Genomic DNA, 144179 nt, shown 5'->3' on the forward strand with positions numbered 1-144179 from the left:
ACACCCCCTGGAATATCATCTCACACCACCAGAGGATGCGAGTACCCCTGGTTGGGAACCCCTGATTTAAATGGTTATTGTAAAATAAACCCAAAGAGAACAATAAGTAGAAAGCCTATTGAAAGTCAGAGTGTATGTCCTGAATGAGTGAGATACTTTGCAACTTGTTTCTGATGCTAAAAATGCCAAGAGGTCTCATAAATACTTGCCAGTTGCCAAGCCCCCAAATTTTGATCATGTGGTTTGGGGATGCTGCAAGTATCACAAGTGCAAAGACTAATTGTGAGTCACTTTTTTCAGTACCATCAAAACTTTGAATGTTCATTAAATAGTCCTAAGTCAAAGATAATTGTTTTTAGGGTTAGCCATCATTGAATGGATGATCAGCTTGTGCAATCTAGTGATATTATATTTGATGGCCATTTGTTTAGTAACAATTTTTAAAAGGCAGATTCATCTATGAACAGTCTTTATATTGTTATAAATATTACACATGTGCAATGGGAATATATCTTTGATAATGAAATACTTGGCCAACATCCCCCATGTCCCCAAACTAAAAAGGTTGCCTGAGACATTTGGCTGGTCAACTGAGAAACAGGCTGCTGGGCTGGGTGGTTCTTTGGGTCTAAAATGTCATAATCATTCTTAGGTTCTGGTTTATGTAGACCTAGTCATGACCTTGTGGGCCAAATGACTCCATCCTCCAGAAGGAATGGTTGAAATGGATTTATCCTGCATTATAAGACTTTGCTTGCACTTTCTATAAGGCACACTTTGCTGTCACTGAGACCACTTGGGCATGGAGAGAGAGAGAAAAGCACCTGGCGGGGTTATTTGAAAACTTGGAGTTCATTCTTCTGCAGGGACCAACTCATAATTACAGTCATTTTCTAGCTGTGCGATGAGTGTTTCATCAGGACCTGCTGGGTTCTCTCTCTCTCTCTTTCTAACCCTCATCAGTCACTACAAGGGCTCTTTAAAGAGACAGCAGCTCTACCAGCAGCAGCACTCTCCAGTTCATTTTGAACAGATGTGCTTTAATTGGGAAGACATATTTGAACCTCTCAGCTCACAGGAAGCAGGGATCACTGCTTGCCACAAATTGTTTGCTCTCTTTCACAACTGTGTTCCCAGCAGAGGAAAAATAAAGGTCATGGTGCCCTGAGAAGTTTTCCTGCACTGGTGCCACTAAAATAAATGGGAGAGGTGTCCTAGTTTATTCCAACCTGGAACAAAATTTCCTATTTCTAAAATAAACTATTAATGTCTTCTCGTGCATACAGTGCAAATATGCCATATTCCACTCCACATGCTGCTACATGCCACATTTTCCAACTGATGTCTTCCCAGTGTCCTGGTGTCTTCCCAGGTCCTGACACATCAGGAGGCCACCCAGTTGGAAAGGACTGCCTCAAAGTGATAAAAAAAAAAAAAAGAATGCTGAGCTGTCTTGATTCTCAATAGCTTCTAGTAAAGGAAAGTAGATGATCACAGGATTTGGTCCTCCTGCCACAATTTCCATTCTGCTAATATTCAAGAATATTTAAGAATGCAATTGACTGCACCCATATTTTTTTTTCTTGCATTTTTCCCTAGGGAAAAAATCTGACTTGAAGGGATTTTGATCTTAGGAGAGGAAAACTATATCACCCATTGTCTCCTTCCTTTCAGCTTCTAAATACAGCAGGCTGGAAGGTACTAAAAGGCAAAGGAAATATCCTGGTGGAGGGGTCATAGATCTGTTGGATCCAATATTCTCCCAGCCCCTCAGCATGCCTTCCAATGCAAGAAGAACCTTACGCCTGTCTTGATGTTAGCTTAAAGGATTCCAAACAATCTCCGCTCTCCAACCCCTGAAGAAAAAGTGTTTTAAAAAATCGCCTTCGTTTTGGCTGTTCTTGCACAGCTGTACTTTAAATATCTCACAGGTTCCGAAGTCCAAACTTGGAATTGAATGGCAGCCTTGCTTTGTTCCACATATATATAGTCCATTAGATCTTTCAAAGTGCTTCACATTAAATAATCCTTACACCAGTTTCACATGGTGTTTATTATTTTCATATTGCAAGTGCAAAAGGGCAGCTACGGTTGGAAAAAGAGAAACTTATTTTAGTAATTGACCAATTTGGAGTAAACTTAAAATTACGTCTCTTATATCAAACCATGGCAAATCAACCCTGATGAGTTGGAGGTGAAGTCTCTATTATTCTATAGAATGTGGGACCCAGATTTTTGCCCCAGCCTGATGGCCTTGTCATGTTAAAGGCTCTGAGGAAAAGGAAAACCCATTTTGATTAAGAGTCACTGTATTACAGAACTCTGCCAGGGCTAAAGCTGACAATGAATAAAACCATTTATTTCTTCCTCTCCCCTTTTGACTTCTGCTATTACCTCCTCCCCACTTGTCCTTTTTCTCCCCACTTAGACAGTTGCCAGGGAGAGACAGATGGTTATTGCCAGAGGTCTGAACTGATTACTCACAATGGAATTTGGAAATTAAACCAAAGGCCACAGGTTTCCCAACCCCGATCAAGCAAGTTCATGATTGATGTGAGACATGAATCCAGATCTCTTTTATTCTTTTTACTTCTGTTGTATCTTGTGTCAAAGACAAAAATGGGAAGTATGTAATTGGCCAAGAATTAAAGCCATCCTACTTTGTCCCACCCCATCCCATTTTATACATGCAATACCCACACACTACTTTAATCCCTTTGAGATAACCCTTTGACAGTAGCCATCCTCAAGTCGCAGTGAGACTTTCTTGTGAGACTCTGTTTATAACATGTGTTAATTGACATCCAACAGGAGTTTAAAAAAAACCTGCAAGAACATGCACTCTCAGCCTTGTGCCCCTAGTTGTTTCCTGCTTGAGAACCAATACTTGGCACAAGAGGAATTCCAACAAGACCAAGCTTGCAATTTGGTGGGCCTTTGTTTCTCCGACTAATATAAGGGGACCTACGTCCATTCAGGTAGCTGGTGCTACAAACTTCCAGATGAATATTGACTGGTGAGTTTACGTAAAGCACAGTTCTCCTATTGGTAAAATAATCTGCCAGGTTTCTCCAATGTACTATAGCTTATACAGTAATTGGTGCTGCTGACTGGAAATCACAATACCAAAGAGGATAATCTTGTGTATTTCTATTGATCTCTCATTGCAATTGAGCATTAACATATTTAAAGCAGCTTAGTGATTCTTACAATAATCTAGCAAAGTAGTTCGAGGTACCATTCTACTCTTAGCCTTAATGAAGGCCTCAGTAAAGACTAATCCATTAATAAAAATTATAAATTGACATTTTTATTTCTTGAATTGGCACCCATTTGGAGAGGGAATTTCATTCTCTTGGGAAATTAAATGACATATTAGGACATGACTGAAGAATAGAGAATTCCTTCCTTCCCCTTGAAAGTGGAATGGGCCTCTAGCCCTAAATCTGAGAGACCATTTTAAGTAGTTTGGAGCTCTGATTTCTTAATAGAAAAATGGAGACTCTGGTGGTTATTTTCTATATACCAGTATATCCCAGACAGTTACAAAAGCACATATTTATAAAACTATAAAAATATCTCTTTGGAAAGCATATTCCTGAGCTTTGAAAACTTTCTGTATCCCAGATTGCATATATATACCTGGCCATGAAGGAAATGTACTCTGCACATGCTGAGTGGACTCTTCATTATTTTGCAACTTAGTGGCCTCTGTGGGGGGGAAGCATCAGATTTAGAACCAAGTTTAGGTATCTTTAGAGCTAATTGTGTTCCCAACATTTTTTATTTTAAAGTAGGTTTACACACCCAAAAAATGCGTTTACCCGGAATTGAAATTATTTAAGTTACTAGCTGTACCCGGCCACGCGTTGCTGTGGCTCAGTCTGGTAAAAGCGTGTGTTGCTTTTACGTCCAACAGATGGTGCTGTTTTTCCAAAAAAGCATGTTTTTACCTGTCACAGGTGTGACGTCTATATAATAGTAGGTATATAAAAACACGTGTGTATTCGAATGCAACGTTGTGTCAAAATTTCAAAGCAATCGGTGAAGAACTTTCGGAGATTTAAGATTTTGAACAAACAAACATTTACATTTTTATTTATATAGATTAATATTAAATATGAATTAATTACTCTATAATGATGCATTTATTAATTTGCCCTTTTGTGTTGCAACTGAGTAATTGTTTCTAGTGATCTCTCTGTGGTGCACCCTAAACTTTCAGAAGGCTGCAATTAGGAAAAGGCAAAACCTGAAAGGGAGGGTTGTCTTTGTTTTCAAAGGAAACATCAAATGAAAACATCCCAATCCAGGTGCGCTATGTCAGATTCTGGTGCTGGAAAGTTCTGACTGAAATCTTGGTTCAAATCAAGTCTGGTGATATTTCTCTCTCCCTGGCAGGGGCTGCCCATGGAGCATCAAAGCACAGGATTCGTGTCCAGGCCTTGATGGAGAGATGCATCTCTTTTTCTCTCAGCGTCTCAGATGGCTGCCCACATCTCGATCCACAGCTGCCACCCTGCCACCCTGAGCTTAATGAGCCTGTTATAGCACAGCACTCAACCTCCCTCCCTCCTTCTTTTCCCTCCCTTTTCCCCTCTCTTTTTTTCCTAATCACCACCCTGAAATTTCAGGCTGCTGGCAGGCACAGCAGAAATTACTTTCTCTATTTTAAAACAACAACAACAACAACAACAACAAAAGGGCAACCGGCTGCCAAGAGAAACTTAGAATGGAGCAGAAGGCAGAGAGACTTGGGGAGCCTTAATGATGCTCTGTCAGAAATCCAGCCAACAGCAGGGGGGAAAGAAAGAAACAAGCTGGGGGAGATGTTCATGTCTCCAACACCCAGACCCAGCTACCAGCTTGTTGTTGGGGGGATGGGGGTGTTATCCTCACATGCCCAGAAAATCATGGTTTGAAGCAACCAATCAGGAAGAAGCAACCCTTCAGTGAGGTTTTTCAGCATCTTTTGAGGTAGAAGGTGAATGAAGCAAACTAGCCTTCAGAGATGGAGCATCCTTCCAGCAGTTTCTCTTAGAAGAACCCAGCAGAAATGAGAATCACCTAAGCATGTTCAATTGTTATTTCCTCTTTCCTTCTATAATCAATGATTCAAAGAAGATTCTCAGCTCCAAGCAATCACTTTCAGCCTCTGAAATTTGAAACTGCATAATTATGATCAAGAAAAGGCCTAAAAAGGGAAAAGACAGACCAGCACTTGAACTAAGAACTCATTATCAATAAAAGAACTTCCAAGCCATTAATTCTTTTGTAGGGAGTCTAATAAATGGATCCCAGGGCAGTAGGAAGATTAAATCAGCTTAAACTAAAAATAAAGCATGCAGATGTTGATATTGCTGTTTTATTCCAGCAGAGAATCATGTTTTTTTTCTTTTTAACTCATGAAATGCCACACATTTTTACTATGTGATTTCTAAAAGGAACAGAGATTACAATTCTGCACATGTTCAGTGGTATTGTAATAGGACAACTGTTTGCACAGCTACTGGGAAATAAAATTCCTACTTCCAGAATTTGTATAAGGTTGGAAGTTAAGAAGACTTGGAGATTTTCTTCTTGCATATTGAATGACACATTCCAAGGATAAACATATCAGAAGCTCAGCATGACTGAATCTTGCTCCCAGGATCCTTTGTGAAAGGTCAGGCTAACAAAGCCTTGTCCAAGCACGGTAGAGTCAGGTTGTCATTTCTCTGAGCAAACATTAAAAAAACTTTCTAGACACTTCAGACTATTTATAGGAAGACTCTAGCCAGCTCTTAACCATAGAAAAAAATTCCACCGACTTTAATATAGAGCATATATAGCATTTTTAAAACCAGATAACACAGCTGTAGCTAGCCAATGCCTCTGGAAGATATTATTAACATTGTGATTCCAAAACTGCATTATGAACGATGCAATCCTGGTACACCTGAAAGTCACGAGGTTAGAAAAGAAATGAGCATCTTTTATTTGACATCAAAAATTGGTGTTCAGAGTAATTAAGTAATTAAGTAATTACTCCACTTAATAGTAAGGGACAGACTATGCCATGTGAATTTGCCTAACCCATTCTTAAAATACCTATAGGGCTCTCTTCTTGCTGAACAAGTCCATTGCATTGTGATAACCTGGAGACATTATGGGCCATTGGATAACGGGGAAGAGGAGAAATTCTGAGCTAGAGCCTGCCCTCTATTACATTCCCTTGCATTAGAAAATATTCAGATGGAGAAAATATCAAGTTGAGCACAATCCTCCTAACATAGTCCTTGCTTTGCTGTGTTAGATTTATACTTACAATCACTATACAGTATAGCTGATTTTTTAAAGAAGTAATGGGAATGTTCAAAAATAAACATTAACACTTGTAGCTTAAGATTAGTATTACCTTATGTGCCTCCATTGGTTATTACTTTATCTTGCAGCATATATTAGAAGAAATAGTCAACTAGAAGAGCAAGTCAACTGCTAGATGAATAAAGCCAATCATTTTTGTATGTCCTAATTCTATGTAATATCTCATATTGAAAATAAATGTAAAAACTGAACTTGGGTAAAAGTAAAACGCTGCTTAAATTGCACTAACTCCTCTGGCTATCACCTCCTTATATCTCTCCTAACTAGAGGAGAAAAGAGGCTTCACTCAAAAGGGGACAAAATTGGTGTGGAGTTTTCAAGAGGATGGGAAATCAAATCTCCCAACAGCTCCAAGCAACTCTCTGGAAGCTTCGAAAGCTAAGCTGGCAAAGGCAGGTGGTTGCACAGCTGTGCCATTTGGATCATGCGCTCCCATCAATATTCATGAGGCAGCCTGGCCAATCAGCAGAGTAGCTGTCATTAGTGAGCATCTGGCTAGTGAGAAGAGGCTTGTTTTGAGTTTTTCTTTAAAGTGAACTTCTTTTGACATTTTGAGAATGTTCCTCCATAGGTTTCAAAGTCCTCTTCCCGTGCCCTCCACCTGTGTGCTTGGCTTAATCCCTTATGTGACAGAGGTCCAAAGTGCCTCTGAAATGAAGAATTGCAATCTAAGAGGAGGAGGTTGACAACCAATATCACATGCCAATTCTTTAAAAACATATTGAGTTCCAAATTCCAATATTATTTTGTACATACCCTTCTAACACAAGACCACACAGCCACATAAGTTACATGACCCACTTCATGCATGAGTTATTGGGGGGTCTTATGGTACTGGAAGAACATGAAAAAAATTCATTCCACCAATTCTGTGCAGTTAAAATAATACAGCAAATCCTAAATCATTTTCCACATCCTGATATTCCAGGTATATTGGGACTATGTTTCCCCAAATTCCCAGCTAGTATGCTGGTTAGAAATTCCATAGTTTGTAGTTCCAGTGCTTAGAGAGAGCTGTTCAATACACATACACCCATACACACATGTATATAATTAAGAGAAGATATCAATAGATTTCTTCCTTAGCTGAGATTTTGAAGGCACTTCATCTCTATACTCCATTGTCCATCAAGCAAAACTGTCCAAGAGTCTTATCTGGTCCACATTCCAAACACAAATTAAGCCTGCAGATTCAGCTATGGCCCATATGCTATCTTCATCTATATCAGAATCTACTTTTCCATAAGAATGTACAAGTCCATTGTAGGAAACTGTGTTGTAAGTAAAGTTCTCCAATGGCCTTATCTATAGTAACTCCACTACATCTTCTAAGGCAGAAATAGGTGACCTCCTACAAAGTTCTTGTGTAACAATTAAGTTCTCTAACATTTCCCTGCTACAAACATACATCTGTTGGTAGAGATGAAACAGAAAGATAAATATCCATCTTTTTGTTTTTCCAATTAATGGTTGCTTTAATTTTGACCATCACACTGTTTCCAACAAATTATCTTTGAGGTAACAAAGTCATCCGAGGAGAAAAAATTGCCTTAGTATCAGGGCCAGCTCAAGGGAATATGTCACTCCCCAATCACATTGACTGAAAGTGCCACCTCTAGCTAATGTAAAGATTTGCATTTTTAGCATTGGAAGGAAGGATGGCATTACCTATTACAGACATGTCAAACACAAGGCCCGGGTGCCAGATGCGGCCCACGAAATGGTTTCATGTGGCCCGCAAAGCCATCCTGGAAACAGTGAGTGAACGGCCCCTGCTGCCTTGGCCCAGGCCCAGGCTGGCCGGGAGTCAATGTACAATTTTGTGGTGGCCATCTATGCTGAAACGCATTCAATCTTAACTCCATAAGGCTGTCTAGAAACAGCGAGGAACCAGCCCCTGCCGTGTCGGCCCCGCCCCCTGGGTGCATGCTGGGGAAGTGTCACCCTTTGTGAGGAATAAAGAAATGGACCATGCCTTGGGGCTTGCCCCGGTCCCACCCCCTTCTGCCAGAGACCCTCAGATCTGTCTCACTCCTGCCCAGGCCCCCACAGGCATCCTCGACGCAAACGATGTAGAGCTGGCCATGCCCACCCAGTAGGCCACACCCACTCCATCCATGCCCCAGTAGGCCACACCCACCCAGCCCCCCAAGGGCAACCACAATGCTGATGCGGCCCTCAATGAAATTGAGTTTGACACCCCTGACCTATTAGGTCTTAAGCTTCCTTCAAATCAATCTATTGTAGCACAGAACTCATTTGTGTGTGTAATGTGCGTGTGTCTGTCCAAAACAATCCTTAATGAAATTAATAGCATGTATTTTGTTTGTCTTCAGGGATGAAAGGTGCCATGTTTACAGATAATAAAAGCCTTGCATTCTCCGAAAGTAGATGTGATTGAAAACAAAAAATTAGCCCTAAATGCATCCTTTAGATAGAATATCACCTGCCTGCTTTTGATTTTAGCCTAAAGATTACTTGAGGCTTGAAAAGGGCTATTTGGGTAGTAAATTTAATTCTTCCTGGAAGGCTTAAAAGGAGCTTTTCTATTTTCTTTCAGTTTGGTTCTGATTCTTCTTCAAACTCATCCTGCTTTGTGCCTCCCTTTTTTCCATTTCTTCATCGCATATTCTTTTTTCCTCTTATATCAGCTACATCTTTTTCCCCCCATTTTCCCATATTTTACTAGAAAGAAGGCACACGAAATAGAAACATATTTCTGTGTGAGAATAGTTGAAATATGGGATCAGTTATTTGTATCCCTTTATTATTTTTACAAATAAGTCAAAGCAGCAAACATATCCAGCACACCTTCCTCCTCCCATTTTCCTCACAACAATATTCTGAGGTGAGTTGGGCTGAGACAGTGTGACTGACTCAAGGTCACCCAGCTGACTTCCTGGCTAAGTACAACTAGAACTCATGGTCTCCCAGTTTCTAGTTTTGCTTTAACCACTAGACCAAATTGGCTCTCCGTTAATTGTATTAATGTGGTACTTTCTTACAGACAGTTAATTTTAATTAGTAGTTATTAATTCAAACATTCCCTGTCCTGGCCATGCTATTTTATAAAGAATGGGGCTTCTGGCAAGCATATACCCACATATACTGTATATATGAGAGTGTAACATGCACATATTTACAGGAAGTGAGGAATATTAAGTATTGATTTCAAATAGATTTGATAACTTCTTGGCTGACAAGATGGGAGACCCCAGGATTTGGATCGAGTTTGGTGTGAGAGAAAGAAAGATAGTTGGTTCGTCTTTGAGAACAGGGTTTTTCATAAACTCAGGGATTTCTTTTCAAGTAAGCATAATGCACTTATCATAGGCCTGGCATGTTGTAATTTTATGACAATACATTACAGATACTGCTGAAGAAATCTGCTGAATATTACTATTTTGCAACCTGTTGCAATTTTCTCGATGACCCACACACTGAGAAACATCAACTAAAGGCAAGGAACTTAGCAATTCTAGTGTGGGTTTACTTTAATCTTACTCTACAAACTGTAACATGATGAAAGAAAAGGTGATTCATTTTCTCCCCAGGTCCTCATCACAAAAGAAGCTTGAGTAAATCCTCAGGTGGCAGGAGCAGCAGTGAAATCAATGCTTTGGTTAAATATATGTTTATACCGGGTCCTATAAAGGTTCCATTGGGGGAAGAAACTGTTATATGTATTAAGTCAATTTTCAGACAAGATTTAATATTTCCAGATGTTCACTTTGAACTATATTCTTATGCATATAAAGAAAGTAGATTCTGTGTTTATAGTTAAAAGATTTCAGCATTGGAAAAATAAATATATGGTCCCAACAAACAAATCACTCACTGACATAGTTCAGCTATGGATAAAGTATGGTAACCATTCAGTGAAATGCTTTGAGTGTGTGCACATATGTATGTGAATATTTCACACATACATGAAAACAGGCCATTTTTACAATTTTATTTTAAATATTTGTTTTATTTAGTTTTCTCTATAGCTTTAAATATTGTTCCTTTGTGTGCTCTATAATAAAGGTAAAATTCAAATTAAAAATGACATAATCACAAGATAGAGTGGGAAGAGAGGAATAGGCAATGTACTAGTTCTTTTTAAGTAATAATTATTTTGCTTTCATGTACATTTGTTGAGATTATCACAAAAGAAGGGAACACAAAGAAGACAAAAAAACCTTTAAGTACTTTAGCTAAAAAAAAGCCACTGCCCCTAGGATAAAAATTTATTGTGCCAAAAATTGCCTTATTTGTATTTCCCTACCCAGTTTAAAGGACAAAAACTGGGAGAGAGACAACATGGGTCTATTACTTAACTTCTATTGTGTAGTGTGTGGAAATGGAGGGGGGGAGGGATTAAAACATCTCAAGCAAGATCTTCCAGCTCTTGAGAGTCCATTGATTTCAATTCTATTAATATTTTGCTCAAAGATCAGACAAGTCGAATAAAAAATCTGCAAATTGAAATATCTAGACTTATAGAATTGCTGTTTTGCTGCTCCTATAGCAATGAATAAGAGAACTTAGAGGCAGATAGGTACAATTCTTATTTAGTATATAAGGTGGGGTTTATTACTGTCTCCGTGTCAAATTGTGTGCTGTGTCAAAGCAATGAAATACAGCAGGACTCTTCTCAAGATATTCACCTAACAACTAAGAAGAATACAGACTATCGTTCCTTGTTTCCCTTGTATGTTTATAACATGCTCCTCTTAGCAGCTTCGGCAATAATGAATTGGGAAGAGAGTCTGGCTATTTAGCCCAGCTGTGTATATCTACCAAGGAACTCAGATGTGGATTTGGCATCCATGGCAAGCAGGTGCGCTTTCTGGCACCATCTTAAAAAGAAGTTGTACTACAGGCAAATAGTTTTGATACAAAAGACAGCTGGATTTTTGCAACAAGAATGATCAGTTATAGATATGGAGGATGCGGGGAGAGAGCGTAGTCAACAAGCCAGAGCAATTTTCTATACAGGATAATTTGTCAAAGTATGCAAAAAGTTGATGGAAGAACAGAAAAAAAGGATACCCAAAAACTACTTCTGCATTCATAAGCCTCAATTCTAATTGTTCAAATTGTTCAATTCTAATTGTTCACACCCAAGCCGCTAGAGATAATCCAAACACTTGTGCCTGGAGTTCTAATAATCCACATAATTTTCAACAAAGTGGCAAAAGTTAATGCTGAGCTTCAAGCACATCCTGAATGGGCTTTTTATTCTAATTGTTGATGTGGTGATTTGATGTTGTGGAACCAGCCTGCAGCAGTCCTGTTGGTTGATGGTCATCTTCCTCAGAACACGGACTCTCCAATTTGTTGTCATCTATGCTGACATCACTCCAATGAGGGAGTGGTTCTATGGAACTTTGGACAAATTGGCTTTCTTCATCAAAACTTCAGCACAGACCAGGAGAGTTGAGAGCAACAGAGAAAGAAAGAGATATTTAATTTAATTTAAAGCTGCTGATTCATTCTCAGAATTCTACTGCCTAGAGTTTCATGGTCTAGAACCAGAGGTCTATGAGCTTTTTTTCTGATGACCAAGTGTTATTCACCAGTTTCTGAGATAACACCAGTATCAATACCAGCACAGGGTGCCTCCCCCACAAGTGATTCCCTATCTTGCCACAAGCATGCTGCCAGCAAATACTAGTGTTCTTATTTATGATATATAGGATATGTTAGGGCAAAGATTGTTATTTCCTTTCACTTCCTTTCAACTTTCATCAGTCTGCAAGAAAACATCCAGTAATAATTCTCTTTAACTTTGGATGGGATGGAGAAGAAGGAATATTTTGAAGATGGCTAGATAAGTGAATTTAGCTATCTGTCAAAACCTGCTTGGATTTTATGGAGGTATTATACATGGGGGGAGGGGTTTACTGGACACAGATTTAGCAATATTCCAGGAAAGTAGTAAGCACATGTTCAAAATGATCTATATTTTCTTCCGGAACAGCACTAAACCTGTTCAGTTCCAGGGATCAGTTCAATGAATACAGGAAGAGATCTGGTTTGTAAGGACTGCTTAAATCAGAATATACTAAAAGTAGTGTACAGGTCTAATAGGAAAGTTGGCATAACCACAACAGCCTAAGTAGCCAATAGGTTTCAAGCTAGAGATTTCCTGGCTGTGTCACAGAATGATTATTAAAGCATATCAAATTGTTTCCATGGCAAAATATTTACCAGGATAAGGGGGAAATACTAGTTTAGCAATGATATAGTTAAGGACAGCAGTTATGGACTGGGGAATCAGACGAAAGCAATATCTTGAAGAAACAGAAAAGGTTTGTTGTTTGTGCTGTAATTTGATGCAAGTAAAGAAATATCTGGAATGTAAACACATATCTAAAACTGTATTTACCATGCATAGCCAACTCAGTTTCTTACAGAAACAAACTACCACATTTAATAGATATATGAAAGAATCCATTAAAAGGTAATAGAGCTAGGATACTAGATAGTGTGACAAAACCATTTTAACATCTGCTACTCCAAATTCTAAATGCAAAAAAAAAAACTTGGGATATGGAAGAAAAAGGAATGATGATACAATTTTTCATATGGACTGGATACAAATCACAGTCAAATCTGAATGTATTTGGGAATTCCATTAAAATTCCATAGAATCAAACAAGAAAATCATGTCATAAATTATGGTACAAAAGAATGAGAAATTGGGAGCTTTTTCTGCTAAAATATAACATATCTGCCAAAATCATACTTGACTGTCATAACTGCTTGATCAAAGTTCTAGAATTGATTCTTGATTAAGAAGGAAACAGAATCATTAATAAGCTTCTCTCTGAGAGAAGAGACAAACAGACATGACAGACAGACAAAGTCAACAACTGAACACATAAACAACCAATTTCCAGCCAAATATTGATTACCCACTTCCATTTCCTATTAGGTGGGTTAAGAGAAAGAGGAGAATAGCTGTTCGATTCAGCACCTAATGGCTGTAGTCAATCCCTCAGGCTCTACACTCACATTTATTGCTGGGTTTTGAGCCCTAACAGACATGCACATTCCTAAACTCAGATCACATGTGCAATCATACTCCAAGTGCCTACTTCCTCATCTCTTTCATACCTTTGCCCATCATTTCCATGCAACTGACCTTATTACAGAGAAGTTAAAGTCACATATCTAGGTGTCCCCTCTAAATTTGATTTTGGAATCTGGAAAGCTTTATTTCTATAGCTCTAGCACAATCTGTATCAGAGATCTTGCAAACAAGGACTGATTGGAAGCCATGAGCAAGCATAGAAGTACAAAACATCCTGGACAAGAAACTATGATTACTGTCTTCTGGACCATTACATTCATTCCACTCACCTGTTGCCAAAGTCATGCACAGCCAGCAAAGCTGAATGACTGTCCTCCTGAATCCAACCACAGTTGGACCTGGCATAGTGGAGAATAGCATCAGTGACACTCATAGGGCCTCGACCCTGCACATAAGCTTCAATTTCTGGTACAGAGAGCTGGCTTTGTAGAAAAAGGTGCAGCTGGCTATCTGAAAGGAGTACAACATTCTGTACTGTCCTAGAATATGAATAGAAAAATTGGAAATTCTAAGCACAAAAGCTACAACAATCAGATCTTCAGAAACAACACTTAAGGTCTTATTACCTTTCCTGCTCATGCACATCTGAGGTTCTTATAGACAGAGAGACTTTCAAAGTGTGACGTGAGAATCTACGGTAGAAGAAACACGCCCACCCACCCTTTTCTTTTTTAAAAATCTGCTGGCAGCCTTGGCCAACTTTTATTCATTTCCACTGCAATGTTTCCATTGAAAGGGGAAAAGGATATGCCAACTATAATACTAGCATATAATTCTTCCTGTATTGAAGGAAAGGGAAGAGGTTTTTATATGGCTTTCTCGATCCACGCTGGCATGCCTTTCTCCACCACTGTTAGAGTTCTAACAGTAGAACTGCTGGGGCATCAAAGCTTTCTGCCACTGTAATAGGAATACTATCAATTATTGATTTGTTCTTACAGCTGCAGAAGGGGAGATCAATATCACTCCTAAGAAATTCCTAGGAAACTTGCCAGGTTCACTGACCTGTACCAGAGACCTGTCTTTTTTGACAGGCTTTGGGTTTTCCAAGATTTTCTACCTATTTGTCAACTTTTTCTTGTCATATTTTTTATTTTGATTTTTTTAAAAAATCAACTAAGCTTGCTTATTTACAGTAAATTGAAACTATCTTGATTATGTTATCATTTCACTCCTTTGCCCACCATTATAAGCTTGATGACAAATTCTAATCAGGTGGGATCTAGAAAATCTTCTATCCTGTTCCTCAGTTTCCACTCACTTCTCCAAGAACTGTTGCAATCCTTGTCTTCGTTTCTCAATAAATTCATCAGTGTTACCTGCGAAGAAAGTGGATTTCCCTGGAAGTTCTGGGACAGGCCTACAGGATATGAAGGAGAGGAGTACATATATATAAAAATACACCACTCCTTGAGGATGCATCCCAATAAAAAGTAATTAGCAGTCTTCTGCTACACCATGAGCTCGTTCTTCACTAAAATAGGGGCACCTTCTGGAACATACCATTCTATTAAAAGCCTATTCCCATCAAGGTTTGAAGCCTACCGTGAAGTTAATTTAATTCAGCAGCAATGCTGACAAAGAAGAATATATCTTCTCCAAGAGTTGGACTTCTGGATCATTAACAGCCCTGCAAAAATTCAAATCTTCTGCAAGCTGAGGCAGTGCTTTGAAACAGTATTGTGCTATATCCACATCAAATTTATGAAAGGTTTGGGGGGATGGTTCTAAAGATGATAGGTCAAGGTTAGGGATCTTCTCCCCTGAAAGTTTACAAATTGTGTTTTGCAAAAAATCAACAAGCTCATCAAGCTTTCTTGGAAATAGATAAAATGGAAAGTAAAATCCAAAATATAAAACCATCATTATCTTCTGGAACTGCCAATAGTCTTCCATGACAGACCTGAACTTATTAAATTTTGAACTCAGAAATTGACTCTAGGTCTGTCGATATGCAAATCATGTATTCTTTGCTAAGCTCTGTTCAGCTTTAATACATAATTATGTATTACCATTCAGGCATATATCCACATTGACATTTCTAAGGTAAGTTTAAAAGTGTCACTTAGTCTTACCACCAGTACAGAAAATTATATTCTAGTTTATCACTGAAATATTTTCAAATGATGTGCAAATGTCCTTTGATGGCATGGGCTACTATTAAAAAAAAAACAATCTCACACTTACACCAAGCCAGCATTTCTTTGCAGCTGTTTCTTTAACCACACAAACTCACGATATCGTCTGCGCACACAAGATGTCTTGGCTGTGAAAGCTTTACTATTGGTCTGTAGAATAAGAAGAAACATGGTTGTTTATTCCACTTGTTTTTAGTCCAAATCCCTTTCTAAACTGTCTCCTTCTGCTGGCTGCTGTGTTAATAGAGAATTGCTATGATAAACAGCTTTTATCACAGCATTTTTTTAAAAGAGTGAACTTTAATTAAAAGTCATTTTAAAAAAAAATCATTTGATTTTTTTTTATTGAAGAATTTTATGCAGTAATAAAAGGAATACGCATTTAAGAAAAAATATGAAAGAAAACTAGTAAATAAAGAAGAAAGTATAAAGTTGCTTTCAATCTTCTTTATATCAGTTACAAATACATGGATTGTCTGTTTTCCTCTTTAAGATTATATCATGATTCTCTTCTCAGGTTTTTCTCTTTCTATTTAATTTGATTTTCAAAGTGTTTCATACTGTGAAATGTAAAAATGTGGCCAAACAATAGATTAAATTTGGTTGAAATTTCTAATAATTCAAGGAAGGGTGCATGAAATCAAAGTTCTGACATCTGGAACATAACAATGCAGGTAGTTCTGAACTTACAAGCATTCATTTAGTAACCATCCGAAGTTACAACAGCACTGAAAATAGTGACATGACTATTTTTCACACTTATGACATAACCATGATCATACGATCCAGATTCAGATGCTTGGAAAAATGTATTTTTGTATTTATGATGGTTGCAGTGTCACAGGTTCATGGGATCACCATTTGTAACCTTCTGACAAGCAAAGGGGATAGATGGGGAAATCATCAAATTTGCAGACGACACCAAGCTGGCAGGAATAGCCAACACTCCAGAAGACAGGCTTAGGATACAGGAGAACCTGGACAGATTTGAACACTGGGCGCTATCTAACAAAATGAAATTCAATGGTGAAAAAAGTAAGGTTCTACATTTAGGCAAGAAAAACCAAATGTACAGGTATAGTATAGGGGGTACCTTGCTCAATAGTAGTAACTGTGAGAGGGACCTCGGAGTCCTAGTGGACAATCACCTAAATATGAGCCAACAGTGTGCTGCAGCTGCCAAAAAGGCCAACACAGTGCTGGACTGCATTAACAGAGGGATAGAATCAAGATCACGTGAAATATTAATACCACTTTACAATGCCTTGGTAAGGCCACACTTGGAATACTGCATCCAGTTTTGGTCACCACGATGTAAAAAAGATGTTGAGATTCTAGAAAGAGTACAGAGAAGAGCAACAAAGATGATTAGGGGACTGTAGACTAAAGCATATAAGGAAAGGTTGATGGAATTGGGTATGTCTAGTTTAATGAAGAGAAGAACGAGGGGGGACATGATAGCGGTCTTCCAATATCTCAGGGGCTGCCACAAAGAGGAGGGAGTCAAGCTATTCTCCAAAGTGCCTGAAGGCAGGACAAGAAGCAACGGGTGGAAACTAACCAAAGAGAGAAGCAACCTAGAACTAAGGAGAAACTTCCTGACAGTTAGAACAATTAACCAGTGGAACAACCTGCCTCCAGAAGCAGTGAATGCTCCAACACTGGATGTTTTTAAGAAGAAACTGGACAGCCATTTGTCCGAAATGGTATAGGGTTTCCTGCCTGAGCAGGAGGTTGGATAGATGACCTCCAAGGTCCCTTCCAACTTTATCATCATCATCATCATCAAAATCATCATCATCATCATCATCATCATCATCATTATAGGGTTTCCTGCCTGAGCAGGGGGTTGGCCTAGATGACCTCCAAGGTCCCTTCCAACTTTATTATTATTATTATTATTATTATTATTATTATTATTATTATTATTATTATTGTTGTTGTTGTTGTTGTTGTTGTTGTTGTTGTTGTCGTTGTTGTTAAGTCAACAGGGAAGCAAAATTCATTTAACAACCATGTTACTAACTTAACAACTGCAGTGACTCACTTAACAATCGTGACAGGAAAGGTCATAAAATGGGGCAAAACTTACTTGTCTTGCTTAGCAACAGAAATTTTGGGCTCAATTATGGTTGTAAATCCAGGATTACGTGTATTGCCTCCCATTCTTCTTTAACTGCATGACAAACTGATAATCCCTGTTTCTGCCCCCAAGGCCAGCCAGCTTCTTTGTCCACACTGAAAGTATACATACTAATTTCTCTTCCTCATTCAGAAGACAATGGGGCAGTGTGCATCAAGCCCCATTCCGTTTTTCATGATTCCTAGTATCCCCCAGGATCACACTGCTGAAAATTAGCAGTTAAATAACAATAGCAATAGCACTTAGACTTATATACTGCTTCAAAGTGCTTTACAGCACTCTCTTAAGTGTTTACAAAGCATATTGCCCCCCAAAATATGGGTCTTTATTTTACCAATCTCAGAAGGATGGAAGGCATAAGTCAGTCAGAATCGAAGGAACCAAACTCCTGGCAAAATAAGCAGAATCAGCCTCAATACTGCACTCTAACCACTGTACCACCATGGCTCAATGGTTCACACATCCAAAAAATGCCAAGAAAACCCCCATTGTTTTATGATTTTCAGTGGAAACCATGGAAAATAGTTGCAGTAGGCCTCAAGTAAGCATGGCATGTCTACAAAGGTAATAATCCCTACCAAATGGGTAGAAAGAAAAATGGGTCAAAATGTTTGTCTCCCCAGCCTCAGCAACTTTAAAATTCTTTCTCTTCTGGGAGCTGAAGTCCACACATCTTAAAAGTTGCTCTAAAAAGAAGCAATTTTCCCATGCTTGTAGAGTACAACAGTTTGCAGGAGCAGAAGTAAAGAATAATGGGGAATTTCCACTGTTTCTTGCTACTTTTACATCAAGTAATAGTGTGACTTTTCTACAGAAATAAAAAAAATCAAGCACAAGTGTCTTTTCCATATCAATAAACCACGCAGCTGTTTGTTTCTTATCTGGTGCTCTGCAAAGCATGCAAGACAATAGTTTTTCATCAAGGAGAGAGAGGTAACCTAGAGCTAAGGAGAAATTTCCTAACAATGAGAACAATTAACCAGTGGAACAGCTTGCTTTCAAAAGTTGTAAGACCTCCATCACTGGAGGCATTTTGGATGGCTACTTTATCTGGATTGGTATAGGGTCTCCTGCTTATGCAGGAGGTTGGACTAGAAAATCTCTAAGGTCCCTTCCAACTCTGTTATTCCGTTGTGTTCTGTCACTTACTGCTGCTTTTTCCAGTGTTTCTATACTTACATGGAGAAAAATTTTGTAGTCCACATAAGAATTCCATGAGCCCTCATTGTGTATTCGAGGATCTTGGACACGCACAGTAGTCAGCTCCTGGATTCAGACCCAGAGGAAAAAATACATCTTTAGAGTGCACTTAATTTGCAACACTTCTCTAAATGTTAGGGCCTAAACCAGAGCGATTGCCCCCTTTTCAGCCAAAATAATTGAATAAACAGAAACTCATTATGATTGTAGAAAAGCTTGACTATATTAAAATCCAAGGCTGTAAAGAGATTCAGGCAGATTTATTCCATGGTTCTCAAGCATGGGAAAAAAGAAGTACCGGTAAATATCCAAAGTCTAATAACTATTATGCTTTTCCAATAGTTATTATGGGGAATCTATGACTTTCTGGATGTCATTAGGACTCCAATACCATCCTATCCCAGCCGGAAAGGTCAATGATCAGAGAGAATGAATATTTACAGGACCACACCTAGCCTAATTAAATTTATGTAAGTTAAAGGCAGCTAACCACAAGTTAATTAAGTTATTACATGACGTTCTTGAATCTTAAACATACCTGCCAAGTAGTATAACTGGGCGGCCCACCATATTATTACATAAGTCTGCAATTATGTCTGGTTTTATTATCAATCAGAATATAAATATATATGTTCCTGCTTCACTTCATTTGGAAGAATTGATGAGCAAAGAAAGCTCTATTGCCTTGATCTATTGCCTCAGGGATAAAAACAGAAGAATAATGCAATGTTCAGCCCAGCCATCACCAAACTTATATGCTTCAGAACTACAACACTCAAAATGCTCAGCCACCTTCTGAAAGTTGCAGTCAAACACATATAAAGGATGAGTGGATAAGGAAAGCTTGGCTAACCTACAAGCTATCCAAAACAAACATAGTTTGTTCAACTATGTTTGGTTTGGATATTCAAAACATAGGGTGAAGCTGAGCTGTGGGCACCTGAGAGCAATCCTTGTGCAAGTTTATGTCCTCGTGTCTGTGGTAAAAGACAGCCAGAGAGATATAAATACATACTATGAGGATGACAGACAGGCTAAACAACATATCTTGTTCAAAATATCTCACCACAATCTCATGTATTTTTAGGTACTTATTCTCTAGGGCAGTGGTTCTCAACCTTTTTAATGCCGCGACCCCCAACCGGTCGTAAGTCAAGGACTACCCAACTGGTCGTAAGTCGAGGACTTTCCCTGCCCGGGAGCGCCGCGCATGCGTGGTTCCGCCCCCTGCGCCGGCCGAGGCGTAGCTGGCAAGCGGCAGAGACGGAGCAGGCTGACCACCAGCTGGCCCAGCTCAAGGGAGGTAAAGCACCCACCGGAAAAGGAGGAAAAAAATGGCGGACAGCCTTGCTTGGCGACCCCCGTGAAATGGTTGATCGACCCCAAATGGGGTCCCGACCCATAGGTTGAGAACCGCTGCTCTAGGGTTCAGCTTTATGACACCACATAAATCAGTGCATATATATGTAGGTGTGGATAGCAGCACCTTCTATGGATTCTGACTTAAGCTATAAGTCCTGAAACTTTTCTATGGCTCTGCACAGAAGTTTTCTTATTCCAAGTTACTTGCTTTAAGCACAAATATACAGTAGGAAACAATACTTGGAAATAAAGTGTCCTCACATTTTGGAACAACCTATGCCAATATTGCTTTAGCCTCTATTCTTTCACCATGTTCAGTCAAACTTGGAGACTATTAAAGCTATTTTCATTCTTGGAGGCTGATTGCAGATATTTTTAGAATGGGTGAAATAGAAAATTGTTCATATGGTCATGTCTACTAATGCTAATAATCTTACCTCTTGTTCTTGATATTCTAACATCCTACTTTCACAACTTAGAGGGAAACATCTGTGTAAAAAAAAAAAGAAAGGGCATACAATTAATACCAGAGCATTAATTATCCATCAACTATCTGCATTTCATCAACCCATTTACTAAATAAAATCAGATCCTGCTCTGGAGATGGAGTAAGGGGGAGTAAATGAAATATTTCAGATAAAAGTTAATTTCTAGAACAGAACAACCAAGATATATTCAGGTTATATTCCAATGCTGTCCACTAAAAAGTTAGCTTACCTGCTGTTATTGAACCAAGGACAGGAACAAGGGAATGTCACTTTGGGCTTTTTAAAAAAATTATTTTTTTACTGTTAAAAAAAACAGAAAAAAAGAAAACACAAAGATAGTTATAATGCAAATACTTACACAAACTATATATAAAAATGTGCCTAATATGAAAAAATGTAGCAATTAACACAATTTTATATATATTTAACTATTGTGAATATTATTCAAGCACACATAAATTTCTAATACCTTGTAGAACCATCATTTTCTAACTTTCTTTGTATTTTGTACAAATGAGTTCCATATTTCATTATACCTGACCCTAGAATATCTACATCTATCAGCAATTCACTCATGGTGGCAAGTGCCTCAGATCTTCAATCCATTGAGTGAATGGGGCCGAACTTGAGTTTAGTAAATATAAATCTCTTTTGGAAGGTTAGAATAAAACTTCCTGGCCAGTTATGAACCAGGCACAGAAAACTTGTGCTAACTCAGACAACAACAACAACAACAACAACAACAACAACAATATCATAATAAAGTTGGAAGGGACCTTAGAGGTCATCTAGTCCAACCCCCTGCTCAGGCAAGAAACCCTATACCATTTCAGACAAATGGCTGTCCAGTTTCTTCTTAAAAACTTCCAGTGTTGGAGCATTCACCGCTTCTGGAGGCAGGTTGTTCCACTGGTTAATTGTTCTAACTGTCAGGAAGTTTCTCTTTAGTTCTAGGTTGCTTCTCTCTTTGGTTAGTTTCCACCCATTGCTTCTTGTTCTGCCTTCAGGCACTTTGGAAAATAGCTTGACTCCCTCTTCTTTGTGGCAGCCCCTGAGATATTGGAACACTGCTATCATGTCCCCCCTCGTCCTTCTCTTCGTTAAACTAGACATACCCAATTCCAGCAACTGTTCCTTATATGTTTTAGCCTCCAGTTACTTTGTTGAGTAACAACTCCCAGCATTCTTTACCACTGGCCAGCCCTGACTGGGTCTAGTGAAAAGTGCAATCACAAATATTCAGAGGACACAATCTTCCTCTTATGTTCTAAAATAATCTTTTTTAATACATATTCACTTCACTTTCCTATATTTCTTTCTTTTTTATAGTAACTGGAAAGCCAGATAGCAATGGGTGCATCTAATTATTTGCTAGTTTGGAAGATAGTAGAGCTCTGAAAAACAGATTATGTTAGGGTGATAAGCGAAGATAAGTGAAGAGATAAGTGCTAAGACAGGTGCCTGGTGTATTTCAAGCTAAATTGGAAAGAGGAGTAGGGTGGGGTGGAGTGGAAGAGAGAAGAATCAATGCTATTGGGATAACCTACAATGTCCTGAAAAAAGAAAAGAATTGTTTCAATCTGAATAATTTAATTCAATCTTGCATGGCCAAGATTTTTTCACGACAGAATTTGATAGAGCCCAAGACTAAATTGTACATCCTTCTTAAACCCAGCAGTTCTCCAGAAACAGATTCAGTCTCAACACCTTAATGCTTGTATTTCCAGAGACCAAGAAAGAATGCAAGCACTTGCTCTAGCTTGACAGATACAAGGAGAGTTTGTTAAAGACGTGTATTCCATACATTTTTTGCATCTGATTCAAAAGGTCTCAGAAATACACACAATTTCTAATCCTCATTCCTTCAGCCACCCAAACAATCAAGCAAAACATAAAGTTGGCTAAATTAAGTTTAACAGAATTTTCTTTAATTTTAATTCTGGCTCTAAGGCAGGCATGTCAAACTCACGACGTCACGTGATGTCACGCAACATATCGTGACTTTTTCCCCATTGCTGGCAATGGGATGGGTGCGGTTTTGATGTGACACATCCAGCTTACGGGCCAGCAGTTTGACATGCCTGCTCTAAGGGAACAAGGAATGGTTTGGGCAAGCAGCAGACTCAATGATTCATGACTTTATGACTCTAAAAAAAACAAATGGAAAACCATGAATATCCCATTGAGAAAAACTGAAAAAACTATGCATGCTCATATTTATCTTAAACTGTCCTAAACTTGGCTTCCCTACATCATCCCTAGTAGCCTTGCCTTGGGATTCTTAGCACAAAGTCCCACAAAATTACTGTTAAGTCATCACCTTGATTAGCAGTGCCCTTCCCTACTTTCTGACATATTCAGGTTTTGTTTTTAATTCCTGGATGTACAATATACATGTATTGTGGGTACTAACCCTCCTTCTTTTTATTGAAATTCAGTGGTAACCACATATAGTTTTAAGCACTTTGTAACCTGTTCATCCACAATAGTAAAGTGAGAAAAGCATACCACAAGGTGCTGCAGCAGATAACAATTCCTTCCTTCTGGTTAATATCCTACATGGTGGAAGTAGCAGCTTTTGGAATCTGTTTACCTGTGCGCCGGAAAGATATAATATAATAAACACCAACACTATTAGATCTCATGGAAGATTTAATACTGATGTATTTTCTTACCATTTGATCTGGAAAAAAACATACTTAAAAAAGATTATAGATGTCACTATAGTTACATATGCCTGAAGAACATAGAAACAGAGCTGGATTCAGGAGGGTTTTTTTGAAGGGGGGGTTGGATTAGGCAAAATGGCCCGAATGGGCCTTTTCCCCTTATTCCTGCTGTCATCACTACTCATCCACTTCCCCTTCTTCATTTTCCAGATGGGAAAAATGAGCAGGAGTTGTTGTTCTTTGCTCCTATCAGTATTTCCTTCATTAAAATAAATAAAGAATAACAAAGGGACCCCAAATTTAGTAGTATTATATAATTGAGCATTAGAGTGATTCCAATCCCTCATGTCAGGATTATACAGAAGCTAATTTCAGTCCTCACTATCTAGGTACATTTAGATCTGGTTTGACCACAAAATAGTGCGTTTTGACACTATTTAGAAACATAGGTCATTAGGTATTATTGAACAGTTGGAAATATTTATACAAATAGTAAAGAGGTTATACAAGTTACCTGGGAAACCTGACCGACTGAAGTAGGGATAGGCTGTAGGAGCCCTTCCTGGATTTTGAATACCCACAGACAGTCTAATCAATGCCAGGAAATCTTATATTTTTTTTCTACGTATGAGGGGCATCCATTTGCATACTCTTGAATTAGAAAGACTCACTATATTAATGTTTTTCAAACTTGACAACCTTAAGAGATGTAGACTTCAACTCCTAGAATTCTGGGAGTTGACGTTCACACATCTTAAAAGTTGCTGAGGTTGAGAAACCCTGCATTGTATGTTCCCCAGTGTGGTGTTCTCCATTATCCCAGTCACTGTAGCTATGCAGAACAAGACTTCCAGTGTCAACTCTCTCAAGAGCCCCAATTCTTTAGAATTCCCTAGGTCAGGAAATGGTAAACTAGATTTAAATAGACAAAACATAAAAATACTTTAAAGCCAGTAAACAGCTTCTAATGTTAATAACTAAGAGGGACTTTTATTCTTCCTGTACCCTCAGTTAAGTGCAAATTAGGTTGTTCTGCCTTTCAATTGACTTGCAAAATACTTCATTATTATGCCATCTAATCTCCCAGTGGGACTGTTAAGTAGGACAAACTGACCGATTTTATTTTCAAGGGCTCTCTGCCAATAAAGACAATGCTGACCGAAATGATATTATGAGGAACATGAGCTCCCAAAAATACAGAATGAGGCAGAGACATAAAAATTTAATCCCCAACCTGCAGATATGAACTTAAACCATCCTTCTCACGACCATTTCCCTTCTGATGTACTGGACTTCCAGTTCTTGTAATTACCAGCCAGCAGCCTGCTGGCCTTCCTGGCTGGGAATTACAGGAGTTGAAATCCACATGCCTGTTTGAAAAGGCAGTTTAAAGCTTGGGTTGTCGTTGTTAATCTGCCTGTAGACTGCTCTTTTTGCACCTACAAATCTCCTTGCCTCAGCCAATGTTAATTTTTATGCTACTTTAATTAAACTATAGAAATTGGGTGCAAAGCAGTGCACCAGCCTCAAACATAACTTGTTTCCAATAATGCATTGCAGCCCCACCTAGATCTCAGAGAATTGTTTAGAAAATTTAAAAAAAGAGATGGGGGAAGCACACCACTACACAGCTCTTTGCTTGAATGAGAATATCCAAAACAAACAAGCAAACAGGGTAGGCTAAAGTAATAGAGAGAAACTTGAGAGAGAAGAAGGGCTGGTGGAAAGCAACTTCACCAGTTTGCCTTCTGAAAAACAGGTATTTTCTGTTTAGCCATATGCATACCACAACAACCTTTCTGAGTATGTCCCTAGCATGCACTCAAAGCTTCAAGTACATCCACTGGCCTAAAAATGTGGGCTTGGCTTAAAGAAGGAGTTCTTAATTTGAAGTCCACCAACCCTTTTATGGAGGCTGTGAATCTGAATGAGGAAAATAAATACAACTTTATTTTCTGCATCCTCTCACTGACATTTACTTTTTCATTTAAGTAGGCAACAAAATAATGTGCGGATTTGAGATTCCAAAAACATCTTACTTCAATACATCTTGCTATCTAAAATTATTATACTCTTAGAATGTATTGTCTTGTTGAATATTACTATATTACATATTTGCTATTTTTAATGCTTTAGTAATGGTACTTGAATACTTAGCTTCCTTAGTAGCACAATCTATATCTAGGTAATTTATGTGCTTAGATATATTTTTCAAAAAAGGGTTCCATGTCACCAGACTCTGAAAAAGGCTCATGGCTCAAAAAGTTTAAGAACTCCTGACTCCATTGCCTGAACCAATTCCCATCATAAACTCTCTAAGCAGGAGGGAGTTATTAAGGGCTTTCTATATGCTCTGCCCTGTGGCTCAGCACAGCTGGCTCATCCCTAAATCCTATAGCAGGAGCACCTACAGGAGAGAGGGGGTCAAAAATGCCAAGGGACTCTGCAGCTGAAGCCCATCCCTTTTTACTATCATTCAGGAAGATTTTTTTTTCATCATTTGTAGATTTCTAAAGACAAAAGTTCTCTTATGTCAGTCCATAAAAATCGTCAAATTTATTCCAGAATAAAACCATCTCATCTTTCAGATATATAGCTCAAACCTCATTTTTGAGTAATTCCATGACCCATAGAATAATGATTGTACCAATAAGGCCTATAAAAATTATAATAGATTGTTCCAAAGCACAGTTGCCATTTATAACATATATACTTGCAGTATGACCACAGTATGTCATCTTTGCAGTTACATTACTTACATTAGACCTCTGAATGTCTACTTCATTATCACAATTAATTTCCAAAGCTGAAGAAAAAAGGAAGCATTTGGCCATGCACATGTTTCCTTTAATTACTGAAGAAAAGCCACAACTGCCCCCAAGTTCATATTAGCAGGTCAAAAATTCAAGACAAAAGGCCTTGATTCACACAAGGAATAGAGTTCAGCATTCCTTCTTTTAGAAGTAAAGCCCTGCCCAGCTTCAGCTTCCCTTTACCCTCATTGCCTGGATTTGTTCAGTAGGATATATTAAGCTGAAATAGAACAGGAAAGACATGGCACAAGATATTGTAGAAATTCAACTCCTGTTGCAATGTGTTATGCAAACTGCACCATCCCCCAATACCTCTTATATGGTTTACCTGGCTGGGCACAGCAATATGTAATGCAAATATAACAACTATAGGTTGTTGACTTACAACTATTCATTTAATGACTATATGAAGTTACAATAGCATTGAAAAAGGGACCTATGACCATTTTTCACACTTATACTGGTTGCAGCATCCCCACATGATCAAAATTCAGACATGTGGCAACTGGCATATATTTATGCAGTGCCATGTGATCACCTTTTGTGACCTTCTGACAAAATCAATGGGGAAGCCAGATACATTTAACAACCGTGTTATTAATTTAACCACTGCACTGACTCACTTCACAACTGTGGCAAGAAAGTTTGCAAAATGGGGCAAAACTCACTTAACAAATTGTCTTGCTTAGGAATGGAAATTTTGGGCTCAACTGTGGTCGTAAGTCAAGGATTACCTGTAGTTTAGGATTTTGGTTCTAAGAACCCAGTTAAAGCATAAACCAGCCCTTTCCAGGTTGTTATTTTCCCATTTCTTGACCTACAATAATCCAACTTGCAAGTGAAAATCACAGCATTAGGGAAAACATGCCCTTTGTTCAAATGTGAGTTTTTAGTAGACGCTCATTGACTTCCCTCAGGACAATATTAGCGGAAATGTTAACACATCCTGGCAGTTAGATGAGGGGGAAGGAATTCACACTGCTCTGCTAATCCCTGTAACAACCCAGTTTGGAGTACTTTCTACTCTCTTTGGGCACTGTATGTCCTACACCACAATGCTTGATAAAAAGATAACCCCAGAATCCCTGCTGATTGCTCCCACCAAAAGTTAGGTATTCATCCATCACTCTTTCAACTTCCAGGAACATAAACTGTCAGTTTCTGAGACAAATGTCCCTTTCCAATTGCCTGTTAGTAGCAACTGCTCAGAATCTGAGAGCAATCAATTGTTGCCTTTTCTGAACACTAAAATAAAGCAAACCAGATTGGATTTCTGGAAAGTTTTCTGTAACATGCCCAGTCCTTTCCAGCGGAACCACAGGAGTCCTTTCTGCCTACGTGGTTATTTCCATTCTGGCTGTTTCCTCCTCCACTCTGTCACCAACAGGTGGATCCCACCCGTGAGAGGGATTAGTTTCAAGCGGAGGGGGCGAGCTTTCCTAGGGCCATCTATCTGCAAGGGAAAAGAAGGGAAACCCACGCAATGCCCACGGCACCTTGCGGAAAGGCCCCGGTCTGGGCCCTCTGTTCCACCCACTCGTCCTGGCGAACTTTAGTCTCCAGCAGGAAAAAGGGCTGCTTAGTAGCAAATAATAGGCCAACGTTTCCCTTCAGGCATACTGGGCTGCAGCTCCATCAATGCCAGCGGACAATACCTGTTTGAAGAAAACTGTGCCAAAACTAGATTTCTGTTTCTCAGTGATACTTTTTTGCCTTCCCAGCTTAAGATCACTACCCCCCCCCCATAACCATCACCGCTCCACTCCAAGCCAACCTTCCCTGTAGCCCACCAGTCTTGTGTGCTAGACTGTCAATATATATATGCTCGGGATCCGCTCCAAAAAGCACCACTTGCACCGACAACCACTTTTATATTCGCCCTGCTGCTTCTGCTGCCGCCGACTCATTTCGTCGGAACAACCGTTCTTTATTCACGTTCCCACTTCTTACCTGACCAACTTCATTTTTCCCTCTCATTATTTCTGCATTTTCTTAAAATCAAATAATGGGCTATTCTGCTAATTCTTGTCTTTCAGACCCTGGACCCTGCCGCCAGCTTTCCGCTTACTTTGCAACCTCCCCGCTTTTCTTACCAAAGCTTCTGATTTAGATACGTCCCCTTTAAGACAACCCAAGCTCCACTGCTGGCTTCCTCTCATAGTTTTTTTTTTTAATCATCTTTCCAATGACCTACTTCCGTTTAAAGATAAAAGCCGCGTGGGCTCTTGGGAAACGTAGTTCCGATTCTGAACCTAAGGTAGTAACTTGTACGGATAAAGTTTCATCTTCGTGTTTTGGTTTCCGTGCGTCTTATTAATCCAAGTTTAGAATTTTGCTTCTGAGAGCCTAGTTACTAAATATACCTGCTTGAGAACATAAATTAGCGCTTTCCAGTTTGTTGTTTTCCCATTTCCTGACCTACAGAATTAAATCCTGTTTATGCATCTTTCACTTACTCTGTTCGTTGATATTAAAGTCATATTTGTAGCGCTCGACACAAGTAGAAAATATATCATCCCGATTCTGTTATGACTTACGAGATTGGAGTTGGAATGTAAACATCACCAGGAATGGATGCTCTCATTAAACAGCAAGCCTATATCCTTACAGTAATTGAAAATAAATGCTGTGGAAAATAGATTTCTGAGTAAATGCCAATCAAAGGAAGCAAAGAGTAGACTTTCATCCCCGTGTATAAGAAAAGAAAATGTACTAAAAAGAATGACAGAGCATGTGGCTATTTAAATCAGGCTTGTTAACAACCCACCCCCACTGCAACTGCCTGCATATATTTTTATGTTGTTTTCCTAGGCTATTGTTGAATGTACTCATGGGAGAAGAGAGCTATATTTTATGTTGGAAGCACTCTTCTCAGTAACTCTCTTTTTTAGAGAAGAGCTGAGCATTTTTATTCTGCCAGCCTACTCAGTTGCCTGCATGGGTTTCCATGTAATTCCTTCATGTAATTCCTAATCTAAAATAAAAAACTGGTACTTAAACGTAGACTGAATTGAAATAAACTAATTCTCTATATAAGACGTAAGAAAACATTTTACTTTAGAATGAACACAGGGATATAGTTATGTAGGAGTCACTAGCCATGTATAGTGTATGTAGTGAGTATACATGAAGGAAAAAAGCATTATCTGATAATGCTCATGGGAGTGATTTGGTGTGTTGGATCCTATTTGGAATAAAAAGCATATGATACAATTTGTTTCAGAAATGTGACTGGAATGATCCGAATTCTGCATCCAAGCCCCCAATCAAACACATTCTGTTATAAAGTCACTTTAATTGATAATTGTCATTTGAGTGTTTTCATTTTATTCCAAGCTTCAGTTCTAACATTATTTCCTATTAATTGCAATAGTAACCTTGTAATACAGTAGTTATAATAATTTATTTTGATTCAAGGCTATCTTTAGCTTAAAAAAAGCTTTGTATACATTACAGCATAACCTTTTGCAGACTATAAACCAATGTTATTAGATGTCTGAAATATAATAGTTTAAGACATGGGTGTCCAATCTTTTGGCTTGCCTGGGCCACATTGTGTCAAGAGGAATTGTCTTGAGCCATATATATAATATGGTGAATATATATATAAATAACAAACTTCCTTTTTTAAAAAAAAATTATATCTTGAGGGGCCACATTACTAGCTGTCCAGGGCCACATGCGGGCTGTGGGCTGCAGGTTGAGCATGCTGGTTTAAGAGGATACAGATACATTCATGAGATTGAGTGGAATGGAAAGAAGAACAAGGAGTGAGGGGAATGGATTGTTGATAGGTGCAAGAATTATAATAACTTTATTGACAGTAGCCACCCATGACTATTTAAAATTTAGTTCTTTTCCTCAGAATGGTTATCATAAGGTCAGTGAAAGAATACATTTTAATCTTAGAATCATAGGGCTGGAAGGGATCCCTGGAGGTCTTCTAATCCAACCCCCTATTCAAGGTAGGAGCCTTATACCATGTGAATTAAAAGGCTGTCCAGTCTATTCTTAAAAAACTTCCAGTGATGGACCACCTGCAACCCCAGGAGGCAAGCTATTCCATTGATTAATTGCTCTCGCTATCAGACATTTTCTCCTTACTTCCAGATTAGATCTCTCTTTGACAAGTTTCCATCCATTACTTCTTGTCCCACCCTCTGGTGCCTTAGAGAGTAAGTCAATCCCCTCTTCTTTATGACAACTCCTCGGGAACTGGAAGACAGCTACCATGTTCCCCTAATCATTCTCTTCAATAGGTTAGATATACCTAGCTCCCTCAACAGTTTGTCATATGATTTAGCCTTTAGACCCATTATCATTTTTGTTGTTCTTCTCTGCATACTTTCCAAGTCACAACTTCTTCTATTGTGAATAGAATGCAGTATTCTAAATCAGCATGGTGTAAAGTAGTACTCACACTTTTTGCCAGGACTGTTAATGCCTTTTTTGACAGCTGCACATACTGCTGGTGCATACTTAAGTGATGGCTCACTGGGAACTGATAGTGGTGGTTCACTAGGACACCTCAGTTCCCTTTCTCACATCCAGGTACCATCTATTCTATATCTGTACATTTGGCTTTTCTTGCCTGTGGGTAGGATCATACTTTTCTCACCCCTGAATTACATTTTGTTGAATAAAGTGGAAAGAAAAAAGGAAAAGACGCATAGGAAGATTTCCTCAACTATATGTCTCTAAAGAAGAGGAAAAATATACAAGATGTTATATCTGAATAAGCAATGCAAAGAAAGTGAGAATTACAACCAAATAAGATGATCAAGAAAAATTAGAAAAATACAAAAGAAACCTGTTGGCCAAAACACAAAAGTAAGAAGGTAGAGATCTAATGGAAAAAGAAGATATAAAGGAGAAATAGTGCATAGAATTATGCAAAAGAGACTCAGAATAAATGATATATGTGAAAATTTATTCACTGAACTAGAACACTTCTCATGAATGAAGGCGAATATACAAGTCCCATGATAATTTTGCAGGATCTAGTCTGGGATGGTCACCAGGGCCAGAGGTTTGGTCTTCCAAGCTTTCGGACTCATGCTGGAGCCCATCTTCCTTCCCCACCTTCCCCAAAGATGGGCTCCAGCATGAGTCCGAAAGCTTGGAAGACTAAACCTCTGGTTCTGGTGATCAGCCCAGATTGGATTCTAGAGCACTTCTGGAAAGTGAAGGTAAATGAGTCTTAAAATACATTGCTGACAGCAAACTGCAAGATTGATAAATTACCAACACCATTTAAAGTCTTACAAAATGTTAAACTATTCCATGCATTTTGCAAAAAAAAAAAAGAGCAATGCTGAGGAGTATACAAACTACTGAATAATGTATGGATTTCATATACTAATAAAATGACACTCAAAATTATAGCAAGATACTCAAGAGTCAACAATTTATTGAACAAGAAATGTGAGGTCATAAGAATGATAACCAGAAAACAACTGTTTGTATATGACTTTCTGATTGTGAATTGAAGGGAAACAAAACAAAATCTAATTTATCTGTACTGTACCATGTACTGGACACAATACTTCGAAATATATAAAAAAACTGGTTCCATTCCTTGGATCTATTCCTCCAAGCCAGTTTACTTGATAAAGCCATCCCTATCCCATATACTACACTTGATTAGAAAGTCCTTGCAGTATTGAAACTATCTCCAAATTCAGCTGTATCCAGACACATTTTATTCTTGACCTTTTCCGTGTTAAGAAACACTCTGATTCTTCATGATTTGTAAATTAACATTGGGAGTTGTTTGGTCTAGATTAAAGTTACTGTGCTGAATGTATCTCCAAGCCACAGGGCTAATCAGATGGTTGTGACAGTGAGAGAATATCATGTCTTCAGAATGAGTCACTTCAGCATCGGGGACTAGGACCTTAGTCACTATTTAAAATGAGTCAGGTTTTTTTATCTTTATATTATATCTTTATATTATTTATGCAGGAGAACTCATGTTAAGAATTACGATTCAGGCTCAACCTTACTGTATTCCGTTTGCCTCCTTCAGTTACCAACAATTCTTTCTCTGCACTTTCCTCTTTAGGCATTAGCAAATTTCTGCAGATTGGTAACACAATTTAGTTCTGCATCCTATAAATTCTTGTACTGAGTTTTTCTGGCTTTCTTATAATGGATATTTTGATGAGCCAGGAGAAATAATTAGGGATTGGGCCTTAAAGTTATGCCCAGTTTCTTTCTGTTTTAACTGCTGGTTTTACTTTCCCATTGCTTTGTAGAAATGCTTGGAAGGCAGGAAAATGGTCAACTTCTCATAGATGTCAAAATTGTCTGAATTTATCACTTTTACATTGAGAGCTGTTCATACTTAAAAACCGGGGACAGATATGTCATACCTGGACAAGTGTCTTTACTATCCAGATCACTTCTTTGCTCATTTATTCTATAGGATATTTTGATTTTTCTGAAGCTGGAATAATTCTTTGCAGGTTAAAGTTACTACTTTTGTTTAAAGGTAAATAGACATATGGCAATTTCTGCCTAATGATAAATTTATGTAATTTTAAGGGCTCCTTCTCTTAACACTTGTCACAGGAACTACAGATTTACACTTTTCCATATAAACTTTCAATAATGTGCTCATTTCATGCCAATAAAAACACTCTCAAGCTTGCCAAACATTACTGTCAGTTTCATGTGTGACTCATAATGTTTTCCCTTAGCATTCTTGCAGAGTGATAAATGTTTGCCCACAGTAAGCAAGATATTTTTTTTAGTTTTATTCATTTATAACATAAAATGTGAAAATACAAAAGCAAATAGGGACAACAATAGAGAAAAGGAAAACAAAAAAATGTGAGGGAAGGAACAAAAGGCATTGACTTCCGACTCTCCATTGCAGTAAAATCAGACATTAAAATCAAATCTCAACTTTTTACATTTCTATAGTAGTATGCACTAGCCATTTCTGTATCGGCAAATCAGTCTAATCAGTAAAACCCAAAATCATAATATAATTTTTCCCACCTCAAGTCCAGAAGCGGTTTCCAAGTAGAAACAAAAATACTTATGTTCTTTTCTTTTATCAGCACAGTCAATTTGGCCATCTCTGCTAATTCCATCAGCTTTTGTAACCATTCCTCCATAGTAGGAATTGAGGCATCCTTCCACTTTTGTGCATAGAGCAATCTTGCTGCCGTCACCATATATACAATCAGAGTTCCAATTTTTTTCCAGTTCTCTTTCCATTAGACCCAGAAGGAAAGTTTCTGGTTTAATCTTTATGTTCACTTTAAGAATTTTCTGCATTAATGTATGAATCCTACTCCAATATTTCTTTGCCTTATCACATGTGCACCATAAATGATAAAAAGTCCCTTCTTTACATTTACATTTCCAACATTCATTTGACATACCTTTATACATTCTACATAACTTATCTGGTGTTAAATACCAGCGATACATCATTTTGTAAAAATTTTCTTTTAGGTTATAATTTAATGTGAATTTTAAGCCCTTTATCCACATATTCTCACATCGTTCAAGCATTGTTAAAGCTTTTATTTGCACTTGGAGGTAGTCTAATTCTGTAATTTTGTTGTTTTCAGTGAGATGTACTTCATCATAACAATTCCCCTGATTTTCTTGAACTCCCCCAATGAGAAGAACAGGTAGTTGTGACCTGCTAAAGAGCTTTTCCATAGCAATATCAGATCCCAGTGATGCAGCTATTGTGGTATGCTGAGAAGAGGTTTTCTCATAATTGTCTCAAATGGCCTTTGATTTCACTTTTATTTCCTATAAGGATATAACTGAAAATCCTCACATCAAATACTATCAGCAGCTCTTTTTCTATTTGACCATATTTTTGAACTGATGGGAACTTTTTTTTTTTACCCATAGTCCCACAAACATGCGGCGAAGGCTGAGAAGCGAACGGAGAAATGGAATGCAACTGAAAGCCAGTTTAGTAAAAAAAAACGCTTGGGGGAGGCGAGGGCATCTGGGCAGGGGCAGGCACAGCAACCTTACCCTGCACAGTAGTGGGAGGGGGGCACGCGTGCCCTTCCCATGCCAGGCCAGCCCCTGCAGCCCCGGGGGGCTGTGCTGGGCGGCGGTGGGCAGGGTGTTCAGGTGGAGGCTGGCAGGCTGACCAAAGCAGCAGGTGGAGTGCCAGAAGCTCGGGGAGGGAGGGCGCTGAAGTGGGCAGTTGGGCCATTGGCAAGAGCAACGCATCTGAGCAGAAAGCGGCCTCGGAACAAGTGGGGCAGGTAAGGAAAGAAATCCTTGCTCCCTTCAGAAATTGCCTTTCTTTCCTTACCTGACTTCCAGCCCCATGCCGTTGCTCCTTCACAATCTGCCATGGCCACCGCATGCAAGAAAACAAAGGAAGGTTTTTTTGTGGAAAAAAGGTTAATTGCAACTTCTCATGAAAGATCACAAAGTTGGAATTGATTGATTGACTTTTTTGCTCCAAAAAAACTTTCCTTTGTTTCCCTGCATATGGCGGTGGCGGCGGATTGCAAAGGAGCACGGGGCTGGAAGTCAGGTAAGGAAAGAAAGGCAATTTCTGGGGGGAGCAAGGATTTCTTTCCTTACCTGCCCCATTTGTTCTGAGGCTACTTTCCACTCAGACACGTTGGTCTTGCCAATAGTCCCACCGCCCACTTCAGTGCCCTCCCTCCCCGAGCCTCCGGTGCTTCACCTGTTGCTTTGGTGGCTCTTTAGGCAGAGCTGCAAAGTTTTCTTCTCGGACAGAGAAGAGAACTTCACAGCTCTACCTACAGAGCCACCAAAGCTGTAGCTGAATGGGCAGGTGAGGGGGAAACCTGCCCCACTTGTTCCACGGCCGCTTTTGGCCAAGCCACATTGCAGCAGCATTGGGCACAATACGCTAAGCGGCAACAGCTGCGTCATGCCAAAACCGGCTGTTTGCTGCTTCCTGCCCAATGCTGCAGCCACAAGGCTACCGAACAAGCCGTGCGGCTGTAAGAAACCGGTATACCAGTTCCTTACCTCCGCCTGGCTTGTTCTGCAGCCTCATGGCAGCAGCATTGGGTGCGACACGCAAGGTGGCAAATGGCCGTGGCCAGAGGCAAACAGCCATGTCGCGCCAGAACCGGCCGTTTGCTGCCTCCTGCCCAGTGCCACTGCCATGAAGCGCCCCTCTGGCTCCTGGGAGTTGTGCTGGCGTCCTTTGTGCCAAGTGTCCTTTGCGGTAAGTTTCTGGAAAGATTTGTGACGGGTGGGTGCAACGCACAAGGCGACAAATGGCCACGGCCGGAGGCAAACAGCCACGTCGCACTGAAACCGGCCATTTGCTGCCTCTTGCCCAGTGCCACTGCCATGAGGCTGCGGAACAAGCCGGCGGTGGTAAGAAACTGATATACCAGTTCCTTACCTCTGCCTGGCTTGTTCCGCGGCCTCAGGGCAGCCGCATTTGGTGCGACGTGCAAAGCGGCAAACAGCCACATCGCGCCGAAACCAAGAGGTCGGCAGGCTGTGGCTGCTGATAGACACAGTTGGCCCCCATGCACTCGCTGTGTGCGGGGACCGATGGTGTCAGGCCTGCCTCACCTTGCCTTGCCCTGCTGCAATGGCACCCTTGCCCTGCCCTCTGCCTCACCTCACCCTGCAGGACAAGCCTTCTGCCCAACGTCCCACTCATCAGAGACCCCCTGGATCTCCCCCAAACCTGCCTGGCCTCCACAGGTATCCCTCCCCACGAGCAACATCAAGGTGGCCACGCCCACCCCAAGCCCACCCAGTCTGCCGTGACCACCGTAGCCATGCCCGCCCAATGGGCCACGGCCGCCCAATGGGCCACGCCCACCGGCACCTGACAATATGGGTTGCAGTTTGGGCACTTGGTCTCTAAAAGGTTCACCATCACTGCTTTAGGCCATCCAGAGTCACTCCTTGTGAGATGAGTAGCCATATAAATTTGATAAATAAACTAACCTAATAAAAATGCTATTGGAGTGTTAGTTTGTGGGGGCGTTGTTCCCAAAACTGGGTCTAAGCTTAGTGTTGAAACTAATTGATCACCAAACCCAAGGTATGGAAAAACAGACTTTTATTTTGGTACCAAAGAATAAAAGTCACCCCGGCTTTGAAAGCTACCGAAGCCCCGATTACAGTCTTACAGCAGTTTTTATAATCAAAGGTGATTCTCATACACCCCTTTGCCCACCCAACACATCCCTTTCCCCTCCCCCTGATAATACATGCATAACATATAATATTGATTGGTTACCTGGATTGCAGCCCCCTAAAGCTTTCTCACTTGCTATGCAAAATAGCTAAATGTCACGCCATCTTTGCCCACCTTAGGTCACAGGAATATTGCAAAGCTTTTAGTTTCCTGTGCCAGCTATGTGGTTTTGGATTTTCTTATAAATGAGCTATTCATGTACCCAACATCCTGACTAAGTGGTTGAATCTGTGAATCTGTCTCGCTTCATTGACCCTGCACCCCCCATCCCTGCAGCCCCCCTAACATGTCAACTGTTAGCAAGCTTGTCTGCAAAACCCTCAGTGAGCAGAAAGGAAAAAAGCTGTTAAAGAAAAAAGTTGTTTAAGAGTAAATGTTTATTCTCAGAATTCATCTTCCTCACTCCCATGTCCATCACAACCACACCTGGTCTTATCTCCACATATGACCCTTCCTCTGATCCCGAGGGCATCTGCACCTATATTCTTTCATCTGATCCTTCAGGGGGATTTGATTTACGTGGGTTGTTTTCCAGGAGATTTGAGTTTGTAGTATGGTTGCTTTCTTTGCTGATAAGCATTTAGAAAAAAAAGTAGTTTTACCCCTTTTATTGTGAATTGGATTCTTTGTGGTTAATTTGTTTTCTTTTTATCCATATTTTGGATTGTATTAATAAAACTAGTTTCTGTTTGTTGCATTGCTGCTTCCTAGTCCTATAATTGTTATATGATGTTTGCTTTTGTTTCATATGCAAAGTTATCTTAGTAATTTCAGAGATTTTTTTTATGTGGGGAAAAAAACCAGTTATTTTAATATTTTTTAAAAAAAATATTCCTGCTGTTATAGATAAGATTCTTACTACATTAACACCATAGACCAATAGGATATTGTTTTAAAATTTCTGCCAAAAATCATTTTATAAAAACCATTTTTCAGGAAGCAAAAAGTTTCAGAAATAATTTCAGATATGTTTGCAGGTTAACTGTAGGGCTTAATTGCAGCGCAAGGCTTTTCTTCCGCTGACTTCCTTACTATAACTACTATCTTTATTAAGAACTGCAATAAGAACACTTTTTTCGGAACTAAACTCTAGAGCAGTGGTTCTCAACCTGTGGGTCGGGACCCCATTTGGGGTTGATCGACCATTTCACAGGGGTCGCCAAGCAAGGCTGTCCGCCATTTTTTTTGTCCGCCATTTTTCCCCCCTTTTCCGGAGGGTGCCTTACCTCCCTTGGGCTGGGCCAGCTGGTGGTCGGCCTGCTCTGTCTCTCCCGCTTGCCAGCTATGCCTCGGCCGGCGCAGGGGGCGGAACCACGCATGCGCGGCGCTCCCGGGCAGGGAAAGTCCTCGACTTACGACCAGTTTAGTCCTCGACTTACGACCGGTTTAGTCCTCAGCTTACGACCGGTTTAGTCCTCGACTTACGACCGGTTGGGGTCGCGGCATTAAAAAGGTTGAGAACCACTGCTCTAGAGGAATCAACTTATATAAAATGGAAGTCTTAAAACTTAAACGTATTAAAAGCAAAATCAAGTTGCTAGTGAAATAAACAAAAATCGGCTCTTTAGGAAAGGCAATAATCCTGATCATCCATAGTTGGCCAAAATTCTAGACTTCGTCTTTGTTTTTATGAACAAGTCTCGTTTTGCCTTCTAAATCTAAAGAAAAAGATCTGTCAGCTGATTTAGACTAAGTCTATGAGCACAATAGGAAAAAACAGCATCCGGTCCCAAGATGCCGCGGGCTAGGACAACTTCTAGAGGCTTAAAAAAAAAGGGGGCGTAGAGTTGTAGAGCGCATGCGTAGTGGGTCTCGGCGGGTAGAGGGGTTTCAGTGCTCTTTTGTTTGGCGGAGGCGGATCGAACGCGGGAGGCCCTTTTCCCAGTCGTTGCTCTCTTCAAAACCAGATCTGCTTTTCCCCCACTGCAACCGAGGCTCCTCTGCTTCTCCGTGCTTTATTTTAATCTTTACATTTTTACTCTTGGGTTCTTGGCGGGGCTAATTAAGGTAAAGAGAGGAGAAGGGAACAAGGTGGAGGGCGCCCAGATATCGCGCGCGCGGCTTTATGAGGGCGAAGCGGCCATATTGGGGGTGGGCTGAAAAGGTTTTCAGAGGGCTTCTGGAGCTCGAGATCTTGCAGAATTCGGAACGGTCTGCCGGCGATGGGAGAAAAAAGAAGCGAAATGTATAGCGTGGGAATTATGGGTGGGCTGAGGTTAGAAACCTAATTCGTCCTTAAGAGGGAAGGGCCAGTAACCGATAAGCGACGGAGTATGGCGGGACTTTGCATGAAGAAGTACTATAGGCTGGGTAAGGCAGATGAGGTATGTATACTACGGTATTCAGACAGACCGAATGCACCGTAAAATATAACAGGCTGGAGGAGAAGGGCTGTACAGGTTACCATTTGTGGGAGGTGCTTTTCAGAAAACAAACATTGAATATATAATTGGAAATACTAAGTATGTGTGCTGCTCATATTGGTGAAGTGAAGGGTTAATTATGTAAAGGGGGTGGGGAATGGGGGAAAATGAAAATTTTGGGTTCCAAATAGATGCACACCTGGGGGGGGGGAATCTTTCTGACTGAGAAAGAGGCTCCAAAAGAAAATTAGGTGGTTCTTGGAGGTTTCTTTTTTTATTGGAGAGAAATGTAAACAGGGATGGAGTAGATTTCTATCCTCGGGAACCAAGTAGGATTTTTCCCCTCTTAAGATCGGTGGGGGATTAATAAGATATTTAATTTGTTTTCTGTAGATAACATGTACACTATGGGGACTTGCAGAGCCCAGACATTCCCAAAAGCTATTGGTAGTGAGAAGAATCTGTTCAATGAATAAGTGATCTTATTTGGAGCATAGTCAAGCCAGTCACTTATTGCTGGTTAGCAAGAAGTCAATAGATCTTGAAAGAATTGGTGAAAAGAACCTCAAGGTCTATGCCTTAAAAAAATGATGTGAAATTTATTTGAGATGGTGATATATTATTAAAAATATCTTTATGGAGTTACACTTAGAATGTATTAAGCATTTATGATGGGTTTTGTTGGAAAATACTAACTTGTGCTTTTTTACTACATTTTTGTCAGGAGTTTGGGTTTTATCATACTTCATCATCAGTACTGCTAGATCAGGCAAAGATGTACTATATTAACTGGTCTACGGTACCTGACTTGAGCCTAGGTTTCCCTAGTTCGGGTTTAATACTCTATTCTTTTACCACATTGATGTATGTTTAATGCACCTAGGTATGCAGATCCAAAGAATTAAACAGACACTGTCAGTGATGCTGATAAGAGCAGTATCTGCAACCCTGCTCAATTGTTTCAGGAGCCCTTCACTGAACACTCAATCATTTTGCTGCTCCTGATAGTAAGTACTTGCTCCTGGGATTTCAGTACTAATTTATGTTCACAAGGTAGTTTACAGTATAATAAACCATGAAACACTAAATTGCAAATGTAACAAACAGTATGAACTTGAATATAATGTGGTGTTTTGGTTAGAGGGTTGGACGAGAACCAGAGAGACCCAGGTTCAAGTCTACATTCATTTGATAACTTTGGAGCGATCCTTACCTTGGTCAGGATGTGAAAATAAAACGAGGTGGGAGTACAGCTAGTCCTCGACTTAGAACCACAATTGAGCCCAAAATTTCTATTGCTAAGCAAGACAGTTGGGTTTTAATATCATTTTTTGCCACAGTTGTTAATAACTGCATGATTGACTTACAGCTTAAGTGAATCATGTGATTTAAGTGTATCATATGGTTGTTAAGTGAATCTGGCTCCCCCTCCTTCACTTTGCTTGTTGGAAACTAGCTGAGAAGATTACAAATAGTGATTACATGACGCGGGCAATACAACTATCATAGTATATGGCATTTATCCAATGTCTGAATTTTGATTATGTGACCATGCTACAGTGGATTTAAGTGTGAAAACTTGTCATAAATTGCTTTTTTCAGTGCCATTGTAAGTTCAAACAGTCATTAAATAAATGATTATAAGTCGAGGACTACCTGTATTATATGTATTAATTTGGAGTACTAGAGAAAAAATGATATTCACATTCCAGATGCACAGGAATTCTATAAATGACTCATTTTGAACTCTGTCAATCTTGCAGAAGTTTAATCCAATTCATTAGTTGCTCCCCTACTTTGTTATGGATTAATCTTTTTTTCCTCTTAACATAGCTTAATATATACATAGTCCATTAGAACTGAGCTGATATCTTTATGAAAGATTACAATACTTTGCAAAGAACAAGCAAGGAAAACAGACCACTCATTATCCAATATAATTGTTTATGGCTTGATAGTATGGCCCAAGAACTAGTAACCTATTACAAATATTATGCGATATTTAATGTATTTTATGCTTAGGAACTACTAATAATTGAAAATGACTTAGTTATATTAATTATAAGTATTTAGGCCCCCCTCCTTTCACTTTTCTACTTAACTGCCCAGATACTATAATCAGTTCTAGATATGCCTGGTAGTATTTATTGGTGAGATTGGTGAGAAGGAAATTGGTAGGGGAATAATTAAATGAAAATATGTTTGCGTTGTATATCTAATGGGAGTTTAATTGTGGTGCAGTGTAGGGTCATGAAAATGAAATTACTAAGCAATTTGTAGGACTCCCCCATAATAATAAAAATAAATGAACTATGCTGCACATTCTGAAATTATATGAAGCTTAAGGTTGTATTGTATTGTTATAACCTCGTGTTATAGCAATTGTTATTTTTATATTGAAAATAAATTGCAAATATTTGACTTCTCCATTATTTTTATAGTTATTTACATACTTGGATTGTCTTGATGTGTATAATACTGCCTGCTTGAACTATATATTTTTGTTTTTGTTTGGTTTGTACTACAGGTAGTCCTCGACTTGCAACCATTTGTTTAGTGACCATTCAAAGTTGCAATGGCATTGAAAAGAGTGGCTTATGACTGTTTTTCACACATACAACTGTTGCAGCATCTCCTTGGACATGTGATCAAAATTCAGATGCTTGGTAACTGATTCATATTTATGACAGTTGCTGTGCACCAGGTCATCTTTGCGACCTTCCAACAAGCAAAGTCAGTAGGGAAGCCAAATTCATTTTACAACTCTATAACTAACTTAACAACTGCAGTGATTCACTTAACTGTGACAAGAAAGGTCGTAAAATGGACCAAAACTCACTTAACTGTCTCACTTAGCAACAGAAATTTTGGGTTTAATTGTGGTCGTAAGTCAAGGTCTACCTGTATATGAATAAGGAAACTGCTTTTTCAGTAGTATGTATTGATCAAATAACAATGCATTTTGAAATATATGGTTTTGGTAGTGGAGAAATTAGTTTAGTAAAGAATTGTAGGCTGGCAGATGGATATAATGGAGAAGAGTGATAGTAAAACATGTAGAAGGGATAATTTCATAATAAAAGGATATATAGTTGAAGCAAAAAAGAGAAAGAATTAAAATATTGTTTTTGTAAAGCTAACATGAGATATACTGGGATGAGGAAATTTTGCCAACATACGGGCCCTATTGTAAAGCCGTTCTGCTGCATTTTTGTTATAAAGTAGGCACTCTGAAGCATGAGATTAAAGAGAGGAAAGTGTAATTAAATCCTCTCCTTGAGCTTTTTTTCCCCATTCAAGAATCTGGAGGAAGCAGATGAGGAAACGGAAACTAAGTAAGGAAAAAAAATCTTTTGTACATCTTCCTTTCTGTACAGATTATGCTCCTTCCATCCTGGTTAACAGCATGAAAGGAATGTGGCATATCTTTATTGGAAGAAAGATAAAATTCTTTTTATAAATACAACATATAGAGTCCTTGAAAAACACAATCACATTAGAATAACCCCATTTCAAAGATATATGAGCATTAAAAAGCTGTAGCCTTCCCATCTATTTCTACATGCTGAAATGGGAAATAACATTAGAAGATGAAAACAACAGAGAAAGTTTGTGTTTCCTGACTGCATGCCATCTCTTTAGCACAAACTTTTGATGTATCATGGAAAAGTAATTAATTGAAATAATAAGTTTTGACAAAAGTCTTGCTTACAATGTCATTTTACACATACTGTAGAAAACTCTGAAAATATATGTAAAGTCCGTAAAGATTGGGAAACTTTGAGCCAGGCAGGGAGGACGGGTTAAGCAGGGAACTACCGTAGCCTTGAGTCCTTGCGCAACCGCAAGAGGCATGAACCTGATCCCCCTAGAATTTTGTGGAACCTTATCTAGTTCTTAAAAGAAGGCAGGCAGTCTGGAGAGATTCTTGTACTGGTAGAACACAAAGTTGCTGAATTGGGCCCTTCATGTGTCCAATTTAGTTGCTTGCATCTGGCAATAAGAATTTCATAGAATTCCGTTTTTAAAAATATTAATATCTAAAGCCAATAAGGAATATATACTTGTTGGAAAAGGAAAATAATACTCAAATCTCATATTGTGCAAATTCTTGATTATTAGAATTAGTGTAATTGAGCACACAGTTTCAGATTTGAATCAGTGTATAGTATTTGAAGGGGGGAGATCAATCAAATGCTTGCCTATTGTTCCCTGTATTTCAGTTAGGATATCTTTTTTCCAAAAACTTCATTGTTTTCCAGGTTATCCATCTCATTGTGGCTTTGGACTATTCTGAGTTTTGGCACCATAGGATTATTAAAATCTATAAAAAACTATGTTTTTCCCTTTCCTGTTTGAGGGGGATATGTGTATGGTGAAAATAGAAATAAATTTTAAAACAACCTTAATTCAAGGAAATTTGGATTCTCGGTTAAATCCGTATGCAAGTACTGTAGGATGTTTATAGTTTTATTCATTTATAACATAAAATGTGAAAATACAAAAGCATATAGGGACAACAGTGGAGAAGGAAAACAAAAAATGTGAGGGAAGGGAAGGAACAAAAGGCATTGACTTCTGACTGTTACATTAAAATCAAATCTCAACTTTTTACATTTTTATAGTAGTATGCACTAGCCATTTCTGTATCGGCAAATAAGTATCATTTTTTTCCACTTCAAGCACAAAGTTCAGAAGTGATTTCCAAGTAGAAACAAAAGTACTTTGTTTCTTTTCTTTTATCAACAATCAATTTGGCCATTTCTGCTAATTTCATCAGCTTTTGTAGCCATTTGTCTATGGTGGGAATTGAGACATCCCAGAAGGAAAGTTTCTGGTTTAATCTTTATGTTCACTTTAAGAATTTTCTGCATTAATATATGAATCCTACTCCAATATTTCTTTGCCAGGAAAGTTAATTCTGTCTTCACTTAATTCCCATTAATTTGAATTAAGTTTGGATATAACTCCATAATGTACTTATTTAATCATGTATATTTTATTCTGCTTTTCAAATAGTAATGCATCAAAGGAGCTCACATACTTAAAAAAAAGACACTGGCTTCAAGCTTACAAATTGAAAAGAGTGTCATACAAAGAAAAGGGAGTACAGACAGAAAAAAGATGTATTGGTGTGCCAAGAATGTTAAGAAGCCATACTCCACTCAGAACAGTTCAAAACTAGAGTTCCCACCATTTGTAAGCCAGTTTAAGCTTAGAACATGTTCTTTAGAAATTTCCCTTCCTTCTCAGTTCCTGTTCATAGACATCTCCTTAGTCAACCATTCTTCATTGCAAACTAGACCCTTTTCTAAATCCTAGCTGTGCTTGACGGCCCCTTTTGTCTGTTTTTATCAGACCCCAACTGAGACAAGTGTATCCTCCTGCTGTGACATGCTTTGCCTGCAGGATGCCTCTACAATTTTCTTTTTCCAGTAGACTATAATTCTTCATTTCCAGGAGAAGCAAGCTGTTTAATCTAGTTTGCATGCTGAATACACTTTTGTTGCTCCTACTACTTGAGAATGTTATCTTCCTCTGTCTTTATCAAACTATTGTTCTATCATATACAGTGAGGGGAAAAATTATTTGATCCCCTGCTGATTTTATACATTTGCCCACTGACAAATGATCAGTCTATAATTTTACTGGTAGGTTTATTGTAACAGTGAGAGACAGAATAACAACAAAAAAATCCAGAAAACGCATTTCAAAAAAGTTATAAATTGATTTGCATTTTAATGAGTGAAATAGGTATTTGATCCCCTATCAATCAGCCAGATTTCTGGCTCCCAGATGTCTTTTATACAGGTAACGAGCTGAGATTAGGAGCATTCTCTTAAAGGGAGTGCTCCTAATCTCAGCTTGTTACCTGTATAAAAGATACCTGTCCACAGAAGCAATCAATCAATCAGATTCCAAATTCTCCACCATAGCCAAGACCAAAGAGTTGTCCAAGGATGTCAGGGACAAGATTATAGACCTACACAAGGCTGGAATGGGCTACAAGACTATCGCGAAGCAGCTTGGTGAGAAGGCAATAACAGTGCGATTATTCACAATTGGAAGAAACACTAAATAATTGTCAATTTCCATGCAAGATCTCGCCTTGTGGAGTTTTAGTGATCATGAGAACGGTGAGGAATCAGCCCAGAAACACAGGAGGATCTTGTCAACAATCTCAAGGTAGCTGGGACCATAGTTACCAAGAAAACAATTAGTAACACACTACGTCATGAAGGACTGAAATCCTGTAGTATCCGTAAGGTCCCCCTGCTCAAGAAAGCACATGTACAGGCCCATCTGAAGTTTGCCAATGAACATATTTATGATTCAGAGGAGAACTGGGTGAAAGTGTTGTGGTCAGCTGAGACTAAAATAGAGCTCTTTGGCATCAACTCGCCATGTTTGGAGGAGGAGGAATGCTGCCTATGACCCCAAGAACACCATCCCCACCATCAAACATGAAAGTGAACACATTCTTTGGGGGTGTTTTTCTGCTAAGGGGACAGGACAGTTTTACCACATCAAAGGGATAATGGATGGGCCATGTACTGTCAAATCTTGGGTGAGAACCTTCCCTCGGCCAGGACATTGAAGATGGGTCGTGGATGGGTATTTAAAACATGGCAATGACCCAAAACACATGATCAAGGCAACAAAGGAGTGGCTCAAGAAAGAAGCACGTTAAGGTCTTGGAGTGGCCTAGCTAGTCTCCAGAACTTATCCCATAGAAAATCTGTGAAGGGAGCTGAAGATTGGAGCTGCCTAATGTCAACCTCAAAACCTTAATGACTTGGAGAGGATCTGCAAAGAGGAGTGGGACAAAATCCCTCCTGAGATGTGTGCAAACCTGGTGGCCAACTACAAGAAACGTCTGACCTCTATGATTGCCAACAAGGATTTTGCCACCAAGTACTAAGTCATGTTTTGCATGACTTATTTCACTCATTAAAATGCAAATCAATTTATAATTTTTTGAAATGCGTTTTTCTGGATTTTTTTGTTCTGTCTCTCACTGTTACAATAAATGTACCATTAAAATTATAGACTGATCATTTTTTTGTCAGTGGGCAAATGTACAAAATGTTAAATTAAAAAATAAATATTTTTCCCCTCACTATATATGATAGAACCTATTGGTTTTTCTGAGAGTAGCAAAAGAGAACAAGATGGCTAATATTTCTTGCTTTAAACATAAAGATTCATTCTGAGGAATTTAAAATTGAAACATAATGCTTTGTTTCCTACAGTGTGTTCTTTTCTTGGAAGAAAAACTAAGTTGCATACAACTTGTTATAGTCATCTTAGGTGTCTTACGTTGCATGTGCTATTCTATGCTATTCTAGTGGAATCAGATTCCAGAGTTGATCTGTGTGTCCTATTAATTTAAAAGGGTATGCTATTGAATCAAACCATCACAGATAATGGACATATGAATGCCATTCAGCAAGGCTTAGATTTATGTCCTAATGGTCAGTGGTTAGAATCCTGTATTGCAGGCTAACTCTGCTCATAGTCTGGAGTTTGATCCTGATGGACTCAAGATTAATTCAACTTTCCATCCTTTGAGGTTGGTAAAATGAGGATCCAGAATGTTGGGGGTAATATACTGATGTTGTAAACTTTCCAGAGAGTGCTGTAAAGGCTGTGGGATGGTATATAAGTCTATGTGCTATTGCTATTGTGTGGATATTTGTAGACCATAGTTGTTAATAGGACTTACATATTCCATGTATGTTTTTGTGATTGTATTTGCAGCCATGTATCCATGAAGGCATATTTGGGTTTAATTTTTCCATTATTGTTTTATGGTTGAATACTGGGTAGAAAAAAATATAGCAACTTCTATTTAGTATTGCTGCTGTAGCTCCAAAAGGTTCCCAATCAGCATTTTCATTCCTGATATCTCTTTCTTTATCTATAACAGCCTCTTTTAAACTGCAAAGCTGGCGAGCACAATGGGAAAAAAGCAAAACAAGAAGAAAGTGGAGGAGGTCTTGGAAGAGGAAGAGGAGGAATATGTGGTGGAGAAAGTTCTTGACAGGCGGATGGTGAAAGGCAAAGTGGAATACCTGCTTAAGTGGAAAGGCTTTTCAGAGTAAGGCTGCTTTCCTTTATTTTGTAGTTCTGTTGAAAAGAAAGATCAGCTGACTTCAGTTTTTCAGACCTTCTGTTAACATTTCATAGTGCTTGTTTTTTAGAGTGATGGGTTTTTAAAAATCCAGTTCAACTTTTTTAAAATCTTACCTTGTGGTAATGTACTTCAACTAGTAGATAGCTGGGCTTTAAAAACGTATCCTACTAAACAAACATTTATTTGTTTATGTTGTACCTTTCGGCAGCCTTCAGGCAAATGTGACATTTTAGGAAAAGATGTAATATGAATTATATGTTTCTGCAGGATAACAATGTGTTTAAAAATCAGATGTAGATTGTTCTTCCCCAAAAAGTCCTTTCTGATTTGGACAGTTCTTTTCTTACATTTTAGATAGGTTGGTGAACATATGCAGATGCTTCCTTCTATATGTTTTGCCAGGGATGTATTTACTGTCCCTGTCATACATTATGCCTTCTCTAAGGGACACTTGAATACATGGGCTATCCAAGACTTCTTGCCCTCCAAGATCCTTGCCTAAACCATGTATTTATTAGTAATGAGGAAAATGAAATGCTATTCCTTTTTTCTTTCAAATCTGTATTTTAATTCATAAAACCAAGACTCAGAACAGAATAACAAAACCACTGAAATCTTGGTAATTTGGTTCTGCTTGTCACTAGATACTTTGTGCGTCATGCAACGTTCCTTCTGATTTAGTTCAAATTAAGCCATATTCTCAGACTTTGTAACTTGTTTATGTATAGGGAAAGTTTTCTTATGTACTCATAAAAATGTCAGCAATTATGCCAGATTTCAAATAAATAGATTTAATACTTTTCCATTTAAAGAAAGTTGCTCTTAATTTATGCCAAGAATTTCCAGGTTTCATAATCAATCAAGTATCTTTAATAATATATAACAGAAATACAAAAATTATAGTACAAACTTTGGTATTTTGGTTGCATTGCAGTGAAGATAATACATGGGAGCCAGAGGAGAATCTCGATTGCCCTGACCTAATTGCAGAATTCCTACAATCCCAGAAAACAGCACATGAAATTGACAAGTCAGAGGGAAGCAAGCGCAAGGCTGAGTCAGATTCTGAGGATAAGGGGGAAGAAAGCAGACCAAAGAAAAAAAGAGAAGAGGTAAGGCAGATTCCTTCAACATGTGATCCACTGAAGATTGCTTATATCTTATAGTTAAAGAGACATTTTAAAGAGAGGGACATAATTATAGTTTACAGCTAAGCATCTTTCAGAAGCATAAATATCTTAAAAATAACTGTTTTGCTGCCTGTGATTTTGAAGAACTTTATTCTTTCCCCCAGTTTTATTGATCTATCTTGTTTAATATTATTTTAGGTAACTTAGCATTTTTATTTCAGTTTTTACATACTGTCTATTCCTTTTCTGGTTTTTTTTCTGTTTACAGTTAGATTGTTTCCCCATTCATCTTGGAAATGTAGCTAAACCCCCGATTTGTAGCCATGAAACTTTAATTGCAATATAATGCAGAGTTTTTATCCCATTAATATTTATCTATAGCCCATTGTTTTGATATTGCCTAGAATTTCAAGGAATAAATGATCTCTGATAGCTGCCATTAAAGAAGAGAACAGTTCATAAAAAAAACAGCTCAACTTTATTTAATTTTGTTAAAGGTCTGTCCTTAAAATTACACGAGATTAGGGTTTATGAAATCAAACAGTTTTGAGCAATATAAATTCCACAGTATAAGAATATATATACGACATTCTTAATTTAGGATTCCTTCATTTCTGGGGGTATAGCAGAAACCGTTTTCTGGAAGTAATGTTTTGTGTTATCTGATGGGTGCTTGATCTGTTTGTATTAAACTCTAAAACTAGCAATATTAACATTTCTATTTTGTTCTTTAGGCTGAAAAGCCTCGAGGGTTTGCAAGAGGGTTTGAACCAGAACGGATTATTGGTGCCACAGATTCCAGTGGGGAGCTCATGTTTCTAATGAAATGGTAAATTTGTCCTTTAGTTTTTGAAGGTCTCATTGCACATCTTCAAATCGAAATATGATATTTACTTATATGAATGTTAAGGAAATGCTGTGACCTAATGTCAGACTGCTGGATAAGGAAGAATAAACTCAGACTAAATCCCAACAAGACGGTGGCTATGAGTTTGGAAGCAATCTGATTCTATGGATATTCCATCTCCAGTTCTGGATAAGACCATATTCACTTTACCAAAATTAGTCAGCTCTATTTGGATTATTGCCGTGCAATTCCATCTGGACTGCCTTTGAGAAGGCAGTTCATCTGATCCAAAAAGAAGTATCCTACTGTGTTTCCCCGAAAGTAAGGCCTATCCTGAAAATAAGCCCTAGTTTTGGGGCAAGGCACACCTAAAAATCAAGCTAGGGCGGGGGTGGGGGGGGGAAGCAGCACCCCGCACCCACTTACCTTGCAGCCAGACCACTCCTCGCTGGCCCACTTCTGCGATGTCTTCTGCAGCCAGGCTTGCATTTCTCAATCACAGGCCTTTCTAGAAGGCCACTACAGCCGAGAACCAAGCTATGGATTCAATCCTTAGTTCTGCAAGACCTCTGCAGCCAAGAACCAAGCTATGAATCCATAGCTCAGTACTCGGCTGCAGTGGCCTTCCAGAAAGCGCTGACTGCAAAACGCAGGCTGGAATGCAGCTAAGAATGAAGCTGCTCTTTCGCAGAAGAAGTGGACCGGCTGGGCAGGGCTCAGTGCCGGAGGTGAGTAATAAAAAACATCCCCTGAAAATAAGACCTGGTGCCTCTTTTAGAGGCAAAACAAAACAAAAAACAAACAAACCCCGGTCTTATTTTCGGGAAAACACGGGTAGTATATAACTCCACCACTATCTGCACTAGCTACCAATTAATTTCAAAGTTGTCACTTTGTACTTCCTAGTTTTAAACTATGGGACCACCTGTTCCTAATGGTTTCCACTTGCCCAGTGGGATCAGGAAGAATAAGCTCCCTTCTGGATTTGCCCTTTTAAAAAAATAACATTTACTGTGACATATGTTCTCAGTGGCAGGTCTTTTCCATTGCTCCTCCCCTCATTTGACTTGCCCCAACATTACTAAGATTTTTATTGACTTAATCTTGTTTGCCTGTGGCAGAATCTAAGGTCTTGAGTTGGTTGACAGTTGGAATAACATATAAGCTTATATGCTGTCCTGAATTAGTTTGCTTGTTTAGCATTAAAACAAGGTGCACAGTGGTACTATTTTTTGTGTACTTTATCTATACCAGAAGTCCTCTACTTTCAGTCATTCATTTAGTGACTGCTCAGAGTGATTGAAAAAAAGTGACTTATGATCGGTTCTCACACTTATAACTGTTGCAGCATTCTCATGGTCACATGATCAAAATCTTGGAACTTGGCAATTAACATATACTGTTTCGGACTGATGTGATCACTTGGCTTCTAACAAGCAAAGTCAATGGGAGAAGCAAGATTCACTTAATGATCACATGATTCACTTAATAACTGCAGTGATTAGCTTAACATAACAACTGTCTTGCTTACCAACATAAATGTTGGGCTCAGTTGTGGTCATAAGTCTAGGACTATCGGTACTGTATTCTGATTTGGCTTTAGATTTTCCATTAAAGAAAGAATGCTATATAAATTTATTTCAAAAAACAGAATTATTTGTATACGATCTGAGAAGTGATTTTTCATTTTAGAGATCAGCCACCTTTCATTACAATTGTCTTATTGGTAATGTCAAGTATAAACCAGTGGAACATTTAATGAGTGAATTGTGAAATATTTCCTGTTCCAAAAGATACACATCTTGATAACCCCAGGTCAGATACATGTGACCTTGTGAAGAATAAGAAAGTTCAACTTCTGTCTCTAGAATGAAATGTTTTGCATGTAACCACAAATCTTCAAAATCTGGTTTTGCTAAATTAAAGGTAGTCCTCGACTTACAATTGATCATTTAACAACTTTCAAAACTACAGTAATCTCAGAAAGGTTACTTTATGGCCCATAAAACACTTCCTGGCCATTGTAAAACACCATGCTGTCCTCATGTGATTACAATCCAGCTTCATGAGATCACAAGCCAGGTGCTTGGCAACCCATTCGCACTTGCAGCCAGTTGCCAGGGACCCTGCAATGTTGTGATCGCCATGTGCAGTCTTTCCCCCCCCCCCCCAAAGTCAGTGGAGAAGCAGGCAGGGAAGGTTGCAAGCTGCTGCCAAGAGGGCACCCTCTGAGAGTTGACTCAGACAGACACCTACTGGGGGAATAAGTCTCTAAACTGTCCACTTAACCTAGGAGATTCCTTAATAGCAAAAACTGGGAGTGTCGGGATTGTGGGCATTGAGCAAAGTGGTCATATGGATGTCTCACTTAACTTTGCTCAACTACCGAGATTTCAGTCCCAATTGTAGTCTTAAATTGAGGATTATCTGTACACAGACAATCCTTGACTTACAATCTGTCAGTTAAGGCGTATTTCCAGAACTACTTAAAACCTGTTTTCGGAGTTACAATGGCCACAAATACAAACATGCAGGCTGTCATGTGATTGTATCTTAGGAGCTTGGCAACTCCTTTACAACCATTTGCAGCATCTTGTGGTCACATGACTGATTTGCAATTATTATTTTTTTGCCAGTTTCTGGCATTTATTTTTAGTTTCCAGAAAAATTGCCCTTTGGAGAAAATGGATTTGCTTAATAACTGCTTGTTTGCTTAATGACCACCATTAAAAAAGCAGTTGTAAGTTTGAATCTGGTCACATGATGTCTTGACTTACGACCTCAACAATTTAACAACTGTAATTCCAGGCTCAATTGTGGCCATACGTCAAGAACTACTTGTACAATTTCTAGCATCCTTCATTGTTAGCCATGCTGAATAAACCAATAAAGGTCCAAATAACCTTTACTTTGCAAACCAAGGGTCACAGTCTACTTCTGTGATCTAAAAGGACAGTTACAGCTGCAAATATATTGCCCATCAGAGGTTGGAAGTATGATGTCATAGTATTGTTGCACATTAATGGGATGCTCATTGATCCCTACAATTAGAAAATATCCAGTGAGTTGTCTTAAATTAGAAGGAAAAAAAACGGTTGTAGTTGCTACCAGAACACATTGACATTGATGTATGTTACAACTTTAAACAATAAATTCCATCAATTTATCCTTTAGATGACATGGCATAACGACCATCTATATTTTGAAAAAAGATTTTTAACACCAATAGATATTTATCATTCCCTATGGGATAAATATTAAACTCTTTTTTCTCTTGATTATATAGGAAAAACTCAGATGAAGCTGATCTGGTTCCTGCCAAGGAAGCTAACATCAAATGTCCACAAGTGGTCATCTCATTTTATGAGGAAAGGCTCACATGGCACTCCTATCCCTCGGAGGACGATGATAAGAAGGATGACAAGAATTAATCTGCTTGTCCTTCTGTCCTCATTCCTCCTTTGGCTGACTTTTGTATTAAAATACCAGACTGTGGGTTTGAACATAAGGGAGAAGTGAAGAAGCTCTTGGCTGAGGGGATGCCCTCTGTAAAAACAGGACAAGATTTCTCCCTATGACAGTGTGTTTTATGTTTATATATATATGTATATGTATAAAACATATATATTCATATAACATATATATTCATAATCTGTCACCTTGATTGAAAGAATGAAAGCCACCAACAGAAACAGCAAGTGGAGGTGGCATGTTCTCTAAAGATCACCTGAAATTTGCAGCCTTTTTCTCAAATAGTGTTAACTGCATTTTTACAGCTTAGCATGTGTGTGTAGGTTTAATTCCTTTTGGGGGTATTATTTGTGTATTGTTGGGGTGGGAAGGGTAGGTATGTTCCAATTGACTTGAGACAAAGGATGGTTCACAGTATTCTATAGCCAGAGTTTTAATTTTTCTAAAAAAAACCTGTTTTACTGCAATTAAAATAAGTTACTTTCAACTGAATAAAATTACTCAATTTTGAAATGCTGGAGCAAATGTGTCTTGAGTTGTTTGCATTAACAGTTGAGACTGTAATCAGCAATTCAGCTAATACAAGAATTATTGTCGCATCTAAAATTGGGGAAGATGAAAATTTAGACCCTGTAGTTGAACTGGGAATGCCTTGTTCTAAAATAACATTTCTTTTCTGCATCCTTTTAATATCTTTTTCCATAGAATTAAGATTACTTTTTTTTTAACTTTCCTGTATGTATGTAAACTTGAGAATCAAAGTGAGTGGTGGCAAGAAGCGGAAGAAAAAACTACTTTGTACAGCACAAATAAGTTGCAGAATATTCTGTAAACACTTTCTGCCAGACTTGGGCATTAATTATTACTTTCTTTGTCTTAGCCTGCCACCGATTTTAATGTAATAATAGACTTCTGTTTTTACAAAGGACACAATTTTAATCAATGAATTTGCTCAAATCCTAGTAAGCCACCAACTCCTTCACAGGGCGGTATGTACGTAGAATTGTATTGTACAAATCTTTTTTAAGATAAAGCATGTGTAGGCTTCTGTGAAAATGTTGTCTAAAACCTAAGTGTTTGGATTTAACTTCATAATGAATTGTCTTTTGGTCCTAATAAAATTTTAGATTTATAATCCTGACCTTTCTTTTTCTTTTCCCTCTAGACAAGGTCTTTGCAAATATTACATAATGGGACATGAATCTAGAATTTAGGGAAAAATTCATAGGTTTAAATTTGTTCACAGCATTGTACAGCAGGGTGTCAAACTTAATATCATTGAGGGCTGAATCAGCATTATGGTTGCCTTCAAAGGGCCAGTTGCTGTCCCCTTCTCTTCCTTAGGCTGTCCCCACTGACATCTCCCTATCGCCATCTCTCCCCCTCACTACTACTTCGTCCTCCCTCATGTGTTCACTCACTGCCCAGCTCACCTTTTCATGCAGTGCTCATCAGCTGGAGCTGCGTGGGCTGATCCTGGGGTCCCCAACAGCTCTGCAGCTCCAGCTGACTCTTCCCCGAAGACTGCATGTGGCAGCTGGCCACCCCTGAGGCCGCAGGAAGCCCCAGTTAGCTGGAGCCACGTGCAGATCCCAAGGCCTCAGCAGAGCCCCCAGCAACACCACAGCTCCAGCTGACTCTCCCCCAGGCTTCTCTGGCATTACCCCCGTTTCAGCTCACCCACCCACCCCCACATACTCAATTGCCGCCTCCTGCTAGTCTGCTTGAGGGCCAGATCTAAACACATCACCGGCCGGATCTGACCTGGGGGCCTTTTGTTTGACATGTCAGTTGTACAGTATACATCACGTAGAGAATTATATCCTGAGGTCCTGCTAGTAAGATATGGAGTGACAAAATAACCTGTTTAGCATACTACAAATGGCACTTTATAGAAGAGACGCCCAAAACATCTTAAAGCTAAGTAATTCCACACACTTCTCCTCCTCCTAGTTAGTTAAGTAGTAACTATATTACTCATGTATAACGTGTGAGTTTGTTGTAATGTCTTTGATTTTTTAATTTTAATTAATTTACTTTTTTATTAATTTGTTATTTTTTATTTTAATTACTAGCTTCTGCACTCTCTTTGGAGAAAACTAAGAACAACCTATTACACACTGCTTAATATGCTACTTATAACTACCACCATCACCCCATGACCTGGAAAGCTAGTAAGCAAGCAAGGAAAAGTCAATCTTAAAGTTTTAGTAAGATTTCTTTTTATATCTTTTTTTTTCTTAAATGGAAGTGCAGGAAACAGTCTGCCCAAGTCATGGGGGAAGGACAAATTTACACATTGCAAATTTGTATCCAAAGCACATCTATGTTAGCTCATCTTGCTGTCATGCAACAAATTGAACAAGGGAACAAGAATGTTAATATTGGAACAGTTCTTCATGCCTAGTGAATTGGTTCTATAAGTAGCATGAACATTAATGGAATTAAATGGAGAGAATATTATACCTGTAAAGTATGATAAGACACAGGAACATCAGACTTTTCCAGGACCTAGCCTAGGGTAATTGCATTAGGATCCAGCAAATCTATGCTAAAATATTTTTAATGTTTGTTTTTCTATTAAATAGAGTGCCTGATAACATGCTAGTGAGGATACAAACTGAATTGAAAATGTGGATGACCCCAGCTAAGAAAATCAAAATGGAAGTTGTGATCTAGATGTCTACAGGATATGCTGTTAAATTTGAGAAGAAAGTAATGTACATGCAGCATATCCCTGGATACAGTATTCCAGGAACAATACTAGCTTTTTTAAAAGTGCAAAACAAAGTTACGAGTCCAGAATGGAGATCTTTGCCATATGTGGGCTACTTTTACAATAAATTTTACTTTGAACAAATTCTGAAACTGGCTTGTTCTAATTGTGCCATAAACATTTTGTGATAGTTCTTTTAAACAATCCAAGAGATGACATCCTCTTACATCCTCTTGGCTAGCTCAGATTTTTTAGAGTACCATATTATAATTCATTAATTTTTTTAAAACAAAATTCACATGGAAATAAATCCACCAGATCAGTGGTTCTCAACCTGTGATCCGCAGACCCCTGGGGACTGGGGCAGGTGCAATGTCATCACGGGTTTGCAATTTGTTATGATTTAAATTTTGAATTAAGTCTTGGAGGTCTCTGGTCATGGTCTGGCCACAAAAGGTATTTAAAGGGGGTCCACGGTGAAGAAAAGATTGAGAACTACTGCACTAGATGAAACTTTCCAGAGAAGAGGTCTGAATACTTTACTGAAAAATCCATTTCTCCCAATACACATTGCTGTAGCCCACAGCACTATGGTAGGTATTTTCAAATAGATTATTCTTTTCTTGTATCTCCATATCATAATTAGAAGCAATGTTACATTATACCAGGTGATTGAAAGTCTGAGCTTCAATTCTATAGTAATTAAGTGTAAGGCAGTTACTAATTCTATGTGCAGCGTATTAATTACCGCAATAGGATTCTTTTGGTTACCAAAACCACCATTCCTCCAATCTACCACTGATTATCCAGATACTATTCCATATAATTTCAGCAATCGGGGGAATTAAGTACAATATTACCTAACAATATTACTAGTTACTACACAAATAGTTTCTTTAATGAATGCTACCTTATGACAGTGCATTGTTCTATCTCATAACATTTGACATATCATAACCTGTTTGTCTAATGCAGGGGTGTCAAACTCGCAACGTCACGTGACGTGTTGCGACGTATCGTGACTTTTTTCATTGCCGGCAATGGGGTGGGCGCGGTTTCGCCATGACGCATCTGGCCCACGGGCTGGCAGTTTGACACCCCTGGTCTAATGTTTAAACTCAAGTGTATGACGCCTCTGCTAAATTCCCTTTATATCATCGTTTGCAGGAAGTTTTTCAGTCAGTTGATCCAGCTAAACTTGCTTCTTTCTATAAATATGAGAAAGTACTACACACAGTTTTACAGAATTTGTTAAAGGAAAATATCCGAAATCAATTTGTAAAGATATGTAACTATATATACTTACAAGAAGCTAAACATCAGATTCTTCATCTTTAATGGCCTTTAAGGTATACAAGATTAGTTTCAAAAAGGAAAGTTTTTAATAATTACACTGATGCACTCTACTATTATCACAGCTAATAGCCATCTGTGCATTCATTGTGACAATGTAATTTAAGACAGCAGTTTCAACAGCCTACAAAAGAGTAATCAGCATTGCTGTAAATATATAGTGGATTTAGTCCTGGATAAAGAAGACACAAAACCAATGTTTAAATAGTGAATAAGCCATTTTATTTTTGTCCTGTGCTCACACTCTCCTCACTTTCCCAATAGCTCATAGAAACCATTCAGAATAAAACCTCAGAAATAAATTAACACATGCACACAACAGGGCTCCATCCTTCCCATCCAACAGCTCCAACACATTTTGTGCTTCAAATTTCATGCTCTTAATTCCAAAAGCATGAGAAATGGAGAAGGCTTCATACGTATACTTCTTATCCACTCTCATATTTTTTCTGGAAAAGGTCTTGGCCTGAAAAAAAACCCTAATATGTTTGCAAACATTGCTTTATACCACTTAAACAATGCATCCCATCTCTACAATCCTCAGGAGGATGCCCATTTCAGTGTTATGCCCTCACATATCATCACATACACAGGACTGAGTGGCTGGAAAAAAACCAAAGCCATTTAGCTCTACAGTTGCTGGTCAAGTCAGTAATACTTCCAGCTGTGCTATACTGCAAGTTAACAGCTTCGGGGATGGCCTCAGAACTTGAGGCTAGCTGTGTTCAAGGCACTACCCTCACCCTTCGCCTTATTATTATTTTTTTCAATGGAGGAAGGGGGAAGTTGGAATGACATCCAAGGACAGAAGGGAAGCCAGCTGTGGAATCATCATTAACACATTTTGAGTCTTTATGGCAGAAAAAAACTTTCAGTAGCTTTGATCTTCAGGGGAAGTACTACCCTTCTATCCTACATGCATACTCTTAAGTTCATTCTATAGCCCTACAGGGGAGAGGAAACAATATAGGAACACAGAGTTCTAAAACCGTAATAAATTAAAATCAAAGTGTCCGTTCAAAAAGAGGCTTGCTGTAGATGGCTTTTAACACAGCATGCCCACTTAATAGAAGCAAAACCCGCTGTGATGTAGACCAAATAGTGATGGTCACACACCTTGCAGACTCTAGTCAATGAAGATCTATACCTTTGGCCCTACACTTCCTTTCACCCAAAGCAGTCTCTCTAAGCCAATCAATGGGAAAAGACAGCTTTATAGCATGCAATTTTACCATGCACCATCATGTTGTAATACATCTTGATAGTGGCCCAGAATTAATGCTGGCTCCTCACTGGGGCAGGTAAAATCTTTAACAAAGTATTCAATTGGTGAGGGATGATAAAGATGCATTTCTATAGTAATCCTATTAACTCTTTCCACTCCTACTCTGCCAAATATTTGTGGTAATTGTTGAAGTACAAAATGGTAGTACATATAAATTCCTTGAATGGGAAATTCTTACTTTTAGCTTGAGGGAAATGTTTCTCTTGCTCTAGTACAATTTTCTGTGCTCCTTCTTTAGTTAAGTACATAAAAATTTATGAAGAAATCATGGCTAAGTATTCAAATTTAGGCATGGTTTTGAACTGCATATAATTGACGTCAAATTAGTTTTAAAAAATCCAACCAGCTACCTGAAGTATCCAAGACTGGGAATTCAAAGGAAAAAAAATACTCTTAGGTCTTCTCAATCTATTCATTTAACTTTTCTTCCTTTACAAAAAGCCAGCCTTATTCAATTTTTTTTATCCTCTGCTGATATTTCCCCCCTCCCCCCTGCAAACACACATTATGCCAGCTAATTCACACTCTCATAATGTTCAATTGGTTTGAGGCTTCTGGAAGCACAGGTCTTTCCCAACATGCTTTGCCATTCCGCCTCTCAAGACTTGTAGGCCCCCTGCCTAGCAGTATGCTCCTATACACTGGCTGGCAGCTATCATGGTTTGAGAAGATATATTGGATAAGAAGGCATGAAAGTTCCTCCAAATTCTTCTGGGCTCAGCCCTTCTCGAAGTTGCAGATTCAGCAAGTTTTATGCTTTCCAAATGATATTCATCATCTTTCACTTCCTCCTATCTTTCTGTTTCCTTTCTTGACGCCGTCCCTGCTGGTCAGCCAAGGAACGTGGTATTAGAATAACACTGCCATTACTGGCATGTTGTAGAGCATACTGATTTGGGGAATAGGGCTGGCCATTTTCATCACGCAGACGGCCGAATACCTCCTGGTAGAGGGTCTGCATCTTTTGCTTCATTTGGCGGATGGACCTGAGGAATTCCACCTTCTCCCTGAGCAGCTTTGATTTGTCTCTCTGCAAATCATCTACATCCCGCTCCAGATTGAGGATAGTGTCCAGTTTTCTTTTACGACAATTCTGGGCTGCCATCTTATTCTTGCCCCTTCTGCGAATGTCACGGATTAGACTAAGCTGTGCTTCACTCAACTGATACTTGGACAGGAGTTCATTGAATTCCTCTACTGGCAAATTGATGATCTTTTCATTGGGAAAAGGAATCTTCATGGCTCTGGCTCTATGTTCATCTCTACTCATCTGCTTATCTAGAAAATCTTCTTGCTTCTCTTTGGAACTCTTCTTTCCCACACTAGCTGGCTGGGACTCATCAGTGTCTAAGGTCCTGGGGGCCATGTTATATGTGTGATTGTGACCCACATGCTCAAGATAAGGCAGGTACTGCAACTGAGGAGGATTCTGGTAGCTCATCCGACAGAACTTGCTGTATTCTGGCTGATACCCAACAGCTCCTTCCACATCTTCAAAGTCCACATTTTCGGTATCAGAATTGTAGCCCACAGCTCCTTCCTCAGAAAAGGAGGAAGAGGTCGAAGAGGATGATGATGCTTCTGAGCTGCTGAGAGAAGCAGGGCTGTGACTTGAGTCCAGGGAGAGCCCTGAGTCTGAATCAAATTCCTCTTCCAAGCGGGATGCCTGCACTGGGTTGAAGCCTTCTTCAATAGCCAAATCCATTAAACTAATCTCATCCAACATGGCTTCATCCAGAAGCCCTCCAAGAGGGTCTGGGAGTTCAGGCCCAGATGTTTCATTTGTAGTACTGTTTAGCTGGGGAGGGAAAAAAATTCCACTTAGGTTGGTAGAGCCAAATGTGGTATTGAAGCCAGTGGAGTTATCAGGAACCAGCTGCAGCAAAGCTGAGCCCCCAACCACTGAAGGACTTTCAATTTCAGAGCTGAACAGAGAAGGAAAATCTTGTGTGCAGCCAGCTAGCGATGCCTGATGCAGGCTGACATTCTGGTTAATAGGGGTAGATGGAGCAAGGCTATAGTTGGCTGTCAGAAGATCTCCACTTGGATTGTTGTATAAAGTTTCTACAGCTGTAGTGCTATTTACCTCCATGCTCTGCAAAAGAAAAAGAGACTGTTTAGATTCTGCAGGTTTCAATCAACATCATTAAAAAAATAAAGACTCCAAGAAAAAAGTAACAATGAATTATGCTTCCATTAGCAGAATGGATATTATTGGTGGATCAAATTTACCCCCACTGCTTACAACACTTAACACAGACATAAAATCTGTAGGCCCTCCAATCTTCCAGAGCAAGGGGCATAAAAGATAGTAGGGGCAGTATATTGGATTTAATTCCAAACCTATTATGTTATATTCTTGGCACATTGGCCTGGAAAAATGTACACATCAACATTTATGGTAACCTCCTCATCCACTTAAATGGACAGAAAACTCAGATAGGGAGTTCACTGTAAACAAATCAGAAATTAAATACCATGTTCTTAAATAATCTTATTACTTACTGCCCCATAATCATCAAGAAAGCATCTAGGAAGACCTAGCTATTGTTTTCCTTCCAGGTATTTTCTACATATAAACGCATATCCTACCCAATTCTCCCCTCTAGCCACAGAGCTTTTGGCAAAATAGAAAAGCAGGAGGAGGGAGGAGAATTAACTGTTATATAAGTAAAACACTGCTACAAGAAGGGATTCCTGAGCAGAAGGTAAACATCTAGCACAGACATGTCAAACACAAGGCCCGTGGGCCGGAAGCGGCCCGCAAAGTGGTTTCATGTAGCCCACGAAGCCATCCTGGAAACAGTAAGGGAACGGCTCCCGCTGCCGTGGCCCTGGCCAGCTAGGAGCCAATGTACAATTTTCTGGTGGCCATCTATGCTGAAACGCATTCAGTCTTAGGTCCACAAGGCCGTCTGAAAACAGCAAGGAACCAGGCCCTGCCACGTTGGCTTTGCCACCTGGGTGCATGCTGGGGAGGTGTCACCCTTTGTGAGAAACGAAGAAATGCACCATCGCCTGGAAGTGGCCAGCAAATGGCCCTCACCTACTTCACATATCTGGCTTGATGGGCTCCAGAGGAGGGGTTTCAGCAGGCAGCGAGGTGCTCTCCTCACAACGCCAAGAGGCTGAGCCAGGCGATGCAAATCCAAAAAGAAGCGAGACGCCACCCAGCCCCCAGCCTGCCCGGTTTCGGCAGACAGCGGGGCACTCTCCTCACAGCCCCGAGTGGCTGAGATGGGCAGCTGGGCAGCGCGAATCTGATGAGAAGTGCAATGTTGCCTAGCCCCCAGCCTGCCCGGTTTCGGCAGACAGCGGGGCACTCTCCTCACAGCCCCGAGTGGCTGAGATGGGCAGCTGGGTGGCGCGAATCTGATGAGAAGTGCAATGTTGCCTAGCCCCCAGCCTGCCCAGTTTCGGCAGGCAGCAAGGTGCAAAGCTGACGAGCTTCACACTGCCGGCTCAACCTCTCGGCGCTGTGAGGAGAGCACCCCGCTGCCTGCCGAAACTGGGCAGCCTGGGGGCCGGGCGGCATCGCTTCTTTTTGGATTTGCGCTGCCTGGTTCAGCCTCTTGGCGCTGTGAGAAAAGCGCCCCGCTGCCTGCCGAGACCGGGCAGGCTGGGGGCTGGGCGGCATTGCGCAGATAACGTTGACTCTCACACTGCTCATGGCATCCCCTCCTCCAGAGCCCACCAAGCCAAATATGTGAAGTAGGTGAGGGCCATGTGCTGGCCCCTTCCAGCTGATGGTGCATTTCTTCATTCCTCACGAAGGGTGACACCTCCCCAGCTGCGTTTCTTGCCTGTTTTTCTCCCTCCCTCACCTCAAATATTTTCCCACCACTCTGTACTTAGGAAGGAAGGAAAGAAGGAAAGGAGAGGGAGGGTCTGAGGGAAGTCCTGCCTTAGTCCTGCCCTGCTGCCCTTTCACCATCCCCTTGCCCCCTCCTCCTGGCTTATCCTGGGGGGTCTCCCATCCTATTGCTAAGGAAGCTTTGGATACAAAGCTGGGTCTCCTCCCATGGAGAGGGAATGGGCCTCCCTCTGACTTTGCCCTCGTACCCATCATGAGCAACCTGGCTAAGGAGAGCAAACACAGCAACAGCAGCCTTGAGGAGGAGGTAAGTGCAGCTGGGTGCCCCCTTGGGGAAGTGGGGCTGGGCTTGGTGCGCGAGGGCCAGGCTGGGTGTTTGACCTCTGCTGCCCAGGGCTCTGGGCAGCCCGCACCACCATCCAGGCCCCCCCTACATGGCCTGAGAGGAACAGTGAGGCTCCTCCAGTGGACCATGCCTTGGCACTTGCCCTGGTCCCACCCCCTTCTACCAGAGACTCTCAGATCTGTCCCACTCCTGCCCAGGCCCCCACAGGCACTCTTGACGCGAACGATGTAGAGCTGGCCATGCCCACCCAGTAGGCCACACCCACTCCATCCATGCCCACCCAGTAGGCTGCACTCACCCTGGCCATACCTACCTGGCCCCCCGAGGGAAACCACAATGCTGATGCGGCCCTCAATGAAATTGAGTTTGACACCCCTGAATTCTAGCACAATATTACAGATCATCCTGCTGCCAGACCAGTAGCTATTTGATTTAAACATATTAGTATGTTCTAGAAATGAAAGTGAAGTGAGATTTTAAGTGAAATTCCAGGGACAGAGACCATCTATTACTGGTAGTATTTTTTTTTAAACCCTGGCAAGAACAAACAATATATGATATAATTCAAGTACAGACATGCTGTATGGTTGTGCATATGAAGGATTTGTTTTTAGGTTGTATTGAAGTATTAGAATCCTGATGATTGTTTGGATTTCTCCTCTGGTAAGTGGTTTGGAAGGGTCTCTATTTTACTATCTTGCTGGCAATCGCTTAGTGCCACACATTTTTCTCATTTTGATGAATACATTCAACAAGATGGTTTTAAGAAAGTTACAATTCTACAGAATTTTGCTTTTATCCTTTGTGATGAGTGTTCCATTCTATGCTCCTACCAAATGCTATAGGAAAAAAGTCCTAGCACAGTGGTTCTCAACCTTTTTAATGCTGCGACCCCAATCGGTCGTAAGTCGAGGACTAAACCGGTCGTAAGTCGAGGACTAAACCGGTCGTAAGTCGAGGACTACCCAACCGGTCGTAAGTTGAGGACTTTCCCTGCCCGGGAGCGCCGCGCATGCGTGGTTCCGCCCCCTGCACTGGCCGAGGCGTAGCTGGCAAGCGGCAGAGACAGAGCAGGCCAAACACCAGCTGGCCCAGCCCAAGGAAGGTAAGGCACCCGCCGGAAAAGGAAAAAAAAAATGGCGGACAAAAAAATGGCGGACAAAAAAAATGGCGGACAGTCTTGCTTGGCGACCCCTGTGAAATGGTTGATCGACCCCAAATGGGGTCTCGACCCACAGGTTGAGAACCACTGTCCTAGCAGGAGTAAAGAAAGTGCTCTGCACTACAGATACTACAAAGAAAATAAAATGTTCTGTTTTACATTTGACTGAAGCCTTGCATAACAACAGCAATTCAATAGCAATATCGTTAATTAAATTCTCTGATCCAAACTGAAGGCTGGAACTATGTGTATGGGAAGACTCAACTTTCTTCCACTTCTAGGACTATACCTATAGATTGTGGGAAACTGATGCAAGCAGGCAAAGAGCAATGCTAAATCTAGCAAGCATGGGAGATTATCCTACATATATTGTCCTGGAAAAACCAAAACATGAAGCAATTGCGTTCCTTACCTGTGTTTCCATGATAGACATGAGGTCCTGCCACTGCTGCTCCAGATCAAAGGGCAGCTCTGTTTCTGTCAGAAGGGGAGAGAGGAGACTGTCTGACACGACAGAAGGCCCACTCTCATTAGGCAGAGAGTCAGTTAGGCTGGGAACATCTGCAGCTGGAAACTAAAACAAAACAGCAAAGTGAATGAATTACGTTTTAGGTGATATTAAAACAGTAATAAACCATTCTTCTTTCCTTTCAATTTATGAACTTTAGAGATTCTTTTGCCACATGCTAGAGCAGTCCAGCCTCTTTCCCAAGATTTATTATTTACTTAAATATATTTGACACATTTTTAAAGACATGAATAAATAATAGTAGCTCAAGATATTGTACATTATATTCCTTCATAGAAATCTTGTGAATAGGTTGGAATAAAGGATAAAGTTTGGCAAAGAACTCTTAGAGAACCACATGGAGGAGTGGGAATAAGTGAGATTCAGTCTGTATGCTATTAACCTTTCTAAGTCTACACTAGAATAAGACCAAGTAAAGAGGGGGAGGGAAAGGGGGTTCATTTTGCAAGGCATGCAATGCCATCATTTTAAAACAGACAAGGCACTTGATTTAGTGGGTGAGCAAATTCCTGCATTATTCAGGAGATTCTGTTCTTCTCAAAGGATAGCATACTTGCCTATTTCACAAGGTTGCTGCAAGGACATGAAATGGAAACTCAGTTTATTGCTAAACTGAAATGATGACTGGAACTGACAAAGAGTGAACACTAAGCTAACTTTCTCCAACCTGATGCCCTCCAGATGTGTTGGACCCCAGCTACCACAATTCAACTTACCATTGCTGCTGATTGAAAATTACTGGAGTTGCAGTTTGATATATCTAGAAGGCACAGCATTGCGGTAGGCAACCAAACTGATCAGCTCTACTTCCAAAGTGAAAATATGTACCTCTGAATTTTCTCCAAAAGGAAATGTAGCCTCCAGCAATCTAAGACACTCCTCCAAGGACAAGGTTGTCTGATCCTCCACCCCAGGCGCCTAGGAAAAAAAACACAAGGCCAGACAATGAAGATAATCTATTCCTGTGGTTTTCTAATGTTCAATATTTATGTTCTTTTTCTTTACTTCTTTTTTTCCTGACCCTTAATATGAAACATATAAACTGAACCAGGGACAGAATGGCCAATGTTTGGTACACAGGATCTGCTTTTTAATCTTTTTTTTTTTTTTGCTATCAGGAGTAGGATGATAATTTCAAGTTAATAGAAAAAGGATTTTCTGCAGCTTTTTGCTTTCAGGGAATTGCAAGGGTGATGGCAAACATGGTTTAACTGTCATTATGCCTCTTTTAGAATTTATAGCTTAAAATGTCAGTGAATTATACAATCATTTTTAGTTATTCATTTACATATCAAATATGGAGACCACTCATCTCACACACAAAGTGCAATTTTAGTCAAAATATACTCTGGAGAACAGGGGGGAAAAATCATGTGTGACCATCTGCAAACCTATGGCTTAAGATGTTCCACCCGAGTCAAAAATAGAATCATCTGCTCAAAATCTGATATATTTGATCCAAAGCAATTTTTTAAAATTAATTTAGAATTAATTTAAAATTAATTATTCTCAACAAAAAGTAAATATTTAATTAATCCAAAGGGCAGCATTTCAAGGGCCTGTCCAATTTGTATACATACGTAATATATATCTCATAACCTATCCCAATAAAAAACAGAAGCAGCAAACAAACTGTATGAAAACTTAAGTGCTACAATTAAGATATAACTTTCATTTACAGGTAGTTCTTAACCTACAACCACAATTGAGCCCAAAATTTATGTTGCTAAGTGAGACATTTGTTAAGTGAGTTTTGCCCCATTTTACGACTTTTCTTCCCACAATTGTTAAATGAATCACTGCAGTTCTTAAATTAGTAACACTGTTGTTAAGTGAATCTGGCTTCCCCACTGATTTTGTTTGTCAGAAGGTCACAAAAGGGAATCACATGACCCCAGGACACCGCAACTTTCATAAATATGAACCAGTTGTTAAGTATCTGAGTAAACCACATGACCCTGGGGAGATGCTGCAATGGTCATAACCATGAAAAATGGTCATAAATCACTTTTTTCAGTGCCGTTGTAACTTCGAACAGTCACTGAATGAACAGTTGTAAGACGAGGACTACCTGTACTTCTTGTCAGATGAAATCTACAAAAAGTACAGGTGAAGATTGTTCTGAATGCCTGCTTCCCAAAGAACAGTGCAGCTGAGCCCTTAAGTATCCATGAACCAGAGCCTATTCTGCCCTCTTGAGGACTATTCTCTGCCCTGCATATGAATTCTAACCGGAAGATATTGGAAAAACTGAACTTGACAGTCAGCAGACTGGCTATACAGATCACAAGAATTTGGGCAACAAACTCTATGTACCCTCTATTCTCATCCACCAAAGTCCAACTAATAAGGTGCAAATTTCTATATATCTTTCTAGCTTATTCCAAAAGCTCAGTCCACTTTAATATGTAAGCATATAAAAACATATAAAGAATTTTACATATCGAGAAAATATAAAAACAGTACCCAAAAGAAAAATATGGGAGATAGTCTACTTCTCAGAAAATGAACTGAACTACAGGTTGCAATCTTCTTTACTGGACAGGTATGGAGTACAACCTCAGAATGGTAGGAAAGCAATCTGTGCTTCCCCATCAGGGTGTTTTTACCTGCGCAGGGAAACTCTCCCCTGTCTCGCCATCCACTACCTCAGTTCTGTCAGCGATGCTGCTGTCCCCTCTGTTCCTCCAGCCATCCCCACATTCTTCACTGTTACTTGGTTCTTTATCCACGTCGTTTTCTTTTTGGCGGTGGCTGTAGTCAAAAATCTCACGCCCAGCACCAAGGTCAATATCCTGTCTCCACAGGATATCAATTAAATCAATATCCTAAAAGGAAAAAAAAAAACAGGGAGAAAGAAACATGACTGCCTCTCTTCGTCAAAAAGACTTATTCAGGAGGATGACCTCTCCTACAAAACTTCCAGCACAAATGCCTCCAGCTTCTTTACCCAAAACACTACCATAATTTCATCCATTCTGTGATATAGGCCCAACACCAACATTTGACCCCACTCACCTCTAAGTGCCGCCCTTCATTCTGAATGGGGTGTGGTCCCTCCTCCCCTGATCCTTCCCTTGACCATCTCTGCTGCCGTGGTGCTCCAGACATCTTTCCCCCCCCTACAGCCATCCTGCACAGGGAGCTTGCCAAGAGTGGCTCTGCAAAGGAGCTGCTCCGGGCCCCAAACAAGGGACTCCATGGACAGCAACTGAGCTGTCTCCTCCTCCCTGCCCATGCTACGCAGCAATGTTCTCTCTGTCCAGGCAGGAGTCTGCAGCTTTAACTGCTCAGACGGCTGGCTGGGTTAGAGAGGGAGGGCCAATTGTCATTCCGGATTGCTGCTCCATAGCGGGTTTGCATCAGCCTGTGGTGCCATTCTGCCTATTTGCATAAAGGGGTGGAGATTCTCTGCATTTTCAGCCACCTGATGCAACTTGAAAAGCCGGCTTGCCATGCGTCCTATGTCTTGCCAGCTCCCTCAGCTGAGCTGCCTACCTTAACCAGTCCTTCAAACTGAAAACAATCTCTGCTGAATGCACTCTAAACAAATCTGCCTGTTTCAACCACAAAGCAGTGACCTGGCCTCCTCTATAACAGACTTTAAACAAGGTTTATCATACCCTAAAATTTTCTTTTTCATCCCATGCCCTACAATATCCTACAAATTCTTCAGCTACAGGACAAAGATCACCCAAAGCTATATTCATTCACATACTGCAGCAGGATGTTCCTTTCATTCAGGACCAGAAATGCCTTCCCATTCTTTGGAATGTTTTTTTAATATTGCAAACAAATCTGGCTGAATGATGCTGAAGGATCAGCACTTGGGGCTCCACCCTTCTACATTTCCATTTCCAATGGAAACCACATCAAATTATCATTATTCCTATATAATACATAAGTGGCAAAGAAGTCTTGAATTAGGGATGCCAAGTATACTCATTTTAACTAATTTCTCCTTGCTCCAGACAGGAACATAACAGACTAAATCTCCCTTCATTTCAGAACATTGGGGAATATAAAATGCAGCAATGTTACAATCTTTCTGATTTGTCCACCCAATTTCAAAGCACCGATTGTTCCATCTATATAAGGAACAATAATTCAGAGTAAGCTTGTCTCTAATATCTCTATCTTAATTTAACTATTCTAGTATTAATTCAAATAATTGGTCCAGTATTTCAGAACTAATTTACAGACAGACTATTCTGCAACTGCTAGCTCCTCTGTCCTTCCTCAAACTGGCTGCCCTAGACCTTCAGCATCTTCAGCTTCAAAAGACCCAATTGTTTTTCCATGGCCTAACTGATCACAAACATGTATCTGGATCACATCTTCCTCCTCTCCCTATCTGGCATTCATTCAAATTAATTTTAATCATCCCCTCCCTAACTGCAAAATACAAGCTTTCTTCCATGGAACATTCAGTGCAAATAGAAGTTTTAGACAAAACACTATTTTCTTCTCCTTTAGCCCTCCTATCAACTATTTCTTCAAATTGAAGATTCTAATCCAAATGTATACTTTTTCTAGTTACTTCCAGACTATGAGTGTTTAGAAGTGATTGGGCGGTATAGGTGGAAAGACCCAATAATGCTTCATAAGGTACACCCTTTGCTCACCCCAACTTCCATTGTAAAGCAGGCCACATGGATCAAAGATATTCTTAATTTCAGACACTGCTATCTATTTTTCTCAACTGCCTGCTCCCTCTTACAAGTATTCTTATTTTGTAATTCTGTCCATCTCCCTCCACCTTTTGTGAAAATCACTGGTACAAAATACATAATCATCATAAATACATAATTTTCTTTCTATAATGAAAGCATCACTGAAAGATCCACATAAATTAAGAATTCAAGCCATGATTATACCTTTTCCTCCAATATGTATGATATTTTCCAATCTATCCCTCAGCCAATGTATGCTACATTCTTTCCTACTGCACATCTTTTTAGTACATTGTACCTGAGCTGTATCTGGCCTGAATCTATCATAAAAGCAAGCAGCAGACAGACATGAGGGGTGAGAAAAGAGTCAAAAAGAAAGGATACCTTTCTCATGTCCCCAGCTGCCGCTCCCAGAGCTGTCCACCCAGATCATGGTCTATGTAGAGCGTAGATTCCGGGCAGGCAGAGCTGGGTGACCCGAGCTGAGTGCCGGACAGACATCTCCAGTTTCAGTTAACAGTTGCTCTTTTTTTGGCAGGCTTGCTAGCTGCCCCCAAATTGTTTGAAAGCCCCCCTCCTTCCCAGCATGTGACCCACAGGTGCTGTGCTATAGCCAGTCCTCCTCCCTCCCCTCACTCCAGCATGAGATCCAATCCTCAGCTCTCTTCTGCTTGTCGCTTAAAGAGAGGAGTTCCATCAAATCCCCACCCCCTGCTCAATGCCCAAGCTGCAGAGATGGAATCCCCACCCCATGTGTTGTGCTGTGGCTGCAGTGAGACTGAGACAACACCCCCACACACACCCGTTACCTAGGCTGCAGCCGAAGGCAGTCCCCTCCCCCAGGTCACCGCGGAGGATGCAGAGGGAGCCAGGCTCCGCCCTGTGCTGGTTACCTAGGTTGCAGAAAGAACCAATCCCTTGCCTCTGGTCCCTGCTGAGGATGCAGGAGAAAGTGCTCCTCCTTGCATTCGTCACCTAGGACGCAAAACACACAGCCAATTGCTTTTTAAGCTTCCACCCCACCCAGGCTGCCCTGGGAGCTGCAGCAGCATTCAGGTCTCTCTCTCCTTGAAAAGCTCCCATGCTTGGATGCCCCACCCAATGGTTGCAATGATGGTTGCAATGGTGCAGGGGGAACAACATTAAGGAAGCCTTTCGAGATAGTACTGAATATTTTCTCCTCTTTTCTCTCCATCGGAGATTACCCAAAGTTCTCCCTTTCTCATCAATTGAGATTTCATTCACTCTCCAAAAGAAGCAGAAAAGTGGCAGGCAACAAAGTAGAGTGTTTTATACAGGTAAGAGATGAAAATCATCTTACAAGGAACTTTTTGACCCTATAAATCAGGATTAGAGTCTCTTTTCCCCCAAATCCCCCCAATCAATAATTACCCTAGAATTTTAGTTTTTGATTTTCAGCTTTCAGAAAACTGACATAAAATAATGGAATAAGAACTGCAATTTCTCTCTTTACTCAAGTAATTTTCTTCCAATTCCACTAATAATGAATGAGATGTCACTGGAATACAGGTGGAAAAGTCACCAGATACAAGAAATGAATACTAGAACACCATACATTAAATGAAATTCTGCATCAAAATTAAACATAATTATATATAAACCTGCTTATGGTTGGAGTTTTTTGGTCCATTTTATTTTCTTATTTTTAGGAAAAGAAAGAAAATGTAGAGCAAAAGCTTTCCACCATTGAAAATTCAGTTAATAAATTCCATTCGCTCACAAGTTTTATTATGATTGCACCACATTTACAACACTTGCTTTGCAGACTTGAAGGAGAGGCTTCATTTGGTTCAGCATAGGAGTCTTAGCAGAAATTAATGCTATATTATGCTATATTGCTAGGATATTATATTCTAAGAGTAATGCATTTTCCCCAGCTTAAGGTGTTCTTGCGCAATAAACAGAGCCCTAAGTAAGAACATTTTCCAATATGGCTGAATATCTGTAAATCCAATAGTGCAGCAATTTTTGTTTTTGTGTTGGCCCAGGTTAGGCCACTAGAGAAGGGCAACTAGATAATTAGGATATCTTCTAGCTCATAAACAAAAAACAAGAACTGTGTGGTGGGCTGAGAATAAGAAAGCCTCTTCTTTGACAAAAAGAGCTTTTGAAAGCCACAATCATATCAGCTATTGATGATATGATCTCTGCTTTCAAAGAGCTCTTAGTAAAGAGGAAGATGCTGACATAATATATCTTCAGCCTATTTAATTTCATAATTGGTTGTTTTCATTTATATCTTTTTCCATAGTTACCTATCTGAATATCATTTTTGAGTGTCTGTCCTTTATACTTTAGTAACACATAAACAACAGGCTATGTTAGTAAATAAAAAATAATTAGTCTTTAAGAAGTATTTTTTCTGTATGAAAAAAATATATTTTCAATTCAAGTTTTATTCTGGGCATTACTTTTTAAAATATTGTTTCAAGAAACTTTCCAGGACTCTTGGACCTATATTCAATACAGCCTGCCTGCATCCAGGACAAGTCATACGCCTTCCAAAAGCAATGGAATAGCAGAAAGTATTTATAACCTACTCCTATTTCTTAGGGAAATCTTATTTAAATGATCAGAGAAAGATTAATGTTACCATAGGAAAAAGTACATTTAACAGAATAGTAGGAAAAATAAAAGCAAAAAAACAAACTCTCCCAAACTGAAACTGAGTTTTTTAGAATTAGTTCAACATTTAACTAGTATCTCACATTTTATTCTGACAGCTTGCCAAAATCTTACTTCAGCATTTGGCTGCTTCAGAGTTCAAACTTACAATCCTCTTTTCAAGCAGATGCAACAGACGGTAATAATAAAATATTTCTGCAATTTAGCCTCATGTTATTGTACAACTCATGACTTTCCAGTGAAGAAAAAGTAATTACACTTTTTAAAAAAATGTGTCACAGTATCATACTCCTGGAAATATGGCACCATTTTTGTAAAAATTACGTTCTTGGTTAACAATCCTAATTGGGAGTTGACTTTTCATCACTAAGCAAAGCAACTGTTAGGCGAAACATCATATACATTAGCAACAGCAGTTCCAGCAGTCCTGGTTACAGTTGTTAGATCTGGACTGCGCTGTTGTTAGACAAAGACATCAAATTTCTGACCTATTCACCATGCTCGCCTCTTCATCTCCTTCACCTGCCTATTTCACACCCATCTCTACCCTTTCAAGCCAACCTGCACTCTATTGCCTGATCCTGCCATCCTATTGACCATCACTGTCTTTTTTCTCCTATTTGTACCATCTTCTTCCTCCCACGGACAAAGCAACTGCTGGCCCTTCACAAGGCTTTTAAGTGCACACTGCCCTGGGTAGACTGCCAAACATCTGAATTCTGAAAAAGTGACCATGGGGCTACAACCGTAACTTTGAAGACCAGTTGTAACCATTATTCATTCATTCATTCAACACCTACATTACTTTGATCAGTCACTGAATGAATGGTTGTTAAGCAAGGACTAACTGTATAGGCCATTTAGAACAGGGGTCTCAACCTCTGCCGCGCAAGTGAGCAAAACCCCATCCGTGCAAATGCAGGATCCAGGCAATGCGCAAAACCACGCTCCCCTGGTCCACAGGGAACAGTTCCCTGGTGCCCAAAAGGTTGGGTCCAGCTGATTTAGAGTTCTTGAGAGATATCTCAAATGGAAATATTGCATTAAAAGACAACTTGGGTATTAAAATTGAAGTCTCAAGCAAAAGCAGAGGGATGCAGTTGGATCAAAGCTGCACAGCAAGATTAGCAAAACTACTACTGTATTTCATACAAAAATTAGGTAGAGTTGCTTCTAGGTTTTGAACAATACAAAACAGCCATACACCTAGAGGACCTCCATTACTTGTTGATGCAAACACATTTTTTTCTATTTCTTCTTGACAGAACTTGGTGGCAACAGTTTTTGCCATTCTTGTCATAAAAAAAGAAATGCAAGCAAGTATCACGAGAATAAGCAAATAACAAACAACAAACATGGTATGACACATGCTGCTACATGGCAATGAAGATGGATAGACAGCAGGCTGGCTTGCTGGCTGACTGACTGGCAAAGTCTAATCCCACAGAAAACTTACAGCTGCTCAACGATGTCAAACCATGACAATCCCTAAAAATCCCTAAAATAAGGCCTATAGCAAAAGCATCACTGTAGTATAGAACTGAAAAATTAAAAGATGGTAAACTACATTCTTGCTAAAAGATGTATGTTTCATTATTAAAAATATAATATTTTAAAATTTGTGCTTTCCTTTACTAAATGTATTTTAATATATTTCAGTCTCAATTCTTTGCATCCTGTTTTATCATCCTAATTCTATGCTAAACAGCTTGACCTTGTTCAAAGTTCTTCTAGACATCACTGCAAGATCCTGAAGAAGTTCAACATAGTCTCAGAAAATCTTTGCCCGTATACTAACTAGGATATGTTAACTAAACTTCATTAGTGTTTACATGTTGGAAAGAGCAGGGGTCACCTGAGACAAGAGAAAATCAGGATGTTCTCAATTGCTAATGTTTATAGTCTACGCTGCCCGAATAGAGACAGACTTGAAATGAAGAAGGCTACTGTAACACAACACAAACTCTAGCAATTCTCATCACATGTTGCCTGAACTAGACATTTATTTTTATCCCTTGGTGTGGAAATATTGTAGTATAATTCAAATAATAAGCTTTCTGGAAGAACAAGCCATCTGTAGTATTCACCCTAAAAAGCATAAAAGGTAAAAAAAATAATATTAAAATCCAAAAGACAAACCCAGAAAAATATTGCAATGGTATCTTAGAAGTACTAGCAGCATCAAGTCTTTAGACTCATAAACGTAAATACCTTTTAAGCTAACTCTATTTCCACCCCATAAACACACACACTCACAAACCCACTTAATGGGTAGCTGTAACTTCCTAGTTTCTTATCACCCAATCCCAGGGTGCATAGAAACAACTACGATTTAAGAAGCATATGAAAACTGAAGCAGGACTGAAAAAGCAACTCTAGAAACAGTTAAGACAAAGAAGCCAATTAGAGAGGCAGCAAGTTGAGGGGAATGACTCAAGTGTCTGAAGAGAAATAGGAACACAGAGTCCCACAAAGGTATGTTCCAGAGAACCACTGGAAGGACATACAGAAAGTAACCTTGGAATACGATTTATTTTTTTTACTTTTAAAATCATGGCTGATAGGAAAAACTGAGTTAATAATAACTGAAAATTCAGAGGTTCATAAACTTTTCCTTAGAAGATTGTTTAAGAATATCTAAATAATATGTAGAAAGCAGTTGCATACATTTTCTGCATTTGCAAAACTGCATATTATAGCCATTTTCCCACTTATAGCATTTTCTAGAAATAGCCAACCATTGTTGTGCTTATATAATAGTAATAAGAGTAGGTTTTGTTATACCTGGGTAACTCTAAAATAGTGCTTCTCAACTATCTGTAGTGAAGGACCAGTTTTTTTTATTTCCAATGAACATTAAGACTTTATATTTATATATAATAACAATTAGAAAAATAAAATTTAAAAAGGCATAAAAATACAATTGTTATTGTTAAATTTAACAGACATAACTCTGTTAAATTTCAATAAAGTCAATTAGAATAAACATCATAGGAAAAAAAGAATTACAATTGTACCTGTTCATTAAAAGTGTGTGTATAGGCAATTAATATAGAGAATCACTATTACATAATTTTTTCCTCATTCTGCAATTATAACTAAACCAAAAGGTATGAATAAAATAGCAATGTCCTGTATTAAATAGCTACAACACACTTTAACAACAAACATTACTTATATATTTAGTTTTTAATATGATAAATGAGCTTGATTCTTGCTTATTAACCTATCTAATGTCAAACTGCTATAAAAAATTCTACACACTCTTGAATTCTGTACTTATTTTATCATGAACTAGTTATCAAACGTTTTGTGGACTGGATGTGGTCTCAACAATAGAACTACTCTAGTGGGAAAAGGAATCTTAGTCTAGTTCTCTTCATAAGAAATATCAAGTAAAAAAAATAAGATTTTTAGGTAAATGTGCATATGTGGGGGTTTATTTTAATATGTATAACCATGTCCACTCCAAACACATTAAAAGATATTATAGAATAGATAATTCAAATTTCAATTAAGCTTTAATAATACTTTCCAAAGCTACTTCTAGCTAAATAATTTTGTATATATGAGTCCATAAAAGATGGAAAATAATAAGTTATCTTAGTTATTATCTTAATAACTAAGTAGCTATCAAAACTCAGGGCAAAGACAGTGGTCCAGTCAGATCTCTAACAAATTCTGGATAACAAGGAAACATTTATTCTTAAATTCTACCATAAGATAAAATGGAACAACCATTGGGTGAAGACATAGTGGAAGGCAATTATTTACTGCAGTTTAATCTCTTCCACTGTAAACAAATGTTAGTTAAGATACAAAAGTAAATACATGTATCATAATGTATCATATTACATTATGGTTGCTAAGAAATAGATGCCTACTCTATCCAGCAACAGAAACACTGAAAACTAAATTGGCATGTGGTATTTTTGCAAATAATTTAATTTAAAACATAACTACAATTAATTCTAGGAATAGTTGTATGCCTATGACATTTAAAAAGAACTATGATGTTCAATATGTTCAATATGCGAGTAGATAAATAGGTATTACTTTGTGGAGAAGGTAACAGCACTCTGTGACATCAGGCTGGCCAGATGACCGCAGAAATGTCTTTGAACAGTGCTGGCTCAATGGACTTGAAATAGAGATGAGCACCGGCCCCTATAGTCGGCAACGACTAGCAGACTTCTTTACCTTTTTTTATGATGTTCAATACAAACAGAGGCTCCTCATACGCTGCTTCATCTCTTGCCCCAAATTAGCTAGAATGGCAGGATACCCTTTATGTTAATAATGCAATGTTTTCATAGCATCTCAAACTTTCTTCTGTGTTTCAGTATTCTCAAAGAAAAACAAATTTGAAATGCTGCTTTAAAATAAAGTTTATTTTGCCAGCAAATAGGGATTTGCATATTTCCAAGGAAACTATGGGGATGTGCCTGGATAGTTAGATGAACAGATTGTACATTGTTAGAAAAAATGATCTAGTGGTGAGCATTAAATACTGGATGGAAATCCTGGGAGATGTGATAAATTCCAGGAAATGCTATGGAGCTCTTCTGTAGAAAAATCCAAACTATAAATTATTATTGTAAATCTCAAAAAGGTACAAGTAGGCATTAGCATATTAAATTTAATAAAGATTTTTGTTAAAAGTTTCATAATGATGAAAAATTGGAACACCTTCTATTATAAAAGTCAGGAGTTTAGAAACTCCTTTTCCAGCTAGCAAATTCTATTAAAAGGTACAAGCTTTGTTGAGCTTGGAAAGCTTATGCCTGTTAATAAAAAATGTTAGTTGGAAAAGGTGATACCAAACTCCTGATATTTTTTTGCTATCATAGACCCGGTTCTCTTCTAGAAATGTTATCTGTGATTTAAAATCTTTAAGAGAAATTATACTTTTTTTCAATTTATAACCTAAAAACTACGAAAGTGCAGAAATTAACATTCAACTTTCAATAAGAAATTAACTTTCTCTATTTTCAAATAGCAATCAGAAATGAAGCAATTAAATGACATAAACTCCCAAATTCAATAAACCATGCTATCTAGCAATGTCTTCAGGCAGAAATAGCTATGTGGCTATTGTAGGAAAGAGACTTTTCCTTGGAAACTGTAAGGGGAAAAAAAGTTCTGAGGCCTGAATAATGCTTACCTGTCATATCTGGATTAGAATGAATTCCTTTCTGTCCAGTCTAAGCACTTAAAATCCTCAACTGAGTACATCCCAATAGTAAAGAGAATATATTAAACATGAGAGTTTAAAATACACAAATTAAAATGCATTTGGAAGCTGTATGAATTTGAGGGGGGGGGAAAGGAAAACAACATCTTAGACTCACCCCAAAATAATCCCAGCATTCATTCCTAGTACTTTGTAATAATACAACAGTGATCAAGGTCCTAAAGCTCAGATCTATATTGGGATGGGTTCTTTTATCCAGAAGCCCTGTCCACTGCAGTTTAACCACTGCAGTCCTCCTGGATCCACGGCTGACACTGGAAGATCATGTGTCGGCCGTGACCAGGGGGGCGTTTTATCAGGTTCGCCTGATCCACCAGTTGCGCCCTTTTCTGGACCGGGACGCTCTGCGCACAGTCACTCAGGCTCTCGTCACCTCCCGCCTGGACTACTGTAATGCTCTATACATGGGGCTCCCTGTGGGGAGCATCCNCCAGGGGGAGGGCCTTCTCTGTGGGTGCCCCCACCCTCTGGAACGAACTACCCCCCGAGATCCGGACGATTCCGGACCTCCTACCTTTTCGCTGCGCCCTCAAGACATGGCTTTTTCAACAAGCGGGTCTGGCCTAGGGAGAATTTTTAAATAGGGACAATTTTAATTTAAATTTTAATTAATTATACAGCGAAAAAAATATTTGGTTTTTAACAGGTTTTTATGGGGGGGATGATGTTTTATGTGTTTTAATATGCTGTAAGCCGCCCTGAGTCCTATAGGGAGAAGGGCGGCATATAAATCCATGTTAAATAAATAAATAAATAAATAAATCTCTATAGTAAGAATGTTCTATATAGAAAGAAATTCAATACTCGTGAAAGGGTAACTTTCCCCATTACAGAAACTGACATTTTAAGAGGAAGCAAGAGAAAGTCTAAAGTCACACAGTAGATTAATATCCTCCAGTAGGAACAGCATAGCTCTATTCCATTGTTCTTATAACAATAGTTTATTGATTATAGAGATATCCTGCATCCCCCCTCACAATTGTCAATGAAATTGAGTTAGGTTTACCCAATATGCTATGGCATGGTTTGTTGAAAAAGTCATAAATGGATAAATTCACACAATACATTCTTTTAGAACTAAATGAACTATAGTAATAAAAACCTGTGAACTTTAGACAAGCTACAAATTCAATTTCAAAGTTAAGTGAATACCTGAACTTGTTTATCTAAAGGAGTACCCAACTATTTTAAAAGCTTCCACAAGTTGTGAGATTACAGTGGAATACAAATTGAATAAATAAAAACAAATTCAATCACATCTAATTCCTATAGCATTAATTTAATGACAGAGCTTATTAAAAACCTTGATGCATTTCACATTGCTTTGAGGCCCACATTTCACACCTAGGCCATGAGGCTGATGATGTAAATTACCCCAAAGAAAAGAGGGTCAGTTCATCTAGGTTCTACAGGAAATTCAGGGGTGTTGGGGTTTTTTTGGGGGGGTGTTAACTATGTAAATAAAGTTTCTGTGTTTCAGGTATCAAATATTGCAGGACACTGCAAAATTTTCAGTGATGTCACTGAAATTCAATGATACTCCAATGATCAGGAAAAAAGATGGATTTCTGGGACTATGGCCAATTGTATTTTAAAAGTTCAAGAATTCATGCCCCACCACTAAGTTTTGTTGGGAGGATAATCCATAGCACTCATTTCACCTCTACTTTAAAAAATATATCTTGTTCACTGGATTGAAAAAAAATTGCATATATTGGCAAATTGCCAATCTATTACACAATAGTAATAATTTTAGTAATAATCTTGAAACGTGTGGAAAATATTAGTTAAAATAATTAACAAAGATTATATAAAAACTAATTATGTTCAGGACTAGCACATTCTGTTCATTTTATATACTGTACTCCCAGATTCTGTTAGGGTATATTACAAAGATATAAATACATATTTAAAAAAATTTAAATGTGGCAAGTCTTTACCATTTTAATCCTAGCCTTGAAATGTCAGTCCAAAAACCATCAGGAAAGTGTCCAGTTGAAGATGTATATATTTTAGAAAGCTTTTGATACCTTATTTCCTCATTTTTGCTCATTTATATGTAGTCTGTATACACAAAACAGGCAGAACTCAAGAATAAATGTATTGTCATCTACCTTGAATTCCATATTATATTTTCTTCTTTTGTCCTCTGTATGTTCACGGAATTCCTGATTAAGATTGAACTGAGTCCAATCTTCCATCTCATAATTTTTTAAATTATCTATTTATACTCCTAAGTACATGTATTTTTTAGTCTTCTGCACTCCTGAAAAGAAAGCAATATATTGCCTCATTGAATCTAAATATTATGCCCATATCATTGCCCTATAGATCTGTGTTCCCCGTACCTAGATTTCAATACAGACAGCACATAAAATTAATTCCTTTTGCTGGTCAGCAAACAAAAAGGACTCTTATGGCAGCATACATTGAATATTAAATACATTTATTACAGAAATTCTTAACAGCTATATAGATCTCAAGTTCATCCTGAATTTATTTTAAGGAAAATCACTTTCAAGTTGTTCCCTATAATATATATTATACTGCATAAGGTTAAGGATCAAATGCTCAAATGCTTCGGTAATGTGAAAAGTCACAGTGCCTGTACATAACTGCCGTAAAAGAATGAGTAGTTTAAGAAAATGAAAGGACCAGCAAGGACCAAAATACTTGGATATAAAAGTATAGCATACTTTTTTCTTGTCTCATATATCAAAATGAACCACAGATTCGTTCTCTGGTTTGTATTAATCATAAAAAGCCATTGCAGTGATATGGAAACTTCAAAATAAACCATGGAAAGATACGTTATTTATGGCAGCACCATTCCAGAGGAGGAGCTCCTAAGCAGGTTTGTTAAATCAAATATTAGACATGTCATAGCAAGCAGAGTTTGATGAAAATCTAAATCAGATGAGCTTTAATAAATTCATTTACTCCTTTTATTTGCAGACCCTGTGTATTTAGAATGGCAAACAGTACTGATTTTCAGATTCATAGCCAAGGACTATTAAATATCTTGGTTTCAAATCTGTTTAAAAAAACCCTCCAATACAGATAGTTCTTGGCTTACAACCACAATGGAACCCAACATTTCTCTATTTTAATGACCTTCAGTCTAGACAACTCTTCATATTAGTCAGCCTCATAATTGTAGTTGGGAAGGGTTATCTCATTTTTAACATTTCAATTTTATTCATTTGTTATAGCCATTTTAGAAATAAGTCCTTTTAAGACATGAGGGTTGAAACCTCCACAAAAGTGGCTTCATTTTTTGTTCTAAAAAATAGTATTTATATTTTCATAACAAAATTATTCTTTCAGCTTGCTAGTGACTTACTTTTACTTCAACGGAAAGCCTTCCATGCAAAGCAAATTTCACTTTTATATGTTACTTTAATATTCTCAAGGGCAAAACCTCTGAAATCTTTACTCTATATTTGCCCATGAAAGAGATGAGGCAACATGACAAGGGAGGAAGACAGTCACAACAGCTGCTTCAACACACCGCCCCCCTCCAAGCCTGGATACCAGCTCTAGTAACACAGTCCACTTGCAACATAAGCTATCAGGGATTAAGGATGGTCTGGAAGTAGTCCTATATCACCATGTGTTTGGGAGAGACTTCAGCATCCATGCAAATAACTGAACTCATCACGAAATAAAACACAAGTACAATACAAACAAAGCAAACCAGAACAGACCCTTATAAAGTAAATCACATGGGACAGCAGAAAGAGAAAAAAAGAGAAGACTGCAAGGGATAGTTTTTATTGCTTAATAAGACTATAAGCACTCGCTTTCTTAAATACATATTAGAAAAATTCCTTGGAAAGAATTCAAAATTGATTAAATCATCACCAACTTAATACATGCAATGAAATTATTATCTATTACTACAAATTAAGCTGGGGGTGTTATTGAGATGCCTCCCACTTAAAAAACAGTTAAAAAAACTAATTTAATATATCCAAGGTGTACCAAAAATGATACCCCATAGGCTTATTGCAATATGTTTCATTATCCCTTTCTCCAAAAATAAGATGTTATGATATTTAGGATTTTTCAAAGGTCATTTGTCATGAATAAGAAAATGTAAAACCCATGTAAGTTATCTCAAATTGGATAAAAATAGTTTTTCTTTGAATTTTTCTTTTGCCTGAACCCATTTCCCATTACAAAAGATTGTGTGTACCAAAATATAGTCAAAAATCTCCCAAAGTATTCCTATTAAGGTGAAAATCAATGAAATTACCAATGGTAATTTGCTAAAGTAACATAAAGATCATTGAATTATGTTGTTAATACAGATAGTCCTTGAGGCACAATCATTCATTCAGTAACCATTCAAAGTTATGATGATGCTGAACAAAGGTACTTATGACCTGTCCTCAAAGTTCAATTTTCTAATAAACAGTTTTGGGTAATGAAGGAAAAGGTTTGGGAAGCACTGGTTTAGAAGAAAATAGCAACGTTTAAAGTATTTTATGTAATAAATTGTTTATGAGGTCTGACTTTTGAATTATACACCATGTATCAAAATAGATTACTAATACTGTTCTGGTTCAGTCTTATCAAAGAAATGTTAAAATATTGCCATCAGTATATTTATTAATAAAAGTTATAGAGATCCTCAAACAATTATTTTCTATTACTTCATTCCATAGAATATTGCTATACATACCTCTTTAGTTAGATCACCATTTATTGGAGGAGCCACTGCACCTAGGTCTTCCAACTCTTCACTATATGCTTGTTCCATTGCATTTTCTCTGACTACATTGTCTGAAGCGGTTCCATTTTGCAAGCCACTTCCATTCTCAAGAGAAATTCCTGTATTGGGCTGAGCACCAGAGACAGAACCTTCAGGATCTCGATGTACCAGCCAAGCACTGACTTCAGTGGTGGGCACCTGAAACCTGTCCAAGGCCCTCACTTGGTTGAGAAGCCGTCGAGCTGTAAAATAGTAGTCCAGATCTACACTTTTGGGATGTATAACATATCCATCTAGGGTGTTCCGCAGGTTGTGAAACTGTGTTTGAGTGTAAGCAGAGCTCTGGCCCAGAAAAATCTCCCGCAAGGGAGGGAAATGTGAATTTAGATAAGTATCTACATCCACCCTCACTCCGATCAAGCTGAGAAAAATGGTGAACTGAATGAGTCCTTCAGTGAAATATTTCTTCAGAAAAAGCATTTCTAGAAAGAAAAAGTATATGTAGAATAGGTTTAATAATATTCAAATATCTCTATACTATTATAGAACAAATATACAACAAATGCTCATATTCCATTTTAAAGGAAAATCTAAATGCATTCAGATTATGAATAAATTTGAGAAATCTTCAGGAATTAAAAAATTCTCATTATTTTTTAATGGAATAGCTTATTCAGAATACAAAATTGTTTTATAACAAAATGAAGCATATAAACTCATGTGACTTACTGTCTTAATGAACCCACACAACAACTTCCTTGAATCTTCTATTTTCCCACAGCAACTGCAAGATGGAACAAGTCTTCAAGAGCTGCAAGTTTGATCTTCCCCCTCTTTCTTCTTTTCACTCTAAAAAGCTTCCTGAAGGAGCAGTTAAAGAGTACAGGGTTCCAGAATAGGGAAGACTCTTCTGCTGCTTGCTGCAAGTTTCATCAGAAACTGAAACACACCCAAAAAATCAAGCAGATGCATTAAAAGGCACCATATTTTAAACCAGTTCAACACTTCTTTTTATTTTATGCAGGCTTAATTTAAAAAAAATGACACAACAGGCCAAGTAAACTTTAATTTAGCATTATCCTACAGCTCAAGGGGGAATCAATTTGGTGTAGTAGTTAAGGCATCAAGCTAGAACCAGGAGATCATGAGTTCTAGTCCTGCCTTAGGTACAAAAGGAACTGGATGACCTTGGGATAGTCATTTTCTCTTAGACCTAGAAAAGAGGCAATGGCAAACCACTTCTGGGAAACTTTGCCAAGAAAACTATAAGGACTTGTCCAGGTAGTCTCTGAGAATCAGACATGACTGAGGGGGAAAAAATGGTTCAAGGAACTATCAACTTGGTTTCTGACATCTGATTACCCAGCAAAAGCCAAATATTAACACTCCAAAGAATACTGGTGTTTGCCTCCTTTTATTCTCTCACCATTGAGAGTTTACTGTGGGTGATGTTTAAACTTGCTGATTATACCTTCATTCAGCATAAATTTCTGAGTAATTTAAAAGGACTTCAAATTCACTTTCAGTATTAAGAGATGTTGCAGTTTATCAGCACAAGAGCTATGTGTGCAACTATTTCTCCCAGGTCATGCCTACAACTTCATGCCTACTGAAGAAACTACTGGATTTAATAAAGGACATGACTTCTAATATATGGATGGATCCTTGCTTTAGCTATTCAGATTCTTTTAACTCTTTTCCCTACTCCAGGAACCACCAGGGCTTGTGATTCTACACCCTTACATTACTAATAGCTACAGGTGTTCCCAGTGACCTCTTGCCCACTTTTTCCCAGATTCCTGATTGGGGAACATTCTGATTGTCAATCTATCAATGTTTATAGAAAGCATGTGCATTGCCTTCCGGCTTGGAAGAGGAGATATAACTGCTGGCAGGTCAGTATTTGGCAGATTCATTTAAATTTTTGAACTTATTTGGAAACAATAGAGCTTCTTTCATTTCCCTCTCAATTATCTATCCAGTGAAAATTATGGATAAAGTGGCATTCACAATCAAATATTTTCCTTATACTTTCACATATAAGTGTACAGCAAACTTCAAGCAATAAAATTTCTGTACATCCAATATTAAATTGCCATTAAAATGCATCTATCAAAATGAATTAAACATTAAAAACATATAAAAGCATTTTCTGATAAAAAATAGAAACATGAGGATAGGGAAGGTCAATATCCCACCACAATAATTCTACACATATTATCAGAAAACATTGCTACCAGTAGCTCAAATTTTTAGAATTAAATATAAAGCCGTGAGAGGAAGTTTTGGCTTTCATTTCTTGAGCTTTTTAATACACTTTTTCCTTCAATTAACTTAAAATTGTTCTTAAAAATCTATATCACAACTATTGCTTCATCTGCTCCCGCTACAGATTAAACAGAATACAAGAATTCCAAAAATCGTACCTTGCTCTATTAAAAACAGCAACCATATACTCAAGACTAATCCAATCTATGCTTCCTTCTACTATCATATTTCAGCATCTTTTTCTATTTTCATCAGAGACGCATGATTTCTAAGTAGTACTTGTTGTTTTGAAAGACATGAGAGCCAAAATTTCCACCAGCCACTTTCTTATGTTCCCTCATTAATCCTACTTTCACAACCGCTAAGATTTTCTGGACTCTCATCACAGTCTCAATTTAAAGATTTAAACTCTTCAAAATACAAGCTAATGACATACAAGAGATCCTAGAGAATTCTACCATAAATCTTTTCACACAAGAGTTTGAACTTTGTCCTATTTACAGTACACAGAACCATGAAGAAATATAACTCCAACAAAAGTAAAGCTTTTTACTTTAGCTGTCATTTTTAAAAATAATATCTCTTTATAATGTTATATACAAAAGTTAACATTATCTAGATGCGAAAGCATTCTTTTCCTGTGCAGTAAGGAGTGCAACCCATTTAATGAGATTCTAAACAAGAGATCAACAGGTTAGAATTTTTCCTGAATTAATTAACCCATGATGTGATCTGGTGTATATATTCTCTTAAGATTTTATAATTAATCCTACATTTCTCTTTTTTATCTACCTTCCTACTTTCGTATCCCAAAAAGCCTTGGATTCCAAATATAAGAACTCTGAAAAAATAGGTCAGGATTGCTCACTCCCACAAGCTAATTATTAAGTCACAGAATAATATCATGCAAATGTTCTTTTAATTAAACAGAGCAGCTCTTGGCCTGCAATACATCCATTTACTATAAACAGGCATGAGAATACAATTACATTTCAAACTGCTTCTATTCTAGAAACAATTCCCCACCCAATTACTTTTGCTAGGCTCGCATTTCCTCCACTTTGGTTCTACTCCATTTCTACTTCTGTAGAATCAACCTCATTCCGTTTCTTATGTTCTATTGTGCCTCACCCACTCAGAAACCCACCCACCCCCATTTTGTTTTTCAGCAAATCCCCCTATCCTAAATTCCCTTATTGGATTTCTCTTACAAGAAGGGAAAAGCAGTTCTCCAACCCTCACTTTCTCAATCTAACTTTTTACCTCCTCATATCCTGTCTAACTTTCCCCATATTTTATTCTCGCCCAGTCTACCTAGTGCCCTTTAAATTCCATATATTACCCCATCTTTCCAGAGCCCTCATTTACCTTCTTCCCTCCCGACCCTCCTTCCACAAGCCTCATCTGGTTAAACCCCACCTCGTTTCTGCCCAGCCTGCATCTGAACCCCGCAGTCGCCTTTCTTCGATTCATACTTAATATTCAGCCCTGTTCCTCCCAGCCCCCTCCTTTACCTGGCTCTTCCTCTCGTATTTTTACCTCCATCTTCTGAACCATCCCCGTCAACGCCTCTCAATTCCCCCTCCTTTATATATTGCAGGCCGCCTCTTTGGGTCACCCCCACCTCTTTTCTCCCCAGATTTCACCTTCCCCCCCCCCGTATGCAATCCCTTATTTTATTTTCTAGCACTCCTCCCCTTTATTTTCCCCCCGTTTAAGCTATCACCATCAACTTCCCGTCGTAGAAATCAATCATTTCATCTGTATACCTTCCTTGTCCAGCAATCACCCTCCAGCACCCACGACTACTTTCATAGGAGGCCTTGCCTCAATGCCGGTCTTAAGCCTAAACAGCGGCATTCGACTGCTACCACAAGGTTTCCTGCCTTCTGTGTAGCTCTGTCCAATCATTTTTAAAGATTAAGATGAATGACAGCATGTTTGCCCACTCAAAAAGTAAGTATTATTTCTTAACCACAAACCTCACAGCGACTGACAGCTTAACGACCAGTCAGAATCCACACAGATAAAAGTGTTAACAGAAGCAAAAAAAAATGTCAAGAGAAAAAGCCAATCACGATGGTTAGAGGGCCGGCTACGCTGCTCGTTGATTGACAACATAAATTCACCAATCCGTTTAATGTTCACTTAGCTCCTTGAAACAGATGATTTGATTGACAGAAACAACAACCAATTGTCGCTCGAAAATGTAATCTCCTCTTTCTATTACCTTTGGACTTTAGGATCTAAAGCTGCAGTTAGTTTCTTTACGATTCCCCACCCGATTACGTAATCATATAACCGCCTAATGACGGGTCTATTACCCTTGCGAAATGGCGCCATATTGAGAGTGTTGCCATTGACAACCAAGTGACGTCTTCAGAAGTTCCTGTTTATGTATGGATTTTAAACATTCGGTACTATTTTGGAAGTTTTGATTAATGCTTCTTTGCTGGTGTTGAAATCACACCTACAACGTAATTTTACATTTATAGATTATATTATGTATAATTTTGAAGTTGCTGCAGATAATTCAAGTTTAATGACATCTTATTTATTTGTGTAACAATTCACCTTCTTTTACTCCTCTTAAAACTTTAAATTCATCCAAGGTATACTCGGGCATATTGAATATGATAAGGTTGAAAATCGAACATGTAAAATCATTTTTTATTCCAAGTAATGCATGTTCTGTACAATCAGAATGTGATGATGGTAGCACAGCAAGCTTGAGCAGCTGCTTCCATTAAATTTCACATTTTCAGTATGATAGAAGTATGAGTTTTGCTAATGTAGCTTTAAGAATTTGGGAATTTATTTGTCAGATGCAAGAAGTCAGAAGCCAGGATAGAATTCAAAAGTATTTCAAGCTTATTTCATGCTACCTATACACAAGTTAACATTTAACTTTATAAACAAGGTGCAAAATAAATGTCTATTCCTGCACAACTCTTCACTCCTAAAATTGTGAGAATGAGACAAGGAAGTTGCACAATTTTAATCTGGGAACACCTATAATCTCTGAATTAACATATTAGGCCACCAAACATTAGCTAATATCTGTTCTTTAAGATAAAGTAATGGCGAAATCATAATTACTATTTTTCATTTCTTATATCATTATAAGACATGTACCAGTTCTTTGAACTCTCTATTGACACGCCCCACTGTTAGGTGCCTTTGACAGTTTGTCCCAAATTTGGAATTATTGGATAAATTTAAAATGTACTTTCCTCCCTGAGAAAAATATTGTATGGGTCAAGGGCATTACTGGAGACTGTATGACTCCAAATCTTGACATTACTATTTGATTGTTTATTACCTAATCCTTACAAACTGATTGTTAGTTGGATGTTGTGTATCCGTCTGTCTTGTTTGTTTATAGCTTCAAACAAATCAACCTTGCCATCACTCTTTGGATTAGATAGATATACTTTATTAAAGTCAGCAACCAATACAGTACAGAAAAAAAGAAAAAACCAAAATGTAATAAATAGACATATATTAACCCTAATCACTCTGTAAATCATGTATATTAGGTAAGCACCTAAATTTAATGTAATATAAAAAGTGTGGACACAGAATCTAAACAATCTATAAACAAGTTGACATTGCCAATTTAAGGAATAATTTTACAGTTTTTAATTTAGAAAATCACATAGTTTTTTAATCTGAATTTTAAACTAGGTAAGAGATGGAAATTTAACTGAAGCTGAAGCTTGAAATACAGCTGTATGATGACCTGATGAACTCATTTGCATGTGCTCATTTGGCAGTTGAACTCTACAAGGACATTATACATTTCCCATTTTCTCTTTTCAAAAATAATAATAATGAAACTTTCTGTTTCTTTTCCTGCCAGCCAGGTAGTATGTTATTTTTCTCTTTGTACTAAACCCTTATAAATCATATACATTTTGTTAAAGTAGTCCATGAAAAAAGATAAATCAATTTAAATCTTGTCAGAAATCAGTTGTGACAGAAATCGAGAATTTGTTTTTCAGTATTTAATTTATGTAAGTGAGAAGGAACTGTTATCTGCCTAACATAATAACTATGCATGGTTCTATAAATATGCTAGTTTATTTTGTCTGAAGGATTACCAGTACTTTACTAAAAAGCTCAAAACTAGAAAACTAGAAATACTTCAGAAATATCAGTCCAGAAGTCCTCAATATGTTCAAATTTTGAAAACAAACAAGAACAAAAAACAATTTTTGAAAGAACAGCCAGAGACATTAAAGAATAGTTAATTTATTACAAATTATCTCAAAAAAGTAGCCCCAGTTGACAAGTGATAGAATAATCAACCTTGACATATCTTGTATCAAATATTGTTTGTGGTATTCATTTTGAAACCCATTGCATCATGAGAACTATTTAATACTGTAATTTAATGCTGTGTTTGAAGAGAGAAAGAGCCAACTGCCTGAACAGGTGTGTTGGGTAAGGCAGTGCCCACATAAACATAGGCGTAAACGGCTTGACAAAGCTATTAATTGGGTTAAAGTGGTAAAGGATCTTTTTCTTCAGAAATGAGGCATCTGAAATGCTTGTTTGGTGACTTAAAAGAGTACAGCAAATGATTTCATGTCTCTTTCACACCCTCTTTGCAATTTTACTTTCTCTAAACAGGTTTTTGGCGAAACCCTAAATGAGTCAGACAAGTTTTTCAGCTACTGGTTATAAGGAAGAAAATATTTTCTGCCTTCAAAAGGAATAGTTTTTGCTTTTTTGAGGGTTGGAGGTTTTTAAAAGCAAAATAAATATATTAAAACTCTTGTGATATTTATGCTGTAATTTTGCTGTATTAAGGGAAAAGAAGTGAGAAATGCTGGTGAAAACTGGCATTTTTACACTTATTTTTAATAGCAGAATCTGGGGTGCTCTGGAGTCCCCAAAATGCAGGCAGAGGCCAAAATTGCATCTATCAACAAAAATGAAAGAAACCCCCCTCCAGCATTGTGAAGAATGGTTTGCCTCCAGAAAATCAAAAAGGAGATGTGGGCATCAGCTGTTTCAGTATTTAAAGCCAAGTATGGGGGTGCACAAAAGATGATGTCATGGTTCCGATAGATAAAGCCAAATATATCAGAATTCTGAGGCTAGAGGCTTCCTCAAAGAACATGTTTATTAGATAGAAAGTATCAGCGTGGTCAAAAGTGAAACCAAGTCTAAAATTCCCTCCAAAGAGTTACATTATTACAAAGTCAAACTTCCCACCCCAGTGCTATGCAATCAGTTACGCTCCTCAATAGAATAGTTCAGTGAGCTTTCTAATACCCTGCCCAACCTCCTAGCATAACCAATAGAATGACCTTGGCTCCCACGGGACACAGAGTTGTTTAGACTAGCAAAAATCCTTTGCACCCCTTCCCAATCACGTGGCAACTTAGAACGAGCAAGATGCTACATATGCTACATGTCCTTCTCTATCAGGGTCCTATATTTTAGGCCTTATGGCCTAGGAATGCTTCACTTTGTGAACCTGAGAATAGTCAATTTTTGTAAGTCTCTCATACTGCACTTTTTTGGAAATCAGAGTTATAATAAGTTAGGCTAACATATAGATACCTTAGTGTATTGACATTCCCTTGCAATGCTATCCCAAAATTACGGCTTTTATATTCCTGCTCCTTTTAATTATTACTTGTCTTGCCTTTACATTTTAAATATGATGGTGATAGCTCCATGCTAGGAAAGACTCTGCCTCCTGCAGGTTTCCCATTAATATGATGCACTGTTTTCTGCAACTCTTAAGCAAAGACTCCAACCCAATAATACCAACCAATCATTAAAATATTGATATAGCTACTGCTCTATCAGTTAACTTCTTGGAATAATCCAGTGTTTACTAATTGACAAGAAAAATGTCCACACGTGAGTTGCATTGCTCAAAGAAATAAATTGCTTGATGGTGCTTCCCTTTGGATTTCTTGTGGTGATAGAGAATATAATATTGTGCCATTGCCAAAGTACATTTCAAGTACTTTTTAGAAAATACGGAATGAAATGTGAATGTGCTTGCTGCTAGGAGAAGGAAAGGGGGAAGGAATTGTCTATGGCTGGATCCTTATTTTAAGAAGGCTCAAGAAACAAATATGCATTCGCTAGCATTAATGATATTACCCAGTCAGACAGTGAACTATCTGCAAGCAAACAATCAAGCTCAGAGAGCACCAAGGACACCAAAACAAAATATTTTCTGCATCTCTTCCACTATATTCCAGTTTTACTTATAAGAACTACCTGACCTTCCATAAAGCAATTTGGCAGGAGGGAAAGAAGTGGCATTGGCAGTAACTTATGACATTGGAGGTGATAAGAATTTGTACACTCTGCCCATGTCATCCAGATATGAAAAAAATCTAGGTAAAGTGTTATTAGAATTAGCTTTCCTTTTAAAAAACAAGGAGATGTGAGTGAGGTGACACTCGGCCAAGTGTCAATGTACATTGTATCTGTTCCTTTGTAGATCAGAATTCAGCAGCCTATGGGAGGCCGTGCTTTTAATTTTAATTATTTGGCAGTTTAGGACAGTGAAAAATATTTTATAGATGCCTATTGGAGGTACATATTTTAAAACTGGACAAATATTTGAGTTAATTAAATGTGCTGTTTTAAATGAAGTTTTTTTTTACTGATAGGACTTCTCTATATGTAGCCTGCTGTACAAGTGATATCCTGAACTAATACAAATCAGATTCATATTACACAGTTCTGGTTAATTCAGAAAACATTTTTGAGATCTAGTTTCACCTAGATATTCTTCATGATATTCTTCAGATAATAATATCTTTAATTAAGACCAGAATGAAATCAAAAACAAAAAACAAAAACCTTTCATTCAATCGGTCTTGGCAGTGGTTTGGTAAAGAATGGAACTGATCTAAATTATTTCTGTACTAAAATATAGATAAAAATATATAGCATGTGGCTAAATCTTGATTAAATTTATATTTTGCAAATATTAGCATATGCACTATTGAAAGCGTAGCTTTGAAATACTAGAAAAACCAAGCCAAAATGCTTTGGTAAGTGAAAGAAAGATCCCTAATGGCATGTCCTTCTCTTGCTTATTAACATAAAACATATTCCAAAAGGAATTTTGTCTGCCCATGTTCCCAAATCATGTTTCTATCATTTTTGGAAAACATATATAAATGAGATTTGTTTGTTTGTTAGTCCTCTTAATCCTAATCTGACAGTATCCAATTCATTATCACTCTAGGGCACTTTTATTTCATGTGCTGAAAAGCTCAAGGAAAGTTTATTCGTGGCACTTCATAAAAGTTTCAGTGGCACCAAATATTATAAGCTTGTGCTGCTATTTCCAGGCCATTTTCTAAAAGAAACAATTGAAGGACAATTAAAATTTTAATTATATCTGAAATATCCATTTTAAAAATTAGAGGATTCTTAATCTATTTCCGTTGTGGCGAACCTATGGCACGTGTGCCACAGGTGGCACACAGAGCCCTCTCTGTGGGCATGCGTGCCGTCACCCCAGTCCTAGGTCTTCAGCTGGGTTTTATAAAACCTCCGCCGCCATCTGCAAAAAAAAAAGGTTCAATCAATCAATTTCAACTTCTCGCAGGAAAAAAAAAAGATCTCGCAAAGTTGGAATTGATTGATTGAACTTTTTAGTCCCACCCAGTCTGCCATTACCACTGCAGCCGTGCCACCCAATGGACCATGCCCACCCAATTGGCCACACCCACCCAATTGGCCACGCCCACCCAGCACCCGATGATACATAAGTGTGTTTTAGGTTGCAGATTGGGCACTCGGTCTCTAAAAGGTTCGCCATCACTGGTCTATTTCATCTATTTCATTACCAATAGTGACTCATTGCAAATCTCCAAGGTTTCAGGCAGGGCTTTTTCAGCTCTACCTCTGGAGCATGTAATCTAAGACTAATAACAACATTAACATAATTATAAAGCTAAGAATTCCATCAAAGTCCACCCTACCCATTTTGCATCATTAGCCTATCCCTTTGGCTATCAAAGCTTCCTTCCAAATTGCCCTTCCATATTCTAGTCTGTGTCATATTGTAATCATGCAGCTATATTCATGATATAGTCCAGTTTATGGAGTAATAAACTAATTTACAATATAATATACAATCTCCATGTATTCACAGGAATATTCCAGAAATAAGAGTGAAAATATTAATGCAATTTGGAATGTGTTATACTTGCCAGAGACAAAGGTCTCAATAGCTAAACACATCCATCATAAAAGTGATTAAAAATAAATTTTTGAAGAAAAAATAACATCAGTAGGAAGAATGTGCATTATGTTCAAGAATGAGATAATCATCGTACTGGTGGAATATATAATGGGTATATAGATCTAACCCAATATTTTTTTTAAATGTACAAAGTGGCAGTCCTAAATGCTATTGCAAATTCAGGCTAGGCTACAATGCTGAAATGGAGAGAGCTGTCTAGATGTACAAGCCTCTCAGAATTAACTATAGTCCTTTCAAAGCTCTTCTTTTCTTAACTTCCTCATGAATTTGTTGAAAAATCCAAGTTAATTAACTGCTCTCTTTATGCACTATATGAAACTTTTCCAGTAGCCTGTTTATCCTCAACATTTCTCATAAGTGTTTAGTATTCCCTTCCATGGAAGCAATTAGTAGCAAAGCATCTGGACCCTTTTCAGATGAACTAGTCATCATTAATACATTGATTAGATATTGTCTCAAACAATAAGGAAGGTGCTGTGTGTTTGGAACAGAACTAAAGATGCACATTTCACGGATAAACTAGAACACAGCTTTACCTGAAGATGAACAAAATTCAAAAATGTATAAAATTATAATCCAGCAGTCCTTAGACATGGCCACCCAAATAAATTAATGCAATTAAATATATCTGTTATTATTTGGCTGTGCTCACAAACCCAGTTAAATGTACACATTGGCTTTTCTATTCTTACAGTAGATTGTGTCATGTTTGTCTTTTGTGTTTTTTGGAAGGACAGATACTGAAGCTGAAATGCTAATACTTTGGCCACTTAATGAGAAGAGAGCACTCATTGGGAAAAACTCTGATTTTGGGAAAGATTGAAGGCAAAAGAAGAAAGGAACGGCAGAGGATGACGTGGTTAGGTAGTGTCATTGATGCAATGAACATGAATTTGGGAAACTGGGAGACAGTGCAGGACAAGAAGGCTAAGGTCCAGGGGGTCACAAAGAGTCAGATATGATTTAGTGATTGGATAACAACAACAATCATTTTACCGAGTAAGCTTCATAAAGCATAAAGGACATGTATTATACTTGGCTGTATAACCAAGAATTTTGGGTAGCCTTCTCCAACTGCTACCATCCAGATATGTTAATCTTACGTTTTATAAAATCCTGTTCAGGATTTGGCATTATGGGGAGCTGAAATCCCAAACACTTAGAAAGTATTAGATGAAGATGTTTCTGTTGAAGCATGGATTGTGAATTATGTCATAGTGGAGATTAAACAATTGACTATAGTTTCTAGTGGAATGCCCATATTCGTTAGTCAAGTATGCAACTGTAACAGAGGAAGAGGGACTCTGTAAAATTAGCTCAATTTATTTCTTCAGAATAATCTGCTTTCTATGTGATCCAGATTTTCTCACTTTTCTTCCTTCATAAAGAGGTTTGTTTCCTGAGAGATAATGACTGGATACTGTTTAACTTTCTTTAAAGTTTCCCCATTTTGCATCAAGTAAACATTAAAGAAAATTAAACAGTATGTCAGTGAAAATCCAGCACGGGGGGGGGGGGGGAAACCCCAGTTTTTTGAGAAGCCAGGCTAGCGTGCATTCACGTGCCTCCAATCCCCTTACTTGCTGCAAAGCCAGATTGGAGTCCTCAGGCTGCTACTGCCAGTCCATTTTGAGCCGGTCCAAAAGTGAAGGGAATGGTTCCCACCCCACCGGATTGCTGCGGGGCTTCGTTTCCAAAAACCCTCTGCACAGGCTCTGGACAAATTTCAGGACTGAAAAAGCAGCAACCGGAGTGAACGGCTGTTCAAAGGAGGAGGAGGAAGGAGAAAGTGGGAGAAGTCACTACCGAACAGGCAAGGCGTGACAGGTGTCTGTCTGGGCATGGTAGGCCTAGCTGCAGGGGCCCTTCGGCCTGGTAAGCAGTTGCGGGGTGCATGGGGGCAGCTCTCTCCTCCCCCACCTGCCTCGGGGCAGTGCCTCCCACCTACCCACACTGCAGAGAACCAGTTGTTAAATTATTTGAATCCCACCACTGGTTGTAGGCCTTTTCTGTATCAGATAGAAGCAGGGCTGCTAAGGATGAGGTGATACTAAATTAAATGCCTCCCTTAAATACAATGTGCTCCAACCTTTCTTCCCATCCCTAGTTCCTCCCTGCATTCTTCCTTTCTCCTCAATTTCACCCCAGTTCCTTCTTTCTTTTCCAATCCACCTATGTTGTACCAAGTAACAACATAGCACCTCTCTTTTCTAAATATATTAAGAAGCGAATTTCAGACTCTGATCTGTGGAGACCAGGTCTGTACCAATTATCCCAACGTTAATGGCACCATTAGACACCATTATAAAATCCATTTGCCATGGGAAGAGGTACATTTATCCCTTCCATAACTAGGGGCTCCACATTAAGAATGCCATCAGGCTTGGAAATACTCCAATATTTTATTGCTATTAAGAATTTACTATTATCTGATAACTTTTAGCCAGTTAGGTAATAGCACCTATGAATTTTGACTGACTTATGATTATGCTTATGATTATAGACTGGACTGAAAAGACAAAGCCACCTCAGAAGAAGTCAGCAGCAAACTCATGTTGCTATGAAAACCACATGTATGCCACCAGAGTCAAGTCTGATTTAAAGATGTTACCTTTAGAGGGGATTTCAACCTTTTACGCTGTAATCTATAGGACATCTTAAAATGGGTTATGTTAGAACATTTATGATTTACTCAGTTTTTTCTAGTTCTATAGTATTATTTTTGAATAATATAGACAAGTATTCCAGATGGAGAGACAAATCCATCTTAAAAGTATTATAATTCCTTTCTGATATAATATTAATCAAACATAAATTAGATATAATTTTTATAACCATATGTTTCAGAATGGGGAAAAATTGTGACTGAATATCTAAATTTGGGCACCCCAAATCTCATCAGGAGAATTTTGCTGTGGACAATATAAAATTAAGAAGATGGCATGATGAAAAGAGCTATGTAGTCTCATGGCTGTTCAAATTTAGAATTTTAGTTCAGTTGTAAAAAAAAAAAAAGTACCCCCAAAGTGCCCAGAAAATGTTTTTTTCCCACAACACTACACTACCACAATAAAATGACGATTGAAATGGAGATTTTAGTTCAACAGGTGCAATTTTTAGAGGATGTGTTGTTGAACATAACAATATGAATACTGAAAGAACAAAACATTTTTAAAAATAAAAACTCATAACATAACTGTCTTTTATGAAGAGTATGGACTTAGCTCAACCATCAATACATGCTAACATTCATTACATTTCAAGTAAAATCTAAATTAAGAAATATAAGAGATGGGAAGCCTTGTTGCTATCTAACTACAGTACATGTTAAAAGAGACAAGAAAAACAGGAATTTATTTTACTAACAATAGGCCACATCACAGTCAGACACAGACTGGGGTGAAAATCCTTCTTTATTTGTCTATTTCCTAATGGCCAAGATAGTACATGGTTGCAAAAAATGCTGCAGTCTCTACTGAAATTCTATGGTTATTTCTGACCAAATGAATACAAAGCTATGAAAAGCAAGATTAAACTCTAAACTAGAATTTCTTCTGATAAAATCTGTCTTCTGCCATAAATTTATACCATGGTCTGAAATACCCATTTTATTCAATTTCTAGCCATCTGCAGTGTGAAACTACTAACTGATGCATTTTATTAAGTTATGGAAATAAATATTAAAGGCCAGTTGTTTGCTTTCAAAATGTTTCCAAAGATTTGCTAGTTGAGCTGCGCTGGGTTTAAATTTACTCCTAATAATGCTAACAAGCTTAAAAACTACAAATATCAAAGTGGGAGGAGAAAATAGAAAAATAGAAATGAACTGATAATCCAGGAATCATTAGATGGCTGTCCAATCCTTCCACACCGCCTGTATGTGAGACATTGGGTTTCTACACAAAGTATTTTGAATAATGGCAAAGATCATGAGTTGAGAAACATTTTCCCATTTTCAAGATCCTGGGAAAGAAAGAAAAGAAAAAAGAAAAGAAAAGAAAAGAAAAGAAAAGAAAAGAAAAGAAAAGAAAAGAAAAGAAAAGAAAGAAGGAAGGAAGGAAGGAAGGAAGGAAGGAAGGAAGGAAGGAAGGAAGGAAGGAAGGAAGGAAGTCTCGTAGCAGATGACTGCAAAATGAGTAAACTGGGTGACCAGTTGTGAAGGCAAACAAAATTCAGGGATGCATCACTAGAGGGATCACCAGCAGGAAAAATGATGTCCTAATCCCACTATATAGGACTTTTTCAAACCTCATTTAGAATATTTTCTCCATTTCTGGAGACATCACTTAGGCAACCTTGGCTCTTTAATGACTCGTGGACTTCAACTCCCAGAATTCCTGAGCCAGCATGGCTCAGCTTGGAAACCTCTCTTCCCCTCAGCATGGTTGGCTCAGGAATCCTGGGAGTTGAAGTCCACAAGTCATAAAAGAGCCAAGGTTGCCTACCCCTGGTATAGGTGGTACCTTGCTCAGTAGTAACTGTGAGAGGGATCTCAGAGTCCTAGTGGACAATCACTTAAATATGAGCCAGCAGTATGCTGCAGCTGCCAAAAAAGCCAACAGAGTGCTAGGCTGCATTAACAGAAGATCACGTGAAGTGTTAATACCACTTTACAATGCCTTGGAATACTGCATCCACTTTTGGTCATCACGATGAAAAAAAGGTGTTGAGACTCTAGAAAGAGTACAGAGAGGAGCATCAAAGATGATTAGGGGACTGGAAGCTAAAACATAAAGAATGATTGCTGGAATTGGGAATGTCTAGTTTGGGTATGTCTAGAAAAGAAGGCCTAGGGATGACATGATAGCAGTGTTCCAATATCTCAGGGGTTGCCACAAAGAAGAGGGAGTCAAGCTATTCTCCAAAGCATCTGAGGGCAGGACAAGAAGCAATGGATGGAAACTAATCAAGGAGAGAAGCAACCTAGAATTAAGGAGAAACTTCCTGACAGTTAGAACAATTAACCAGTGGAACAGCCTGCCTCCGGAAATTATGAGTGATCCAACAGAAGTTTTAAAGAAGAGATTGGACAACCATTTGTCTGAAATGGTATAGGGTTTCCTGCCTGAGCAGGGGGTTGGACTAGAAAACCTCCAAGTTCCCTTCCAATTCTGTTATTCTATTCTGTTCTGTTCTGTTCTATTTCCTCAAGCTGACAAGAGGGAAGCTCAACAATAATGTTAGAAAGTATTACTTCACAGTGGAAACTTGGAAATAACTTTCAATGGAACTAGTGGGTCAATCATCAGTAACTTAGTTTAAACATGCTTGGGATAAACAAATGTCCACTATCGGGGGGGAAAATAAAAATGAAATAATAAATAAAAATAATATTTAAAATTAATAAATAAAAAATTGAAAAAACAAAAACAAAAATCTCGAAGGGCAGACTCGATGGGCCACTGAGCCTTTTTTGCTATGTTTTTCCATGTTTCTATCAAATCCTAGGCTGCCCTTTTTCCAGAACTTCGCTTTCCCCACTTCCCGCTTCTCTCTTCCGCCGCCTCTTCCCCGCATGGACATTTTAGGAGTGGTCCTTCATTCTATACTTAGGGGCTGGGAAGGCGGGGGAAGCGTTGCAGCCCAATGCCCGAATGGGGCGGAGCAGTTCATTTGGTCTGAACTGAGCTCTGGCGTAGAGCGACCCGAGATGAGAAAAGCAGAGGCCCGGCCACGTCAGCACGACCACCTCGGGAACGCTGCTAGGGGATCCGGAGGAGGAGGAGGTGGAAGTGCGGATCGCGCCGGCGGAGTGCCGTCTGGAGCCATGGAAATCCCCTCTGGTCTGATATTGGTACGCGGGTGGGGAAGCAGCTGCAAGGGAGACGGGCGCCACGGGGGAGGGGGAGGCATCACAACAAATGCCTACGTAAGAACTTAGGTCTCTAAACTTTTGGCACGCGTTTGGCCAGGCAGAAAAAAAAGAGCGCTGGGATACTAGAGGAAAAAAAATCTTCCCAAGGGGGACAGAAACTGAATGAATGGTCTTAATAGTGGCCTGATTCTCATTGGGTTGAGTCTCTTGAGGCGTAACCTTTCGGACTACAGTGGAGGGAAGGGTAGCTGAGGAAAACACCAATCCGACTTAAAGCATTATCCAGAGTAGGGGTGCATAGAATTGTGAAGTGACAGGGACCCAAAGGGAGAAATGAATATTGAAAGAATTCATACATATCTGCACTGTTAACTATCTTGGACAAATTCTGATTTGATGTTTATTTGCTTATTATGCTGTTTATTTGCTTATTATGCTGTCAAGACAGAATCCTTGTAATGTAAATTTTGTTACATACTTGCATAAACTTAAACAACTTAACAACAGTAACTTACAATATATAGGACAGGAAACCTTTCTCCCAGCCTAGTGGCAGCTTCCTATTATGGTATTGTTTTGACTAGAAATGTAGTAGAATCCAGAACATTAGTACAGAAATTAAAGAAAATGATAGGTTATATGATTAGAATTCGGTATGTTAACTATAGACATATAGAAATACTAGTTGAAATAATGCAAAAGAAAAGTTTCAGGAAAGCTTGTTGAACACCAGGGACCTCACTTTCTACCACTCAACCAAAGGTACCACAACCAACCCAAGCGTAAGAAGCATAACACTTCTACACATCAAAAACATCTCAGAAACCACCAACAGACTACATGACATCATTGTACCACACAAATCAACTAAAGCCCTCCAAAGCATCCTAAGTAAGCCAAAAGACTCCACAGCCCCAGAAGAAAAAATAAGAGTCATCTACAACATTCAGCGTAATGATTGCAACAGCCACTACATAGAGCAAATAGGCAGAAGACTAGGAGAACGCATCCATGAAACCAACTAGTACAAGACATGATGAAAACTCATTATTCTCACAACATATGGACACACTTAACCATAATTTTAACTGGGAAATCACGATCATCTTAAACCAACCAAATAAAAAATGCTAGAGAACTCCTGGAGTCTTTAATAGACACATAGAGACATAAACAACACCTATATACTGTGCAAAAGAAATAATCAACAAGTCAAAAAAGTAGCAAAAAGCCAATAGCTCATTATCAGCAATCAATACCCAGAAGAGCATAGATTAATAGCAAGATTGACACCAGACCAACAATTAAGAAGTGAACAATACTCCAATTAAGGAACTGCCAAACAAACCAACCTCCCCCCCTCAAAAAAAAATCTCACCACCAAGACCATCTCCACAAACACTGACAGGACAAGCCACTAGAGCAGGGGTCCCCAACCCCCGGTCCATGGACCAGCACCGGTCCGTGGCATGTCTGAAACCAGGCTGTGCAAACAAGCAAAGCCTCATCCGCAGGATGCAGGCAGTACATGAAACCATATACCCTCCAGTCCGCAGAAAAAACTCTCTCCACGGAACCGGTCCCTGGTGCTCAAAAGGATGGGGACCTCTGCACTAGAGTATAAATTGAGAGCAAATTCCACTCCCTACCAGCATTGGTGATGTGGGAAATGAAACGTCTGCAAGAAAACAACCATGTTCAGAGAGCACCAAGGACCCCTTATTTCAACCCTGAGATACAAGCATTCTCCTTTCTTTCCAATTTATTTGTTTAATTATTTGTTGTCTGAATATTCTGAATCTTGCAATAAAATAAAACCAATTAATGTTGATCCCAGGAACCATCTCTGTACACCATTAAAGCAATTTTCATCTTGGACAGCTTTGGACAGCGACTTTTGGCCAAGGTAGGATACTTCTAACAATTTTGTTTGACATTTTGCTTACTTATTGAAGGTCTGATAAACTTAAGGACAAGGAGAGTTAAGAAAACTGTCTAAGGTGGAGAATATGATTCCCTTCTTTTGGCTTCCACTCCTTCCTTCTCCTACTTTCTCACAACAATCCTCTGAGTGACAGAAAGAGTGACAGAGAATGACCCAGTTTCATCCCACCAGCTTTCATAACTAAGGCAAGACTAGCACATAGAGTCTGATGGTTTCTGATGTCATAACCTCTAGACCAAAGTGGCTGTTTAGTTCACAGGATTACCCCTTCGCACAGTTCATTATTTCCCTCTTCTATTTCAATATATCTATATAATATTGTGTTTACAAAAAATACATTTGAGGCATCTGAGTTTCATCTTGGGGCCCCCTGAAATTATCTTAGAGAATTATCCTCTTTCTGAACAAGTTTTGTTGCTTGCAGCCAAACATCCTATGATTTCTGTCAATTGCTTCTTACTATAGGAGGAAATTCTTTTTCTCTTATATGTCAGCTTTGGTCAGTGTCCCCGCACTGTAATATTCTGACAGGGAAAACATTTTCACTCCCAATTCATCACTTATATCTCATTCAATTCATTTCCTCCTCAGTGCTGTTTTTATAAAGCTCCATTAAGTGACCCAGCTGCCTCAGCTGTCTACTTCCTACAATAAAAAGCCCAACTCTCCAAGCAGTTCTTTGAAATGAAAATCATCTATTGGTCACTCTTATTCTGCATTTTCTACTACATAGTTTTGGAGACCAAGGGAGCAGAATTGCTGCCAGGGTGTTTGAGGATATATTGAAGTTCTTAAATTCTAGCCATCCTATAGAATATGTACATGAATGATTTTACTTTGAAATCAATTTCACGTATTCCAACAAAGATTACAATTTAAGCCTGGAATCTCCATTATCATTACTGTAATTGTTATTATTGTTAATATCAATCATCCACTATCTTTCATCTAAAGTGATTTTATAATCAAGGATAAAATATAAATAATTAAAATATAAAATAATTATCTAAAGCAATTGTTGACTAACTCCCATTGAAAATACAAGTAAATAAGTCAATTTAATCAGTGATCCTTACTTTTAGTAATCATGATAGATTTGGTTGCTATATTTATTATGTAGACAATTGTTTTATAAGAAGTCAAATTATAGATCTTACTCATTGTTCAGTACCCATAATGGTCTATGCCAGTTGCTGCCTGTTATTGGTGCTATTGGCTACATCTGGAGTTTGATCATCATCAATCAAAATAAAAGTTAAGAACTCCTTGAAATTAAACACAGCTGTTGGTGAATATATGGGCAGGTCAATATACTTTCTTTGGTACCAATAGGGAGACAGTTTTTAATGTCTTCCTCTCAGATTTTTTTTTACTTCCTAGTATAGTCCTCAACTTATTTGTTTAAAAGCATTGTTTAACACGATTACAGTTTGGGCACTTGATAACCAGTTTGCATTTACAGTTGGTTGTAGCATCTTGCAGAACTGTGATCATGATTTGTGAATTTTTTTACACCAATTTCTGTCAAAAAATGTCCATTGGGGAAGCTAGATTAGCTTAATGTCCATAATAATTTGCTTGCCCGCTGTAAAAATTGTCATAAAATTGGATCTGACCTGATTTAGGATTAAAATTCTGCTCCCAGTTGCACTTGTAATTTGAGGACTATTTGTAGTTCTTGATTTCCTGATGAACTCCTATCAAGTATTAACCACTACCAACACTGACAAAATCAGCCAAAGTCAATTAGGAGTTGTTAACAACTATAGATTATTCCAGGCATTATGAATGTTGTCTCTGAGGATGGAAATCCTAATTGATCATGAGTTGTGTCATCCTGGAGCCTATGTACGTGCAGTGTTGCTCTTGAGGCCAGAATTTAGGTCACAGAGATCAGGACCCTATTAAGGAGAGCTTCAAAATACATGGCTACTTTATTCCGTAAGTCTCTCTCTCTCTCACACTCTCTCTCTCTCTCTCTCTCTCTCTCTCTCTCTCTCTCTCTCTCTCTCTCTCTCTCTCTCTCTCTCTCTCTCTCTCTCTCTCTCTCTCTCTCTCTCTCTCACACACACACACACACACACACACACAAACATACATACATACATACATACCACAATTAAGTTTAGCATCTAAAATTACCAGTGCATAGATTATACATTGGAGAGAATCACAGAGATGAAGTTAGAAAAGGAATGAGATGGCAGTTAAAACAAGATTTAAGCCAAGGACAGAAAAAGAACAAATAAGAGAACATTAGGAAAAAAGAACATAGGTGATAAATATTTTGCATTATTTAAAAAAAGGCCATAAGAAAGAGTAATTATATATGGGGGAATTCTGTATTTTTTAAATTTATTTTTGCCTGAATGTTTTTGGAAGGATATGGTACCCCATTTTCCATAACCAACACAGCCAATGGTGAGGAATGATGGAAGCTATAATCAACAACATTTGTTGGGCCAAAGTTCTCTCCACTGGTTTAAGATGTATGATGGTCTTGGATAAAGATAACTGCAATTCACAAATCATTTCCCATCCCCTCTGTTGTTTCAACCCTCTTTTAAATCTCCTCTTCTGGCTGTCCACAGTATTACGACAACACATTTTCATCAACAAAAGAACAGAAGAGCTTTGAGAGAAATGTCTTCAACAAAACCCATAAGACAGAGAGTGAGTAATCTCAAAACTCAGCAACTGGACTATCTGGCCTGCTGAACAGAAACCCTTGATTTAGCACTTCTGGTCTCCTTCCTGTGTCACAAAATGTATTTCAAGCAGCCAGGGGTAACAAAGAGCATATAGAACAGATTTATTCAACACACTTGACTAGGCTAAAATGAAGTTGTGCAGTTTATGGTTCAGAGTTTATGAGAAACCCTTAGCCTACAATATGAACCACACTTTCATGATAAACCATAATATGGTTTATTTGTGGCCGTGGCATGTATGCAATTGTAGCAATTATGTTTTGTTAATCTGAGTTGGACGTTAAGCCTGTCATATGAGCCCAGTCTAGCAGAAGCAAAGAGGCAAGCAGTGGGTGAAATGGATTTAAAGACCTCTTTCATAAACTTATATGCCCAGGGCACATTTATATACCTTAGAGCAATGGTGGTGAACCTATGGCACGGGTGCCAGAGGTGGCACTCGGAGCCCTCTCTGTGGGCACATGTGCCGTTGCCCCAGCCTTGCCTCCCCCGCGACCCCCTCCTCACCAGCAGCCTCCCTGGAGGAGAGTCGCCCCCGAGCGTGGCCCACTGGGAGCAGCACAGCCAAGGACATGGCAGCCAGGCAGCGTAGACAAGACTCTGCCCTCACACCCTATCACGCACAGTTGATGCTGCAGGGCGTGGGCAGAGGGTGTGGCCGCCATGGCGCTGCTGGGCTGCCTGGGCGATCTACGGCGGGCCCTGGAGGTGGTGAATGGTCCTGTGGGCAGGCGGGGTTGGGGCGGGGCAGGGGGTGGAACAAGGGCGGGGCCAGTTTTTGGGCACTCGGTCTCTAAAAGGTTCGCCATCACTGCCTTAGAGAAAAAGCCCTCAAGGGCAACATTTGATTGTGATCATGAGGGCAAACATATTTTTCACCTAAGCTCAGGATTGGGCAGGAGTCCCCAACCTCCAGGCCCAATCCCATTCAGAACCAGATGGTGTAAGTGGTAGCTGAGCACGTGTGTAGTTCCATTTGTATGAATGGCGGGCACTCGCGCTCACGCACATGCTTACCACTCACATGGAATCATCCCCTCCAGGATCTCCTGGGCCGCCAAGCCAGAAAATTGGGGACCACTGCTTTGGACCTTATACAAACATGAACAACATGTCTCTGCTATTTACTGAAACAGCTAATCTTTTTTCAGACTTCTGTGCAAACATGAGAAAGGCAATTGCTTGAAGGAGTTGTTTTATTAAAGGTAACCCAAATCTTAAAGCAGGCATTTTTTTCAGGCAGGACTGGAAGCTATAAAAAAAGGGACTGCATTAACCAGTAGCAGAAAGAAGCTGCATTCATGGATGGGCAACTTCCAAAGCCTAGCATTCTGAATTATTTTCATAACAGGCACAATTCTACTGCTACCAAATTAACTGTAGGTCTGGTTGCCAGTAACTCAAATTTGCAAATTTGAAAGATTTTATTTTTTAAAAACATATCAATAGTGCCTAGGGTCAATAGAAAGTTTCCTTTTGAGGCACAATTCTTGAATTATGCAGATGTTAGATAGATATAATCAAAATAAGATAGGACAAACCATCAGCCTCTTAGTTTTTGGATACTTTGAACACAATGTTGATATAATTCTCTCTTTCTCTTTTTCTCCTACAGGTGAGATTGCTTTCTTAGAAGGCTTAACTATAGTCTATAAAAGCAGCATTGATCTTTTCTTTTATGTAGTGGGGAGTTCCCATGAAAATGAGGTAATGTGTCCTTTAAAAATAATTTTAAACCATAGGCAAATAAGCAAAAACTGTGGCAAAAGAGTAGGCAAAATAATATTCATTATTTTGTTTTTATTGCTTCATTTTTAAATTGTAAACAGCCTTTTTCATCTACTAAATTGTTTATCAATTTTTTCTCCTTCTGTTTTTTACGTTTATAAGCTAACCATCTTCCTGGTTTATTTGCATTTTCAAAAAAGTGTTGCTTTGCCCTTTTAATTTGCTGTGCCAGTTTTTCTGATTCTATTAAATTTACTTTATGTTTTATTATTTCCATTTGTCTTTTCAAAATTTTCTTTTGTGGGTTTATTTGTAGTTCAAGTTCTAATTTTTTAAATTCTTCTCTTAACAACTGACATTGTTGTCTCTTTTTAAAAAAAATTTCCACCATGTATGTTATCGCTACGCCTCAAAAATATGCTTTGGTTGTATCCCATACATTTTGTAATGTCGTATCTTCTTTTTTATTTTCTTTGAAGAAAAATTCCATTTCCATTTCACAAAATTATCTTTGTTCAGAAAGCTAATATGGTGCTAAGTGAAAGAGCCGTGTGGAAACCCCAGTTTGATTCTGCTTCCAATTCATTTCTGAAGAGCACTATTTAGGCAGAAATATATGCTTAGATCAGATATTGACTGTTATTGATAAGAGTTTCTTTTCTGAATCCTATTTTTTCCAGTTAATGCTGATGTCAGTTCTTTCCTGTCTCTTTGAATCCCTCAGTCATATGCTGCGGTGAGTTACCTTTGATGCTTCTGTTACAGATTAAGAATCACTTTATGAAGCTCCAAAATTATAGACTGGAGAGCAGAAATTATCAGAACTCATTGTGCATGAATACATATGGATAATCCCAGTTGCACATTGCTGTCTAGGGTGATCTGGAACATGGCAAGAAACATTGTCTTTAGAAGGAAAGACTTTGGTTAGTCTATGCATGCAAGCCAAGTTGCAAGCTCTAAGAAAAGCAAATCTCCCAAGAAATGTCTATAATTTCCTTGGGTTTCTTTGGCATTTTAAAAGCTAGTGTGTTTGTTTGTTTGTTTGTTTGTTTGTTTGTTTGTTTAAAAGATTTGTATAGCCATTCATCTTAAGCAATTCTGGGTGGCTTATTGAAAATTATCATTTCTGACCTAAACTTGGCTGTGTTGAATTGACATTATATTTTCCCTAAAGGAATTCCTTGTATGCAAACATGTCCTCTGAATTATGCTCTCCATTATTGGCCTCCCATTGCATAGAAGTCTACATGGAGAACAATATCTGAGGTTCTTCTTCAGGAATTATAGTAAAAGTACAATAAGACAAGTAGCAATTGGAGAGTTGATTGCTATTTTTGGCACTGATATCTCAACCTTGAAATATCTCACCTCTCGAGATTTAACTATAAAGTTGACACTAAATGAAGACCTTTGTATTTGTTTTCAAAGCCTTTTAACAAGTGAATTTGACTTTTTAAAAAGTCACTCTTTGCTATTTTGAATTCTCTTGGAAGCTATTTCTGGAAGCCAAAAGTTCATTATGGAGAGATGTACTGTACATATTTCAGAAGGGATTGAATAGTGTATCACCTGGGTATTGCAGTGCAAAAAAAGATTGTGTTCTATCCAAAATACCATATCAAAATCCAGGGAATAGAATTCAGTCTTTGACCTCTACACTCTAGATACTCCAACTGACATTTACTAGGATCAAAGCTCTATTTACTACTGCAATTTCTCAAAATTTAGACCACCTGGTCCAGATCATTGGCAACAAATAAATAGAAAGTAGGTGTTTTAAAAAAGAATATCCCCAACTAAGCAAATGTAGGCTATGTAATTCCCATACTTAATTCCTGAATTAGACAATGATTTATAACCAATATTATCTTTGGAAAGAAGTGCCTATTTCTAGAAACATCTTCCTGTTTTCATAGTTTTTTTTTAAAGTCTTGTTTTCCTTTGTGAAGTATCTATATTACCAATCTATATAATTCTAACACATGATTTTTATCCTGTTTTTTTCCAGTGAATTCTGGAAATTGTAATTTGACAAGGTGCTGAGAATTCTTTATTTTAAAGATCTTTTGTCCAATTTCAGCCTTTATGAAATTATAATTCCTAGAGATTCTTGGGGGGAAAGCGTTAACTCTTAAACCATTGTCAGAGACCATAACATTACAAATCCTGAGGAATGTAGAGGGCAGAAAGTCATGGAAAACAGATGTAGATATTGCATCCTGGAATTAATATTGGTGTCATTTTCTCTTTTATCTAGAAAGAATGTGGAGAAGCGAATTCTGATAGACAACATGGATGGGGTATTCCTTTTAGTGGATGAAATTGTTGATGGAGGGTGAGATTTCTGTGGAAGGGAAAACACTATATGCAAAGAATCACAGGGAAAACTACAGTAAAATACATTTCATACCAACACTATCTGGTGTTCTTAAATACAATCTTGAATTTAAAGTGTACTATACTACACTATACAATGTACTCAATGTATAGTCCACAGTATTGTACAGTTTAAATTCAATATTATTCAAAATCTCTTTCCACTATAAAATACATTTGGCAAGTCTTGGAAAACTAGCTAATCATATTACTGTCAAATTTTAATCAGAATATAAAAATAATTGCCATGATTCATAAACTGCTCAGAATCACCTCGAACCATGAGATAAGAGCATATAAATTCAATAAATAAATAAATCATACCGATTTAAAGTAGTTGAGAGATACTCAAAGGAGTATGTACGTCACATTAAGAAAGCCAGTTGAATAGTAAAAATAAGACATTTGTCTCTATTTACTTCTGAAATATGCTTGCCCCTGCTTTCTTGAGACAGACATAGAGCGATTATCTATATCTTTAATCAGAAGTAAATCTCTCTGAGTTCAGCAGTGTTTATTCCAGGTAAAAGTACCGTGTTTCCCCAAAAATAAGACCTACCCAGAAAATAAGCCCTAGCCTAATTTTTTAAGGTGTACCTAATATAAGGCCTGCCCCCAAAATAAGCCCAGGGGGTGGGGGTGGCCAACACAGGAGGTGGCGAGAGCACGGGGGTCAATGGTGTCTGGCAACAGCCCCAGCCCACGCAGCGCAGGTAAGTCCGAGTGCGGAGACAGAGGTGGAAAGGAGGCAGGCGATCCCGATGCACTGCCCACTCAGTCCCACCATTTCTTGGTTCTGCGTGGCATACGCCCCCTTCTTGTTTCCTCATGCCACGCAGAACCGAGGTGGGCAGGAGAGAAAAGAGAGAACCTCCGCTATGGTACGAGGGCAACAACAAGCAGGAACGGAGTGGAGACGCGGCATGTAAGAGCAAAAGGGATGATCCCCCCCTCCCCTCTCCGGACCTGGGATGCAATCACGTATGGAAAATGGGAGGTGCTACATGAAAGAATGCTGGCAGTTGCTGGCCCCTGAAGATGCATAACCTTATAACGATGAAGGGAGCGGCACGGGAGGAAACACAGGCTGGGAGAAGGAGGGGGTTGAATGATGAAGTGAGCAGTATGCTGGAAGTACGGCAGGATCAGCTGGGGCCTGTTACTCACTCCAGGAGCCGTAAACTGACGTTCGGCAATGATATATAAGACTTCAACCGGCTGTTGCCTTTTAGCCCTGATGATGTCAAACGTTTTGTTGACGAAAGCTAGGTAGATTAAACATTTTGTATGTATTCTCTTGGCGGTCTATATTTATTTTGATATTATGATTTTTCCCAAGAGTCGAGTTTTTAGTTTTATTCATATATATATATATATATATATATATATATATATATATATATATATATATATATATTGAATTTACAGTATATGCTGACAAGGGCTGCAGGCCCATAGTAGGATGGGAGATGTTGGTGATGGGCAGAGCTGTAGCTAGTAAGATCAAGACCAGGCTAGAAGCAGATGTGGTAAACCTTTTTCAATATTTCCATTTCAATTGTGTTGGTACTTCTGCAAAAGGGGACATTTCAAATGGAATGTAAAAGAAGTTACATGCAATTAGATTGAAGGCTGAATGTAGCTTATGGATGAGAACTGATTACCCTGGGATATAAATTGCTGAGACTGAGATTTATAAGTAAAGGAAAATTCACTTCAGTAGGAGACATGACTGCTGAACTGAAATCAGAAAAGAAACAGGGAGAAATAAAAATAACTAAATACCAAGGAATATTTCATACAGGCAGGCAGTGGCTATGCTCACACTTCTGCAGAAGAGGTAAAGAGACAGAATAAAATGTATAATAAAAATTTAAACCACAAAATAAATATCTTAAATATCCTACCCAGGAAATGTCATAACAGACATCAACACTGACTAATTGGTTCTTATGGCATTTTAACACTAAGAACCTTCACAAAATATTGCATTTGAAGAAAATGTTGCTTCAGTGGAACAATGTCTCTTTCTATGCAAGATGATCACTGTTAATGAGTAAAGAAGAAACATGTCAAGTGGTCTGGAAACTCTTACTACAATTCCCAGGATTTTCTAGCATCATTAACAAGACTGAAAATTCTTCTTCCTAAGATGTTTAATTTCTTTCTTTTTTAAAATTCTAGTGTGATCATGGAAAGTGATGCTCAACAAGTCATCCAGAAGCTGAATTTTAGAGTGAGTCTACTGCACTTTTCTAATTTCCTTTTGTATTTCTTACTCTTTGGTGATTCTTGCATCATCCTTGCTTTTATTCCAACTTACTTTACTCATAAAACTCTTTTCATCTCAGACAAATCCGGAGCCTGCAGCTTATGGCTTCATTCTCTTTGATTATATCACCAGTAATTCGGATCACAGTGAAATTATATCGGAAAGATTGTACAAATATTGAAACATCTCCCAAAATGGGAAGCAGAAGTAAGACATCAGTTCCCTTTGAGCATGTTAAGTGTGGCATGTTGAATGGCTGGGCTGAAATATTTACCATGGACCTCATTTATGATTGTTCAGAGATATAGCCCTTCCCAAGCCCAAAATATAAAATAACTGCTCAGCTGGTTACTATAAGTGATTAACATTATTGCCTTGAAAGAAAAGTGTTGGTCTTTTTGATCATTCCACACATTACAATACATATTAAATGGGATCTTTTCTCTGTGTGGTTTTAAATGCACCATCACTGTCCACCTAACTGTCTCTATAAATGCAGAATAGAGGAAGGATTATTATTATTATTATTTATTGAATTTATATACCGCCCTATCTCCCTTACGGGACTCAGGGCGGTGAACAGGCGATAATAAAAACCACAATAAATATACACAAATTTCTGTCTAAAATCAAATTAAATAACAGGCCTGCTCTAAAAATACCCCATACAAAACCCCCACTAAAACATAATCAAACTACGCCAGGCCGGCCGCACGGAATAGATGAGCCTTCAGGGCTCGGCGAAAAAGGCGCAGGTCCGCAACTGTACGTAGGTCGGGGGGTAGGTCATTCCAGAGGGCAGGAGCTGCCACAGAGAAGGCTCTCCCCCTGGGGGTCGCCAGTCGGCATTGTCTGGCCGACGGCACCCTAAGGAGGCCCTCTCTGTGGGAGCGGACTGGTCGAAGGGAGGTGTTTGGTAGGAGGCGGTCTTGCAAATACCTGCTGTCCCTCTTTTATCTCTTTTTAGCAATGGTGTATATATAAGGGTTAAAAACAAGCTTAGTATATGAGTAAAATAAATTCTCCACAATCTTTTAAGTTTTGATTTGATGTTAATTTGATCAACAGATTCCCATTCCTTTGAGAATTTATTTTCCTCACAAATAGCCCTCTCATCTATAGAGACTAAATATGTACTGCAGAGCAAGCATGCAGAGAACTTCAAAGGCCGCACAAACTGTTCCTAAATTTTAAGAAAAAAGAACTAATCCCAACCAACCACATTACCTAAGGCCAACATAGGAGATATAAGAATTGCAGACAAAGCGGAAACTGTCTATAAAAGGGTTAAAATTGGAATGCCAAAAGCGGCTTCCCTTGGACTATCCACGCTAATTACTTACCATATTGTTTCCAGTGGCTCTGAAAAAAATTGGTGCTTTTTGTTGTAGTTAATTTCCTAGATTATGTACACTCTTGCTTTTGTTCATGTCTCTCCTTGCTTTTGCCTGCTTTTTGTCCCATTTTGCCAGTTAATTCTTGTTGATGCTTGCTGATAATAAATACCCATCAACCTATATTTTTGCTGGCTAAACTGAGTTGTGTAAGTGTTCATACTGCTCTGAATATAAAGATTGACTGGGAAACTACCCACAGTAGGTTTCCACTCTGTAAAAGCTGCTGGTTGCTAACATTTTCTTGTTATTTAAGAGAATTTGAAACATGTCTAGCAAATATTTTTAAAATATGTTGATCTTGGGGAGATCCCAGAGCAAGCTTCAGAGTTGTTCTGGGATCAAGTACAGATTAGGTGAATAATAATAATAATAATAATAATAATAATAATAATAATAATAATAATAATAATAATAATAATAATAATAATAATAATAATAATAATAATAATAATAATAATAAAGGTGGAAGGGACCTTGGAGGTCATCCAGTCCAACCCCCTGCTCAGGCAGGAAACCCTATACTGTTTCAGACAAAGGGCTGTCCAGTCTCTTCTTAAAAACTTCCAGTGTTGGAGCATTCACCGCTTCTGGAGGCAGGTTGTTCCACTGGTTAATTGTTCTAACTGTCAGGAAGTTTCTCCTTAGTTCTAAGTTGCTTCTCTCCTTGATTAGTTTCCATCCGTTGCTTCTTGTCCTGCTTTCAGGTGCTTTGGAGAATAGCTTGATTCCCTCTTCTTTGTGGCAGCCCCTGACATATTGGAAGACTGCTATCGTGTCCCCCCTCGTCCTTCTCTTCATTAAACTAGACATACCCAATTCCAGCAGCCGTTCCTTATATGCTTTAGCCTCCAGTCCCCTAATCATCTTTGTTGCTCTTCTCTGTACTCTTTCTAGAGTCTCAACATCTTTTTTACATCATGGTGACCAAAACTGGATGCAGTATTCCAAGTGTGACCTTATCAAGGCATTGTAAAGTGGTATTAATACTTCACGTGATCTTGATTCTATCCCTCTGTTAATGCAGCCTAGCACTGTGTTGGCTTTTTTGGCAGCTGCAGCACACTGCTAGCTTATATTTAAGTGATTGTCCACTAGGACTCTGAGATCCCTCTCACAGTTACTATTGAGCAAGGTACCACCTATACTGTACCTGTGCATTTGGTTTTTCTTGCCTAAATGTAGAACCTTACTTTTTTCACCATTGAATTTCATTTTGTTAGATAGTGCCCAGTGTTCACGTCTGTCCAGATCCTCCTGTATCTTAAGCCTGTCTTCTGGAGTGTTGGCTATTCCTGCCAGCTTGGTGTCATCTGCAAATTTGATGAGTTCCCTAACTATCCCCTCGTCCAAATCGTTGATGAAGATGTTGAAGAGCACTGGGCCTAGAACAGGGCCCTGGGGCACCCCACTACACACTTTCCTCCATGTAGATGCAGTTCCATTGAGGACCACACGCTGAATATGGCTGTGAATCCATCTGGTGGTGATGCTGTCTAACCCACATTTTTCTATCTATCTTGAATCAATAGCAGTAATTGTGAGAGGGATCTTGGAGCCCTAGTAAACAATCCCTTACATATGAGCCAGCAGTGTGCTGCAGCTGCCAAAAAAGCCAATGTAATCTATGCTATGGTAATCTCTGGGAAAACTACGCCAGTTGGAGCTGGGTGAGGAAGGCCAAGCTCCCCTTCCCCAATGGTTCTGCAAAGCCCTTGAGAAGAGGATCCGCTTCCCGCAGGGCTGGCCCAATCCGTTCCTCAAGGGCTTTGCAGAACCATCAGGGAAGAGGAGCCTGGCCTTCCTCATCCAGCTCCAGCTGGCGTAGTTTTCCCAGAGCTTACCATAGCATCCTTCCATACGAAGCGTCCTTCCTTTCCTCCGTTCTGCTGGGAGGAAAACGGCAAAAATGGGGCTGCCATTTCCAGAACGAAGAAGAGAGACATGCGCCGATGCAGGGCGGCAAGAAAGTGCAGGCCAGCGATCGCTGAGGAAAGGAAGGAAGGAAGGAAGGAAGGAAGGAAGGAAGGAAGGAAGGAAGGAAGGAAGGAAGACTTAAGGATACCTAGGGAGGCAAAGGAAGTTACCGTAAGCCGCCTTTCTTTCTTTCCCGGCTGGGATGGAGGCAGCCCACACAGACTGCTGCTTCATGCAAACGGGTGTGTCCCTGGAGACTGAGGCTCCTCAGGGCCACTTGAGAAGTTTTGTTCCTGAGTGGTGGTGGGGGAAACTGACCATTGTGCTATAGTTTTCCACCTCTGTTTCTTCCTCCCCCGACCCCCTTTACTTTTAGTGTTCAGGGAAGCCCGTGCCTTTATGTGTTCTTAAGTTGTTCTTCGGGCAGACAACAATTGTTAAATTATTTGAATCCCACCACTGGGTCTCCTGCTTGAGCAGGTGGTTGGACTAGAAGACCTCCAAGATTCCTTCCAACTCTAATGATGTTCTATGTTCTTTTAAAAATTCCAACTCAGTTGAAAACATATTTCAGATTGATTCCTAACCTACTATATATTATGGGAGTCTGTTTGATAGGCTTGGTGACTTGTATGTGGAAATATCAAATAAAGATATAAGTTTAAGAAAAGTTAGAAAAATATGCAATCAATTAACATAAGACAATAATGAAGAAAACAGGAGAATTTACAGAAGTTTACTTTATTTTACTGACCACAGCAAGACTTAATATAATGCCAGAATATGGAATATATTTTACAGGTAATAGGCATGTGGACTGCCAATATAGTGTAGTTCTTAAAGCAACAAGCTAGAAATAGAGATAATGAAGTCTAGTTCCTCCTTAGCCATCAGGCCAACTGGTAACCTTGGACTCTCTCTTAGCCCTAGGAAAAAGGCAAAGTCGAACCACTTCCAAACTGCTGCCAAGAAAACTGCATGGACTAATTCAGGCAGTCACCAGGAGTCACCATTTACTCAAAGGCTTTAAAAAATTAAAAGCTATGTGAAAACATCTGATGATTCCTCTGAAGAAATTTTGCAATGATTAGTAACTTAGATCTACTTCAAGAAGATCTAGACCAGTAATGGCGAACCTTTTAGAGACCGAGTGCCCAAACTGCAACCCAAAACCCACTTATGCATTGTCGGGTGCTGGGTGGGTGTGGCCATTGGCTGGGTGTGGCCCATTGGGTGGGCGTGGCTGCGGTGGTAACGGCAGACTGGGTGGAACTAAAAAGTTCAATCAATCAATTCCAACTTTGCAAGATCTTTTTTTTCCCCGCAAGAAGTTGAAATTGACTGATTGATTGAACTTTTTTTTTTTTTTTGCACACAGCGGCGGAGGCTTAAAGGGAAAAGGTTTTATAAAACCCAGCTGAAGGCCTAGGACTGGCGCGACGGCGTGCGTGCCCACAGAGAGGGCTCTGAGTGCCACCTCTGGCACCCGTGCCATAGGTTCGCCATCACTGATCTAGACTGCCTGGGACGGATCTAGGACAACTTGCTGTGGCCAGCATTGCATGGCCAGCTCACCAGGGCCAGCTCGTCCCTGCCAAGTTGCTCTGCCAACTCATTGCCACCAAAGTTGCACAGGACAATTCCACATGGCCAACTCGGCATTGGGACAGTTCTCCGGAGATGGCTGAGTTGGCAGAGGCGACTTGGTGGTGGTGAGCTGGCTGCAGCAAGTTGTCCCATTCCAGCCTGGCTAGGAGAGACAGTGTAGTTCAGAATAGGGAAGATGGACAAGAATATTTTCTCTATATTTGCATCACTTGAAAAACAAATATATTATAAAAATATCAGAATTTGAAGAACTGACAGCCAAAATTAAAATTATTTCATATAGTCTATTTCATATAGTCAAATGGTACAACTTTCTTGGAAGAAGCAAAGAATACTTAGAAGCCCTCACTAATAAAATAAAAATGTGAAGTGATAAAATCTTGGTTAATATGAAATATTAAGAAATCAAAGTAACTTTGCTTATATTTATTTATTTATTTTATTTATTTATATTTGGATTTATATCCCGCCCTTCTCCCGTAGGACTCAGGGCGGCTGACAATCTATTTAAAATACATACAAAACAATACAAATTTAAAATTAATTAAAAGGAATATTTAAATATTTGTCGAATTTTAAAATATAATTAAAACCCCCCTAAAAATTACCCTAGGCCAGTCCTGCAAGCNTAAAGCGCACCCAGAAGGCCACAGGCAGCCAATGCAGCTCGCGCAGCAGCGGTGTCACGTGGGAACGCCGAGTCCCCCCCAACACCGCCCGCGCGGCCGCATTTTGGACCAGCTGGAGCCTCCGGGTGCTCCTCAAGGGGAGCCCCATGTAGAGAGCATTACAGTAGTCCAGGCGGGAGGTGACAAGTGCGTGAGTGACTAGCACAATAGTTTGATAACCATAACATTTTTGCATGTTATGAATCAATACATATAGTGCCCTTCATTACATATACAGGTAATCCTTGAGTTAGAAATATAATGGAGCCTGCGAATTACATTCATAACCTGAGGATTCATAGGAATTAATCACATAACTTGAATGTGATCACTCCCTGCTTTCGCCCACGCGTTCGCTAATCGAATGCATGGGGTGTTGAATACATGAGGTATCTCAGGGTAGGGAAGGCCATGTGGGGGGCTAGTGCTTCAGACCGCCCAAGACCTCCCCCAATCCACTGAGATATCTCATGCTTCCTCTGCCCCCCATCCTGCCCAACCAATTATTTACCTTGTGTAGATCTCGATGATCAAGGGAACTATCTCCTTTCCAACCTCTCTGCCACAGTTTTGCCTTGAATAAAGACTTGCCAAGGCCTGCAGGGATGAGAGATTGCATCCCTATAGGCTCCAGTATTTGCAAAAAGCCTTTGCCACCAAGAACTGAGGTCCAGAGGGGTGTGTGCACCCCTCCAGGCCTCTGTTCTCAACAGCAAAGGCCTTGAGGAAAGGCCTTTGCTGCTGTAAATGGAGGCCTGGAGGGATGCATATACCCCTCCTGGCCTCCATTCTCAGTGGCAAAGACTTTTTGCAAAGATGGCAAAAGGCTTTGTAAATGGACGGAAGGCTTTGGTGTTTCAGGGCTTCCCTCCGTTTGCAAAGCCTTTTGCTGCAGATCTCGTCCAGGCCTTCATTTGCAGATAAAAGAGGCCTAAAGTACCATGAGATCATGGGAGATCAGTAGCACAAGATCTCGTGTTACTGATTTCGCTTGATCTTGCGGTACTTTAGGTCTCCATTCTCTGCGAATGCACTGAAGCACCGAAGCAGGCCAAGAAACCGAAGGCTCACTAGATCTTTCCAAGGTGAATATCCATAGGCCCAGTGCCTGTGGAGACCCAATGGGGGAGGGGGAACTAGGCAGGGTGAATGTTGCAGTGCCTCTGTATTCATTCGTAAGGGTGAGCAACTGCCATGGTGCTGCAACATTCATAAATTCGGGACTGTATCACAAGTATTGGGGGTGATGGTTATGTCATAAATTTGAACAGTCACTAATCAAACTATTGAACTCGAGGATTACCTGTACTGCACTTTTCATTCTCCAAACCGCACAATCTTGTAAAAAACAATATTTGCAGTTCAGGGTTGAAATGAGGGGTCCTTGATGTTATCTGAGCTTGGTTGTTTTCTTGCAGATATTTTGTTATCTAAACTAGGATGTTACCTAGTTTGGGTAATGAAGCATCTGCAAGAAAACAACCAAGGTCATAGAGCACCAAGGACCCCCATACAATCTTGTTCTACATTTGTTTAGATAATCACTAACTCTTTAGCACCGTCTTTTCTTTGCAGCTTAAGACAATTCATTGAATAATGTGGTGCCTTTCTGTTTGATTATTGGTATTTTTCCTTCATGTTTCTCTTTCTAGAAGAGTTAGTTCCTGAAATAGTTTATCTTTCATTGTGTAATCTCATTTATAATACTGTAGTATTTATAAAATTCATGGATTAGTATTAGTATTCCCATCTTCCTTTAACTTTTTTTGCCTCTATTAGATCTTGTCCAGGATTATTCTTGTCTCCCATTAGATGGAAAATGTCTTGATTGCTCTGATCTTTTTTTAAAAAAAATCTTTTGTGGGTTTTCCTTTCTTGTTATTTTTCTTTATTTATTGACCATCATGGTTGATTTTCTTTCCTTATCCTTTCCTTCTTCATGATTAATAACCACATTTAGTTGTTGTACATTCTTATTGCCATATGTATCATGATCTGAATAATTTAATATATAGCCCATAAAGAACAGACTTTCAACCTTCATCACACATATAAACAAATTTATTGACTCTTCACCCTATAATGTTACAAACATTTATTTCTCCATTTTCTATCCTACCTATAAACAAATCCATAAACTATTATGTTTTCAATTCTAATGTTAACAGAAAGCTTTCCAGAAGTAACAATAGATCGTGTTCTAAACTTGATCAAATATACCATGTATCATGTAATCATCTGATTTGTCATCTGATTTAAAATTATCTATCCTGGATTCTTATATTCATTTATTTATAGGATATTCAGTTTAGTATGCTTCATTTCCCTTCTGGCAAGTCGAAACTTTTTCAAGGGTGATTTCAGTTTTCCTTTGGCAATAACAGGCTCACTTTCTTCTCGAAAATTAACAGGGAAATTAAAAAATAATAATAATAAACCATTTTTTCTAGTTGTTGAGGGTGGCTAGGAAGTCATCAGGAGTCAAAGTTGACTTGAAGGAGATTTGGCTTTAATTTTGCATGTTAGTTTTAGATGACCCAGCAGTTTTATCTGAGAACTTTAAATATATTTGTGAGGATACTGTCTGTCCGGATAATTAATTTGTAATTTGTCAATTAGTATAAGTTCTATTTATATTATATTTAATTGTTCATTGTCTTTGTCCATACAATTTCACAATCTTCTTTACTCCTTCTCATATATGAGCATAGCCCTCCTAGAATTTACCCAAAAGGCTTTTGTCATCTGAATCTCTCAAACATTTGCATGGTTGCTGATGTAGCTACAGCAACAAACAATAAGATACAGGGTTTTTGGTTTTCATGTGGGAAAAAGAAATCCCATAGGCCATCTCTTTAGCTTACAAATCTCTCCCCTGAGTTTGGAAAGCATTAAATCCAGAGAAGCTGTGGTTTCTTTCCTAGCATGCTTTATTTCAATTCCCTCTGATATTGAATTAGAATGAACATAACTTAGCAGCTCTGGATGAGTCAGAAGAGGTTTTCTGATGATGGATATTCCCCTTCTGAACAAAATTTCTATCTATGAAAACTTGGGGGTGAAACCTGAAAAAATTAATGCTCTCTGAGACACATTCCCACAAACTATTTCATGAAGGCAGGCACTCTTAAGTCTTTCCTGGTGGCATTTCCTGATGGACTCCGATACAAGTATTAACCAGATCCCACCTGCTTAGCTTTCAAAATCAACCATAGTTGGCTAGACATTGCTATCTAGTTGGGTATTATATTTCATACTGCAAGACAATTTTATGACATTGGCTCCAGATTTAGACATATTTAGACTAGACTCATTGGACTCAGTAAGGTATAAGTTTATCATTAATAATTCAGAAATCGTTGATTTTAATGGATCTACTCTAAGTATGACTAACTCTAAATGGAAAAAATTCTATGACTAAATCGAGAACCATATCTTTGTCTTTGCGTCATTAGCAATTTGCTTCTGAAATTCATTATTTGTTTGCTGAATTGTCAATATATATTGGCTTTGTGTCTTTCCCTCCCCTCAAATCCATTTAGTCAAGACTCTCTCCTTTTTAAATAAGCCTTATTTATTTTTATAGATTTCTTGACTTAGCTATCAGCATTCTATTTATCTCTCTCCTGGCTAATCTTTATCTTCCTTAACTATCTGAATCTCTTTTCCTATTTTAGGTGGATGACAGCTCTTTAGCAGAGCACAGTGTCACTCAGGTAAGACTGCTTGAATCATTTGAAGTTTGGCTTCTGCAGGGAGTCATTGCTTTCTCAAGTATGGTAGAGTTGGATGGCTTAGCCAGATAAGTGGAATCTGTGGCAAAATGTCACTACGTGAATTATGTTCTCTGGAAATCAGCCAGAAACGCCTTTTTAAAAGTTCATTTAGTGACCATTCAAAGTTACAATGACATTGGAAAAAGTGACTTATGATTGTCTTTCACACAGCCATTGCAGCATCCTCAGGGTCATGTGATCAAAAGTGAGACAATTGGCAACTGACTAACATTTATGACAGTTGCAGTGTCCTGGGGTCATGTGATCACCTTTTGCAAATTTCTGACAAGCAAAGTCAATGAGGAAGCCAGATTCATTTAATAACCGTGTTACTAATTTAACAACTGCAGTGATTCACTTAACAACTGTGTCGAGAAAGATCGTAAAATGGGGCAAAACGTACTTAACAAATGTCTCACTTAGCAACAGAAATTTTGGGTTCAATTGTAGTTGTAAGTCAAGGACTACCTGTAGTTTTACAAAACTTGAGACACCCATAAATCTGTTAATACTTCCATATAATGCATGGATGATGCTGACTTAGTGTAGTAAAGAATAAAGCAGCATTTGAATAACCAATTATTTATTAGGATATATACTTTTGCCATTTTTATATGAGCCCCATTATAATTATTGCTTGCCTTTATAACTTAAATCTGAAAATTTTCAAGTGAAAAAAATAGAAAATAATCAGAGACAGGTGCTCAGTTTCCTTGTTTCATCTTTATAAAAATTATAAAAGCAGGATTTTTATATATACATTTATTAAGTTAAATATCCATGATCTTATGTTCAGACATACTACAAGAAACTAAACAGGAAGCCAAATATCACTCTTTTTTTCTGTTGCTGCAAGTTGCCTATCGACAAATAGACATTATTCTACTAGAAATAGAAAGATATTTTATAAATTGGGAATTGTACACACATAGACATCACACTTCTCTCCCCTTCCCCCATGCTACAAACTGTTAATCCTAATACTATGTTTATTCATTCCAGTATCTGAGTTCCAAAAACATCTCAAAAGACATTAGGTTAGAAAAAGTGAGTGACTCTCAGTATAGATAGTCCTTGACTTATGACCACAATTGGTGTCAGAATTTCCATTGTTAAACAAGACATTAATTAAGTGAGTCACACCCACTTTTACAACCTTTTCTGCCATGGTTACTAAACTAATCCCTGCATTGTTAAGTGAATTATAATGACCATAATGGTCATTAAGTGAATCCAGCTTTCCTCTTTGACTTTGCTTGTCGGAAACCTGCTGGAAGGTTGCAAATGGTGACCATGTGACACCGGGATACTGCAGCTTTTGTAAATATATGCCAATTGTCAAAGGCCAAATTTTGATCATGTCCCCCTAGGAATGCTGCGACAGTCAATAGTGCAAGGACCAATCATAAGTCATTTTTTTCAGTGTTGTAACTTTGAATGGATGTTAAATGAATGGTTGTAAGTTGAGGATGCCTGTATTGTGCGAGGCAAAGAAGTAAAGATTCCCTCAAGCTGAACCCAGCTCCTAGAGGTGACACAGACAATTCATGTTGCTTTCTTGACAATAACACAAATGTCATTAGCTACTTTCTTTTGGAATGCTTTTTGATTTCCGAGTCCAAGTAACAGCCTAGAGATTTCCTGATGATCTCATATAGAGATACTAATTAGGTCTGATCTGCTTCTTTTAAAATAATCTGTGATATTTTTCACTGTAAAGTAAAGCCTTATTCAGGACAATTAAGTTTCTTACATTTCCTTGCACTTATTTCACATGCATATTATTCACCGTTTCTTTGTAACTGTTTGTTTCACTGCTCTGCAGCATTGGGGCAAAATAGCCAGGGATTGTGCAACCAGGGTAATGCTATCGGGTTATTAGAGAGGAAGTAGATTTGAAAATATCATGAAGTTTTATAATGATAACAGGAAGCGTTGTTGATCTGAATGGGCTCTCTAGTAAGCATATGCATCTAGGACACATTGCAGTAGAGCAAAAATAGTAGGTATATCATGGTGTCTCAGTGGAAATTGTATGACTTTTGTATTTGCATCCTTATATTGCACACTGTTTAAGTCACATGGTTTACAATGTTATAATATATGTTTTTCATTGGTCTTTTTGCAATCCTCAGAATACCCAAGTTAGCAATCTATATAATTAATCAGGCTTTGCAATCTATGATATCAGAAAGCGAAATCAAAAATAAGTCAATGTTTCCTGCCATCCACGATTGAGATAATATTTTTTCTACATTATAGTCACTTCTGAATAAATGCCAAAATAGGAGGAAGCAAATATATTTTGGAGGACAAGCAGTTTTTATGCAGTATGTCTAACTACAATTTCAGCTCAGGTGCAGACAATACATTGATATGGATTTTGTATCCATTAATCATAATTAAACTGTAGTTCGATAAAATAATTAAATTTTCTGTTTAATAATCACAGCTTTCTTCATAGAACCACATTTCCCAGAAAGGAAGATAGAATAAAATATTAAACCAGATCTCAATTAGCCCAAAAAAACAAACCAAAACAAAAAAACTCTTTGAAAGTCTTTAATTACCCTGAAAAAATGCTCGGTGTGATCAGTTTTGTAGAAATCAAGAGATTATGAAATGATTTAAAATTAATTTGGATTACATCCTGTTTAAGAACTCCTCCAGTGTTATGTTTAGATGTGCAGTGGTTTCTTCAATGCTGTTTGATGAGAGCAGATTAGATTTGTTACCTGTTCTGAGATAATCCTACTACAAGGTTGGCTAATCATGAGTAAAAGAATAAAAAAGTAAATGAATTGAGTATTGCATTTGGGCACATGAATTAATTGTGTCCTGGTTTCTTAAGCTTAATGCAAGCTCGAGAGCTCTGTCTCACCCTCTGGGCCAGAAAACACTTGATGTAGGCCCGTATTAAGAACCTTTTTTTGGAGCCGCACGGGATTCTGTAAAACAAATCATTTAAATCATCAACTTTTGGATCAAGCCTGAATTTTATCATCAAGGTTTAATAGACTATAAATGAACAACTAAAAAGAATAGCACAAAATAATGCAACTGCCTCAAATCTTCTTTTTCATTTAATGAGCTTTCTTTCTGGTCAGTGTTGCTTCTTTATCTAAAAGATATGTCTGCCATCTAGTGTTTAGAATAGGAAGACTAGGGTCAGATAATCTAGGGAATTCTTCCAATAGTTCTAAAATGTTTTTTTCCCTTTTCACAGGCTTGTTTTTTTTTTTAAAAAAAAACACTTAGTTTGCACCAAGGTTCACCAGGGTTAAATTTATGTATTGAGGAAAGCTGGATTTTTTTTCAGGGGCGGGGGAAAGGTTCTTGCTGAACAAAGTCATCAGATGCTGGGCAGGAATGTTCTTGGTAGCAACTTGGTTCTCTAGCTGGCAATTTGCCAATCTTAGTCAACGATTTAATCCTGTTGTCTGCAGAGTTCATAAAAGTGAACATGCTGAATGGCTGGCTGGTTTATTGAACTATTTTTATAATGCCTTTCAAATAATAGCCTGAGGACAATATAAAACCAAACATTTAAGAACAAATTTCATCAATAGATTTTTTTTTAACAGCAAAGCAATGGCAGCAAATACGGTAGTGCTGAAATGAGGAATACAATTTTCATTAACAAACCAAATGCTGAGCAAAGCACAATCGGTCTCACCCAGAGCACATCCTATGAATTGACAGTCCTTGCCTGATGTTGATCCAGCCTTATGCTCTTCAGATACATTGAAATAGAGCTTCCATCATTCCAGAGAGTAGAGTTGAAGTCCTAATCTCTCATGGTAGTACACATGTCTTCATGCAGCTAAATGAAGAAGCACACAGCTGAACCCTCCAGATGAATTTTAGCATGGTGGAGCAATGATGTGCACAAAGTTGGCAGGAGATTTTCTGCAAAAGAAGTAGAAGAGTTATTCCTGATCTTTTGGCAGAATGTCAGATAAAAGGAATAGTTCTCATATCTTTCTCCCTTTGCTTCTTTGTAGGTGCTGCAATCTGCCAAAGAACAAATTAAGTGGTCCTTATTAAAATAAAATATTCTAAATATTGTCTTGGAACATTTTCAGTTTCTTACATTACTCTGTTTCCCCAAAGAATGAAAACTTTGCAATGCTGTGTGATGGCTACTCAGATCAGCCCAACTTGCTATAGGCCATCTCTTTAAGTTTTTCAAAGTTGATCACATCATATTATTTATCAGAAATGTGGCCATAGATGGAGATTATACATGAACAAGAGGAACAACAAACAAAGTGGAAATTTGTTTAAGAATCTGTGAGGGCAAAGGAAAAATGTAAAGTAAAACTCTTGTCAAGAAGCACCTAGAATTGCTGGAAGAGTATTCCAAAATGCACGGGATTCAGTCTTCAATTTCAAAATGATATTTGTAGCAATCTGGAGTTTGGCATGATTGTCTATTTGTTCATGTTGTGTTACAGTACTGAAAAAAGAATTATAATTTTGAAAAAGAAGTGATGTTTAGACTAAATGTAGCAGTGGGGTAAAAGTGAAACAGAAAAACAGGTCCCAAAGATGCTTTTTCAGGAAGCAACTGGACTTTCTTATTTTTCTTTGAAGACATTTTGTTTCTCATCCAAGAAACTTCTTAAGCTCTGACTGGATGGTGGGGAATGGAAGAATTCCATCATTCCATCCTTCCATTCACCACCATCCAGTCAGAGCTGAAGAAGCTTCTTGAATGAGAAGTGAAACATCTTCAAATTAAATCAAGAAAGTTCAATTAACTCCTGAAAAAGCACCTTTGGAACAACCATGGCCTGGATGATTCAGAATCTCCATAGGCATAAAAACAAGTGTGCTCATTTAAAAGCACTTTCAGACAACTCACCTTTTCTTTCCATCACCCAGGACTTCTGAATACAAAAAATAAAATCAAACAGGATAAATACTCCATTCTCAGGTTTATTCATTAGAGTTATATTCTGCTGTGTGTTTAGAAGCTCAAGGTGGCGTGTATAGCACTCCTTCCATTTTTTCTATAAAAACAGTTCTGCGAGGTAAGCTGGGCTTATAGAAAAGTGATGAATCTATAGTCACCAGCCAGTCAAAATTTGCATTCCTGGCACAAATGTTTCATCTGATTTAGTCCTCTGCAGTAAAGAGTTTCTCATTTTTACTCTTTGTTTCCCACCAAACTGCAAATTCTTCAAAAGAAAAACAAAATACAACTGTAAACTGAACATGTTATCTAGAAATGAATTGAACATGGTGTCTAGAAATGTCTCCAAGCAAACAACTAAGGTCAGACAGCATCAAGGATTCCATAGTTCAGTCCCAAGCTACATATATTCTCGTATATTGTAAACCTCTTGTTGGCTCACCAGGGTATCATGATCCCTGTAATGACCAATCAATATTTAGATTTCTTTGCCTGTGCAAGTATCAGAGGCTGGGAAGTAAGGTGAGCCAACTATACCCTGGAATGGCTTTGCAGAGTATCCTGCACAGACAAACATTTCAAATTTTCCCTCCTCTGTCCTGAGACTTATTGATTCAAAATAGGAATTTATCCAAACTTTACCATTACAACAGGAAGAGAATTGGACAGAACATGGTGGGAAGTATGCAGTGATGACACCAAGCAATCAGCATGGAACTTAGTTCAATTTCATGTTGCTAAGCACATATTCTGCTTTCATAAAGAATCCTTTTATAGATTTTATGAGGACCAATCAAATTAATACAGAAGTGTGTGTGTGTGTGGGCTTTACATTTTCCAAAACATGTCATCAAACAAATATATGCCACAAAAATATCAATTTGGGATAGGAAAAGTGAATTACAAGAGGCTCATAACTTTGGTGATGCCAAGGTTAGGGAAATGATCAAAACTGCTGGGATGTCTTTTTCTTTGAGAAATAAACATGCTAATAGTGGCAAGATTGAAAAAACCTGCATATTGATCTAGAAGCAAAAATAGATCACTATCTGTTCATTTTCTTTGTGACACCAGTTTTCCTGTCTCACCCTTTCTTTGGATGTATATGATATAGAGTCAACATCTGCATTTGCTTTTCTATTATGTGGGGTTCAATTTGCAGCAAAACAGTTGAGGAAAAAATCTTTCTGGAAGCAGGATGTGTAAGGTACTAGATTTTATCAGTTCTCTTCTTCAGTTGAGCCTGCATTGTTTTTAAAATACTGTATGTTGTATATCAGATTTTACTAACCTGGCCTCCTGCACATGCACTGGAAAAGCTGTATAGAATTCCCAGTGATTATGCTGGCTGGGATCTATGGGAATAGTAATAATACTGATACATTTAAAAACTTTAGATTGAGAAACATTGATTTATCTACCCATTCGTGGAGTATTTTCATATTTAAAACTATATTATTGTCTAGCACAATCCTATGGTGCTTGTGAGTATATCTTAGGGACCTCAGAATAGATTAGATTTTGCCCTCCAATGATCAGAAAAACTCTAAGTCAGTAAGAGAGGGCAATCCCACATGCCTTCTTCCCAGCCTTAATGGCAGCCTTTCTTATTTGGACATTCTCCAGATGTGTGGACTTCAACTTCAAGAATTTTTAACACTGGCCATGGTAGCTGGAAAATTCTGGAAGTTAATATACACATCTGAAGGGTGCTCAAGTTGGGGAAGGATGCTCTGAGGAAACATTTTTCTTTCCTATATGTTTGAATTCTCTGTTGTAGAAAGTATGACTGGCCCACCCATTGATCAGATTATTTTTTAATATTGTTGTTTAAAATGCAGATTAGTTTCTTCTCTACCCAGGATGGAATATCTCTTCTGTGCCTGCTGTAAAGCACACCGGAATTTAATTTTGATGACATGTGGGATGTAAATGGCACTCTCCAAAGATACATGCTTGCTAGAGCCAAGCACATCTTGCTCTGGAAAAATTGATTAAGGAGGAAAAGACAGACTAGCTGCACAATATATTTTGATTAGCAGCTTGAAGAGCTATCCATCTGGAAGCACACAAAGGGCCTTTCTCCACTGCTGAGTGAAACTGCTACCCAGCCATCCTTGAATTGGCAGACAATTATACTGGCATGAAATTTGCTATCAGATCTTTATCCTCGGTAGTGCCTCTGTTTGAAGTCATTGAATCACCAAACTTCCCTCTAAGATAATGGGTGACAAAGACAAATCTTGACAATCACCTTGGATGGTAGTTGAATAAGGCAAAAATATTACTTTAACATCAGGCCAGCCAAGGATAACTTGTCTTACTCATGGGTCGGTCTTGAGATGAAGACAAAGCCATGAGGAGGTGGTGAGGGGGAAAAATAAATATTTGAGTGTGTTTATAGCAGGATCGGGTATGAGGAACAGACTGAAGAAAATATTTTTCTCCTTTCAAAATCACTGGATTATTAAAACAAATTTAAGCAGATTTATTCCCCCCGCAAAGTAGATGATTTTATTCCCAAAAAAACAATCCTCCCCCCTTCATTCTTTCAGGTGTATTTTTTCAGAATTTGTGAGGAAATCTTGGGGGATTAACCATCTTAAGCAAAACCCAATGTGCCACTTTTTAACCTCTTAATACTGGCAATGTTTTCTGCCATAGTCCAAGAGGACATCTGCAGCAGATATCAGAGTCTTCAGTTGCTGAGAGGTCTGCAGGATCCAGTAGCCCCTTACTCATTCTTGCTAGGAACTTGGGGTGCTTTTAAAAATAAACGATTATCAGCATCAATTCATTTGCTACAGTTATTTCATTAAATCAGCAAATTAAAATATGAGAGGATTTTTTATTTCATGAAATAAAAAAATAAGGGCAGAAAAATCTGTGGGAAATACTAGAAAGAAGATAATTGGGCTGGGAACACGTATTGAAGGGAAGCAGGTCCACAAAAGGTGGAGATGAGAGTATGACTGCTAATATTCACATATTAGCTCAAACGCCACTTTTTCCCATCAAGACTGACTCCATTAGTCCTAACACAGCAATTTCAACCATCATAGCAACAATGGGGAAATGTACCCATTATGGTCTGCCATTTGAGCACCTGTTTTTTTGGGAATACACTCAAGCTAAAAGAAGCATTTGACAAAGGGCCTTAGATATGGAATTCCAGAACAAAGTGAGCTATATTCCAGCCCACTTTACAGCTTGTATAATATGGGAATCAGGAATCACCTTAACTTCCCTGCCCAGCAAAATGCTATTCTTAGGGAAATTTTATCCTCTGCAGTTCTTAATGGGAGATTTACCCAAGTGTATGACAACCTACCCATTTGGCAATAGCAATAGCATTTAGATTTACATACCACTCCATAGTGCTTCACAGTATTCTCTGGGGAGTTTAAATGTAAGCATTATTTGCATATTGTCCCCAACAATCTGGCTCCTCATTTTACCAACACAAACAATATAGACCATCACACATGTGTTTAGCCACTGCTGCTATTATCAGTGTAGTCAAGAAACTTTTTTCTTCCCTTATTGACACATGTTATAGATCATAATGAGTCCTTTTTTTCTCCTCTCAGATAAGGAACCATTTATAACATACAATATTGCTACATTTTGTCTAGCAGCAATTGACATTAACAAAGAAATAATTAAACATACTGGACACGGGTCAACTTACTAACAATTATTTTATGTACTGATTTTTCCTTCATCTTTATTTTTATACCTTTAGCCTCTAGTCTTAGTGTTATTATTAAGCATTTTATAGATATATTTTAGTGTTTTAAATTGTATAGTATTGCTTTAGTAAGTTTAGCTTTTAATTATCTTTTGATTATTTTTAAATTTTAGGTGTTATTATTAAAATGGATATAATTTTCCTTGTTTGCATTTTATGCTGGTCTATGATTAAAGATTTATTGTTGAAGAGATATCATCATTATGAATGATAAAGCTGAAGTGGAACAAATTAGGAGCACCTTATATTTAAGTGTCAAAATTTCACACCCTTTTCTCAATTGCCCTTTTCTTACAGACGAATTTGTTACAATACTACATTTCCCATCAATGTAAAAATATTAATCATAAGCAGCACTTTTATTATCTTTATTGATTGCTCACTTTTTTCTCTCCCTTCATTCCCCAATTCCTTTTTTCCTAAAATTATTCATCTAAAATTTAAATTGCCCTAACTTAGCTTGGGAGGCATTGAGAATAATTTGTGATCTTGCATCTCCACCTACTGGCAAAAACTGATAATACTATTTGACATTATAGATAACTCAAGATGGAAATTTCCATTGTTGAAATCATTGATCAGTCTTAAAAATTTTCAACAGTAATCACCAGAAACTCTTTGTAGTTTCAGAAAGTTTTGGCACCTCTTCTAAGATCAAGAGTTCATAGTGTTCTGTATGTCAAATATCAAAGTTACAAGAGTTCCTTCTGAATTGGGACCAAAGGATTCACATGGCTAAGCATTATCCTCTGGAACATTTTAAAAAACAATGGTTCTGAATACACATGCAATATTTTATTTTCACTATGAGCAACTATATATGGCTTCTGCATTGCTGTATTTAAGAGACAACTGAGCATTCACAGCCAGGGAAAAGCATCTACACTGGCTTAAACCAAAGCATACTTTTGAGGAGAGGAGTGAATTAATGAAGATAGAAAGCTGTTCCAAGCTCCTTTTGATATAATTGTTCAGGGGGAAAAAAGGCTTTCCTATAGAATTGCTCAGCAGCACTGTAATAGCCCCTCTCTTTTTTGTGGAATTATTTTTGGTCTAGTAGTTGACAAATATGGGGACTACATCCAATATGTCTGAGGGACACAAGGCTGGGGAAGTCTGATATATTTCAGCACTCTTGATTACTAAATGCATTTGCAAATAACTTTCTTCCTTCTATCATACTGATTATATTCTACTTCCAAAAGTCTCGTTTCCCCCACAGTTCTCTCTTCCTCTGTAGACACACCATTTTTACCATGTGCTTTTATGTACTTTCCACTAAGAACAGAACTATTTGGTGCCAGAAAAATTTAGAATGTTTTGTGAGCATTGTAATATTTGATTCATTTATAAATATGCAAACACAGCATAATGGCAGGCAAAAGGAAATTCTCAGCAGGCAGCATATAGCAACAAAATAACTTTCACTTGTGTCTCCTCTCTATCAGTACTGCATTTCATGCTTTAAAATCTCTTTCTCTCTGTCTTACATATGGTCATTCCTTTCAGAAACCTGGTTTGAAATGAAGCATGAATAGTCCATCCTGATATCTACCCATAATGGATTTGATGTGAAATTCCATTTCCGTGGAAAGCAGTGCGGATACGTTAGTCATGGTAGAAATCTCATTATTTGAGATAGAACTATGTGTTGCTAAAAAAAGGCTACAATTCAAAGTCTTTGGCTTGTGTTGCTACTCTGGACTAAATCTCATAGCCAGTTATGGAGAAAGCTTGACATAATTTTCATCAAATCCCTGACTTCCATCTGTAAGACTTAAATATCCATTATGTCAAAACTGTTCATAAGTCAAATGCCCAAACACAATAGTGAAGCATTTACTGGACTGTCATTACCAGCAAATATTTATGAAGAATAGTAGTATTTCTTCAAAATGAATATCAAGAGAGAAAGAAAATATTGATTATGAGTAAGTGCAAACCATATAGCAACCTTTAGCTATTCTGACGCCAGCATCAAATCCAGTTAAAGTATATTGCTTATGTTAGTTTAGAAACCTCTGGGAAATGAAGTATAAGGTTTTAGAGATTTCAAGCACAGTATATATTCACAATACTTTTCCTCAAGCTTAGGCTGTTTCTGTTTGGGTGGTGATAACTGGATCCCTATAGCAGAATGCCCTCTGCTGGCCTTTGAATTATGACAATTTTTTCCACCCACTGCAACTAGTCCTGGTTCCATCTCAAAAAGCAACCTGCGTTTCCTTCTAGCATATCTGTTTCCCAAGCAATCCCCTCTTCAAGCACTGTGACCCAAACCAGATCAATTTATTTTTGACTGCTAATAGAGGCATTCACATACTTCTATTCTGTTGATGAGGAAGAAAATGGAATCAACCAGAGCTATGAGAAGATGAAGGGATCATCTCTTGACAACTTAATGCCATATATTGTGGTTGATTCCCTTTGACTTCTATACTTGTTAAAGGATCAAGAATGGAGAAAAAAGCATGCAATAGGTCAATGGTGGCGAACCTATGGCACGGGTGCCAGAGGCGGCACTCGGAGCCCTCTCTGTGGGCACACGTGCCGTTGCCCCAGCCTTGCCTCCCCCTGAGACCCTCTCCTTTCCAGCAGCCCCCCTGAAGGAGAGTCACCCTCGAGCTTGGCCCACAGGGAGCAGCGCAGCCAAGGTCATGACAGCCAGGCAGCATAGACAAGACTGTGCCCTCACACCTCATCATGCAGTTGATGCTGCAGGGCACAGGCAGAGGGTGTGGCTGACATAGTGCTACTGGGCTGCCTAGGCAATCTGCGGTGGGCCCTGGAGTAGTCCTGTGGGCAGGCGGGGTGGGAGATGGGGGGGCAGAGCAGAAGCGGGGCAGGGGGTGGAGCGGGGACAGGGCCAGTTTTTGGGCACTTGGTCTCTAAAAGGTTCGCCATCACTGCAATAGGTCTACAAGGATATTACTGCAGTTTGAAAATAAGTTGCTTGTGGAAGTTTTATCAAGGAGGTGTTTGGTCTTAGATCATGAATAAAATTTTGATTTGGTTTGATTTATCAAGGTGAGTTCACAGCAAATAGTTTTAAAACCATTCAAGGATTTATTTGAAGTTCTTCAGTCACATCTTACATGAACTATGAAGTATGTTCAAGAAAATTAAAAAATAGAGAATATAGAGAAATGAAATAAATACTACTACCTGTAACATTTTGAATATGTACAGAAGTATGGTCCCCACAGTCTTTCTAAAAAGTTTGCAACATTTTTGTTTTAAAAACATGCATATATACAACTCATCCATATGCATGAAGAGTAAATTATCCCTTTAGCTTGAGTCCTAGTGATTCCATGTTCAAGTGTCTTGACAACAATACATACTGTAAGTGATTGCCATTGCTATTTTGGGATACTTTCTTTTCTTTTAACTTTCCAATCTAATCTGCAGGTATAGAACTCATCTGATTCTGCTTAACTTTTTAAAGATCAGCCATCTGAACTGCTCATAGACATAGTATCGTTTTCAACAAGACAGCCATGTTGATATCCAAGGAGGAAAAAAATCCAAAATCAATAATGAGGTAAGACATTATTAAAACCAAGAATATCTTGTAGAAGCATTCAAATTCTTCTGAAAATTTTGTCAAGCATGGTGGTCAGCCCCTTCTTTCCATGACTATTTTATCTGATAAAAAGTTGTATTTTTATCCTTCTAATAAAGATATGATCTAACTATAGAGTATTCTATAATTTAATTGAGGCAAAATGATGTAGTATCTATAAATATACTTGTTGCATACTCTTGTGAGAGGGAAATTTCTTTTTGAACTAGGGATTATTCTAGAGCATCTTGCAAAGCAGAGATCGGACAATCTACTGACAAATCATTAGAGATGATACATGTTGTAGTCCAATATACCTGGAGGACATTCCTCTCCCCTATTTTGACCTTGACATTTGTGCCCTATCATGAAAGTCAACCAATATTACAATGATAGTTCTTAATTGTGTACTGATTGCACAATATTTATGACTGCATATATGTGATATATGCATTATATTCTTTTGCTCTCTTCTTTAAAAAGCATACATTGCTCTCTCCACAGACATCCTGTAGCATTGCGAGATAAAAACCGTATGGAAGGTAGTGGAGGCAAAATAACAAGTTGTAATTATGAGCTCCAAAACAGGTTGTAGCAATTATTCTGTATAACTTGTATAAATCCAAGAAACAAAGTATACGGTTAATCTGCTTTCCTTTGATGGCAAGAAGACAGCTGGCTGAAGAAGAGTCAGTTGACAGTTCATACTATGAAAAATATTTGGAGAATGTGTCTGTTGCATCTTTCTTAACTTCAACTACAGTCTCAAAAAGCACAGAAGAATTAACGTGTTTCCTTTTTTGAAATCTGCAAATGGCATCAAAACCACATACTTATATTATTTTTGCCTGTTACTTTATTTGAGTTACTCTAAAAGTATTCTTTTTAGACTTTACATTGCGATGTTATATTTGAATACTGTACATTGCCTACCTTTACTTGTGAAAAGGTCAAAGAGCTTTGCTCTTAGGTGGTATAGAAATGCAACATGTCATATAAAATAATTAGGTGTCAAGCACTATATTAACAGCAACATCAAAAACATGAGATTATTGGCACTGTCAGCATTTGCTGGAAAAACAATTACTGGTGAATGTTGACAATTCCTGGAGGTACTGTAGGATTGACTGCATTTGCTGGGGAATGCTGACAGTTTCCAATTACTGACATTTACAGTATGATTTGCTACGTGCACCTTCTTACTATATAATCTTACTATGCTTATTATTTAATTCATTTGTTAATCTTCCCCCAGAATTACCATGTACAGCATGGCATGTATTCACTAAAATACATTGTGCAAATAAATTTATTACAGTGTTTCAAGGATAATTTCTAATTAGGATATTGTCCTTCAATCCAAAATAATTTTACCTTATTACAAAATATGACAAAATATCATACTTTTAATTCCTGAGTCATATCTCATGTAAAAGAAAGAAATTTGGAGAAGCAGCCTCTTTTTTCATTTCTGAGAGGTGCATTTTTGAAGACTACTGAATGTTGTATTTAAAATCCATGCTTCAACTTTCTCACCCAAAATTTTCCAGAACCATATTTTGGAGTTTATATAGTTTGCCAAGTAGCCATGAGAGTATATTAAATCATTCCATTGTATCCACAGCAGCAATAAGAATATTTTAAAAGTTCTTCTTAAGGCTATTTTGAATTGTATCCAATCAAGTATTATAAAAAAAAAATCTTCTAAATGAATTTTGTATTGCTATCAAAACATGCTGTATGAGTTTAGGCAATATTTAAATTACGCTTGTCCAAATTTGAAGAAAAGAATTTGGAAGTTTTATTTTAGTACCCTATTCCCCCAAAACTATTTTCTCTCAAAAATCTAAATTTACCTTTCAGAATAATCCCTTAGTTTCTGCTATTGTTACCGATATTTGATGTGTAACTTTTCCAACAATACAATAATGCATCTTTGCTCATAAATGAGTTCCTTTGAGATAAATTGGGCTGAATCACAGGTACATGAATATAGGATTTCACAGTTAACATACTTTAGCAAGTTATATACTTGTGTGTATATGTCTATAGCCTTTCATTCAGATAGTCCCAAGACAGATAATATGCACAATGGCACAAAATAAATCACTAAATACAATTTAATTTCAGATTTTGCAAAGTTCTCATTTCCAAACAACAGAATCCTCAAAATTAGCTGAAATTGGCATGGATTCTGAAAACAGAATAAGAATTTCCTTAGTCCGAAAGTAAAAAAAAAGAAGAAGAAGAAGTGGTCTTTCCTTTCAATTTGTTTTTGCAAATGAAGACTAAATAAATCAACAAATAAATTATCTGTAACAAACTCTTTAGTTTTGTATTTTCTATCTTCAATTTAGACTTTTACCATTGGCTAACCATTTGAAAGATTTCTTTTCATGGAGTGGCCCTTGATAAAGCTGTGATGAATAGCCATCTTCATGACTGGCTAACATTACAGCTGGGCTATACCTACCCAAAAAGCCTGACAATTAATTAAGCAGTTTAGGGCCCCTTGAGAAAATCAGTAGCATTATTCACATATCCCTTTCTTCCTCCCCCTCATTCATTTCTGATGCGTGTTCCCAAGACAAGACAATAGAAAAGGTCTCAAACCAATGGATGAAATTCTTCACAGCATATTAGCCTTTGCGAGTTCATATCTTTTGTGGTTTTTCTTGTGATGTAGTTTTCCCATTGTTGAATCACACTTTTTCTTCTTCTCAGCACTGGTATAATGTACGCTCCAGATTAGTCAATCAAATCAACGTAAGTAAGAACAGATCTCTATAGACAGATTTATTTTACACATTATATGGCCGCCCGTCTCATAAACATGACTCTGAGTGGCTGATGTTTAAAATGGAATAAAAACAGAATAAAAAACAACCAATAATTATAAAATTAATTAAAAGATCTAGAGACTGGGGTCGTGGCACAACCCTGTTACATGATGGAAGTGAAAAGTATTAGAGTTGATTGCATCATGATATCGCCCAAGTAAAACAATGGTTACATGTACTGTATAGACAAACATTTCCATATCAAATTGGGCAGCCCAAGCAGTAAATCACAGTCTTTAAATAGTTTTTGGCATTAGAAACAACAATTAGATCTGCTTTCTTTCAGCAATTTAGCAATATCTAGCAATACATGTGGCCTTCATTTCTGATTTCTTTTGTGGGAAGGAAGGAGGAAGGAAAGATTTCAGTCTTGGAGACATCACAGTATTTAAGTTCATATCTGAATGTATGTAGAATTAAATACAGTTTTTCATTATCTCAAATCTTATTTATTTAACTACCAACCTATATCAAAAGGCCATGAGATTAAAATCTTTTCCCTCCTAGTTCCTAAGTCAAGTAATTTCTACTGAAGAACTCTTTGACCAGCAATTTTTGCTAAAAGCTATTGTTGTTATCACAGAGAGTACATAAAATACTTAGTAATTATTTAGGTTTTGGGGAGGGACAATTTTTTTTAAATTTTAAAGGGATTTTTAAAAATGAAGGTCTTGGGAAGATTTAGATAAATGCAACTATTATTCTTTTATTTGCTAAAAATTAGGAACTGATGCCCAGGTGGATAGTCTTTTGAAAGAATGAGAACTTTAACAGTTCTCAACTCATAAACAAAAGAGGGTGGAAAAGCATTTTCTGTAATGCTACATGGACCTTCCTTCCTCCCTCCCTCCCTCCCTCCCTCCCTCCCTCCCTCCTTTCTTTCTTTCTTTCTTTCTTTCTTTCTTTCTTCTTTCCTTTCTTCTTTCAGATCATTTAATGCAAAAATAATAATTATAGGTTATTTACTTAACACATAAGACTTTATAGGCTTATTACATGCACTGACATAGGAGATGGGTGAGTAGCTAAAGGAGAAATAGCGAAATAACCAGGCTGAGCCCAAAGGTGGAGTCAAATGCATCATAAGTCCTGCAAGAAATCCAGCCCATCTTGAATGCCTATCTTACCTCTTACTTATTTTCCTTGACTATTAGTTGGTCAGATTCTTGTGGACAACTTAAGCTTGCAATAAAGTTTACATTCATTTGAACTGCCTGAATCTCCTGATTTTCTTGGCACTTGACACTTTTATACAGAACTGACTATAACTAACTATAATTGGGAAGATGCAGTAAAAGTAAAGAGTATAAAGAACAGGTTAATAAATAATGAGAGAAACAACAAAGAAACTTTGCAAGTTTGATGTAGTAACCTCTGCTTGTAATATACTGTATATGGCTTCAACTTTTGAAAACAACAAAAAATGAAAGTTAAAAATCAGAACAAAGATGATTTGCCTAATTTTGCATTAATTTGGCTTAGAGAAGAAGGAAGTAGTAGGTTTAATCAATGAGATAACAGAAATAAGCATATTTCAAGGAAAATGCTACCTCTATCAAATCAGTGACAACTCTCTTAAAGATTATGGAAGGATGTCATGATAATTGATCTGGGTTCTTGATGTAGAGCCATATTTAGAATAGATCCATTAATTTAGCTAATTAAAAATTTATTAACTAAATGTACCATAGGTATAATTATATTTATGTATTATATAAATCCAACTCATGTATTTCTTCTGTCTCATTTTTGATCAAATGTAACTAAGAGGTTTTTCAATTAATACATTTTTGTTTAATAGAGAAGCTATGGTCTACTTATTTGGATGTGCTTAACTATTTTCTAATTCATACATGACAAAACTGACATGTGAGTTATTAATGAAATAATATTTAAATTTAATTTCAGAAAGGGAAGGTCTCTTATTCTTGTACACCTGTTCACCGGTGTTTTCTGGAGCATGATAGCTTCTACCAACAGAGGGCATCCAAAGACTATTGGCTGATAAAAAGCAGCGAGAGGCTGAGAGAATAATGTCCAGATTCATGATCCAAAAAGCAACAGTATAAGGGCATCTCTCTCTCTCTCTCACTCTCTCTCTCTCTCTCTCTCTCTCTCTCTCACACACACACACACACACACATACACACACACACACACACACAAACACACACACAAACATACACTCTGTTATGTGTGACTGAACTTTGGGCCACTAACAAGCAAATAGTAGTAGTGAAGAAACACAAAAGTACGCCAAAAGGAAATGCACACTCACCAAAATAAAACTTCCAGACCAGGATTCCCATTAACTAAATTTAGAAATCGAATAGTGTAATTACAATGTGGCAGTATGAATTACAAATTATTATAAACACAATTGATTCTGGATGTAGCAAGGAAAGAGGCACCTTTAACTAGCTTATTGCTGAATGTTTAACAGACGTTAGCTCATATGTATGAGTATTGTCAATGGCCTTATTAAAAGCATAGTATTAATAAATATTCAGATGCATAAAGATAGACTATAATTAGACAAATTGAAAGTAAGGTAAAGAAACAAACTGTTTAATAAACTGTGAATATTAAAATTAAATATATACTAAAAATGATCCCTGAATTATATTAAATTCTATCAAATGGAGGAGAGGTTATTTCTTCACTGAATGGTTAATCTGATTTATTATATATAGTGTTTCAGTGCTATTTCACTTTGGCACAAGATTTTTGGCAGGACTTCTACAATTAAATCCCTCATCTTCCATTATCATATATATGGAGATATTCAAATCTCTGGGAAACAGTAAAGTAAAAAAAGTAAATATATTCCAGAATTGCCAGTTCATTGCTGCCTGTTTATTAAAAATCACTATGTTACAATTTGCCATTGATACTCTTGGTGAAATGCTAAATTCTCACTTCCCCAAGACTGTTTTTCTTCTACAATATCTCATCTCAGAAGCTGTGATATTAGAATAGAGACAAATTTGAAATGCTTCCATAATAATTTTTCATCTGGCACAATCACACTATAATAATAATAATAATAATAATAATAATAATAATAATAATAATAATAATAATAATAGTAATAATAATAATAGTAGTAAAGTTGGAAGGTACCTTGGAGGTCATCTAGTCCAACCCCCTGCTCAGGTAGGAAACCCTATACCATTTTGGACAAATGGCTGTCCAGTCTCTTCTTAAAAACCTCCAGTGTTTGAGCATTCACCGCTTCTGGAGGCAGGTTGTTCCACTGGTTAATTGTTCTAACTGTCAGGAAGTTTCTTCTTAGTTCTAGGTTGCTTCTCTCCTTGATTAGTTTCCACCCATTGCTTCTTGTCCTGCCTTCGGGCGCCTTGGAAAATAGCTTGACACCCTCTTCTTTGTGGCAGGTTTACTTACATTTATATAGTCTTTGCAATTTTTTAAAAAATCACATCATAAAATTCAGTCAACAGGATTTTCATATGAACTTTCAGAAACACAAATATTAAAATCCTTAAAGGGATACGATTCTGTAAATCAAATAATTAAGTTAAAACATTAGTTCTTAACACTAATTTAAACTAAGAAAAAGACAGTTACCTGATTGCTGGCTTTGTAGAATACATTAAAGTGGGCTATAATGATTTTGACAATTGATGTTTCTGGCCATTTAACTATAGAAACAAATGATTAACTTTTTTAAAAAATTATGAAAATAAAATAAATATTTTGAATCTATCTATCTATCTATCTATCTATCTATCTATCTATCTATCTATCTATCTATCTATCTATCTATCTATCTATACCTGTTTAAAGGTTGTCCACATTACCAAAGCAACTCTGAAAAAACAATATAAAGAAGAATAAAAGATAGCAAAGCAAGACGACCTTAACCAACCCAACTGCATAAAAATAGTACAGTGAATTGCATAATTTTAACTATATTTAGAGTAGACTTAATGAAATCAATAAGGCTTAGGCTAGTCTGTATTCTTCCTAAATCTGCTTTACTCTTAAAACTAAGTCTAACCCAATTTTTTTCCCATTGGTCTGATCCAGAATAATTTCATTTTCAGATAGTTCCAGTAAGAGTGCAAAAAACATATTACATTTTCCTTTATCAAAATGGATAGATGGATAACAAAGCAAGCAGCTTTTGATAATATTAAGTACCATTGAAAAATAGGATACACCATGATAAAATGTAAATCTAGACTCATTGAGTTGAGCTTGACTCCTGTTAACTTCATATAGTGATCCATGTAGTTTTCTTGACAATAATATGGAAGGACTTTGCCATTTTATTTATTTTCCAGTCTATTCTATTGTATTTCCTATACTGACCAACTTTGACCCTGCTGCTTACTATTTATTTCAGCTAGGAATGGCTGAGTGCTGCCATCTATTGTAGCTAGACTGATAATCAGTAATGTTGAACAATTAAAATGTTCATACACACAAATACAGACATAAAAACATATACATTTAATCTTTCAAGTAACTAAAAATGTGAGTCAGTTACGTTTTTTCTGGGGGAGAATATTTTTTTAAATTGTATTAAGACAATTTTGTAATTTTCACATTGCAGCATGCCATGTTTTCTGCATCAAAATAGCATAGAATCATCACAATCCTGATTTCCAGTGATGATGCCATTGTCCTCCAGCAGCACAGCTGAAGGAGCTCTGGAGCCATTAAAAAAGGGTCTGGCATGTATATTGCCTGAACTCTAGCTTAAAGTATGATCTGCCTTGCATTTTTGATCAATGTATCAAATAAAGTGAGAGTATTAGTGATAGAAGCACTTTTCTTGGGTATAAAGCAGGGGTCCCCAACCTATGGTGTGCGGCCCACTGCTGGGCTGTGGCCTACTCACTTGGGCTAGAGCCCGAAGACCTGTTTGCTAACGCCTGTGTGCATGCGCAAAAGGGCTGTTAGCACTGTGCGGGTTGCGCAGCCCGTTTGTAGATGCACACTGGGCTAGCAGCAGTGGCGGCTAGCACCTGTGCACATGTGCAAATGGGGCTGCTAGCATGGTGCAGGTGCATGTGTCCCCTGTTCATGCATGTGGCCCTGTTGGCACATGTGCATGCATGCACAAATTTCCCAGCTGCTCCCTTTCCCTCTGGGTCACCAGCATAAAAGTTTGGTGACCTCTGGTATAAAGGGTATGAAATATCAGATATATTGATTATTGTTAACATAACATTTATATAGGCAGACTTGTTCAGAGCACAATAGATTGTCAGCTCAGTTTTCATACCCTTATGCTATCCCTATTCTAACAAAAATATATATAAAATCTGTAAAAAGATAAATATGGCAAACAATAGATTGTATAACAAAGATGATCCTGGGATGTCTTGCACTACATTTATACATATCAATTCTTCTGTATCAGCATATATCTTCAAAGCTGAGTATGGCAGCTTTCTCCAGAAAATACAGTGAAAGAACCATCTGGATCAACTGAGAGAACTTGCCACTGTTCTCATTTGGAAAATAAATTACTTATGTGGAGTACAGAAAAGACTGCTCTACTCTGGGATTTCAATCAGACATCTGTTGGCATCACTTATGAGATTCTCTGTATAAAAAGCATGTAAAGAACAAAGACTGAAGAAGAACAGAGGGCAATAAGCCCAAGGCAGTCTACGTATTGCTGAATCTTTTCTTTTCTTCTCTGCTGCTATAAGCTAATATGTGAGCCTTCTCCTTGCTGCCTCATCCTCCCATGCCCTAAGAGCCACTCCCCCATCCTTTTTTCAACCTCTGCCTGACAGGATGACAAAGACAGAGCTACAGTCAATAGACTCAAGAAAGAGATGTACAAAAGGCCCATCAAGTACATGTGAAACCAAAGGGGGCTTTGGTGGAGTAGCCTTTCTGTCATAAATGGGGGGGGGGGTTTCATGTTGACAGTAGTTTCCTTTTCATTCCACAATCTACCATGGGGACCCAAGGTGTTTCCAAAAAGGTGGGTATCTTATAATTTGGAAAATATAATAGAAACACTGACAATATTCACATGAATATTTCCATTCTCTGGCCCTAATCAACAATAGCGAGCCATTGGGTAGAATTTACAACAGAAATCCTTCCACATGTGAAACAAAATATTTTATAAAATAAAATTGCTGCTTAGTAGTGGTAAGCACATTATAAATATTATAGCATAAAATCTGTTGTGTTCATAACAGAAGAGGAGGCTCTATAAAGGCTAGCTGGCTTTTTATTAGTACTCAAAATCCACTTGCTTTCATGTGTATTTATTTTGGACCCACAAAGCAAAATCTAATCCAGTTGTCTTTTGCTTGGGACATTCTGAAATGTGCAGGACAAGATTCTTATTTATTTCAGCAAAAGATCCCAGTCAGTTGTTTCAGTGGATTAGTGAAAGCTCTAGAGAATTTTCTTCCTCAGGCATTCAAACATCCCGAGAACCCATAATAAATGAGTTAAAGCCTGCTCATCATAAAAGAGTTGCCATGCAGTCATTGCTTGAAATTACATTTCTGTTAGCTGGAGACTTGCTAATTTGCATTTATGTAATCACAAAACATTTTGTCTTATTTGTTTGCAATGCAAAAGGGAAAATATTGTTTGATGGCTTTGATCTAAATAGATGCATGTCTAGACTCACCATCTAAAGCAGTCTTCTACCAAAAAATGCAGTTTAAATTGTTATCAAAAGTAGCTATTTTATGAGGGCTACTTATACATAGTGACATAGAATAATGCTACTGGGTCATGTAAAAAATGCAAACACACATACACATAGACATACACACACTCCTTTTATATTTGAATCCAAAGAATGGTTTGCTAATTGCCAGCAATTTTTAAGTTGTTGGTGAAAAGTAATCAAATTTAGAACTGCTTTTTTGTATAGCATTAATATTTAATTAGTACACCAATACACTGGGATTCATGATATTTCATAAGTGTTAGACTGCTGATCCAATGTTAGGGGTTTATTTATTTGCTTAAAAAAACATTGCATGTTTGGGTCAATGTGATCACTAAAAGATGAGTTTGATTCAAAAGTGTTTTGCATTTTTTATATACTGTATTAAAAAGAAACAATGTATATGTATAGGTTGTTATTATTTAGTGACTATTTAGTGAACAAAATATAGCATCCAACATTCTTGCTCCTGCTGTATTTTATAAACTGAACCAATAAAAGCCAATTCTTTTATAGTAATAAAGGCAGGAATTTTATCTTTCTTTCCATAAAAATCAGCATGGAGAGATAAGACAGATATATAGTGTAAAGCAATCAATCAATATATGGGATACCAGATTGTGGCAGGTTGGTATTAACTATGGTATAAGGTTGGAAATAATACACAATAAAGTATTTTCATTCCTGGAGGGTTTAACGCCAAACAGGAAACAAGTTGAGCTTTTATGTGAACCAACTCTTCCATGGAGTGGCTAAAAGAGTTGAGGATGCTTAGTGTGAATAAAAGATAATTAAAAGGCAATATATCAGCCATCTTCAAGTACTTAAAGGGCTATTATGTAGAAGATAGAGTAAATTTATTTTCTGTAGCTCAGATAATAGAACTGAACTACCACATTCAAATTCTAAGAAACAGGATTTTGCCAGAAAATTAGAAAGAAATTGTCAATTGTGTGAAATGTGTGAATTGTGAACCAGATGGTCCTAGAAGATGGTGGACTCTCAGAGGCTTTTTAGCAGAAGCTGAATGGACATTTGGTGTGGATGCTGTAACAGGGAGCATTCTACATTTAGCATGGGTTCCTCTTGATTATCTTTAACAACCTTACATTTCCAACCCTAGAAACTATTACTTTTTTCAGGAAAACCTATTCAAACCTCTATGTCACCTTTATCCAGATGTGTTGGACTTTCTCCCCTAATCTTATACCCTATACCAGAGGTCTCCAACCTTTTGGGCACCGGTTTCCACGGATTGGAGAGTGTGTGGTTTTGTGTGCTGCCTGCATCTCACGGATGGGGTTTTGCTTGTTTGTGTGGACCAGTTGCTGGCATGCCACAGCCCAGTACCAGTCCACGGACCGGGGGCTGGGGACCCCTGCCCTATACCATTATGCATTAATTGATTATGTGCCATCAAGTCATGTTTGACTTCTAGCAACCACCTAGACAGATTTTTTTTCCCATGAGAAAAGAATTGAGGATAATGGATTTTAAGTCTGATATGGCTGAAGGCGATCAGACCGGAAAGACTTATCAAAGAACAGAAATAGAGGGTGATCCTCCACTCGACTGTCCATGTCTAGAAAGGTCTTGATTCTTCACCCTTCTTTTCCTCACCCTTCTTTTTCCACATCTACACTGGATGCTATGAAAACAAATTATGCACAGTCAAGCACATGGACGTGCTCTTCTACAGCTTGTTCCTGCCTGGTCCTGGCCTTTCCTCTCCAACTCAAATGGAAACTCTAGAGTAATAAAGGCTTCTAATAAAGGCTTGCTCGTGTATCTGCATTCTGATCGCGGGGGCACAGAGAAAGCGGTGAAATCGGTGTGTGGCTCTCTTGAGGGGATGAACAGAGGGGATTTGATTATAGCCCAGGCCGTATGGCAAGGGCTGCTGAGATGGAGATAATCACTGAGCCAGCAAGACAAGACACAAGGCAGCCAGCAGGCGGTCTCCTCAGTCACCATGGCAACCAAGGCCTACTGGGCTGCTCCAGCCTCAGCCTGGCTCTGTTTGGGCTGCCTAACATCTGCTTTCTCAAGAGCTGCTGGGAGTTGGGGGGTGATGAGGGAGAAATGGGCAAGGATTTCACTTTTGGAAAGAGGAGAGAATTGGGGGGGGGGGGAGAATCCAGAGGAGAAACAAATTAGGACAAGCATCCAATAATAAAGGGGAGGGAAATGTATTTATTAACCCTGGGAAAGGCTGTTCAACCAGCTGCCTTGATTAATGGGCCAGGTTCCATCTTGCCATATATTTTTGGCTAGTGAAGAGGGGGGAGAAAACATGAGCAAGAGAGGGTTGGAAAGCATTGGAGCTGTTTATGCAAGCAGAACTCTATTCTTCCCATCTCACCCCTGCACATTTCTTCGAGCTGCCACACTTGATTGATAGTTGAGACAACAATTGGATGGCAAGGGACTGGTTGCTTTATCCAGAGCATCTTCAGCCAGCCTTCTGCACATTCAGGGGCGGGGGGTGGTGGAGGTGGAGAAATTATTATTGAGCATGGTGGCTGAGCAGAAAGGAGAAGCAATTAAAGCACAATTATTGTGCAGCAGGGCTATCTCTACTTGCTGCTTACCTGAGCAACTCTGAGGTGGGGAAGGAAAAAGAGGCTGTCCCAGGAAAAAGTCCATTTCTAATGTTTGCTATGTGGCTTTGGGATCAGGATGATAGAGGCAGACAAATCAAACTATTTAATTCCCTCTTTGAAATGTGGAGTAATTCAAAATATGGCATATTACTCTCATACATTCTAGATATCTTTTTTAATCAGCTAACAGAAAATCTCATCTACTGGCCAATTTGATAATATCAAAGCAGTTATTATCAACATTTCATCATCTCTTTCTCACCAAGGAAACTCTGTATTTTCCTTTGTAATATAGTATGTGATATTTACTAAATTCCTCTACCTTAGGTTACTCTGTAATATCTCTTCAGCCCATAAAGGTACTTTATTTTTTATGGAAAGGACTTCTTACCACAAGTTGCCTTCCGTCTCTAGAGCACAATTTTGCCATTTTCTTCCTATCTAATATCAGTGTAGATAAAGTACTTGCAGCTGATCTTCTCCAGCATGTTGCTTATAGAGCTAAAATATCACTGGTTTGGATATGCATTTTTATAGAAGATATACCTATACTTTTCATTCTCTCCTTCCTACGTAGGTTACTCCACAAATCTTTGGAATACAGGTTTAGAACAGAATAGAATTATTTATTGGCCAACTGTGATGGAACACACAAGGAACACACAGGAAAACACAAGCTTTAGAGTATACATATAGAAGTATACATAGTATAGTTGGATTTCAGTAGGGCATTTGACAAAGGAGACCACAGCCTACTTCTTGGTAAGCTAAAAAAAATATGGGATAGAAAGCATCACCACCAGATGGATTTGTAACTGGCTGACAAATCCCACTCAATGTGTAGTCCTCAATAGAATTACATCTACATGGAAGAAAGGAAGTAATGGGGTACCCCAAGGTTCCATTTTAGGTTCAGTACTCTTCAACATCTTCATAAATGAATAGAAGGGGAACACATCAAATTTGCAGCTGATACTAAACTGACAGGAATAGCCAACACTTCAGAATATAGGCTCGGGATCCAAATAGATCTCCACAGACTTAAACACTGGGCCCTATCTAATGAAATGAAATTCAGTGTAGAGAAAAGTAAGGTTTAGACAGGCAAAAAAAAATCAAATGCATGGGTATAGATTAGGTAAAACGTGGCTCAATAGCACTAACTGTAAGAGGGATCCTGGAGTCCTAGTGGACAATCACTTAAATATGATCCAGCAGTGTGTGGCAGCAGCCAAAAAAGCCAATACAATCCTAGCTTGCATTAAAAGAGGGATAGAATCAAGATCATTTTAAGTATTATTACTGATTTATAAAGCATTAGTAAGACCAACTTAGAATATTGCATCCAGTTTTGATCACCATATCATAAAAAAAACATAATATCTCCATATTATAAAAAGATGGAAAGAGTGCAGAAAAGAGCAACGAAAATGATTAGAGGGCTGGAGGCTAATAACAAGGACAGTTGCAGGTTTGCCTAATCTAGTGAAAAGAAGAAGTAGGGGTGACATGGTAGCAGTATTCCAATATTTCGGGGGCTTCCACAAAGAAAAGGGGATCAACCTACTTTCCAAAGCAACAGAAGGCAAGACAAGAAACAATAGATGGCAACTAATCAAGGAAAAGCAACCTAGAACTAAGGAGAAATTTCCTAACAGTGAGAACAATTAACCAGTGGAACAGCTTGCTTCAGAAGTTGTGGGTGTTCCATCACTGGAGGCTTTTAAGAAGAGACTAGACAGCTATCTGTCTGGAATGGTACAGGGTCTTCTACTTGAGCAGGGGGTTGGACAAGAAGACCTCTAAGGTCCCTTCCAACTCTGTTATTCTGTTACTAACTCCATTGTACATACAAACAATAAAGTAACATAATCGTAAGGTACCAATAGGAGAAGGTATTAGAAAAAATGAGAAAGATAATAATAATAATAATAATAATAATAATAATAATAATAATAATAATAATAATAATAATAATAATAATAATACAGCCATACTACATATCCTTACACATAAGACAGTACTGGGTTAATTAGGTGTTCAGTAGAGTCATGGCACGAGGGATAAAAACTGTCTTTTGCGTCTTGTTGTTTTGGCATACTTCTACGCTCCCACAGAGTGGGCCTCCTCAGGGTGCCGTCGGCCAAACAGTGTCGGCTGGCGACCCCCAGGGGGAGGGCCTTCTCT

The 144179-nt window shown here is 38.3% G+C and overlaps 4 protein-coding genes across 7 annotated transcripts; 2 read left to right on the plus strand and 2 right to left on the minus strand.

Moving 5' to 3' along the window:
* Positions 1–10312: 10312 nt before the first annotated feature.
* SNX11 (sorting nexin 11) lies at positions 10313–28394 on the minus strand. Of its 2 annotated transcripts, none has more exons than XM_015810432.1 (9): positions 28214–28394; positions 23290–23374; positions 21011–21081; positions 20731–20782; positions 18911–18997; positions 15638–15738; positions 14712–14810; positions 13720–13929; positions 10313–11769 (listed from the first exon to the last, which is right to left on the minus strand). In XM_015810432.1, the coding sequence occupies exons 4-9, from the start codon at positions 20752–20754 to the stop codon at positions 11595–11597; spliced, it is 696 nt and encodes a 231-aa protein (XP_015665918.1). In that variant the 5' UTR covers positions 20755–20782; positions 21011–21081; positions 23290–23374; positions 28214–28394; the 3' UTR covers positions 10313–11594. The 2 variants fall into 2 exon arrangements, with proteins under 2 accessions (XP_015665918.1, XP_015665919.1); XM_015810433.1 differs by having other exon boundaries at positions 28357–28376.
* Positions 28395–38279: 9885 nt separating this feature from the next.
* Positions 38280–53538, plus strand: CBX1 (chromobox 1). Of its 2 annotated transcripts, none has more exons than XM_015810434.1 (5): positions 38280–38462; positions 46749–46919; positions 47890–48067; positions 48820–48914; positions 52219–53538. In XM_015810434.1, exons 2-5 carry the CDS (start codon positions 46780–46782, stop codon positions 52361–52363), a joined length of 558 nt encoding a protein of 185 aa, XP_015665920.1. In that variant the 5' UTR covers positions 38280–38462; positions 46749–46779; the 3' UTR covers positions 52364–53538. The 2 variants fall into 2 exon arrangements, with proteins under 2 accessions (XP_015665920.1, XP_015665922.1); XM_015810436.2 differs by lacking the exon at positions 38280–38462 and adding an exon at positions 39576–39825.
* A 4547-nt stretch (positions 53539–58085) lies between these two features.
* NFE2L1 (nuclear factor, erythroid 2 like 1) lies at positions 58086–81378 on the minus strand. The gene is made up of 5 exons (XM_015810437.1): positions 80869–81378; positions 66218–66436; positions 64437–64526; positions 63492–63653; positions 58086–59852 (listed from the first exon to the last, which is right to left on the minus strand). The coding sequence occupies exons 1-5, from the start codon at positions 81376–81378 to the stop codon at positions 58539–58541; spliced, it is 2295 nt and encodes a 764-aa protein (XP_015665923.1). The 3' UTR covers positions 58086–58538.
* A 15627-nt stretch (positions 81379–97005) lies between these two features.
* Positions 97006–122185, plus strand: COPZ2 (coatomer protein complex subunit zeta 2). 2 transcript variants are annotated; one of them, XR_001548779.1, is made up of 10 exons: positions 97006–97217; positions 99076–99144; positions 101775–101856; positions 103510–103601; positions 104303–104358; positions 105883–105960; positions 108186–108237; positions 108353–108480; positions 117538–117576; positions 121641–121704. XR_001548779.1 is itself a non-coding variant. In XM_015810438.2 (9 exons), the coding sequence occupies exons 1-9, from the start codon at positions 97074–97076 to the stop codon at positions 121686–121688; spliced, it is 660 nt and encodes a 219-aa protein (XP_015665924.1). In that variant the 5' UTR covers positions 97006–97073; the 3' UTR covers positions 121689–122185. The 2 variants fall into 2 exon arrangements, 1 of the variants encoding a protein (XP_015665924.1); XM_015810438.2 differs by lacking the exon at positions 108353–108480 and having other exon boundaries at positions 121641–122185.
* The last annotated feature ends 21994 nt before the right edge of the window (positions 122186–144179 follow it).

This window comes from Protobothrops mucrosquamatus, unplaced genomic scaffold (genome assembly GCF_001527695.2).
Source record: "Protobothrops mucrosquamatus isolate PMUCROS unplaced genomic scaffold, P.Mucros_1.0 scaffold10, whole genome shotgun sequence".
NCBI lineage: Eukaryota > Metazoa > Chordata > Lepidosauria > Squamata > Viperidae > Protobothrops > Protobothrops mucrosquamatus.

Bases quoted from the DNA above. Each gene is read 5' to 3' on its own strand.
- COPZ2 (XM_015810438.2), top strand. From the start codon at position 97,074: ATGAGAAAAGCAGAGGCCCGGCCACGTCAGCACGACCACCTCGGGAAC. The intron at 108,238-117,537 runs GTGAGTCTACTG...TTCCTATTTTAG, and splicing joins TCCAGAAGCTGAATTTTAGA to GTGGATGACAGCTCTTTAGC. The intron at 117,577-121,640 runs GTAAGACTGCTT...GCTTCTTTGTAG, and splicing joins CAGAGCACAGTGTCACTCAG to GTGCTGCAATCTGCCAAAGA.
- SNX11 (XM_015810432.1), bottom strand. From the start codon at position 20,754: ATGTTAGAATATCAAGAACAAGAG. The intron at 15,739-18,910 runs GTAAGTATAGAA...CTTATTCTACAG, and splicing joins ACTACAAAATTTTTCTCCAT to ACCAATAGTAAAGCTTTCAC. The intron at 13,930-14,711 runs GTGAGTGGAAAC...TTCATATTCTAG, and splicing joins TTGCAACAGTTCTTGGAGAA to GACAGTACAGAATGTTGTAC.
- CBX1 (XM_015810434.1), top strand. From the start codon at position 46,780: ATGGGAAAAAAGCAAAACAAGAAGAAAGTGGAGGAGGTCTTGGAAGAG. The intron at 48,068-48,819 runs GTAAGGCAGATT...TTTGTTCTTTAG, and splicing joins CAAAGAAAAAAAGAGAAGAG to GCTGAAAAGCCTCGAGGGTT. The intron at 48,915-52,218 runs GTAAATTTGTCC...TTGATTATATAG, and splicing joins CTCATGTTTCTAATGAAATG to GAAAAACTCAGATGAAGCTG.
- NFE2L1 (XM_015810437.1), bottom strand. From the start codon at position 81,378: ATGCTTTTTCTGAAGAAATATTTCACTGAAGGACTCATTCAGTTCACC. The intron at 66,437-80,868 runs GTATGTATAGCA...TTTTCCTTTTAG, and splicing joins ATGGTGATCTAACTAAAGAG to GATATTGATTTAATTGATAT. The intron at 63,654-64,436 runs GTACATATTTTC...GTTTTGTTTTAG, and splicing joins CTTTTGGAGAAAATTCAGAG to TTTCCAGCTGCAGATGTTCC.